The sequence below is a fragment of the Curcuma longa genome, chromosome 15 (genome assembly GCF_044706935.1).
Source record: "Curcuma longa cultivar G26 ecotype Majalengka, Jawa Barat chromosome 15, ITB_CL_G26_1.1, whole genome shotgun sequence".
Lineage (NCBI taxonomy): Eukaryota > Viridiplantae > Streptophyta > Magnoliopsida > Zingiberales > Zingiberaceae > Curcuma > Curcuma longa.
In genome coordinates, this window is record NC_133875.1 from 337,858 (window position 1) to 441,425 (window position 103,568).

At 34.8% G+C, this 103,568-nt stretch overlaps 1 protein-coding gene and 2 pseudogenes across 2 annotated transcripts; 1 reads left to right on the top strand and 2 right to left on the bottom strand.

The window, feature by feature from the left end:
* Positions 1–19,646: 19,646 nt before the first annotated feature.
* On the bottom strand, positions 19,647–80,111 carry LOC141846778 (uncharacterized). 2 transcript variants are annotated; one of them, XM_074734826.1, is made up of 12 exons: positions 80,012–80,111; positions 79,783–79,885; positions 79,606–79,669; positions 79,234–79,335; positions 79,099–79,163; positions 78,277–78,375; positions 70,696–70,775; positions 65,712–65,925; positions 57,664–57,719; positions 48,265–48,378; positions 43,879–44,062; positions 19,647–19,915 (listed from the first exon to the last, which is right to left on the bottom strand). In XM_074734826.1, the coding sequence occupies exons 1-12, from the start codon at positions 80,074–80,076 to the stop codon at positions 19,796–19,798; spliced, it is 1,266 nt and encodes a 421-aa protein (XP_074590927.1). In that variant the 5' UTR covers positions 80,077–80,111; the 3' UTR covers positions 19,647–19,795. The 2 variants fall into 2 exon arrangements, with proteins under 2 accessions (XP_074590927.1, XP_074590926.1); XM_074734825.1 differs by having other exon boundaries at positions 79,096–79,163.
* Positions 38,823–41,345, bottom strand: LOC141845781 (uncharacterized; annotated as a pseudogene).
* A 16,391-nt stretch (positions 80,112–96,502) lies between the features above and the next one.
* LOC141846461 (uncharacterized) overlaps positions 96,503–103,568 on the top strand; it is a 21,127-nt pseudogene continuing 14,061 nt past the window's right edge.

The window sequence follows — 103,568 nt, forward strand, 5'->3', positions numbered from 1 at the left end:
TAGCCTTTGGATAAAGTCTCATATCCACCAATGAGATTCTCTTAATTATGTTAGAATTCTATTAAGAATTCTGTTAGGAATTCAGTTGAATTCGGTTAAGATTCTGTTAAGAATTCTGTTAGAATTCCATTAAGAATTTAGTTAATAGAATTCAAATTAATTCTAAGTAGAATTATATTAATTTTGTTATCCAACAAAATTATATAAATTTTGTTATGTAACAAAATTTTATTAAATTTTGTTATTCAACAAAATTTAATAAAGAAATTTTGTTATCCAACAAAATTATATAAATTTTGTTATACAATAAAATTATAAAAATTCAGTTATTTTTTTCCTAAAAATTCTATGATGGCAAAGCTATAAAAGGGAAGGATAGGGAGAGGGAAGCAACACAATTCTCTTCTCCTCCAAAACCTTGCTAGGGCCGGCGGCAAACAATTTTCTATCCCCCTTGTTTTGCTAGGGTTGGCGCCCTTTCCCCCTCTTCCTTCCTCCTTTGTTCGCCCAAGCCTTCCCTTCCTTTCCTTGCTAGGGCCGGCACACAAGGGGCTTCCCTCCTTGCTAGGGTCGGCGGCCAAGAGAGAAAAAAAAGAAGAAGAGAAAGAAGGAGAAAAAGAGAAAGAAGAAGAAGGCTTACTTCCCTATTCTTGCCATCGGATTAGAAGAGAGGAAAAGAAGAAATTTGGGTGGAGTTATCTTGGAAGATCGTTGCCCACACAACGTCCAAGAAGAGGAGAGGAATACAGCAGAAGATCAAGAGGTCTTCGGGTAAAGAACATCTCCTATACAATCTCAAGAAGAAAGGTACAATTTATTTATTCCGTTGCGTAAATTATTTTCTTTGTATGGATCCTGAATATCAACACAAGAGGCAAGATCATATGCTTCGATCAAGTGTGTTTTGATTTCTGAACTTGCTTGATAAATCAAACACATGTCTGATCGAAGACATTGGTTGCTTGGAAAGATTCTGTCTCCAAAAAATTTTTGTCTGGCAAGAATTGAACGGAACAAGATTCTAGTTTCCAACAGTTACATACCCAATAATCACCTTTATAGTCCACCCTGTTATGGGTGACATTTGATGACACCAAAGTACATAACTTCTTATGTAGGGAACCATAGTGACTTCAGGTCAAAGGACTATTTATACCAATAGTCACATGTGAAGTTTATGACACTCACATAACGATCCATAAAACTTTCTCATTGCGGGTCAATTCAGTATACATTCTCTAATATATACTCATGTGTCAACTCGATATCTCATATCCATGACTTATGAAATCAAGTCATCCAGTTGACGTATATGTTAGTCTCAATGTATTAATATTATCTTTGAATATTAATGTTTGACTAGGAATAATTAAAAGTAGTGTTCTCTACATCATCTCACTATCGATTCAAACAATCGATATGATGTAGATTAGAACTAGCTACCCAATGACATTATTATACTTAGTTATTTGGCACAAACATAAAGTAAGTATAATAACTAAAAACTCTTACCTTTATTAATAATAGAATACGATACAAAGTCCTTAGTTAATCATCACATAATTAGCTCTACGGCTATTACTAACAGGGACTGACACATATATATCATATCCTAAGCCAATCGGGTATAAGATGATGAAAGGAACGAGACACATTTATTAAAGCTGCTAAAAGGTTTAGAAAATTATTTTGGAATCAATCGTTGATTTCTCAATTAATTGGAAATCATGATGTACTACTAGGTGTCACTCATAATCGTTCCGTAATTAATGGTTAATTACCGACGACCAACATAATCAGGAACCTATTGGGTCACATGCACTATAATTTTTTGAAGAACTTAAAATAAGTTTGAGAATTTGATTCTTAGTTCAAGAGAATATTTGTTTGGTTGGACCAAACAAAAGGAAAATCTGATTTGATTCAAATCGAAGGTGGTTTTGTTATTGAACCAAATTGAAACAACTTAGTTTAGTTTATAATGGAAATTATTTTGGCAAAATAGAATAGATGAGAAGATTCATCTTGTGAAGATGAATTGAACAAAATTGGTTTGGGTTAAATCGGAGGTCATTTGATTATGGAACCAAGTGAATCAAGATTAAATCAATTTGCTATAATAACCCTAAAAATCGATCTGGTTCAATTAGGATCCCTTTTGGTTCAGCCCGCGCCCGAATCGCCCATACGCACCCGTGACTCATGATCGTGACTTCATCTTGGTAGCTCGTGACTTTGTCAGAATCAACAGACGACAATCGCGATTTCTTCACGATTCCGCGTTCGCCAACGAAAACCTCACAAAAGGAGGCTTTAAAAGAAGCTTTAAAGGAAAGGAAATGTGCACCAACAAACCCTAATTTTCCCTTCTCCTCTCTACCTATTCTACCACTACCGTTGATGCCCAGTTGGTAGCCTTCTGCCCTCAGCCGATCAACAGAGATCGTCTCCACCATAAAATAAGGAATCCCCATGGTGAGTTCCTCCTCTCCTTTCTGGTGTTCGTTGTTCTCATTGCCGCCGTTGCCCTATTCTGCCGCCGCCTTGTTTCGCCACCCTGATCCATCGCCGCCAGATAGCTAGATGGAATTAGGGTTTTACCTCCAGAGTCTCCGCTCAACCCCTTTGCTGCCGCCGAATTGTTCGCCGGAGGAGGTGCCGATGAACCCTTTGCTGGCCGAAGAAGTTGCGACTTCCGAGAGATTGGGTAGTTGTTAGGTTTTGTTGTCATAACATCGTGTGCCTACAGTGATTTTCCTATTCTTTGGAAAGTGTTCCGATCCTTGTTTCCCTTTTTTTCAAAAATTTGATTCTTGACAATAGTTAGAAAGCCCCAGAAACGATTACGACATGTGTTGTTGCGTGTTTTCGATATTAGGATTTGTTCTCGTATCGACTGTTACTGCTCAATGGCTAGTACCGAAGACCATGACATGACTTGAGGCTTTGGAAACCATCCTGAAGATTACTTGGCGTGGATCACCAGTAGAGGCGGGACTTCGACGATGACTGCTCGATTAATGCCCTTTCTGCATAGTGTTATACGTCAGGTATAAATAGAATAATTTATTATTTAGAAAAAAAATAAATTCCTGCCATATTTTGTACTTGCTATTTCCTATCTATACATGCGTGTATTGTAATAATTAGCTTAATTATTATTTTATTTTCACTGCATACGTTTGTGAAACGTGTAAACACACGCTTTGCACCGGGACGATCCCGACATCCAGGCTAAGATCAGATGACTTCTCTAAGTCATGTGTCGTATCTCCGCTTTGATACTAGTCGAAGGGAGAGACAAGCAATCCGAGAGATGACCTACGATCCAATTCCGTATCCGACGGCTTGAAGCAACCCGGCGATACGAATTAGATTGAACGGAGAGGATAGCATCACCGTTCGAAGGTCGTATGGTTCGCTGTAAAAAGGGGGTAGTGAACCTATATGATGTGGATGTTATAGCGGAAATAATTGCCTCAAAACAAAAACCAAATCAAAAAAAAAAAGTGATACCTTTCGATGGAGCAGCAACCGTTGCTTCTCCTCATGTTCCTTGCTTCCACCACCCTTTGTAGCCTCCTTTGGCTCCGGAATGGCTGACCCTTGGGAGGGCTGATCCTAGGAGAGATCCTTGGCTATAGGAGAGGAAGAAGAGCCCCTTTGGCCGGCAGTAAGAAGCAACAATGGAGAAGGGGCAGCAACAAACACAAGATGGCTTGTGTTGGGCGGCGACAAAGCTAGGAGGGAGGAGTTTGTGTTGGATTTAAAACCTAACAATTAGATTTCTAATCTCTGTAAATAACTCTTCATAAGAGTTATATTTATAGGTGCTTAACATATAGATTTTGTTAAGAAAAATTAACAAAATCTGTTAAATCAAACTCCTATCTTTTACCAAGTTTGGACCGGGTTAGTTCAAAACCAAACCACCTTTAATTAAAACCAAATCATCCTTTTAGTCAAAATATCTTTCATATTTGTCGTTGGTCTAATCCAACTAGACTTAATCTCTCTTGATCTGGGAATCCAATTCTCAAACTTATTTTATGTCTCTTGGAGAAAACTCATAGTGCATGTGACCTTATAGGTTTTCAGTTTATATTGGTCATCCATAATTAATCATTAATTACGGATCGATCATAAGTGACACCAAGTAGTACATCATGACCTCCAATTACTGAAAAATCATAGTTGATTTCAAAACTACTTCTGAACCCTTCAACAGCTACGGTTGATCATGGCTCTGTTCCTTTCACTATCTTATAGTCGCTTAGTTCAGGACATAGTCTATGTGGCAGTTCTTACTAGGTTGACTACATCACATCTAGCCCAAACTATAATTTCTTATCTATGGATTCAAGTTACTCAAAATAACTATCCAAGAGGATCATCCTCTTGACATGTTATTACTTTAGTCAAAGATTTGTGAGTAACAATCATGATAAGTGGTCATAGGATATACATCTCCTAATTAAATGAGTAGTTAATCTTTTATTGGCTACTCAAACATCTTCGGGCACTTTGACTTATACCCAATCATCCCAGATCTACACCTTCGTAGAGATGCTTACTTGAGATGTCAAAGTATAAGTCTTCATGACCAAGATGACTTGAATACCTTGAGTCAAAGAAAACTTGCACTCGAGTTGCAATGAGATCTTTATAGGTATTCGTAGAACTATATAAAATCTCATGGCAAATCACTCCCAATAAACTAGTTGCCTTTAACCAGCATCCATATGTTAACTCTCAACATCCAATATTTCCAGCCAATGAGGATTGGCTACTTGGCAAAACCAAGGAGTCTAACATATGCTAGTCTCGCAAAAATGACAATGTCTAATTTCGTCAATTCATCAACTAGGTAATATTTCAATATGTATAAAATTATGCATATAGAGATACCTACTAATTGTATCTAATCACAATTTCTCACATACTGTTTAAGATCAAATCAAATACATAGAGAATGTATACCCAAATAATAATTTTATTTATCCAATAACATAATTGTTAGTAGAAGCCCTAGAGCCAATTATGTGATGATTGACTAAGGACTTTTTGTATCATATTCTATTATTAATAAAGGCATAGTTTTTTGGTTATTATACTTACTTTATATTAGTGTCAAATAACTAAGTATAATAATGTCCTTGGGTAGCTAGTTCTAATCTATATCATATCAATTGTTTGAATCGATAGTGAGATGATATAGAGAACACTACTCTTAATCATTCCTAGTCAAGCATTAATATTCAGGGACGATGTTAATGCGCTGAGACTAGCATGTAGGTCAACTGGATGACTTGATCTCACAAGTCATGGATATGGGATATCGAGTTGACACATGGGTATACATTAGAGAATGTATACTGAATTGACCCGCCATGAGAAAGTTTCATGGATCGTTATATGAGTGTCATAAACTTTCTCATGTGACTATTGGTATGGATAGTCCTTAGACCTGAAGTCACTACGGTTCCCTACATAAGGAGTTATGTACTTTGGTATCGTCAAACGTCACCCGTAACAGGGTGGACTATAAAGGTGATTACTGGCTACGTAATAAATTATGCGGAGGGATGTGAGTGATGTAAATGAGATCTATCCCTCCCATATAACGGGAGTGATATCTTACGACCTCTTGATAGAGTAGGACCACGAAATGCATGGTCATGCTCAAATGAGTCAATATGAGATATTGAGCTCATTTGCTTGAATGAGTCTACTTAGGAATCAAGAAACATAAAGATTGATAAGAGGATGACACGGTCTATGCCTCATTGATCAATCTAGATATCGAGGATAGAAGGACATAATCATACATTATCATAGTCATGGAGGTTATGTCGGATCTCGACATTCTTGTCACTTGGGTAGCAATGATGCATTGCTAGATGCCGCTCATTGCTTATGTTTCTAAAATGAGTTTTAGAAATATTGCCAACGTTACAAGAACCTATTGGGTCACACACAAATAACACTCTATTTGGAGATGGATTCATTTTAGTTTGACTAAAAGAACAATTAAGCTCATTGGATGGCCTAGACTTGAGTTAGACTCAAGTTGGTTGAATTTGAGTTAGACTCAAATTAAACCAAGATGAATTTTGATTCATCATGCATGATTAATGTGGATTAATCATGCAATTAAGAAGAGGAAGTTACATGCATAAAAGTTATCATGCATGAGTTGAATTTGAGTTAGACTCAAATCAAGCCAAATTGGATTTTGATTCATCATGCATGATTAATGTGGATTAATCATGCAATAAAGAGGAGGAGGTTACATGCATGAGAGTTATCATGCTTGATTAATAGGATTAATCATGCATTGATAAGGAATACCAAAAGCCTAAAAATCCTTGGTATTCATGGCATGAGTATAAAAGAGTTTTCTCTTGCAAAACTCTTGAGTGGTTCATTTTTCTTCGTCCTTCCCTCATTGTGCACGAAATTCCTCTTCCCCCACTTGGCCAAAATCCACAAAGGTTGCTAGCACAACCACCTTTCTCTAAAAGTGAGTGTTCGTGTGGATACACATAGAGGCACGGACACTTGAACGTGCTAGAGATCCGACGACCTTTGGACGAGCGGGATAAGCGAAGGGCACGCATCAAAGGTGAAATCTATTAGATAGATTTTTTTAGTTTTAATTTGTATGAGTTTTTCGCATGGATCGCTCGAGGGATCCTATTTCCGCTGTGATTTATTTTATTTTTATCGCATAGGATTCCCAACAATAATATCTAAGGCGATTACCTTACGACACCTCTCAAATATAACATACTCCCACTTGGTCTAATGCCAATTGCCATGGTATCAAATACCATTGGACTCTACATGACTCTCAAACTTTCTTTGAGGTAGAGGCTTCGTTAAGGGATCTGCTAGATTTCTTTCGGTGGAAATTTTCTCAATTTGTATTTCTTTTCTACCAATGATCTCCCTGATCAAGTGATAATGGTGGAGTACATGTTTGAATCGTTGATGAGACCTTGGTTTCTTCGCCTGAGTAATGGCACCATTATTATCATAGTAAATTGGTATTACTTCAACAATGCACGGAACCACATCAAGTTCACTAATAAACTTCTTGATCTAAACCGCTTCCTTTGTTGCTTCCGAAGCGGCAATGTATTATGCCTCAGTGGTAATAATGGTTTCTTACTTGAAACTCTTCTAACTTATTACGCTTTTATTTAGTGTGAATACATATCTAAACTGCTATTTGGAATCATCCTTGTCCGTTTAAAAATTGGCATCAGTATAGCCACGTACAATCATATCACCCACTCTATAAACCAAGAACGAATTCTTAGTTCTTCTTAAGTACTTAAGGATTGTCTTGACAATCACCAAATGATCTGATTCTAGATCTAACTGGTATCTGTTCGTGACACTCAAAGCATATGATACATCAGACCTAGTACATAACATAGCATACATGATTGATCCTGTTGCTGAGGCATATGGGATCTGGCTCATATGAATCCTCTCGTCTTGTGTATGCCGACACATAGATTTCGAAAGGTGAATCTCATGCCTTATGCAAATGAAACCTTTTGGATTCTTCCATGCTAAACTGCTTTATTCTTTATCGATGTATATAGACTACGAAAGACTAAGCAACATTTTCAATCTATTTCTATAGATCTTAATCCAAGAATATAGGTTGCTTCTCTTATATTTTTCATGGAGAATATTTTTAACAACAAACCTTTGACAGACTATAGAACTGACACATTCTTTCCTATAAGTAATATGTCATCCATATATAATACTAGAAATACGACCGCACTTCCACTAACCTTCATGTACTCCTAGGGTTTATTTGGATTTTGTGACAAATCAAACTCTTTGGTTACCTCATCAAAATGAATATTTCAACTCGATGCTTGCTTCAGTTTATAAATAGATAATTGAAGCTTGCATATTTTATTTTTATCAACAGATATGAAACCTTTAGGTTGTATCATACATTCTCAGACAGATTTTTATTAAGGAACACTATTTTCACATTCATCTACCATATCTCATAATCATAATGAGCCACTATGACTAGGAGTATCCGAATGGACTTAAGCATAACCACTGGTAAAAATGTCTTATCATGATCAATACCATATTTTTGACGATAGTATTTTACCACCAGTCTTACTTTATGGGTAATCAAATTACCATCCATATCGATTTTCTTCTTAAAACCCATTTGCACCATATAGGAGTTATCCCTTTGGGTGGGTCCACCAAGTTCCAAACTTTATTTTCGTACATGGAATCCATTTTTCGATTTCATGACTTTTAACCATGAGTCCCTTTCTGAACTTTTCAGAACTTCTTCGTAACTAATAGGCTCCTCATCCTCAATGAGCAGTACATCTCTCAATTTATTTATGAGAAATCTATATCTCTTGGGAATTAGACGTGTCCTACTAAATCTTCGAAGTGGTGGTGTATTCACAGGTTAGTCCATTATCTCATCCGTATGAATAACAGGCAGTGGGTCTATATTAGATGTCTCTTGTGTGTCTATTAGAGTTTCTTGAACTACCCTTAGCTCAATCTCACTCCCACTATTTTCCTATAAAAGAAACACTTTCTCTAGGAATACATCATGCCTCGAAACAAATACCTTTTGTTCTAAGGGATGAAAGAATTAGTATCCCCTAGTTTTCTTAGAGTATCTAATAAATAGGCACTTATCAAACTTAGCATCAATTTTATCTAATACAATTCTCTTCATATAAGCATGACAACCTCATTTCTTCAAATAAGATAAATAAGGATTTTTATCATTCCATATCTCATATGGAGTGGCAGAGATTGCCTTAGTCGGAACTCTATTTAGCAAGTAAACCGCTGTCTCGAGTGCATAACCCCAAAAGAATTTAGAAAGACTCGCATGATTTATCATTGACCTAACCATGTCTAACAAGATTCGATTTCACCCTTTCTGACACCTCATTATGTTGTGGTGTATAAGGCGGAGTCCATTGAGATAATATTCCATTGTCCCTGAGATAATCTTGAAACTCTTGGCTTAAGTATTCACCACATCGATTGGATCGAAGTATTTTAATACTTTTACCAAGTTATTTCTCTACTTCATATCTAAATTCTTTAAACTTTTCAAAGGTTTCAGACTTATATCTCAATGGATACACATACTCATATCATGAGTGATCATCGATGAAGGTGATGAAATAGTTATAACCTCCTCGTGTATGAGTCAACATGAGTCCACATACATCGGTATGTAAAAGAGCCAAAATGTCAATCTCTTGTTCACCTTTTTCCTTAAAAGGTAACTTAGACATCTTGCCTTTTAAGTATGAATCACATGTATCATATGAATCCAATTCAAATGTATCCAGAATTACACACTTGTGTAACTCGGACATGTGTTTCTTACTTATATTGCCAAAGTGACAATGCCACATGTAGTAAGTTAATTGATCATCTCTTCGAGCATGCTTGTTGCTCAGTTCGATATTGAATATGTCATTAGATATATCTAACATGTAGATACCATTGCATAATATTCTGATTCCATAAAGAACTTCATTCAAAGTTATATAATAATAATTTTTATTAAAAGTCAAATGAAAATATTTTTTATTTAAATAAAAAATAAAAATAATATTCTTTATTAAAGAATGAACATAATAACAATTATCCAGTTTTAAGACAAGTCCACTAGGGAGTTTCAACAGATACATTCCAATGGCTTTGGCTGTAACATTTGCTCCATTGCCAACTCATAAATTTGAATCTCCCTTGATGAGTCTTCTACTATCCTTAGCCCTTGTATGTCATTACATATATGTGAGCCACACCCAGTATCCAATACCCAAATGTCAGAGGAAATAGTATGACAATCAATAACGAAGATACCTGAAGTAGATGGGGCATTGATGCCTTCTTCTTCACGGATTCAAGATAAATCTTGTAATTTCTTCGCTAGTGTCCCACCTTGCCACAATGGTGACATACTCCTTTTGGTGTCAACCCTTCTTTCTTGGCCTTTTTCTTTCCCTTAGCTTGATCTTTTGATTTTCTCTTCTTAGAACCTTTCTTCGAAGTGTCAATCATCATCATAGCTTTCTGTTCTTTCTTAACAGATGGCTCCACTATCTTGAGCATGTTGATCAGCTCTGGAATCATGGATTCAAGATGGTTCATCTAATAGTTCATCACAAACTACGAATAGCTATCAGGCAAACTATGTAGAATTAAGTCAATACTTAATTCATGATCCATGATAAATCCAAGTGATCCCAATCGCTCAACGAAGTCATTCATCTTTAGTACAAATTATACTACATATGACCACTCCTGCATCTTTGAGCGAAAGAGAAGCTTGGTGATCTCAAACCTTTCAGATCTAGCTTGCTCATCAAACAACTCATGAAGATGGTAAACAATGATATAAGCATCCATATGCTCATGTTGTTCTTGCAGCTTAGGGGACATTGAGGCTAGCATGATGCAACTAGCAAGCTCAGAATTAGTCGTATGGTTCTGATGGGCCAACAGTTGGTTTGGTGTTGCATCATCAAGCAATCTCGGGGAAAGAAGCTCATCCAGGACATAAGCTATCTTCTCAACCTTAAGAACAATTCTCAGATTTTGAAGTCAGTCCAAGATTTTCTATCCAGTTAATTTATTGGTGTCCAAAATCAAGCGCAAATTCAAAGAAGTCATGCTGATTCTATTAACCTAGAAATACACAATTGAGCATACATAAGAAAGATAAATTTGATTATGCAATGCAAATAATTTATATACATAAAAGGGAGTTCCACTTGCTTATCAAATTCAAGAGCCCTCACTTTGAATTTGGTAGATAGTAGGTTTTCTCTAAGTGAGTTGATATCCACTATAGATAAGAACAACTTTGGAGAGAGTCTAATAAATCATTCTTATTTCTAAGGTAGGTATCAAGTATATCAATTATATATCACATTTATATATATAACTATTATATTATGATATCAACTAATTGATATTTGTATAAATATGGAGTTGTTAACTCATTAAATATATATATCATATGTATATTACCCAACTTCACTCTTATCCACATTGACCTTGGAGAGAGTCCAATAAATCAATGCTTCAAGTTAAAGTTGACCCATTAATCATGAGATCATATCTCAATGGCCCGAACATATTTAATTATAAGTTGAGCTTGAAGAGAGTCTAATAACCCATACTTATAATTAAACTCTAATTCTCGACCATATTATTGGAAGGTGTAAGCTTTAAAATTTACACAAGGGCTTTCCTATTAGGTCTCATCAACTACATGCCACATAGAAAAACTATTTACATGCTTCTATATGCCATAATCATGGCATTTAAATATAGCATACATTAATCATATTAATCATGCATATTACATAACAGACATTATGGCAAGAGTTTTGTTATTCGTTACTCTAAATTAATTTTGAGTACATATATATTAAAAATTTAATTTCATAAATCATAATTCTTTTATTAAATTAGGAAATAATTTTCAAATATAATTATAAATATATATTATAAAAAATTCTAAATCTAAAAATTTTCAATTTAATTAGCAAATAAGCTCAAAAAATTAATTTATCCTAATCATATTAGGAAATAATTTCCAGAATTAGATTTTCAAATAAATTTAAAAATTTTTCAAAATATGAAAAAATTTTATATTACATTAGGAAATAATTTTCTTATCCAAAATATACTAATATTTTTAAAATATAATTTTAAACAACCCATAACACGTCAAACAATGATCTACTATCAATGTTGAACACGCAATAACTCTGATACCACTGTTGAATTTTTACATGAGTAATTTAAAATTTTTAATTTACAAATCATAGCAGCAGAAGAGTAATAAATAATTTTATCACTAACTATACAAAAACCCATCCAAGAAAACACGTGCATACAAACATAGTCATAAATAAGACATAAACTACTTTATACCTTTTAAATGATGCGGAGCGAAAATGACATCAATTAGCAACCTTGAACAAGGTTGCCTCTACTCGTATCCACATCAAGATCTCCTCAAGATGACTTCTCTAAGTCATGTGTCATATCTTCGCTTCAATACTAGTTGAAGGAGGAAACAAACAATCCGAGAGAGGACCTATGGTTCAATTCCGTATCTGACGGCTCAAAGCAACTCGTCGATATGAGTCAGATTGAACGGAGGAGATCATGCCACCATTCGAAGGTGATATGGTTTGTTGTCAAGAAGAGATAGTGAACCTATATGATGTGGATGTTCTAGTGACAACAATTGCCCCAAAACAAAAATCAAATCGAAAGGAAGAAGTGATACCTTTCGATGGAGAAGCAATCGTTGCTTCTCCTCATGTTCCTTGCTTCCACCGCCGCTTGTAGCCTCCTTTGGCTTCGAAATGGCCTGCCTTTGAGAGGTTGCTGATCCTATGAGAGATCCTTGGTTGGAGGATAGGAAGAAGAGCCCATTTGGTTGGCAGCAACAAGCCAACAATGGAGAAGGGGTGACGGCAAACACAAGATGGGGTCTTGTGTTGGGCGGTGGCAAGGCTAAGGAAAGGAGGAGTTTGTGTTGGATTTAAAACCTAACAATTAGATTTTAATCTCTATAATTAACTCTTCATAAGACTTATATTTATAAGTGTTTAATAGATAAATTTTGTTAAGAAAAATTAACAAAATCTGTTAAACTAAAGTCCTATCTTTTAGCCTCAAGTTTGGTTCACAACCAAACTGGGTTGGTTCAAAATCAAACCACCTTTAATTAAAACCAACCCAATTTAGTTTCTAATTAAATCAAAGAGAGCCCACTTTATCTTTAAAAGATGTGGCCCATCTGCACATCCTTTCTGATAAAATATCTTTCATATTTATCATTCGTCTAGTTCAACTAGACTCAATCTCACTCGATTGAGAATATAATTCTCAAACTCGTTTTATGTCTGTTGAAGAAAACTCATAGTACATGTGACCTTATAGGTTCCTAGTTTATATTGGTTGTCCATAATTAACCATTAATTATGGATCGATCATGAGTAGCGCCTAGTAGTACATCATGACCCCTAATTAACCAGAAAATCACAGTTGATTCCATAACCACTTCTAAACCCTTCAGCAACTACGGTTGATCATGCCTCTGTTTCTTTCACCATTTATACCTACTTATTTTAGGACATGGTATATGTCTCAGTTCCCACTAGGCTGACTATGTCACACCTAGCCTAAGTTGTAGTCCTTATCCTGCGGATTCAAGTTACAAAACAACTATCCAAGAGGACTATCCTCTTGACGTGTCATTGCTTTGGCCAAAGATTTATGACTAACAATCCTAACAAGTGGTCATAGGGTATATGTCTTCTAATTAAAGAAGTGGCTCTGTTGTCTACTCAAACACCTTCGAGCACTTCGGCTTATACCCAATTATCCCAGGTCCACACCTCCGTAGAGACCCTTGCTTAAGATATCAAGTATAAGTCTCTATGACTAAGATAATTTGAATACCTCAAGTCGAAGGAAACTTGCACTCAAGATGCAATGAGATCTTCATAGTTATTCATAAAATCACATGAAATCTCATAGCAAGTCACTTCCAATGAACTAGTTACCCTTAACTAACATCCATATGTTAACTCTTAACATCTCAATGTTTCCAACTACTGAGGATCAGTTGCTTGGTAAAATCAAGGAGTCTAACATATGTTAGTCTTATAGAATCGATGGAGTTTCATCAATTCATCGATTAAGAAATATTTTAATATGTACATAATTTCACATGTAGATATATCCACTAATTATGATTCAATCACAATTAATTTCTCTCGTGTTATGCATTGTATTATGGACATTAGTAATTGAGCTTAAGATCAAATCAAATATATAGAAAATGTATACTTAAATAGTAATTTTATTTATCTAATAAATAATATAATATCTAAGACGATTATCTTAGGACACCTCTCAAATATAACATCGAGAAGTTTTGAACTAATTTCATGAATAATCTCTTATGTCTCAAACTTTAGGAGTCAGAGAATTGGGTTCACTTCTCAGTCTATCTCCACATCTTGTGGGATAAGAAGATGCACTCTACTGTCATAACCATGGATACATACTAAAGTCGGATCATAAACCAAACACATCATACGATAGAAATAAGATGAAATAACACAAGATAAGTGTCAACAATACATCGAGCTACTCCCTCTTCATAGAATTAAGAATACTACTCCATGGAGATGGAGTTACAACATGAAGATATCAAAGAATACATTTTACAACTTAAAATCAAGGAGAATGAGAGAAGAGAATGCTTAGTCGTGTGGTCGTCGTTGTCTTCGGGAGGATCTCCAAGCACGATGGTGGATTGAATCTCAAAAAGCTCTTTAAAATGACTCTCCTAGGGTTCCTTGTCACAAGGAAATAGCTCTTCCCTAATTCTGAGGCCCTTGGGTCCTTTTAAAGCCTTTGAAGCCTTCCATATTTGTTGAAACCTTCTAAAAACACCAGGGAAGCTGCTCCATACCACGACCGTGTGAAGAGACACGACCTAGTTGTGTGAGATGTTGGATTCCGGATTCTACAAGCAACCAAGATGAACATTGCCATGCCTAAAAGCATGGACAACCCATGTTAGTCTACGGTGGTCCCAACTTTGTTCTATTTTCATGTCTAACTCCTAGAATGAAGCACGACCTTGTGGGGAGACACGGCTAGACCGTGCTTCATGTTGGAAAATCATGTTCTAAGGCTTTTTAACTCCATTTAAACTCTGAATTCGCTTCCTATCAATAAAAACACATAAAGAGCAAATCTCCAAACTACAAGGATGAAATCAATGCAAAAGAGATGAAAACATATAAAATATGCTCATGTGATGAAACAAAATACATGCAAAATAATATCAAAATGATGCATAAAACACACATCAAATATCCCTCAGACTTAAACCTTTGTTTATCCTCAAGCAAAACCTACAATCTAAATTGATGTGTGAGAATGATGCATCATAATCCTTAGTGAATTTATAAAGTCATATCAAATAGTTTCACTAGTAAGCAAAGGTATACAAACTATTTTAATATGCATAATGTAATGTGACTTGACTTTCAAGGGGCAACTATCAATTCTAGTCATTTCATTATGCCATTATGTTCCCAAAGTTATTTGACGAAAGACACTTACCTACCAAGCACAAGGATCATTTCTCCCCTAAAATGCTTTGCACTTTCTACATAAGGTCTCAAAGGCACATCAACATCGAAAGAAACTAACTGATATTTCCCTAGTAACCTCGGGATCTTAAAGGGTCACCGAACTCAATTTTTCCCAGATCACTGTGTCTCAAAGGGTTTCATCTCATTTCCACTCATAATCATAACTCATTTCATGAATTTTTTTGTTAACATCAAAGAAATAAATATAAATTCTTCTAGCCAACACCACACATCGAACACCTTTCCAGCTGCCTCCTCTTTCCTAAAATTTTTTTTATGAGATAGATCTACAACCTGAGTGTTTCTCTAATAATTAAAATGTAATGGAAAGGTCATCTAGGAAATAAGGTACTAGTTCAAATTATAATTCATGACTATTTTCATATGTATCCACTATCAAGATCAAGTATAAGTGAGACTAAGATATTATTAAGTAGGCCAACACCAAAATTTTTGACTCAATAGTGCTCATATTGTGCTACCACAAATTGGAAAAATAAATCGCTAAAAATATAAGCATGATTTTCACAAAAGATAGAGTTCGTCACACTAATGTTGTACTATAAGAAACAAACAAAGAGTGCATAATGACATGATAAACATGTAACTCGATGATGAATAAAAACTAAACACATGATAAATTAAACAAAACCTAAGTCTAAAAACTTATCAAAATTAGGAAAACCTAACTAAGCTCTCCCAGACTTGAATCAGCATTGTCCTCAATGATATCAAAAACTACTATGGAGGAGGTGGAAAAGGAGGAAAGTGAGGGAGGTTACCAAGTGAAATGTGCCACACATAGATGTCATCGATCTATTGTCTAGAACGCCTCCATCTAGCAAAAATACTCCTCATTGCAGTGAAGCTCCCACTCACTATGTTGATGTGATATGGCAGCTCAAAAATACTCACCTGCATGACTGTAAAAGTTGTTGGACCTTTGAAAGTGTCACTCAATGGTATGGTATCACTCTTCCAAAATACGCCTCTGCTCATCTTGCTCGGCTCATATTTTGACCGAGATAATTGTCTGCTCGGCCTACTCAGCTCAAATCTCAGTTGATATGAGTCTTTGCTTGGCTTGCTTTTCTTGGATTGCATCGAGGGATGTGTAGAGGCCTAAAAATTAAATATAGAATTACCTATAGAGGAATTAGTAAAAGCAAGAGAACGTTAGGCTGGATCAGGTCTAGCAAAGGGTCGAGCGGGGCTGTGTGTATCAATCGACACACGAGGAGGGGCGTCATTGGTCATGAGCCAATTAGCTTGGTTCTGGACTGCGGTGAGGTTGGGGGCATTTGGTTCTTAAGGAGTACACAATAAAATTCTCCATGTTAACAATCATGTTAATGGCTAGACAAGCCTAAAGATTAATCCTCGAACTACCTTTAATTTGCTTCCTCTGTTGGATTTCTATATGTGTGTTTTTAAATTTATATTTCACTAAATATGCAGCGGAACATAATAATCTATATTATTACTATTTATACATAAAACTCACATGAGGATACACATGCATGTAAACATAATCATAGAAAAAGTGATATAAACAAATTATACTTGTTGATGACGCTAAACTGAAATGACATTAACTAGCAACCTTGAGAAAGGTTGTCTCCACTCGTATCCACGTCGATATCTCCTTGAGATGACTTCTCTAAGTCACATGTCGTTTCTCCATTTTAATACTAGTCAAAGGAAGGAGATAAATGATCTGAGAGAGGACATATGGTCCAATTAGATATCCGACGGCTTGAAGCAACCCGTTGATACGAATCTGATTAAACAAAGGTAATCACATGTCATTCAAAGGTTCAGATGATTCACTATCACTAAGGGGTAGTGAACCTAATGGCATGGGAATTCCGGTAACAACAATTGCTCGCCGAAACAATGGCCAAGAGGGAGGAAGAAGGATACCTCTCAGCATAGAAACAACTGTTGCTTCTCCTCTTGCTTCTTGCTTCCTTCACCGGTTGTAACTCCATTGGCTCGAGGGATCACCGACTTACGGAGAGGGCTAACCAATGGAGGAAAGCTTGGATGGAGGGTAGCTTGAAAATGTTATATTTGAGAGATGTTCTAAAGCAATCGCCTTAGACAATGTACTACTTATTGGATAAATAAAATTATTATTTGAATGTACATTCTCTATGTATTTGATTTGATCTTAAACTCAATTAATGAGGTCCATAGTACAATGCATAGCATGAGAGAAATTGTGATTGGATCATAATTAGTGGGTATCTCTATATGTGTAATTATTTACATATTGAAATATTCCTTAGTTGATGAATTGATGAGATTGGACATCATTAGATTTTTGTAAGAATAACATAGTTAGACTCCTTGGTTTTATAAAGCAGTCAATCCTAATTGATTGAAAATATTGGGATATTGAGAGTTAACATATGGATGATGGTTAAGGTGAGTAGTTCATCGGAAGTGATCTGCCATGAAATATCATATGGTTCTATACATGCTTATGAAGATCTTATTGCAGCTCGAGTGCAAGTTTCCTTTGACTTGATATATTCAAGTCATCTTAATCATGGAGACTTATACTTTGACATCTTAAGATAAATGTCTCTACAGAGATGTGGACTCGAAAGGATTGGGTATAAATCGAAGTACCCGAAAGTGATTAAGTAGTTTATAGAGGATTCACCACTCCTTTTATTAGGAGACGTATATCCTATAGTTAATTGTCAAGTTTGTTACTTGTAAGTCTTTAGCCAAAGAAGAAACACATAAAGAGGATGGTCCTCTTGGACAAATATTTTGGATAATTTGAATTCGCATGATAAGGAACTACTGCTTGGGCTAGGTGTGACATAGTCAGCCTAGTAGAGATAAACACATAAACCATGTCCTAAATTAAGAGGTATAAGATGAGTGAAAAGAGTATATGCATGAACAAATGTAGTTGTTGAAGAGTTCAGAAGTGATTCTAAAATCAACTGTAATTTTTTAATTAATTGGAGGTCATGATGTACTACTATATGTCGCTCATGATCGATCTAAAATTAATGGTTAATTATGGATGACCAACATAAATTAGGAACCTATAAAGTTACACATACTATGAGATTTTTCAAGAGACATAAAATGAGTTTGAGAATTAGATTCTCAGATCGAAAGAAATTAAGTCTGGTTGGACCAGATAAAAAGCCAATATAGAAGATATTTTGTTAGAATGGAAGTTTGGATGGACCATGTCTTTTGAAGACAAAGTGGACCCGCTTGAGCTTAATTATAAACCAATTGGTTTGATTTTGAACCAACATGGTTTGATCTTGAACTAAACTTAAAGATATCAATTTGGATTCTTGGTTCGCTAACAGGTGTGGATTCTTGGTTTGTGAGTCAAACTCATTATAGATCTATAAATATGTCTCTAAAGAAGAGATATTTAATGGTTTGAAAACCTAAGAGTTAGGTTTTAATCTCTTCTGTAAAACCGATGTGCGCTAAAGAGGATGAATATTGCAATTGTCGTTCATTCATTCATTTTTACTAACACAGAAACTAGCAACGAATATTAAAAAATAAAATAGGGACACACAGATTTTGCTTGATTCCTAACCTCCTAGAATTATCCCCTTTTCTAAAAAAAATCTTACATCTGTAGTTCAATTGAAGTTTGACCCAACATACTTTGATAAACTTACAAATCATAGAACGCAGACGTGACTCTCAATATTGTACTTATGTTACTGTTATCACATCTACATGCTGACAAAACTATTCTTAAGTGAATAGAAAATTATAAATAAAAATAAGCAAGTATACCGAATTGGTCAACTGCAGGACGAGCAAAATAAAAGGTCAGGTTAGCAACCTTTACATCACAAAATTGTCAATTAGCACTACAAGAAGTCAAACAGCATTTTACCTTCTAAATCCTTTGTTGCCAACTAGAATTTGCAAGAGAATACTAGAATGGGAATGGTTTAAGACGAGGAGAGACTTTAATTGGCGAAAACACAAGGCAATTATTTCTCTCAATTCCAACTTGAAAGGATTTCCATAGGTTCGACCGACAGATTTTAAGCATGTTGAAGTCAGTTGAGCTGACCAGGATAAATAAGATGAGGTATTTTGAGATTGTCACTTGGAAGGTCAATCCAATGAGAATTTCCAAAACTAACTGTGCCTGTAGAACATCTTACAACTTCAGTCCCTCTCTTAAGCCTGCTTCCATCAAGCAGCTAACCAAAACCATAGATTTACACTCCATGTTTTTTCTTATCTACACCATGCATGATCGTTAACTAATTTAACAAATTTTAATAAGCAATCATTAAGAGTAAATGATATTCAAATAACTAAGAATTTGATTAACCCATTTGTCTGATTTCTTCAGAAGAATCTAAAATCTCTTGAAATTCAATGTAACAAGACATTTCTTAGATACAGGTAAAAAGTTGATGGATCATCTCCATCAGGGTTGTTAGACATACCCAAGCATCAAAGAAAAAGAAGCATATCAAATATGAACTTACAAGATTAAGATACATTCACTGTTTTAAGAAATCCAGTGAAAAATCTAGCCTCTATGTAGCAATGTTGTTTGAATGAAGATCAGATTGCATCTCCTGGAGGATCTCTTCTATTGCATCAACAAAGTTTGCAAGTTGAAGACGTGATTGTGTATCTAAAGAGTTTGCCCGGTCCTGTTCAACAAAAAAATGAGATGCACCATAAATCAACACTATTTTAGAGCTAGGCAGCACAAGACATAATTTAAATGAGACAATACAATCAATCAAATATGCCACCAAATGAAGTCGATTATATTGATAACGATGGATCCATACATAACATTTACTTATGTTTATTCTGACTTGCAACCCAACCTTTATCTGGGACAGACCATGGCAAAATTTAATCATCATGGACGGAGTTATTGTTAATCTACACATTGCTCTTTAAAATTAAAAATAATACATTTTGCACCATCATTATAGCTTGCTATAATTATATTTTAAAATATTTTATTTATTTTGTATTTTTTAATTAAAATTAATCAAGATATGCATTTACCATATTCAAATTTTAAATGAATAAACTCAACTATTATGTTAAAAACTCTAACATGCCAGTAAAAATCATGTATAATTTTTAAATATCAACTTTGTCAACAATATATCATGATACCTTTCAAAAACATTACTTTTTAAATAGAAAAATCAATTATTTTGATTAAAAAGTATGAAACTACTCTTCCACCGATAGAAAAATTAGCTTACCACTTAACTCTTGTACCACCCAGACATTTATAATTTTTGAGAAGGTCAAATCCCAAAAGAGATTTTTAATTAATTAGTTTAATTAATTAAAGAGAATTAAATGAATGCTATTAATTAGACAAAGTTTTTACTTCTTTACAAATGATATTTGAATTTGGTAAATTGCTCATAAATGCATTAGTTAGTTCGAAAGCGTACCTTCGTACAATAAAAATATAACACGGGAGGGTAAAAGTATAAGCAACATATTCATTTTGCAAGCCTTAATCAATAGAAACAAAAGAAAAGAAAAGAAGATCATTACTCGAACCAAATAAAAAATTCATGATTTCTAATACTTTTTTCTACTTAAAGAACACTAATGATGAAATATAAATGATGATATTATAGGGGATAGAGCCGAATATCATAGGAGGATCCATATAGCCAACCCCACCTAATAGGAAAATGCTTGATTGTTGTTGTAAAGAACATTAATGATGGGTTTGGTTTCATCGTTTATGAAATAACTATTTTTTTTTACAAAAATGACATTGGAATATTAAATTCCCATGGAATTGAATTTCCTATGCATAAGGAATATGAATTCATCCCTTATTTATTTCTTCGTTCAAATAGTAAATTTGATTGGTCCAATCAATCTACCAAAAAGCAAAACAAGATACTCGAACTAAAGGGATGAAACAAATCGATCAGATTAAGCGAAGCGATTAGGCCAAGCAAATCAAGGAGGTTAGAAGGGCATCAATTAGGCTCAAGATGTCGAACAAGCGATCACCTTGTGGACTAAGCAAGTCAATCAAGCCAAATGAAACAAGTAGGTCAAGAGAGTGAATGGATAGGGTGAGCCGAATAGACCAAATGGGCTAATCACACTGATAGGGCTAAGCAATCACATGAGCTAAGCATAGCAACAATCAAATAGGGCTAAACAGCACAAGTGAATCAAACTACATATGTTCAAGTATGCCAACAAGCCGATCAAACCAAGGTCAAGTGAGGAAACTCTAGTCGAGCGAGTTAGATAGATCAAGCAAGAAAATGGGCCAATCAAGTCAAAATGGCCCAAGCGAAGGGTAGACCAATAAGACCAAGCAATAAGTTAGACCTTAGGAACAATCAAGCCACACATATATAGGACAAGCCAATCAAACCAAGCACATCAATTGAGACGAGTCGATCGCGTTAGACGAACCAGCTTAAGTTTAACAAGTCGATCAGGTGAATGTGTCGAGCAGATCAATAAGTCAAATAATCAATTGACTCGTGTAGACTAAGTGATTCAAAACAATCAATCCAACTAGAGGTCCAACTAGACAGGTTTGGTTAGGAGGATCGCGAAAAAGAAGCAAGCTACATAGCTAAATGGATTAGGCGAGCTAAACTTACTAGTTAGGCTAAAGAGAATGATTGAGTGTGTGACTTTCAATCGCATTAGTCATGATGGTTAGGCCTAATGAGTGATTAGGCTAGATGAGCTAGGTAGGCCTATACGTGCTAGATAAGTCAAATGAAATACTTATACAAGGATACTTTTTTCATTATGAAAATTATTCCTTATCTATTTGTTATAAGGTTCTTACCAACCAAATATAAAATGTTATTTTCTGTTTATTCTATTCCATAAACAAAATTAAGAAATACTTACTTCTATTTTGTTCCCTATCTACTTTATTCTTTAGAGATAGTCATTCTAATCATTGTATATTTCATTTTTGTAAATCAAAAGCAATATAAAGGGGGGAAATTGACCAAAAATGTGCAAAAATGTACATTAAACTATAGCTTATCTTCTATGTTAAAGAAAGCAAATGTTTTTCCTAGAGACTAATCATTGTCGTCAAGCCGTGTTAGTCTCAATCACTTTATCCTTCCATTGAGCTCTATAGGATAGTATATTACAAATTAATTAATTTATTTTAATTACAATTCACTAATGTTCTTTTTAATCATTCTAACTACCCTTTACACCTTCAACTCGAATTAAATCAACTCCTCTAACAATAGAGTCTATTTTGAACATGTTATACCACCTCCATGATTTGAAATCTCGCATCATGTCAAGCAACATGATCTAAACATAAAATATTGAAATTCAATATTACTCGACAGAAATATGACTCATGTCAATAAGTATTGTCATTTAACATTTGACAACTCTTGACATGCTACAAATGCATCAAGATGAATTAAAATAGTATTTGTTATTATTTTTTCACTTGTGTCCGAGTAATACAATATCAAAATTATATGTACATAAAATCTAAACTTAGATATATAGTTGTGTTCTTTTCATTTTTATTTTTCATCTCTTATCTCCTTCGTCCACTAATTCTGCATCAACACTATATGTCGAGACATTGGCACAATATCGAAACAATATCATTTCAGTCAAAATTCGAAACTCTGACATGATTTAACTTGCATCTCAACTTACTTACTCATTTTTATCATTTATTTAAACTACACAATTATACTAAAATATCAATATTTTAGTAAACTAGTAGATATAACTTCACGCATCCACATAACATTCTTATTTTGCTACATTGTAACTTTCTAAATGCCCAATACTTTAATTCATAAACTAGTAGATAGCAACAATACATGTAAAATTATAATTTTACCAACGAGGACATAATGATCACACAATACTTTAATAGATTTTCTCCATTTAGGCCACTCATTATTTATCTCATTAATTATATCTTTATTTAATGTCCTCTTGTTGAATAATATGTATGAGATAACTAAATCTCATTCTTTTAGGGATTTAATATCTAATTATTTTCCATATATAGTCCATGTTTTTTCTACATATTAAAAGTTGAAATTTCTATAAGAAAAGTCACTTTAAATTTAATCTAATAATAATCTCATCAATTATCTTGGATGATTTATTGGGCATCTATCTATAGGTTAGAATAAGAGAGAAATTCCACTAAGAATCAATGTTATCTCAAAGTAAATGAATGATAATGCATCAAATCCAAAGGAATTAGTGGTTTTGGAAGAAATTCACTATTTTGAGGAAGCAACTCATGACTACAACATGGAATTTACAAACAAAGAAATTGTTGACAAGTAGAGTCTCTAGGAGTCGACAATGATAGGAAAGTAAAGAAAATGAATATCAGATCTAGATCTGATAAGAAGAGAATCTACTATGGGAGAACAGAGACCTATCCCTATAGGAAATCACCTAAATTCACTCTAGTAAGACTCCAACAAACTCAAATCCTCAAACGATGAGTGGAGGCTTCAAGTCCTATATGTTGAAAATAGATACATAATATTGAAAACTCTTATAACTCTCAAGAGATTTCATGTCCATTTTCTCAAATTTTTTTCTTGATTGTTGCTAACTAGATTAGGTAAAATTTGGAATCAATCTGAGTACAAATCAAGGCAGAGCTGCCTGATAATAAATGATCCATTCAGTCAAAGTAAATTGAAAGAGGCCAGTTTAGTTGTACTAGGAAATAAAGAAGAGCCTAAGGATGTATCTCCATTTCTTTGCTCCTATACCTCGTACTAGAGTTGCCATATTCAATCCAAAGAAACCAAGGAAATCTCACCAAATTTTTTAAGGCACTTCCCCTCTTGCAAAATTATAGGTCTTCTCTTCCTCCTGATGCATTAATTCATTGATGCCCACGTTGATTTGGGAATAACTCAACATAGCCACCTTATTTGGAAGGTGACCTTGGAGATAATGGAATTGATTGTAAGCTTCTGTTCCTCCCCCTATCTCTTTTCTCCCAAGCCAATATCTCCCTCTTGATCTCTTGCAATGCCTTTAAAGACCACAAATCCTCAGCAAAGCCAACAAAGCAAGGGCATTCCCATCTTTGTCCTACGAGTTCAGATGTGGCCATAGGGATGAGCAATAAGGTTTCTATAGCGTCCCTCATTTCCATTTCAAAATTTTCAAAACACCTTTTCACTCATGTTATCAAGAGCATTGTTAGGGGTGATTGAGCATGTGTTGTGTGCTCTTGGTGGTGAGCAACAATCACAGTAGGAATCAGTTTCAGATATAAACCTAGAGAGTGTTCAGTGGTAAGATTAAGAGATTTGTATTCCATAATTAGCTTTGAGTTTCTCTGTCAAGCCTTGTGTTTCTCTCAAGTTGGCAATGAGTTTGTGAAAAGCAACTGTGCCAAGCATTGCAGTGATATTTCATGCATCTTTAAGGGACGATACACTCTTCTCTTGAGGAAAGGATCCTCACTTGTTGCTTGGGCACACAGTAATTTAGTTAAATAGTCCAATCAACAGGAGATTGATCAATGAGAAAGGGAGCAATCAAGGGAGGAAAGTTAAATGAAATGTGATGCCTTCCAAACCTATAACAAATTTGGTTTGGCCTATGTGCATGTTGTGTTGCCTTGGCATTGAGGTGTGGATATGTTTCCTATTGTGTGATGGTGTAGGTGAGAAGTGTGTGAACAATAGGAGTGCTTGTAGGAATTATAAAACCAAAAAAGGAGTTTTACACCAAAACCTAAGAAGCAAGATTGTGTAAGCTAACAGCAGTGTCGTTAACCTCTTTAGTTCATTTATATAAACATCAAGAGTTAAGGCTTAACCTTGGCTTTTAAGGAATGCTAAAGAATAGTTGAAATTCTAACTCCATGAAGGTCATATTTACTTTTTTTTCCCTTTACCAGTGTTGCTTCATGCATATTTTGGTTGCTTTGTGTTCATGGTATGCTTATCTAATTTATCATGATTGATTCATTCTTAAGAGTATCTTGGTTTTATGGAAGATACTTACTTAGAGTTGCGTATCTTTATATGTTGTTGCATGCCTAAAGATTATTTTTGTCAATAATTACTTGTTCTAATAGGTCATACATGAAACATTTACTCTAACATGGAAGGTACCAATTAACATGGTGCTTGAAATGTGATGAGAATGTTTCATGCATTTATGATTGTTCATGCCTAAATTAAGGATCACATTACTTTAGAGATGGTATAGCACGTAACAACTAGAGCAATGGATGATTAACTAGGGATCAAGTCACCTTAACGACAACTTTATTCTAGAGATACCTTTGAAGTCCATACAACCGTTCTATCAACCTTTTATGTGATTATGCATGTAACAGCCAGGGATCGAATCTCACGAGAACTCACAACCTGTCATTCACTCCACCATGCACCTCCTGCCAGTGTACCTAAATTTACCTTCCTTCATATCCGTAGGGCCAGCTCTAGAGGGGCCGCTGAGGTGGCCAATCCACCTTTTATGTGATTATGTATGCCATGCATAAACATTAAGATATACATGATACTTGTTGTAAAACTTTCAGAGATTGATAGACTTACATATTATGGTGCATGTGTAATTAATTTTCTTGCTTTACATTTTTTTTTTCTTATTTAACTTCTTGTGAAGCTTTGTATAAATTTTACTTGCATTGTATATTTATACTTGCCATCATGTTAGCCTTAGGCAAAGGGAATGAGCATTGCATTAAGATATTATATGCACTACAACATTTGCTACTTCAAAACTATTAGGGCTTTGGACACGGTTAAATCGATAGAGGGAAGAGGTGAATAGTATACTTGTAAATTAAGTGTTTTTTCTCTTGCTAACTACTTAGCAAGGACACATGGTAAATTAAACAAACATATAAAGAATATGGGACACGGTTATTTACTTGATTTACAACCCCAAGTTGCTACTCCAAGGTTTATGCACAGGAAGCGTCTGTCCACTATCCTTCTCCTTTTCGATCACGTGCCGAAGATGAAGAAACCTCTTACAACAAGTAGATACAATATAGAGAAAGAGAAAGAACTCGTTGAATGCACTGAGAGCTTTGGTCATAACTGTGTGGTGTCTTGCAACTGAGCTCCTAGCCTCCTTTTATACACTCTAATCGAGTGCTGACATGGCACATTCAATCGACCAAAAAGTTTTGTTCGGTCGATCGAAAAACATTGATGTTGCAAGTCGATCTAATCCACGAAAAAGTCTTCGCTCATCCTTCTACTGAAATGGCATCCTTCCGATCGCTCAATCACCATTTCGGTCGATTGAAACTTGGTCAGCTTTGAATAACTATTTTGGATCTTCTACCACGTGTCATCAGATCGTCCGATAACTTACTCTGATCACCTGATTACATCGGATCCGCACTGTTGAATCAGCTTCCACGTGGCTTCCGATTGCCCAATCCCAATGTTCGATCGACCAATCTAACTCCAACAATAACCTGCAAACAGATAAAGATTATCCTGTGCATCGATTGACCGAATCACTTGGTCCAGTCGATCGAAAATTTTATTCCAATTGTCCGAACCTTCTAACTCAGTCGACTACGCCTAAGTCTGCCTATGGTTGAGATGTACCCTCAACCCAAATACAGGTCATTAAAGTCTCATCTCACCGGCTTATCTTGCACAGGCTTCCTCCCGGCTTATTGTCCCTCGGATGCTCACTCGTCATGTTATCCTTTCTCACTCCACCAAAATACTCTTCTACAGCTTCTCGTTCCTTGGATGCTCAAAGTCTATCGGCTCCCTATTGGGTTCTTTTCAAAGATTAAACATAAAACCGCAATGGAAAAAAAAAACCCACCAACGATCCATGAAATTGATTGTTTGTTTAGAATGTTACCTTTTGATGTGTAAAACCTTTATGAATCTGGAGAGTGTAGTCGATCTAAACGTGATCAATATGTTCGTACCTCTATGATATCCACAAGAGTACAGTCCTCGCCCGTCTCACGAGCACGATTGGAGAATCACAAAGCTCATGTCATAGTGTTAGTTACTATTTAAAATTGAGACTGAACCATAAGTTTTAGGGTTGACACAATCTTATCCGATAAGATCGTGTTCAAACCTACTCAACCTCCAAGTCTCATCTAATAAGACATTATTTTCATGCATATCCAAATGCAAATGAAAATACAAATGTGAATATTAAACTGTGGGCTTTATTTGGTTTGGACTTGTTTGAAAAACTCAAACTCATATTAGATTAACCTATTAATCTAATATATTTAAGATCCAATTAAATTAACCCATTAATCCAACAAGTTTAGGATCCAAAATAAATTTCAAATTTACAACTTAGGCCTTAGTCATACTAAAATAAAACTCCAAAATTGATGCACTCTCTCTGTGTGACCTAATAGGTTCTTGTAACATTCTCATAATGGATCAATCCAGTACATATTCTCTAATATATACTCATGTATTAATTTGATATATCATATCCATAACTTATGAGATTAAGTCATCAGTTAACCTACATACTAGTCTTAATGCATTAATATTACCCTTGTATATTAATACTTGACTAGGGATAATTAAGAGTGGTATTTTATATATATTTATAATCTCTCACAATCAATTCAAATAATTGATATGTTATAGAACAGAATCTACCACTCTAAGGCATTATTCTATTTATTCTAATTTGCACAAATTTCAAAATAAATATAATAAACACAACATGTTGCCTTTCATTAAAATATGATACGAAAGTCTCAAATCATTCATCTCCTGATTGTCTCTTAAGGCTGACACTAACACTCCCTTTCCGTATCATCATTCTCGTTCGCTTGTATCTTCTATCAAACCACTTGGGGTGCTGATGCAACAGATAACTATTGAATCTGTTGATTAATTTATTGGTTCGATAAAATATCAAGAGATAGCCAATTCTTATTGATCAAAATTTAAACACTCAAATCAATTAAACAATGATTTAAATAGACTTAAAATCCTAACATTGCAAAGACAAAAATACCCTCAAAATCCTAGCTTAATAAAAATAATAAAAAGACTAAAATTGCTCTTCTGTTCTAGCATCATTCTCCCCATGGTGGAGAAAATGCGCTCGCAAATTTCTAGCCACATCACTATCAGAAGAATCACTATGGAAAGGAGTCAAATGCGTCACAATAAAGACATCAAAAGCCTTCAAGTGACTAGGGAGCCGCAACCTAACGACGATGACTGTGAACAATGATGCTTCACTTGATTTGCCAACTAACTAGGTAGAATGCGAACAAAAACCTTCGAAATCATCCTTGTCTCTACAGTAGAACCCAATGGCCAATGATGAGTCGATCGCATCTAGAGGCAAGTGTCGCATCATGCTGAGGTTGGTTTTTATTAGACCAAGGACCAAAGGAACTAGAAGTAGTATAGGTGTCCAATCTTATCACCCCTTGCTAAAATCGTGACATAATCTAATAGGAACCTCAATGTAGACAACTAGAGCTGAACTCCCCATCTTGGTGGTTTTCTCCAACCTAAGTTTGGAAGAGGACTTCTAGTGATAGCATCGCATGGTATCGAAGAGTTCTTGACACAGCTGAAAGGAATCAAGGTGTTGGTGTGGTTGCCATTATTTACAGGTATCTCTGTACTTGCCCAAATATCTCTACCATATAGATCTGCATACAGGTATCTTCTATACAAGCAAGGGTTTATCGTCAACCTATAGACATAACTGCCAGTGATTGATGCAGAGCCCATCGTCGTGTTTATATCGGAGTGGGTGTAACCCATGATAGAGAAGATTAGGTTTATGGAGTTAAGTGGCATGTTGATTCTGGGAGACCATTGTGGTATATAAAGATTAAGACCCTCGTAGACATGCCATCCATAGGTCCCACCTTTTCTGATCAAATCTACCTCTTCATACACCTCTTGGCCAACATCTGCACAGAAGAACTAGGAAGGTCTTTTTAAATCAAAGTTGCATCATCATGGGTTCCGCAAACTAAAGGCCTATATCCCAGCTTCTAGTCCACGATCAATTGTGTAAGGATTATCATTTGGAATGGAATAATTCCCCCACAAACCAAGATCATTTATTTGGCTCTCACTTTGAATGTTGTTACGTCGAGTCGCATAATTTTTCCGAGCAAAGCTTTCTTGTTCTAAGCAAAATTGAAGGGATTCCCCTTGTTTCCACCATCTCCCATCATGAAACATAGATAGCCATCTGCTGGTCAAATAGATTTTCCCCATCACGATGATTTGTATATGGAACGCCCATAGTGAAGATCCTCCCTATGGAATGGCACTAGTTGCTATGGAAGGTGCTGCTGAGGAGCCATTGCCAGTATAATCAGCCACAACAGCCTGATATTGACATGGTTGGGCACCATTATCACTGCCAAGACTTGAAGGATAACATCCTACATCAGAATTACAAGAACATCCTCTAGATTGAAGCTTATCGCAATTGTACCAAACAAAAAACTGCTGAGCAGACCTACTGCTCCATTGAATGTTGCAGCAACTGCTGATGGTCCAGTTCGATCCATTGGGTGTTCGGTATTGTTGTTGTCATTACCAACTTCATCGACAACTTCTTCTACTTCATTATCGTCATAAATTGGATCACCGACTATTTCAACTACATCTTCCTTATATATAAAAATTATTTCTTTATCAAAAATGTTCTCTTCCTCCTCCGAATTTATCCGATGATTGTTTTTGCATTGGATCGGACTTTCTCTATTCCGGTTTCCTAATAACATTGCTATCCTCTCTATTACCTGATCCACAAATAGATTACATCATCCATCGATCATCTCTCAAAACTGTTGTTCTATATCACAATCAAAACATAGTCCACGCATTGTTATCTTCTTGACGGTATAATTTCGCAAGATCAACTTGCCTCTAATACCTACTGATGCAACGGATAACTATTAAATATGTTGATTTGCGCATGAATACTGAAAGCAATCTTCTAAAACCTATTGATTCGATAGAATACTAAGAGATAGGCAACCAAACTCAACGTTTGAGAAGAAACGGCGTGACTACAAATTCTTATTGATCAAAACTTAAACCCTAAAATCAACTAAACAATGATTTAAATAGACTCAAAACTCTAACATTGCAAAGACAAAAATACCCTCAAAACCCTAACACGATAAAAATATAAAGACTAAAATTACTCTTCTATTCCCGCATCAAGTACTAGCAATCTCCCCCTTTTTGATGTTTGTCAAATTTTATTTAACTTAAGGTTAATAAATATAAATCAATGAATGAACATTTCATAGCAACCAAAAAAAATGCAAATAATAATTAGCAGTAATCCTAGGCTCCCCCTACATTTAGCCATAATCTTCCATTTTTTAATTGTTAGTACCCTAAATGATTTAAGCCACAATTATTTTGATATATTGTCAAACTACTATAAATTAAATCTTACTTGTGTTATTGATATGTGTGTCTAAGTGTACAAGAAAACACAAATACCGGTGGCTGAGGATCCGATGAATAATGGTGAAGGTGGTGTGGGACACCTGAGGAACCAAAAAGGATAAGAAGCATCAAAGACAGCAATGTTATATCAAAGAGGTATCCTAAGGCAATCGTCTTATGGTAGTACTATTTATTTGATAAATAAAAATTCACTATTTGAGTGCACATTCTCAATGTATTTGATTGGATCTTAGACTCATTTATTGAATGTCCGTAATACGATTCATAGCATGAAAAAATTTGTGATTGGATCACAACTAGTAAACATCTCTACATGTGCAATTATGAATATATTGAAATTATCCCTAGTTGATAAATTGATTAGCACGGACGTCATCGATTCTATTGAGACTAACACGTTTTAAACTCCTTGGTTTACCAAGTAGCTGTTCTCACTGGCTAGAGATACTGGATATTCAGAGTTAAATGTGGATACTAGTTAAAGGTAACTAATTCATTGGAGTGACCTACCATGAGACTTCATATGGTCTATGCATATGTCAATGAAGATCTCAGTGCAGCTTAAGTGCAAGTTTCCTTTAACTTGCGATATTCAAGTCATCTTAGTCATGGAGGCTTATACTTTGACATCTTAAACAAACATCTCCAAAGAGGTGTGGACCTGAGGATGATTGGATATAAGTCGAAGTGCCCGAAAGTGTTTAGATAACCCACAGAGAATTCACCACTCCTTGAAAAGGAGATGTCTACCTTGCGGCCGCTTGTTAGGATTGTTACTGAAAATCTTTAGTCAAAGCATTACATGTCAAAAATATAATATTCTTGGATACATGTATAAGTAACTTGAATTCATAGAAAAAGAAAGCAAGCTTGGGCTAAGTGTGACGTAGTCAACCTAGTAAAGACTGACACATATAGACTATGTTCTGAAATAAACGGGTATAAGACAGTGAAAGGAATGAGGCACGTCTCATTGTAGCTGCTGAAGGGTTTAGAAATGATTCTGGAATCAATCGTTGATTTTCCTATCAATTGGGGATCATAATGTACTACTAGGTGTCACTCATGATCGTTCCGTAATTAATAGTTAATTATGGATGGCCAACATAGCCGAAAACCTATTAAATCACGCACTACAAGTTTCTACAAAGAACTTAAAACAAGTTTAAGAATTGAATTCTCAGAATGAGAGAAATAAAGTCTGGTTGGACCGAACAAAATGCAAAGATGATGGATTTCATCTTATGAAGACGAAATGAACCAAATTAGTTTGGTTCTAATGGAAGAGATTTTGACAAATCAGAAACGATGATGGACTTCATCTTATGAAGACAAAATGAACAAAATTGGTTTGGTTCGCATTGAAGGTGTTTTGGTTATTGAACCGAACGATATAGTTATAAACCAAATTAAACCAACTTGGTTTGGTTTTGAACCAAACTTAAGTTAATCGGAGTATAGGTTTTGGGTATTGAGCTAAGGGATGGGGCTTTAGATTAGATCCAAACCCAATAAGAAATGTTATATAAGATATAATATTAAAGTAAGCATGAACGATTAGTATTAAATCCTAATGGTTAGGATTAATCAAGATCATTTATCCATCTAAATTGGTTTGCTACAGTAAATCCTAAATCTTAATCGGCTACAGTACCTAAAATGGAAAAACCCTAAGCCGGCTGATGCGTTCCTTAAGTTCACCCACGTGAAAGCAAGAAAATTTGATTTTAGGGATTGGGTTTTTAGGCTTTCCGAACAGGGCTTCTTCCTCGCATGTGAATTGCGAGAGATCACGATAAAGTCGCCGCCTCCTTAGCCATGGAAGTGAGCGTGTTTTTGAGTCCTCTGCTGCGTGTCACCAAGGTGGGTGTGAGAGGATCGTCGCAATCTCAACCTTCTGGTGCGCCGCCGACCTTCCACGCCCGATCGCAATTGCATTCCTCCCAAGCACCGCCCGCGCGGCTTCCCTCAAGATCATGATGTTTTCCCGTGAAAACGCTGGCTGCCTCCTTCGTGCGAGGAGGATCGAAGAAGCCTAATCTAATCGTGAGTGTGTTGTAGTCGAAAACGCTGCTTCGTGATCGAAGAACCCTAATCGTGAGTGTGTTGTAGTCGGCTGCGTGAGAAGGATTCCCGACGCTCCCCTCCTCTCTCGATCGCGTGAGCGTCGAAGCCTTTCTCCCAAAATCGCGATTTCCTTTTTGCTTCCTGATCACGATTTCGATCGAATGCCGCCCGATCGCCATTTCTCCTCTATAGGAAGGGAGATACCGTGGCTACAAGCTTAAGGCATCTCCATCCCGAGCACACTTTGGCCCTAATCCCGAATCGGGATCTTGCGAGCGCTAGCTGCCTTGCTCTGTTAGGTTCTGTCATCAGTCAAGAGGAGAAGGAAACCCCAAGCGTCGACTGGTTTCGTCACGGGGCCTCTTCTTCCTTGTGAAGAGAGTCGCCGACACTAACAATACGGTGGGAAGCTCGTGTAACTGCCGAATCCAATTTTTGTTGTTGGTTTTGGTGGACACCAGCAGCCGGAGCCGGCTTGTGAAGCCGCCGGAGTAGCTTGTAAAGCTGTTGGGTTTGCGATTGGGATTTGTTGTCGAAAGCTTGTGAAACCTCCGGAGGTCGCTCCATCCTCGCCGAAAATTATTTCCAGCTATCAGATTGGTTGTCCGATCGTTGCCGACCAACCTCGGTTGTCCGACGACCATCTACCATCTTCGCAGAATCTTGTGAAGATTCTGGAGATTAATCCATCTCTGTCGAAAAGAGTTTTCGACTGTTTGCCCCAAATCGACGGTCAAAGATTGACCACTGAAAACTACACCGGGAATATGATTGTAAGTGATAGTTAGATAAAACGATCATGACAAGTGTTGTCACGTATTTTCCGATATTAGAGTTTTCTCTCGTATCGACCGTTGTCGATCATCGACTAGTACTGAAGACGGTGATGCGACTCGTAACTTTAAAAGTTGTCCAGACGAAAATTTGACGTGGATCATCGATAGAGATAGAGTTTCGATAGAACCGTTTGATTGATGTCATTCTCATTCTCGCTCAACGTCATCTGTCAGATATGCCTAGAATAAATTGTTATTCTTTAAAAATTTTAATTTCCAATTATGTCATGTACCTATTGTATCCTGCATGCGAATATTGCGAGTGTTGTAATAATTAGTTGTAATTATTTATTTTTCTTCCGCTGCGCACGTTTGTGAAATGTATAAACACGCGTAACGCACCAGGTCGATCCTAACAAGCAAAACCTTAACAGAAGACACAAGCGAGCAAGAATGACGATATGGGAAAGGAGCCAATGGACTTGGTGCATCCGAGGGACAAAAAACTGTAGAAGAGTAATCCGATGGAGTGAGGATAGAACGAGTAAGTATCGAGGGATGAGAAACTAGGAAGAAGCCTGTGCATGGAAGCTGGTGAGATGAGTTAAGTAACCTTTATTTGGGTCGAGTGTAGAGTTCAACTATAGGCAGACTTAGGCATAGTCTACTAAGTCAGAAGGTTCGAGCGACTAAAAAAAGATTTTTGATGATCTTCCGGTCGACTGAACTAGTCGATCAATACATAGGATAATCCTTATCTGCTTGTAGGTTATTGCTAGAGTTAGATCGATCGACGGATATTAGGTTTGGGCGACCGAAACTGATCTAGTAGACCGGATCCGATGTAAGCGAGGTCGCATGATTGGGGTAAGTTATCGGGCGACAGGATGACACGTGGCAAAAGATCCAGAACAGTTATCCAAAGATGTCTAAGTTCTAGTCGACCAAAATGGTGATTGGGCGACTGAAAAGATGTCACATCAATAAAAGGTTGAGCAAAGATTATTTCGTGGATCAAATCAACCTGCATGTCAACGTTTTTCGATCAACCAAACAAGGTTGTCCCGTCAATCGGGCATGTCATGTCAACACTCGATTAAAGTCTATAAAAGGAGATGAGGAGCTTAATTGCAAGACACAACACAGAGCCACAATCAAAGTTCTCAATGCATTCAATGAGTTTTCCTCTTTCTCTATATTGTATCTATTGGTTGTAAGATGTTTCTCCACCTCCAGCACGTTATCAAAGAGAATGATAGTGGTCAAGCATCTCCTATGCATAAGCCTTAGAGTAGCAATCTAGGGGTTGTGAACTAAATAAATAACTGTATCACATTTTCTTTATATGTTTGTTTTATTTAACATGTGTGTCCTTGCTAAGCAGTTAGCAAAAAAAAATTTGCTTAATTTGTAGGTATGCTATTCACTCCTCTCCTCCAACGATCCAACTACTTCCGCAACACAACAAGTGGTATCATAACATAACTACCTAGGAGGACTAATCGCCGACTAAGCAACTAAATTAGGAGGAATGGCGGGTTCATATATCCATCCACCAAAGTTCCAGAGCAAATTCACCATATAGAAGAAGAAAATGAAGGTATTTTTCAAAACCAATTTTAAAATAATGCTTTGTATAAAATATGGTTTTGAAGTGCCTAGGAATGAAGATAAAGATGAAATCGAGGAGCACAGAAGCAATGAGAGGAATTCATGGCAAATGGTAAGGCTAAATTCCACCTATTACTGTGCTACCTGTGCAAGAATTGAACAGGATCGGCTCCTATCACTTCACTAAAGAACTCTGAGAAAAATTCCTAGAGCTTCATGAAGACACCTAAAAGGCAAAGCAGGTCAGACATGACCTACTAAGAAGCCAACTCAGCAACCTCTAGTTAAAAAAAGAGAAAAGGTTGCACAGCTACATGTCAGGCTCAAGGAGATTCTAACAAATCTCCATAACCTCAAAGAAAGTGTTAAATCGAGACTTTTTGAGATATGCCCAAAATAATTTCCCGTATACTCAAGAATGGATGTCAATAGCGGACTCCTATGTTTCAAAGAACTATGGAATTACACGAATCTAGATGTGCAGGATTAAAAGAAGCAGGTAATCTGTGAAGAAACATAGCCCTAACAGTAGCAAATGAGTCAGATTCAGACACATCCCTGGATGAAGATCAAGAAGCCTATTTGGTAAGGAAGAAGAACAAACATTTTAAAGTTAACAATTTTGATAGGAAACAAGCATCAAAATTACTAAAGAAGAAACAGAAAGAAAAAAAGTAAAATGCTATAACTGTGACGAGAAGGGTTACATCAAAGATAATTGCCCAAAGCTCAGAAAGAACAAAGAGGAAAGAAAAGAAAAGAGGAAGGACAAGGCGAAGCCTAAACAAAGAAACTTAAAGGCAATATGGAGCGATACTTCATCATCAAAAGATTCAAAATATGAGAGTATAGCTTGTCTTGCACTCATGGCCACTCATCATGAAATACAAGAAGATTCAGAAAGTTCATGATTAGAGAGCAATAGTGTAGGGAACTTGGACATACGAATCCGACACAATAAGTGCAGTAAGAAATCTTCCCTCTGATAAATTGTATGAGGCAATAAAAATGTTGTCTAGTTCATTATGAACAAAGCAAATAGAATTGAAAAAGATTAAAATTGATTTTGAAAATAAATTAACAAATTCTTGTTTGAAAGAAGAAGTTGAAAACTTATTGACTGAAAATTTAAGTTAAGAGACCAGGTAGATTACTTGAAATTAGCCATAGAAAAAAAATTCATTGGCTCAAATAATCTGAATTTATTATTAAAGAACAAAAGAACAAGAGTTGGAAGAGAAGGCTTAGGGTTTAGAGGACCAAGATATAATTTTAGAAAATCTAGAGGTCAAATTAGATAAGTGTTAAAATTTTTAATTCCTCGAAAATACTTGATAAATCCAACAGGTACAAATTTATTTTGGGTGCCTAAATCAAGTTTAAACATTTAGGAAAAATCTAATGATAGTCAACCATAGAAAAGAAAGTTTTTTTCATAGGTGATTGACTTGATATGCATGATTGAAAGTAAATATTTTTGAATTTGTACATTATGTTCAAAATTTTTATGAAAGTCATTTTTCTATGAAAATATAGCATGTCTTCTATCAATAGATAAAATTTCATGATTTTTGGATGTTTTGAAATTTTTTAACAATTTTCTAAAGAAAATCATGCATGTTGAAATTAGAAATTTAATAAAAAAAAATTTCAATGAAAATTAACTGATGTGGAAGGATAGATTGTGTTCTATACTTGATAAAATGTCAAAAAAATTTATTCTTAGATAAATTTCTATCAAATTTTCTAAAGAAATGGCTTAAGTTTCAAATCAAGGAGAAAGAATGTGCTTCCTAAACCATATATTTGTACCATTGTCAAAAGCGGGAGACAATGGAAGATTAGGGTTAAATACAAGGGTCTAGGATTAGAGTTAATTATTATTGCATTTTTTTGGTTGCCATGAAATGTTCATTCATCGATTTACATTTATTAACCCTAACTTAAACAAAATTTAACAAACATTAAAAAGGAAATTGTTAATACCTCGAGTGGTCGAACAAAGCTTTCTAGTTGACCGGACATGCCATGTCAACATTCGATCATAATCTATAAAAGAAGGCGAGAAGCTAAGTTGCAAGACACAACACAGCCACGACTAAAGCTCTCAATGCATTCAACAAGTTATTTCTCTTTCTCTATATTGTATCTACTTGTTGTAAGAGGTGTCTCCACCTTCAGCATATTATCAAAAAGAAGAATAGTGGACAGGCATCTCCTGTGTATAGGCCTTAAAATAGCAAGTTGGAGGTTGTAAATCAAGTAAATAATCATGTCCTATTTTCTTTATATGTTTGTTTTATTTAATGTGTGTCCTTGCTAAGCAGTTAGCAAGAGAAAAAGTGTTTAATTTGTAGGTACGCTATGCACCCCCCCCCCCTCTAGCGATCCAACCGCTTCCACAACACAAATAAAAATATTACTACTATTGGTGTAGCAGTTACACAAGATATTTAAGCTTCGCGTCATTTTATTGTCATTTATTTGCTACATTTTCTGTTTGGTATCTACGATGATTGTTTACGTTACTTCTTTAAGATATTATGCATTGTGGAACAAGGTTTAAAATTTTCCATTATAATAAATTATCCTTGCAATGTTACTATACATATATGTGATGCTTATATATTGTGTGAATACTAAGTGCGATGTGTTACAATCATTGTCAAGAATTTTATGGTACATTTCCTTGACCGTCATGAGCGATGTGCAGATTGAGTTGTCACATTGTCAAAATGAACATTCTCAACCACAAAAAGAAAGCTTACTTGGATCGCGATACTAGTAAAATCATTATTATACGTATTTTTATCACATCAATATAATGAGTAGGTATTCCTTTTTCTCCAAAACCCACCATAAAAGTCATTTAGCGATTTTATGATAAGCTTTCTCTAAATCATTTAGCTGATCCCACCTAGTGGGATAAGGCTTGGTGATTGTTGTTGTTTCTCTAAATCATTAGAAAAGACCTATACCAATCTTTTTTTCCTTATATTCTTTCACTAATTATTATATTAAATAATATCATGATTGATCTTCCCAGCATGAAATCTAGTTAGCTTTTAAAAATAAATATATCATCACTTATTCTCGCCTCAATAATTCTTTTTCAATATTTCATGATATCAACTTCATAACTCTATAATTAGAACAACATCAAATATCACTTTTATTCTTATAAATAAGCACAAAAACCTTTTCCTCCATTATTTGAGTATCTTATTGATTCTCAAAATTTTATTGGGCAACTCAATTAACCAAATTACACCTTGATCTCCTAAAATACTTTAAACTGTAATAGAAAATTCAACTAGAGCCACACTTTTACCTATCTTCATTTTCTTTAAAAGTTTTTTTTAACCTCATTTGATCTATTATTATGAACATAATTATTTCAGGCGTGAGGCGTCCAAAAGCGCATAGGTGTTGTGGTGCCTGAGGAGCTAGGTGTAAGATAAGGCGCACGCCTTATCAAAATAAGGCACTTTGGATATAAATTTTTACAATTCAAACATATATAGGAAATTTCTGCCAAAATATTTCACTAACAAAATTCAAATATTTCACAAACTATTAAATAATAATGTAAATATAAAATTCACTAACATTCAAATATTGAAATAGTTTATCTTCATAATCAAAATCAAACTTCAAATATCTAAATTATCAAAATCTTCATCATCTTCCTCAATCATATCATTATCATCATCGCCGGATGTTTCATATTTGTATCTAACTGAATGTTCATCAGTTTCCTCAAGATCAATTTCTTCCTCTTTTTCATCGATAAGTTGACTTGTAAAAGATCTTCTCTTAGTTCTTTTTGATGTAGTTGCCTTTACTTCTTTTAAAGAAGATGAAGCTCAAGATCTAAAACTATAGGCATCTTCACCAACTCCAGAAGCTCATGCAACTTCACTCCAAGTCAAATTGTCATCATCAAATATTAAATCATTTTCTTCATCAGTGTTATCATTTAATCCCCCCATCAACTATTCATTGTTATCATCTATCTCATCCAAAGCAAAAGGATCAACAGTGTCACGCATATCATATCGACGTCTCAAAACCCTATTATACTTAATAAAAACTAAATCATCTAATCTTTTTTGCTTCAACCTATTTCTTCTTTTGGAATGAAGCTTCACACAAAACAAAAAAATTATGTTAATTTTACTTTTTATAATAATTTATTTAATATTTTCTTAAATATTTATACTTACATGTTTAAAAACACTCCAGATTCATTCACAAGCACATGAACTATATGTCAAACATAGAACTTTAATGGCAAATGCTTGTAATTCCAATCGGGAGCACCCATAAGCTGACCACCATTCGTAAATATTGAAATTTGAAATTAAATCAGAGCTGCTAATTTTTAATAGCATTGCCTATGATATGTTTTTAAAAAATGGCAATTGATCAAAAGGCGCACTTAAAGTTGTGAAATTCTCAAAAGGCACACCTAACTTTCAAATTTCCCAAAGAGCGCACTTGTTTCCCATTTTAAACCTTCTTATTAACTACTGTGGTGTTGCATTCAAAGAACAGCACCACTATGGTGTTGGATTTCAACATCACTGTAGTACTGGACCACTGTGGTGCTACATAAATCTTAAAATCAGCATCATAGTGATGTTGTATTTTGAAAAGATTTTTAAAAAAATCAACATCATAGTGGTATTGGATTTCAAAGAACAGCACCACAGTAGTGTTGGTTGGCGGGAGAGGTAAAATGGGAAATAAGTGTGCCCTTTGGGAAATCTGAAAGTTAAGTGCGTCTTTTAGGAATTCCGCAACTTTAAGTGTGTTCTTTGGTAAAAAGCCAAAAAAAAAAAAAAAAAAAAGAACACCTAGTAACTTTTTGGTTCTCTATCTAATGGTCATTGGTGTTCCAAAAAATCCTTCAACCCTCTTATTCATTGATAGTTGATCTGTGATTTTATCTTGTAGTTCATCACCTTCACACATCCTGGATATACACTTATACAAGCCCATCACAACTTTTGTGTCATTTTGTATTTTAGGATCCAAATAGAAGAACTCTGGTTTAAAATATGACCAGTTGCATGCAAAGGTTGATGGAGTTGTATGGACCATCTTTTGTCAATTATATCAAAAATATCTAGGTACTTATCTTTATTGCTATCGAATGAGGCAGCAATAGCTTCCATAGCCTATCCATTGCCTCGTAAAAGTATCCCATTGCAGGCTTTTTTCCCCCGGCAACTAATCAAAGAACTTTTACTAATAGACCACTATTTTTACAACATAAAAAATAATATTCCAAAATGAAAGCATTAATATAACTTCTACTGCCCATTTACCCGACATCTCTTTTGCAAATCTATTAGTAGTCCACTTTTCAAAAGTAAACATTTTTCTCAAACTGTCCTTATGCTTTAGGAACTGCTTTAGTGTCAAAAACATTGTTGCAAAATGAGTTTTTCTCGCCCTAACCATATCCCTCTGTCTTGTGAATTCCCTCGTAATACTTAAAACTTGTGACCTATTATATATATCCATTAACCATCATGGCCCTATCATACACCTTCTTTAGGTGAGGAATTTTAAATAAATCTTCAAACATAAAATCCAAGCAGTCACCAGCACATGGAGACCGGTATAAATGGGGATACTTTGCTTCCAAAAGTTGTCCTATTCATTCAAATTGGAAAATAATATTGTAAGTTAAAAGTAAAAAATAACAGTATAATAATTTTACATAATGGTATTAAAATTAGATATACCAAATAAAACATTTGCACTTGCACTATCTATGACAACTTGAACCACATTCTTTTCTCTAGTATATTGTACATATCTATCAAGTAGCTTAAACATTTTCTCTCCTGTGTGAGAGTAGCTTGACCCATCAACTGATTCTATAAACACACTCCCTCTTGGACCATTCACCAAAAAATTTATCAAAGTCTTGTTTTTTCTATCGGTTCATCCATCAGCCATCAAAGTGCAACCAAACTTAACACGATCAGTCTTGTGGTTTTTCAAGATTGATTTGGTATACTCTAACTCTTTTTTAAATAAGTGACCCTAACTGCATGGTAAGTGGGGGGTTTCATTCCAGAACCAAATTGCCCAATAGTCTCAATTAATGGTCCAAAGCTATCATAATTTATGGCATTAAATGGAATGTCTGCATCATACATCCATCTAGCAAATCTTTGCACAACGTTCCCCCTTAATTTCTTCTTATTTTCATCATATAACTTTGTTTCTTTTTTCTTTCCTTGCTTAACAATTTCATCAACATCTTGTCAAAAGTATAAATCAATTGGGCCTGTTTGCTTTGGTTTCATCATCAATAAATGACCCGATGAAGCTGATATGGGTCTTTTTCCTTTCATTAGGATATCTTCATTGGCTTCCTAATTCTCTTGCTGATCAACAACATCATCAAAATGAGGCATGGCATCAATTTGATTTTTCACATCTTTTTTCTTTGTCATATAAGCACTCAATTCTTCTTTTACATACTCCGGACATTTCGAGCAAACTTTGGCATTTCTATTGTCTCCTACAAGATGTAGTTTGTGTCTATATATAAATCCCTCGCTTTGTTACTTTATTGCAAGAATTGCAACTCACTTTATTTGTATTTTTTGAGTCTATTAATATCACTAATTCTATATTGGATCTTTTCTAAGGCCCGATGACTCAGTATCAAAAGGTGGCAGTTTATCTGTATTTTGTAATAAAAGGCATCGTACACAACTGGTTGAGATTTATAAAGGAAAATCAAAATCAATGGAATGAAAATTCTAAACTAATTTACAATTTCAATTTGTGAGAAACAAAAAACCAGAATCATTAGAATGTAAATTCTAAACTAATTTACAATTTGATTCTGTGAGACAAAAAAAAGAACAAAACCTGATAAGAAAACTTATGAACTTGAATCTGTGAGAAAAAAAACATACCGTTATGATGAAACAAAAGGAGAAAAGCAAGAAAGTGTAGCAAAATCCAGAAGACCGATGTTGATGTTGTAAGCAAGAGAAGAGTTCACGTTTGAGAAGGCAAGGGAGGGGAGGTTAATGCTGACTTTTTAGGGGAGAGGAAGAGTCATGCAGAGAGAAAATCAATGAAATAAGTTTGCAAGGACAAAGGAGGTTAATGTTCATTTTCTAGGGGAGAGGAAGAGTCAACAAGAAAAATGTGCCACAAGCATGCAAGTTAATGCAACCTAATTAATTTAAAGGGTAATTAAAGGTATGGGTTGGGCTTCAAAAAAATTTAAAACTTCAATAAGGCGAGGAAAATCACACCTTAAGCACACCTTAACCTCTCAAAAGGCGTGCGCTTAAGCGCATTTCATTCAAGTTTTGTGCCTGGGTCACTGCCCAAGCGCAAATGGCATACCTGACTGCGCCTTGCACCTAGGCGTAGCCAAGGGCGCACTTTTCACAACTATGATTATGAACAACTCTATAATTCTTAAATCCAGCATAACTTGCAACCTTTAAAACTAAAATATCATAAGAATGAAATAACTATAGAATGCTCATATAGATTAAAAAGAATTAGTTTTCCAGCTTAATTGCATTGTCATCAACAAGATCCTTTTAATTTTTTTTTTTATACATCTAAAAATACTTGATTGTAAACTTTATTTTATTCTTTTGCAATCCAACAAATATTTTTCTCCCATGCTATATTTATAACATTTTACCTTACTTTTAGCAATTAAATAAAATATTCTTTTTCTAACAATCCTTTCTGATTTTTAAATCATTACTTTTTTTAATTAATAGCCTTTGTTTAACGACCACAATCAAGCTCTTTTTATATGTTTTCTCTTCACCTTTAGACCATCTAAGTATTGATAATCCTAAATTCTTGAGCTTACCTATCAGCTTAGACAACATAACATTAATATTATAGATAATTATCCTCAAGATTCCACCATTTATTAGCCTTATGAAAAATATGGTTGAACTTCATGTTCATATGTTTGGACAAATTTTAATGTTGGTCTGTCCAGACTAAACATAAATCTCAAGCCTTTTCATCCAAGCTTAAGATTGGAATTGAAGGTATTTTTTGGAAGAGACTAATGTAATACGAATTTAATAGCATTACTTGTTCACAATGAGGCCAAGCATTTTACACCTTTCGTCAAATCTGTTGTTGGTTGCATATTATCAGAGAAGGATTCTCCAGTAAGAAGAATTACAGAGGGCATGCAGCAGTGAATCATGTGTCTCAACTATTCCAACTGTGTTTCAGTCCACCATTGACCTCTATATCAAGTCATAGTTTACAGTACCCAAATCATTTAGATTGAAAAACTATCGCTCCATAATGGTGTCTCAATAGATATACAGTTAAACTAGCTGATCAGTTGTCTAATTACTAGTCAATTTTGCCTATTCACACTAAGTTCTCAAATGTTCAACATCTAAACATAAAAGGGCAAAAGTAGCTGAAATAATAGATATTTGCATGCAAATAAAATTCTCAGATTTATATAAGTTGATTTTGTCAGATCAACCAATAAAAACTACTTATAAGAGAAAAATACATTCAGAACTAAATGAGTGTCAAGTATTGCATAACTAAACTAAGGGATTGTCCAAGAATTATATTACTGACATTATCAAATCCCAAACCATAAATCAACTTAATCATTATAACATTAATAAGACAAGATTGTTTGCACAAACAAGCAAGAAAATTTACCTTGACCTTGCAAAGGAAACTCAGAGTAATGCTTTGGGATTGGTCATCACGATTTTTAATTGACAGCAACTTCAGAGGATAAGATGATATAGGCCAGTCATAGGCTAACTTAATGAAAGCATCTATTCCTCCCACCAGATGTGCAATAACTGTGTCATCCCTGTCTGAGTGTTCAAAAGAATGTCTGCCAAGAATATTTATTTAGAATGGAAAACATCATTAGCACGAAGGGGAAAAGAGAAAAAAAAAAGATGGAGAATAATTCCATGAACATGGAAAAGGGCAGCACGAAACCATGCGGGGTCCGGGGAAAAAAGAGATGGAGAATAATTCCATGAACATAACATGTAATAAGTAAATATTATAGGCATTCTGAAATGTCCATACTAAATCACAATTTTTAATTAGCTCTCCATCTTTCTTGGCTGATGAGAATCCATAAATGCTTTATTCTCCTCCCAGAGTTAATTATTAAACATGGCTTCTTCTTTTTGTATTTAGTATTAGATGTCAGAAGTAATAAGTGGTAGACTTACAGTTGATTAAAATAGGGATTTTTGTGAGGATTCTCCCCTCACATGACTGATTAAGTATTCATCCCCAATTAGGAGATGAGTGTCCATGAAAGGAGCAGCATCACTCTCATATCCCAACACTTTATCCTAGGACACATAGCACCCAATCAACTCCTTGAGGAGCAAACCAACTTATTAAGTCAAATGCAAGGGTCTTGGCCACTAAGATCAAGTTGCTCAGCTCAAACTTTGAACACACTCAACATCCATGAAACTCATCGACTAACCTTGTACTACCTAGTAAATGGCGAGTGTCGTTCAACCAAGACAAAACACAGTACAACTCTATTGATGAAAGAAAAGTATGACTCACAGAACTCAAGATAAGGCCCTTAAAAAGTGCTACTAAGGCATATTGCAACTAGTTTTTGTTCAAAATTTGAACAAAGCCAAGATCCAATTTCAACCATATACTCATTTCCGTTATATGGTATATCCAACATCCCCAACCCCCGAGCCTTGAGGTTCTCCAGTTCAAATGGATAAAGTTTTGCGCTCATCTTGCTTCCATCTCCCTCAAATTTGTTAGGTGGTCATAATCCAAAATAAATCAATCTATTTTCCCTTTATTTCAATGTTAGATTGAGTAATGAGTATCAAGGCTCAGATTATATCATATCTATGTTTCACAAAATTACATGTTGCAACAAGTTTCTTGCATTGCTCACACTTCACATTGAGTCAACCTGCAAACTTTGTTTATGCATCCATGTTGCAACAAGTTTCTTGAACACTTTCATTCAGCCTCAATGTCAACAACAGGAACTTCCCTTTATAATTTCCCTTGCTTTGTTTCCACTTGCACAACTCCTTTCATAGATGTTGATTTCTCTATTCTAGCACTGTCAATATGTGGTTGGGGCTGGTTCAAAATTTACCGACAAGCTATCTCTTTCTGTATCTTCAATACTGCAAGATTGACTCCTAACATGTAGAGCAACCACTGGTTTTGAACCGATTGTCACAATTCCTAGCTTTAACTTTTTGCTTAAGGAATTTGTCATTTAACCAAACCCCTGATGAATGATCTATCCTATTCTGCAAGAGCTTCACCTCCAAAGATCAGTTGCTTAATTTGAACTTTGACAACACTCTAGGCCCATGAAATTTCCTAATTGTCCTCATACCCAAACCCTTTGACTTGCAAAAGACCACATTTTGTGACCATGAATTTTCATGACTGGCCTTCCACAGAAACAATTTACCTTGCAAGCAAATCATGGATTATCCTTGCTCCAAGAGAGAATTGTAAAGAGCAAAGTTTTTTAATAAGACGAAAAGTTCAATGGTTTGTAGAACACAAAACACAACCCTCATAATAGTATAAAGTCAGAAAGTAAGCTTCGGTTTTTTACTTTGATCAAACAAAGATCTGATTTGAACCACAACACCCTCATACACATGCAAGATATCCATCCACACCTTGTACTGTGTGGGAGTTTCTAGGAGCTGAAACAGAAGATTTTTGAGCTCAACCTGCTTCACCACTTAAAATGTTTGGCAATACATTGTGCAAAAAAAATTCTCCTTAGTTTCGCCTAAGTGCTTGTTGCGAGTGCCTATTGTACAGTCTGGCCTGCAACTATTCCACCCATTTGCCACCATCAAAATGCATTGAAAACAACCAAAAATATCACTGAGGTTGATTGCCCAAATCATGGATGCATGTGTTCATTTGCATTGACAGCAAGGGTTATTCTGAGTCCTGACACAAACATACAAGTATCATGACTACATCCATTGAAATTGTTCAATAAGTTAGTGAGGGTGTCCTAAAGCAATCATATATTGTATGAATAGACAATATGTGATTGCAATATTAAAGGGGAGCCTTAGTGCAACGATAAAGTTGTTGCCGTGTGACCTAGTAGTCACGGGTTCTAGTCGCGGAAACAGTATCTTGCAATGGAGGATAAGGTTGCATACAATAAGTCCTTCCCTGGGATCCTACATTGACGGGTGCTTCATACACCAGGCTGCCTTTATTTTTCTCTTGCTCATTTGAATGGTTGTAATAAAAAACCATAAAGTATCAGATAATACTAATATATATCAGTAGCACTACTACATGTCCTGATCAAAGAATGTCAACACTAGACATCTGCAATACAGATAGACAAATCCACAATATACTATAGAATAGCAGTAGATATTCTCACACTAATAAGAATTCTGATATTTAAACATGTTTGCGCATTTTTATACTTCAACAAGTATGCATGTGAAGTTACTAGTGAACAAAACATTGGACATGGTTTGCAATGAGAAATATGGTAGTGTCTATGAAAATCTCACACGGGACCATGCAACATATTCCAGACTTGAGACTATCATGCCTATCGCATGTGAGAACTTATATAGCATCTACTTAGCATCAACAGGAATTCCACACAAGGAGTCCTTAAACTTGAGAGTATGATTCATCATAAGGACCGGAGTATTTTTGACACTTCTAGGGTGGGCCCTACACAAAGGGTTGTGCATATACTCATTGTTATAAGTAGTTTATTCAGATACCAAATGACAATATGATGCAGACTGAAGAATCGATATGATCCTATGTCCTATAACACATCATAACACGGGATGATAAGAGGAATGAATTTCATGGAAATCTTCATTGTGAAAAACTTTAGGATCAAAATGATTTTCTAGAATAATGGATAGTCATAATGTCTTATTAGAGGCCACTCATAACTTATGTACATAACCTAATGAAATGGATGTTTCATGTGGAACGAAAGAGTTTAGTCACTTATGATATACTACGAACAATTCTAGAAAGTCACAAAGTCACATACACAAGGTATGAATTTCTAGCACTCTATTGAGCATTGTTGTATAGTAGAATCGAGGGATTTTAATTAGGGCCAACTAAATAATTAAATAGCCTATTTAAATTTGAGGAGTTCAATTGTGATAGGTTAATTTATCAAATTAAACTATTAAGGACTAAATTAAAAAATCAATTAAAAGTTGATTGGGTTTTTCAATTAGAGAAATTTTGATTATACAATTAAGACCCAATTGAGTTTATATATCGGTCAATTTGTAGAAATCTTAAAATTGGAATTGGATTCCAATGGGATTATTTCATGTGTTATGGATTGATTAAGAGTTAGGAAGATAGGATCTAACTTAATCTTTTTGTAACACCCCCCCCCCCCCCCAATGGAATTGATCATCCCATGTTAAAAGTAGGTGGTAGGTCACCCCGTTGGCCAATCGATGCCTTATGTCTACATTAGTAGAATTTTTCACTCCCCGTGCTTCGTTCAAGAATTGATTGAAAATCCTCCCACATGATCGTTCATAAATTGACAAGATGCTATCATCTCTATCGATGTGCTCAAGGGAAACATATCGCATGGACAACCTAGAGATAGGACATTTGGATAGCTTGAATTCAAAAGGTATGCATATGCCTTGTCTTCTGTCCTGCACGTAGGCTCAAATAGGGCAAATAAAAAAATTTAAATTTCTGTTGCACCTCCATTGCAAGCCTAGCAATGTTAACACACTAGAATAATAAAAAATGAATTTTGACAAGGATGGTAGATGCCTAGTTAGATGTGAATCTATTAACGTCAAATTAATTGCTAAACTAATTTGAATTAACACACTCATATGAATTGTGGAAAATAAATTGTAACCATTTGGAATTACCACAGCTTGTGTATGATTTATATAATTAAACCTTGTATTTTTACATTAAGTGATCCAATACAGACAGATATAGTAGGCTGATTGTTATCCATGAAATTAAAGCATATGTTGATCAGGTAGAAAAATGGAAGAAAAAATAACATACCTTGATTTGTTAGCATCTATTACCAATAAGCGGCGAAGCATGCACAAAATAATACGATGTTGAACTTGTATTATTAACCATCTCAAGGATGACACTGTTGATGCAATGAAATTTCTACATCATCACAAGAACATGTTACATTAGAAGAGAAATTTAGAAAAAGAAGTTTCAATTAAAAAGGAATAAAAGTTGCCTGTGCATGGAACAAGACCAACTTTATGCTAATTCCAGCAAATTGTAAGCCCAGAAATATGTAATAAAAGATAGTTAAGAACAAAGAAATCTTAAAGTTTTTCAACAAAAGACTGATATTCCTACATAAGCATGTTATCAGAAACAGAAAAAGGCAAAGCATATCATATAAAGAAAGACATACATGTAACGATACATACAAAAATTATAGAGTATTACCAAATACACAAGTCATGAAATTGGTTTCATGAAACTTATTACCAGCTTAGAATTATAAGCATGTGAATCATAATTATCATCAAGCGATACTTATTCCAACCATTTGGGCTCAGCAACATATTTTATTATTCTATTGAACACTATGCGAGACCAGATCACTACTAATATTCAATTAATTAAATAATTGTTTATTATATTAGGAAGACTTTCCTTTGATCTCCCTCTACCTTTTCCTCTTCAACCTTTCACACACCAACTCTAATTGATTCAACTCTTTATAACTACTAAAATTTAATAACCAACTTTGAAAAGGCTCAAACCATCTCTAACTTATTTTCTCTCATTTTTTCATATGTTAAAGCTATACCTAATTGCTCCTTGTTAGATCTTTCTATTATTCTCACACACCCATCTTAGCATTTTCATCTTTGTACCTAATTGCTCCTTGCTTCCTAATAAACCAACACTATCATTCATAGAGATTCCTGAAGCTTCTCTCAATATTACCCACCCAGTCTTTATCCTTATTCCCTCATTCTTTTTCATGTCACAAAAACTACATTTCATATATTCAATTTTACTTCCTTTAAAACTTGTAGTTCCCAAAGATTCTCCATAATTTATTTTCACATTTAATCTATTTATAACTTGATTAATTAGCACAATATCGTCCAAGGAAGATTTAATGTATCATACTTTCATAATTCAAATTTCAAATTCCATTTTTGTTAACAAAAATAAGTTCAAGAACAATAAAGAACAATCATAAATCAGCTTCAACAATTATAAAGGAGAGAGAATTGAATAAAATCAAAAGTAGGAACAAAGTGCAATCGTCATGATCAATAGATCGGAATTTAGTATATAGAGAGAGGTTGTTATCTTTGTAAGAGGTTTGGACATCAAACCAATGAATGCCCACTGAAGATGCCATAAAGCACGAAGCCACCACCGAGTTAGGAGCAATATCACCCCCAACTCCAAAGGTAGACAGTGTAGCAACAACAACGACCCAGATATCAGCTAAGATAGTTCTTATGCAACAAGCATGGCAGATAGATTAACCAGTGGCACCGATTAAGAAGATTTGTTTCAAAAGCTATTGCTATAGTGGTTTAGTGCTTGTTTTCTTTGTCCTAGCTTGGTGGGCGCTTGTTTTCAAAAGTTATTGCAATTAGTTGTATTGGGTAAGGATTGATTTTGGTTTACCTTGGGTTCAAACTAGGCTTAACTTAAACTTGATTCACATATTTATTACTTGAAACTATGTTAAACTAGATTGATTGAGTCAATTTGATTCAGTCGATCTGGTAAGTAATAGTTGATATTATTACCTTAAAACCAAGGATTGAAATCTCGAGTCATTTCGCTCGATACAGGTGAAAATTTTCATTCTGCCAACAGACCAACACCAGCACCGGCATTCCGACCGAGATACCATCCAAAGGCATCGTCCGGGTCCAGCGACGCCTCCGGAGGCATCGCACAGGCTGCATGATGCAGGAGGATTTGAAGATTTTTATTATTAATTTTGATAATTTTTATTTTTAGTAATTTTTAGAGTTTTTGGTATTTAGAGTAGTTTTGAAAATTTCTATTTTTTATTTTAGGATTTTCTTAAATCCGTTTAGGATTTTTAAGATTGAGTCTATTAAAATTTTTCTTAGTATTTTATATTTGAAGTCCGTTTAGGATTTTTAGGATTTTGAGTCTGTTAAGAAATTTTTCTTTTTATTAAGAATTTTTTTCGAGTTTGTTAAGAAATTTTTCTTTTTATTAAGAATCCTTTTTTTCGAATTTGTTAAAAAAAATTTCTTTTTTATTAGGAATCTTTCTTAAGGTCTGAGTCTATATAAACATCTTGTAAGTTGATGTTTAAAGCAGTTTGGTTGATTAATAAAATTTCTTTTTTTAGGCAACAACCCTAAAAGCGGTGTCATCGCGGCCTTCTACTCGTTTTTCTAATTTCTCGAACTTGTTCTCTCCTCAATTCTCCTCCAATCTTATTTTGTCCGGCGTCAGTTGGTATTAAAGCTTTCAGATCCGATGGATCGTCGTCATGGTGGTTATCATGGTCGTGACAAACAAGTTCCGGCAGAGGAAGTCTCACACCTTGAACGTTACACGCAAGACGAGATTCTTGATCTACAGAGACAAGTTACAAAGTTATCCCAGCGTCTAGCAGCACAAGATCGTAAAAGTCAGCTCTCAGATCCGATGGATCGTCGTCGTGGTCGTGATCGTGGTGGTGATAGGCAGGTTCTGGCTGAAGAAGTCTCGCACCGTGATCGTAGCATTCAAGACGAGATACTTCAAGATCTACAGAGATAAGTCACAAAGTTATTCCAGCATCTAAAGGCGCAAGATCATAAAAGTCATAAGTTCTTTTATTCTCCTTTTGAAAATTCATTAATTTCCAATCGCGGGGAAGAAGTTTTGGTTTAATAATAATTTCGGTAATGTTGTTTACTTCCCTATCTCCTGTTATTCTTCCTAATTAATAGGTTTTAGAAGATTGCTTCTGACGTTCACAGTCGAACCAACGGATTCAATATTGCTCCCGGAATAATCGCTATCCTGTCCGGCGTCAGTTGGTATCAAAGCTATGCCAACGTTTGACGACGCGAGATTCTGAAGATCGAAGGAGCTATGACTGTGATTTCGCATCCACTTTCGATAACCCTTACCACCACCCCGATAGGGCTCAGAGCATCAAAATCGAGAGGAACGATATGTAGACTTCGGTTTTCGAATTGATCTACTTGAGTTTTCAGGAACCTTTCGAGCAGAAGAATTCATTGATTGGCTCAACGAAATAGAAAGTATTTTTGATTACAAGGAGGTGCTCGATTGGATGAAAGTAAAATTAGTTACCATCCGACTCAAGGGCCGAACATCCGCCTGGTGGAAACAACTACGACGCTCACGAGAGAAACAAGGCAAGACCAAGATCACCGACTGGGAGAAGATAAAGAAGAAGATGAAAAGTTACTTTCTTCCTTTCGACTATACTCAGACTGTGTTTCAACGATATCAGACGTTGAGACAGGATACAAGATCAGTCAATAATCACATGAAGGAGTTTTACCAATTGATTGAGGGATTTGGAGATCAACCACCCCACCACCTATAACTGCAAGTTGATTGAGAGATTTGGGATCAACCACCCCACCACCTATAACTGCAAGAGAACACCAACTCTACAGCGCCTCTACGTTCCCCCTTCCTCCTACGGCGGAAACAACCATGAAGATGCGGACCTCGACAACATCGAATATGACCAGTCCTACTCTTCCAATCGTCCAATCACAAGACGCGATGAAGATGACGATAAGATCGAAATATTTGATAATCCACTTTATGACGATGCTGACGAAGAGGAGATAGACCTGGACGAAGCGTTGATCGAAGACCAGAAGCTCACTTTGTCCGATGGCAATCAGTAGCATGGTTTATCTATCGATGAAGTCCAAATCTCCATCGTCTCACCTTGTATTGATTCGGCATCCCAATTCATTCAGCATGAAAAAAACAAGACCGATTTAATTAGAGATCCAATATATGACGAGGTACTTTATGATGATGAATATGTCAATGAAGATGGTGACTATGTGTTGCAAGTTTTGAACACTAAGGATTCCCTCGATGGAGGCACCGTTGGCGGAAAAGCGCTTCCATGTTCAAGTTCTGCTCAAAACAATGAGCAGTATGTTTGGGAGTCACAGGCAGGGGAACCTTTTATGGTTACTCAGGATATAGTGACACAAAACTTGCTTGCTAATTATGTCAGTGAGGTCCCAACTATGGTTAGTAACCTATTGCCTCATTTAATTGATGTTGACATCGACACAATTCAAGCAGATATGGAGGATACATTTGAGATCAGCAGTTTGGAAAAAACTAAGGATTTCAACCCTTCAAACATTAGAGATGGCCAAGCTTATTGCACAAAGCACAATGAGGATGCAAAGAAAGGAGTTGGTCCATTTGGGTTTTATGTGCTCACTGATTCTGCTCTCCAAGAAAGAACCACAATCTTCTTCAAGGTTTTCAAGCATAAGAGGAAGCGTGGCATTCTCTTCTGCCATGATCCCTTCGGGTCAACTGAAAGAGAGAATATATTTAAGCCGACTTTTGCCAGCATTGTCGACGTGGACATCGAGGCGACTAAGACAATCTCTCTTAGAAGCTTGATCGATTGCTCGGTGGTGGAGAGCTTTGGAGTAGGAGAAAAAACATGCATCACGTTTAGAGTTTATCCGAGTTTGCCCATTGGAAGAGATGCTCATCTGTTCGTGTTCGATAATGGAGCAGTGGATGTCAAAGTTTTAGATTTCGGACTTTCAAAAATTGGCTCAGCAATGGATGACACTCATGCCAACTTAGTAACGAAGAGAAACTTTGATTATCTTGATCCTGATTTATCGGTAAAAGTGCAACAGTTGTTTGGGGGTTTTATCGATTTGGTATCAGATGATCTTCCTCCCGAGCTACCACCTGATATTATTCTAAACTCGAGGATGAGTTCTTTCAACCTGGGGCGACTGATGCAGGAAGATCTAAAGATTGGGCTGTGTGAGATACTGCAGAAGATCAATGACAATGCATACAGATTGCGCCTTCTGAGTCACTTGAAGACTTTCAAGTGTTTTTAATGTGAAACATTATTGTCCGTGTTCGGGAGATACTGATGATATTTCTATGAACTCGAGGACGAGTTCTTTTCAACCTGGGACGACTGATGCAGGAGGATTTGAAGATTTTTATTATTAATTTTGATAATTTTTATTTTTAGTAATTTTCAGAGTTTTTGGTATTTAGAGTAGTTTTGAAAAATTCTATTTTTTATTTTAGGATTTTCTTAAATCCGTTTAGGATTTTTAGGATTGAGTCTATTAAAATTTTTCTTAGGATTTTATATTTGAAATCCGTTTAGAATTTTTAGGATTTCGAGTCTGTTAAGAAATTTTCCTTTTTATTAGTAATTTTTCTTTTCAAGTTTATTAAGAAATTTTTCTTTTTATTAGGAATCTTTTTTTTCGAGTTTGTTAAGAAATTTTCCTTTTTATTAGGAATCTTTCTTAAGGTCTGAGTCTATATAAACATCTTGTAAGTTGATGTTTAAAGCAGTTTGGTTGATTAATAAAATTTCTTTTTTTTTGGCAAAAACCCTAAAAGCGGTGCCGTCGCGGCCTTCTACCCGTTTTTCTAATTTCTCGAACTTGTTCTCTCCTCAATTCTCCTCCAATCTTTCGCCTCTAGAATAATCACTATTCTGTCCGACGTCAGTTGGTATCAGAGCTTTCAGATCCGATGGATTGTCATCATGGCAGTTATCATGGTCGTGACGGACAAGTTCCGACAGAGGAAATCTCACACCTTGAACGTTACATGCAAGACGAGATTCTTGATCTACAGAGACAAGTTACAAAGTTATCCCAGCATCTAGCAACACAAGATCATAAAAGTCAACTCTCAGATCCGATGGATCGTCGTCGTGGTCATGATCGTGGTGGTGATAGGCAGGTTCCGGCTGAAGAAGCCTCGCACCGTGATCGTAGCATTCGAGACGAGATACTTCAAGATCTACAGAGACAAATCACAAAGTTATTCCAGCGTCTAGAGGCGCAAGATCATAAAAGTCGTAAGTTCCTTTATTCTCCTTTTGAAAATTCATTAATTTCCAATCGAGGAGAAGAAGTTTTGGTTTAATAATAATTTCGGCAATGCCGTTTATTTCCCTATCTCTTGTTATTCTTCCGAATTAATAAGTTTTAGAAGATTGTTTCTGACATTCGCAGTCGAACCAACGGATTCAATATTTCTCCCGGGATAATCGCTATCCCGCCCGGCATCACGGCACGTGCCCCGGTCGTGTGTGCCCATCGCAGAATTGATTTTTTTTACTTAGATTTTAATAATCAACTCCTAGCTATAGTTATAGTTGAGATAATTTAAATATGTTCAATTAAAGTCTCATAAAATTATCCCATTATTTTTAAAAAATATTTTATTTTTTATTTTTTTTATTTTAAATATTTAAATTAAATTTTTTATTTTTAGTTAATATATTTTATATTTTAAAAATATTGAAACTATACCAGTACGATACGATACGATACCGAAACTGTATCGTTCCAGACCTAAACCTTGGCACCGCTCGATATTTTAAACCTTGCTTAAAACACATTGTCACATATCCTGCATGAATGTCACCATCCTCTCCTCACTGGCAAGCCCCTTATTGCAGCCCTCTCTTCCTTACTCATGAGTCCTTTCTCACCCATAACTTGCTAATGTTCCTATAGTCCGCTAACATCACCGATCATCCACAACACTATTTCTGACAATCGCATTCTCATTGCATGGACAATGCCCCTAGGGTCACTGCACCACCCATAATACTATCTCTACTATCGCTTATAATCTCTTCTCTTTACATGGACAATTCCCTAGGGTCATTGTACCACCTACAAGCAACCCTGTTGAGTGCCATCATCCTGTTGTGCCTATCACTTATAGCTAATCTCGCCATCATCAAAGTCCCCTATCTTAGATAGAATAAGCCTACCCTCCCCTCTTTCCCCCTCATGCATCACTTCGAGCAAAAAAATCTCCGAACCCCTTCTATCACGCCTTACAACTAAAGTTATTATGTGAGCTTTGAGTTTTTTTGTGATTTTTCATTAGAAAACTGATTTTTTTTTTCTCATTATTCCTCATTTCTAGCAGTCTTACGTGAGCAACAATTATCCATCACAGCAAGGAAGTGTGATTCTTCCATTTATAGCAGATCTGGGCTTTATTGGTGAATCACAATACATATAGATAGGCTCTTCCCTTTTCTTCAAACAAGGTAAAACCATAAGGAGAGTTGATTGAAAGGATAGGGAATGTTGGACTGCAGGTTGTACATGAAGGTGTGGCGAGGATTGAGCTATCGTGGTTGTGGCTATAATATTGTGAAATTCATACAGGGTGTCAAGTGCAAGAATACACTTAGTTGAGGAATGATGGTGCATCAAGCATTAATTTTAAAGTGTGCTATTTGGGCCAGAAAAGGAGAAATTTGGGCAATGGTTGGTGTGGGAGTTATGATTTTAAGAGAATCGTGATTTAGCATTAATAGGTGACGCGGAGCGAATTTCATAGTCTAATAGTCATATCATGGAGGTTGAATTGCTAATTTGATTTGGTTGAAGGTCACTTGAGTGAGGAAAGAGTTGGGTTCTATATACTGATCCTTACAGAAAACTCCGAGTTATATTGTTGACTCTTTTGTTTATCTTGCTCGTGATATCTATTTCATAAGGGTTTCCCTTGATTATACATCATTTTCACTTTGATACATGCACATTATTTATGCATAACATATATAGTGTTTTATATAAAGGTCATATAGTTTTAATATGCAGTAATCTAGGACAAAGTCAGTCAATCTTGATGTAGAGCATAATGTAGTTCATTACTGATGCTAATGTTGGTAATATTGAGAATAGCAGATAGTTAGATTCTTTAGTTTAGGCTAGGACATGGTGAACATAACACATAGCATTTAATTATTCTTCATGTATAGCATAATGTAGTTCTTTATTGATGTTAATGTTGCTAGCAAAGGGTTAGATCCCTTATTTTAGCTTAGAACATGGAGAACATAAGGCAAGACATAACATAGCAATAATTGAATTGCTAGTGCATCATTAGTCACTGGTTGAGGTTGAGATACTTACGAACAATGACTGTTGTGGTTAAGGCCTTCGAGTTACTAGATGATTTGGATTATCATATTTTATCCTCAATCATACGTTAGCCATGCCAGCAAGGATGAGCTCGAGCTAACCTTAGGAGTCATATCTGTGAAGCCTATGCACATGATGCCCACTCTCCATGACAACACGGGAGGGTGCATAGTAACACTCATGAGTGGATGCAACTATGCTTATTTGACTGTAGTTCTAGCAGTTAGCAGTTTGATGATAAATTATAATATAGTATTGTTAATGATGTGAATTGTAGTACATGTATATGGATTACTATTTTGCAATTACACTGTAACTTTGTACATTTCACTTCATGTTGCTTGCCCTTAATTTTCCCTGCTATTTCCCCTTGTCTTGCTACTCTTAAGGCCACGAGAGGGTTTTTAATATCTAGTGGGTCAAAATCAATTTCTGCTTAGAGGATTATTTACAACAATCCACACAGTTTTGCAAAATTTTCAAATTTTCTTTGTTATTCATGTCCCATTTAGTTTATATTGTTGAAGCTATATTTTTTTATAGTCATGTTTCACTTTGCTTATATTTATGATTCTATAAGAATTTGATAATGGATACATTTATGCAATTTGAATTTTTACTTAAGAATCTCATCTAATTTAGTGAATGTTGTTGTTAATATTATAATATTTTTTATGATTTGTATTATGGTTGACTGGCATAGCATGTGCCAAAGGGATTCTTGAATAGTCTTCATGGATTCCATTCCATACTTTGGAATAGAAACTACATGGGGTGTCACATATTCATATGCACAATTTTCACCCAAGTGTTCTCAAGTAACCCTAATAACCAGAGCCATGTTGCTTAAGAACCCTTTGTTTTATGCAAGATGTATTATAGAAGCAACTTTAAACCTTGTGACAACTTAAAGTCAGCCCTTTGTGGGATGAACCATAAGGATAGGTTTGACTCATATGGTCTCACATCATATCTCGGATGTTAAACTAATGGAGCATCCATCAAAATACAATGAGCATGGTCTCAATTCATTAAATATCGTGCACTTTTCTCTATTTTGAAATTTTTACACAAATTCTATATATGTTTAGATGAAGTGTAAAAACATATTCAAGACAAATTAAACAGTTGTGTGTTAATAATATGGCAAATAAAAGAAATTTTAGTTTGGCAAAATAAACTGGTGCCTATTCAGCTACTTATGATCATGGCACCATTTTGAAAAAAAAAAGAAATTGACAGGAGATACCTGGATGATTTGATTGTATCAACTATTCCTTCTATACAAACATCACCAGGGAAGATCTGGAAACCCACAAAATGGAAGAATTATTAGCGTGAAAATAATATGGATTATAATGCTATGTTCAGAGATCATTGATCTAATTCAATTCATATAGTATATGACGTGCCTGTTATAAGGATAATTATTGATTATGAAATTGCTCATTGCTCCACCAAAATGTTAGTGTTGGTGATAATGGATTAGGCACAGATCTCATATATAAAACATCAATTCCAAAACAACCATATCAAATCATCATATAGCTTTACATATTATAGCATAAGATTTTAAAAAGCATATGCATGTGGTAAGTGATCGCACCACTCAATAATGCAAATGTAGTATGCAGATGCATAAGCAATCAACATTTTAAAAAGCATTAATTATAGTAACAATAATGTATAAAATAATGCCAAAAAATGTGGTTATATCTTATGTTTTGTATGCAATTTATTAAAATTATTAACCTAGGCAATCAAATATAAATAAAATTTTACAATCTAACTTAATCATCATAACAATTCATTATCACATAAAATAGTTTCCTTATCAATATAAGTAATTCATAAAATTGAAAGCATATAACATATAATCTCATATCAACCAATCAACACAAATTGTTCCAAAGAAAAGTTACCTATTGATGGAAGCGATACATAGACTATGTTTGTTTGAACATGACTTGGATGTTTACAAGCTAGGATAGGTTTGAGCCTGCATAACTTTTGGGCAATCCAAACAGATGCAATGTGGTCCGTCATAATGTATAGTGGCTATGTGGAGACTTTTTAAAATAATCAGCATATAAGAAGTCAATAAGAATATTTTTGAAGAAAATTAGTTAAGTTTGATGAGATAGTGTTTAAATTCAATTAAGGGAACCTGGTGCTCTACCAGAGATATTGATATTCAGATATTTGGCCTCTTGCCAGAGATCTAGAGCATAAAAGGATTGTCTTTTAAATTAATTGGAAAATAAAAACGAGCAATGCAGTAAGCTCAGCCTTAACAGAGTTAGAGTTTGTAATTGGATAACAACCAAGTTAAGCATGACAAAGGCATTAACAATCCTTGACATGAAAACAGATTTATCATTCCTGAAGAAAGAAACCACAATATTATTTGACCTTCCATAACTTGTCCAATAATTATACTGAATTATTAGTTTTCATTATTTGCAGTAGTGCTAAGTAGCGTTGTTAGGCACTCTAAGGTGGTAAGGTTCCAGTGCCCTTAATGCTAGGGGCTAACCTAAGTGTTTGGTCAAGCAAACCAAAGCACTTAGCATCATAAAGTACATACAGCTTTGTTTATCTTATATAAAGACAATATGTTATGACTTATAAACAACCATGTTTTTTATTTGACTTTTGGTGTCTTTGCATCAAAACATCACTTCTTAGTGAAAATGTAATCACATAATTTCTTTAAAATAGAATGAGGAAACATATTCAGTTCAAGTCTCAAAAACAGCCTCTTGCAAAGCAAAGTAAGGCTATGTACAAACAGAACCTTCTCTGGGACCCCGCATTGACGAGAACTTCGTGCACTAAGCTGCCCTTTCAGAATAAGGAAACATATTGGTTGCTTTGGCTACATCGAAGTAGCTACTTAGTAATCAAAAGGGTATGGCACCAAGTTAGTCAAATAAGTCAAATTAAATCGATAAATTGGTCTTGGGCATCAAATTGAAGTTGGGTTGGATTCAAATGAATCCATCAAGTGGACGTGACAACTAAACCAAGTTATCCCCATTTAGAAATTTGGTTCACTCCTAAATCAATTAAAACAAATTCACACAATTCTCATCCTCACTTGACATTCACCCTTCTCTCACTCTCTTTGCAAGACACACAACACCATCATTGCAATAGTCCCTAGTTGATTGTCAAACGTCCTTTCCCTCCGTCCTCTCCCCCTTTATCTCCTTTCCTCTTCTTCCTCTCCTCTCTTTCTTGTTGTCTCACCACCTAAAGTTGTAGAAGAATCAAGTACCCATTGTCAATCATATCTCCCCTTCCTTTCCTCTCTTCTTTCTCTCCTTCATTTCTCCTTCTTGTTTTGTTGTCGCGCCCACCACTTAAAGTCGAAAAGAAACAAAGCCAACCTTCCCTTTCCTCTCCCTTTCTCTCCCATGTCTTGTGCCTAAGATCCCATTGTCATTGTTGTTCAGAGGCGAGCAAATGCCATAGTCAACTCCTCTTTTTTCCCCTCTTTCTTTCTTCTTTCCTACAATCTAGAGAAAATTCGCCCTATTATTTATTGCTTTACGTCAGAAACATTGGCACGACAAGGTCTTGCCTTGCACGTCAATCGAATTAAATGTAAGAATTTGGGTGAGAAATTATATTGTAGATAATAGGAAATGATTATTTATTTTTTGTTATCTAAGCCGGATTGGCTCAAGTGTTTGTATCTTGAAACACCAATGTTGTTTTGACAATCAAGAAGAATTAGCAGGGAAAATATTTATTTCCATTATATTTTTACTTTATGGTTGTTTTAGTGTCTATGTGGGTATATTTGGTTTAATATCGGAAAATAATGGTTGGGTGTCAGTAATGGCAGTTAATTTGTGTAATTAGCACATAATGAGGTAGATAGATCAAAATTTGGATCCATCAACCTTGGTTTTTAATTAATTTCTATATTTTTATGTTATTATCATTATTAGAGATTTATCTTGAATTTTTGGAGTTATGTTGATATTGTATATGTAGATACTAATTCAAGTGAAGCGCACTCATTTTTAGATCCGTGAAACCATATTTGTTATATATTAAGGTGGGTAAATATATTTTATATGTTCCTTGTGCATGAAAAAATGTATAAAAAAGTATATACATACTTTTATAACTCTTGAAAAAGACGTTAATATGACAATTAAATTAATAAAATGGGTTGTAAAAAGAACTAAACTATTGGGGTCTTAAATCAATGATAATCTTTTCAAGTTATACACATGTGAGATATGTGAGTCACATATAGGGATTAACATGGGAAAGGCTTGTTTTCAAAATTAAAAGTTGATACTATAATTATTCTTCAGTTGAATGTTATACATCCGTGGGCTAATGTGGGTCATTATATAGAAATTAACATGGGAAGTACTTATTTTCAAAATTAAAAGTTGATACTTTAGTCATTCTTAAGTTGATATCTATCATTAGAATCCTTCACTTTCCATGCTACTTGCTGGCTTATATTGATATTTGTACACACTTAAACTAGCACAACTTTTATTAAAAAGTTGATTTAGATTAGTAATTCAAAGTGACCTATAAGATGAAAATCCTAAATAAAATAATCGTAATGTAAAGATTTAAAGTAAAACAATAATATTTTAAATGGAGAAAATAAATACTAGAAAGTGAAATTGTTAGCCTAGTCTTATACTAGAGAGTACTTAACCACCTACATGAAGTTGTTATAGCGAGCAGTCGCCTACACAGTATTTATTTGAGCAAGGGTGAAACATTATTGTATATTACCAGTGAGGACTTTATCTCATATGTCAAGTTACATTATTATACTCTAAGGACATTGACTCCGGTAATTCATTCTTAGTGAATTTATTAGTAATAGACTTATTGAAGATAGATTTATAAGTGGTAACTAAAAGATGCTAATTAAAAATATATCAACTTGCAATAAAAGATGGTGATAAATAAGAGGAACAATTGGAAATTTTAATTGACAATAAATAACTAAAATGACAATAAGAGTTATATCTAGAGAGAAAGACTAAAGTTCTCAAATGAAAACTTAGAAGTTAAAGTATAAAATGTAATTTATACACATGTTTCCTCTTTTATCCACTGAGTAATTTGTGCTCATTATTTTTCCTTAGCCTCCAATTTATGTAGATAAAGGTGATTTTTTGAGTAACACTTGGTTTCAGTCAATACATAGAGTTACTCGAAGATCCTCGACATGCTAATTTTGGATTTGGTTTTATTCTTCCACTTCTAATTTTGTTCGAATAACTTATTGAATTGTATGCATTTATTGTATCTTTCATATAAAAAAATGAATATACGATTAGAACTTTTGACCCATGAATGGTCTAGTGTGCCTTTTTGGTAAGAAAAATCAAAAGAATTTTGAAGAATTATAATTTTAACAGGCAACAAACAAAGAAACTATAATGAGGAAGAAAAAGGGCGAAGAAAGGTAAGTATTTTCATTGTGATGGAAAAGGCCATATGAAGGACCAATGCTTAAAATGGAAAAAGGAGAAGGGAAAAGACAAAGTCAAAGCAAAATCCAAGGTGCGCAATCTGAAAGCAACTTGGGATGATACTACATCCTCATCAAAAGCAGTATATGGAGGGATGTGTCACAAGGTCGGTATTGCCTTCATGGCAATCGATGATGGAATAGGTACATCATCTAATGAAGAAAGCTATGTGCACCTTTGTGAAGATGGAGCTATACCCTATGAGTCAAATGGCACGGAAAATGAGGTAACAAATCTACCTTTAGAAAAAGTATATGATGCAATTAAATTGTTGTCTATCTTTACACAAAGTTAAAGTAAATATCTAGATATGAAGAAGTTAATAGGCTCACTTGTATCTAAATTAGAAATTCATGCCCTAGAAATTATCTTGAGAAATTAGAGGCTAAAGACCTAGGGAAAAGGTAAGAACCCTTAAGGTAGTCTTAGAAAGATATTCTGTTGGATTAAACATTTTAAATTTGTTAATGAAAAGTCAAAGGGCATGTTGTAGTAGAAAAGTTTTAGGGTAAAGGACACCTAACCAAAATTTTAGATTACAAGCTCCTAAGTGACAAATGACAGTTAGGAAAGTTTGAAAAAGTTTAATACCTAGAAAATACCAAGTAAACATAGGTGTCAAAATATGTTATTAGCATTTAGAAAACCCTAGGATGATCATAGTAAAAAGAGATTAAAATATGTTTATGGTTAACTTGGTATGTAAGTTGTATGCTCACATAGTCAATTTCAAAAAATAATCTAATTTTTCAATAAATATTTTTTGTGAAAATATGGTATGTAACAAACCAGTGTTTAAAATTTTATATTTTCCTGATTTTTATAGAATTTATAGTGAATTTGTTAACATTGGCATGAGTTACTACTTACTAATTACAATCAACTATTTCGGACCGACACTAAGTAGTAGTTGACTAATTAAATGCAACATTTGAATTAATGTGTTATCTCTAATTTAGTTTGGAAACTCATTTTTTATTTGTTAAAAAGGGAAAAGCAAGTTAAGTTAAGAGCCCTAGATTTCCAAAAAAGGAAGTCGATGTAGGTTATTTTGCTCAATGGCAAGCTTATCTGAAGAGGGAGCCTAGGAATAGGTTTGAATTAGGTTCCATTTTGCTTTTCTTGCATTTACTGCATTTTTAGCATTATATTTACATATGCTGGGTTTTTTTAACTTAAACGATTTGCCAAACATGATACTTTTAGCCCACAAGTAGTCTGATGCGATCACAAATTTTAATGTTTAAGCAAAGAGTTTAAGTTACGTTGTTGTTGTGTGTTTGATTTATGTCTAAGTGTGCACACATGGAATACTTGACAGTTCAAGGTTCGGGAAAGATCAGAGAAGAGTGATATGGAACACCTAAGGAACCGCATGACGAGGATCAAAGGTAGTTGTACCAAGGAAGTATATCATGCAAGTAGAGCGACAACAATGGCACGAAAAGGGAGCCAGAGACTCAATGTGTCTAAGGATGAGAAGAGAAGACTGTTGGAGACGCACTACATAAGCGAAGCGAAAAGAATGGCATAAAAGGTGGCAGAGGGCTCAATGCATCTAAGGAACGAGAAGCTTGAGGAGAGGCTAATGGAGGAAGGCTGCTATTGGTGAGTTGAGAGTTGAGTGAAAATATACTCAAATATAAGTAGAATTCAACTTAGGCGGACTCGACCATTAAATGGATCGAAGTCAAATTATGAGTTGACCAGAACAATCGACCATGAAACTTACTATATGTTTGTTTCTAATCGTGCAATCAATTGAATGTCTATAAGTGATCAATTAATAGTTCAATCGACTAGTGTAGTTGACTGAGAAATATTCTATTGTATCATGTTTCTATTGGACTAGTCGACTATTATTTGTGATTAGTTGACTAATACAAGTGTTATCGGAGAAATTGAAGGAAATGATCACTAGTCGCAAGATTTGATCAAGGCTTATCGACTAATAGGTGATTTCTAATCTACTAATGAACCCTAGATTAAACAGTCATCACAGGAATCGATTGCGAGCCATAAGAATCAGTTGCATGCCATAGAAATTAGTTGTATCAATCAACCATAGTTTATAGTATCGTGATCCTACACATGATCGATTTGGAGTTAGGATCGGATCGATCGGGATCGAATCGTAAAATCGTACAATCCTATCAAAAACTCTTGAAATTTTATGGTACATGATTAATAATTAGAAAAAATATCAAAAAAGGTTATTTGCATTTAATTTTGCATATACATGCATCCGTCAATACTCGACACCGCAGATGACATTATTACCTGATGTCTAACAGAATAGCGATTATTCTGTAGGTTAGTTCTAATAGAGAATTTTTTAGGGAAGATATAAAAAATCACCAAATGCAGAGAATTCTTCTCTTGGTTTAATTGAATAAATATTAACTCAAATAAAGATAATGCCCTAAAAGCAACTAAACAATTGTTTAAATAGTCTCAAAACCCTAATGATGCAAAAGACGAACATAACCTTAATAAAAGGGACTTAAATTCTTTGGAGCCTCCAAAAAGTCTTTAAATGACATTTTTTTAGCCTAAGATTGGGTCGTTATGGGTTACACCCGGTAACCAATTGTAGATCTTTAAACGAGCTTCGATTTGATATATTGTGCGCCCCGTATTCAAACCAAATCAAAAGTTATGGTCTCTCAATATGTAGAATCATTGTAACGTAGGATCATACCGATCCTGACCAATTCTACTCATCTGCTCCGACTCCACTACAAAACACGATTCCAAACATTCCTGGATCGTTTTGGTACTTCCGGATCATAGGATCATTCCTACGATCTAGATCGCAATTTTGCAAACCATGCAGTCAACTAATAGTGATGTATCAATCAATTGACGTGTGTCACATTTGCAAGATCATGCCTACAAAGCAATTTGTATAAGAAGCTTTAAAAAGGGGGGCCATAAATAGCAACAACAATAGATCTTATTCTTTATATTATTGTCATATTCTGTTGTGTGTTTTCTTATTGTGTGCTTTATTGTTCTCTGTTGTATGCCTCTTCTACTTCCATTAACAATCTTATAAAAGGTTTCTCCACTTTCAGCACCTTATTGAAGAGGAGAAAGATAGAAGATTCTAGGAGTGATCCATCAAAAAATAATAAGTTGTGGACTGAGTCTAAGGACTGTCGAACTACGTTAAATTGCTTATGTCACTATGTGTGGTTTGTGCTTTCTTGTTCTTAGTTTGTGAACTTGTTAGGATCGCAACAAGAGAAAATTATCAATTTTATTTACAAACATGCTATTCACCCCCTCCCCCTCTGACACTCACGTTCACCTCACTATCACCACAATCTAACATATATATATATGAGTGTATGTGTGTTAGAAAACTTGTTTATTTTGAATTAGTGATTACTTGTGATGTTCTTGGTTTTCTATTATTGTAGTGTCACTAAGTGAACTTGCTAAGTGAAGGTACCTCTAAGTAAGTGGATACTAGACTCTGGGGCGAGACAAATGCAAGTCCATGACAAACGGAAGTCGAGCTTATTATTATATATAGTACAATTGTAATGACAAGCAATAGCTTTAAACATTAAAGACTTTCTAAATGACTAAAACTCCAAAGTGCAATCAAGAAATTTTTTCAATTGTCTTAAAGTAGTGTTCTAGTTATCCTACTGACTAATTTACAAAGGAATTAGATAAAGATATTTATTTGCTACGGGATTCAAAATGGCATAGCAAATAGGATTAGTTATAAAAGCAAATTCACTTATAATAACAAATCTACCTCCATGCTCTTTATATCCATATTCCTCTCAGAAAATTCTACCAGCATCTCATGTTCAGATATAGGTGGCTCCACAAAATCCACTTTATGCCTAAGAAGAATGTTGTCTATGTTAGGAATATATGTCTTTAGTGACAGCCTAACACAACATCCTTGTATATCAATAACTCTTAATCCAGAAAACATAGCTTCAAGTTGTCTATATGCTTCAAACCTAGAAAATGAAAGGAAAATGGTTAAGAAAACACAGAAAAAATATATTTATATGCACATAGAATGCAAGATAGTTCACAGCTGTAAGCACTCAAGAACAAGTTTAAAAGGTTGTCCTTAGCTGAGGCTTCAGGGATTATATAACTACTAATAGAAATCAAACACTTTCTTAAGTAAAGTTTCTGTTAAAGAAAACAAGCAATGTAGCAACATTGTTAATTTCTGTAAATAAATATTCCAACAAAATCTGTAAAGAGTGCACATATATGGAAATCTAACAGGAATCCTTAGAAACATACGAGCATTAAATTAATGTTCAGTGTCAGAATTTTTTTCAACATGAAAAGAGAATTATTTGATCCATATGATAGATAACCTGTTAACCTGAAATAAATTTCAGGTAAGACTTGAGCATAAGGAACTGGTGAGATAACCACATTATTTCAAATCAATATGCATATAAAGTGTGCACCTACTTCAACTAGCATTTGCAATTAACCTCTTGTTTGTTTAGTCAATATAGACTAGTGCCGCATGCCAAGATATCATGCCCGTATTAATTTGAGCTAAGAAAACATATAAGTAATTTTGGTTAGAATTACTAGGCTTTATATCATACATGTTCTAGATTAGTCTTGTGGTTATCCTAAAATATCATAGCAAAAAGCTTTAAGAAAAACTTAACTTCAATGTATATAACTCAAAGATATAATTGATAATGGTGCATCCAAAAGAAAAGCAAGAGTTTAGCTATGATTCACAAAAACTGACATAAAATGGTTATCACTAGCAACCGTTAAATGATTATACCAAAACCCCAAGTAAAACAACCAAAAGACCTAAAGGAGAAGGAGGTGCTTATAGAATCAAAGTTTTGAAATACTATCGTGAGCCAAGGTTTTAGTCTCCTGCCAAAAGGATAGAGTGTCTCCTGCCAAAAGGATAGAGTGTCAGTCTTAGCATGCCAACATGCCTTACAAGGGGGCATCAAGGAGGGAGGAAAAGAGCTGGTGACAAAGAAGAGAAAGAAGATTGAAAGGAGGAGGTGGGAGAAGAGGAAGGAATCGCATTTGCAGAAAAAGATCCCTCGTTGCAAAGTCCCCTCCCAGAAGCCTCATGACAACACAGTGGAATCCTAACTCTTGCAGTAGTCTAGCCGCCATGGTTGCTTGTGAAAGCCTAGCTCTTACAAGAACTCCCGGAAACTCAATAGTCACTTGCAGAATCATGGCCCTTGCAACCACTCATGGAAAGTTCCATCCCAATTGCTTATTAAAGGTCTATCATGGAAGCCTAGCTCTCTTTTCATATCAATGGTCTTGAACTTGTTTTACATGTCAATCGACAAATGGAACTATAAAGTTTCACTCATGTCAACCAACACAAATGATTTATAAAAACCTACATAGAATAAAAGAGACACATACTTTAACTTACAAGTAGTCAATATTAAGTCACCAATAAAAAAAAGAAAAACATAAGGGGATTAATCAAGAGGTTAACTTAAACCCAAACTTTCTTCAAAGCCTAGACTCACACGCGAAACCCCACTCTCTCTTGTTGCCCCATTTGTGGTCGCTCACCTCTTTGTATAAATCCACATAACCTTTGCAACCCCTATGCAATGCTCCACCCTTTGCATAACCACTGACAAAAGTCTGGATGCCTCCCTCATGATCTTATCTTGGCATAATCCACATTGAAATTTCCTCTCAGCCTAGTAGCAGTGTCAGCCAATTTAGGGCTCAAGCCTTCCCTCTGAACCATAACCGCCCACACTCCATTGCAAATCCTAGCATCAAAACCACCATTGTGTTTCTTTCCTTTGCAAGCATCATAACCCCCATTGTGTTTCTTTCCTTTGCTTGTTTCCCCCCTCTTCTATGATAATTAATGGCTATAATAGAGCCAAGTTGAGCATTACCTATTGGTTCTACTGTCGCATCCCTCTGAAGCAAATGTCACCAAGAAACCCAATTAGATATTGACTAGGGTTCATCAATAGGTAATTCCTTGCCTTAAACTTTTTGTGTAGTTTAATTTAAAGTGTTGTATGGTTTATTTTACGGTGTATGGATCATGTCATCAAGAATGGTTGTTAACTACTCTTTTTTGAGATCTCGTTATAATTGCTATGGTTAATTTGTGTCGGCGCCCATGATTTATGGCCAGAGTTGTATATTCACTATCAAAATCTAATTCCCCTCAACAATAAGACTCTCATGCTCCCCCATTCTCTATTTGATGTTAGCCATGATGAGATACTTATTAGTTAACGTGCATCAAGTACCTTGTTTCTATTGAGGACACTTGAGTATTTATGAATAGATTGGAACAATTATGGAGGTAAAGATTGACTTTATGCTTGAATGTTGATTACACCACTAGTCCATATGAAATTTTGGTTGTTATAATTGTCTTATTGCCCTTTTACCAAGAATGTAGGGCCTTTTACTGAAAGGATCTCGTTCTTGTTTAAGAGCAAAAACAGAATAGTTTTCTTATATGATTTTGTTTGTAGGGGGGTACATCAAGACCCTTATAATAAGTTTCATGAGCATGCTTCTATCATGTTGGCATGGTTTGAAGTACTTGATACATGAATTTATTAAATCTTGTTAATAGTTTTTAGCAAGACAACAAACAATCTTTTGTGTAGCAGGGTCAAACCCTGGTGGTATGCCCAAGTGATATCTTATAGGGAGAGTTACTGTAATAGTTCATTCTTTTATTAATTACCAATTTTATATTTTGGAGTGTGATGTGGTGTATCCATGTAGATCTACCAACTAGAGGAGTTTAGAGATCCTTAAGGCAAGCCAATGCAAATATGGGACCTTGTCCATGTGGGTGTTTGGCTTGTTTTGATATACTTTACCTTGAGAATGATTAAAATATAGTGAAATTGATAAGATAATACAAATGGGGTAAAAGAAAAGATAAATTTATGGTGGATTAAATAATGAGGATAGCAATTTATTTTTTCTTTCCAACTTCATACGATCTTAGCATTCTTGAAAATATACATGCAGGTGGAACTATAAGTCAAATTTACTCTTTATACTCTTACTGTTATTGATTATCTTTCATTTTCATTGCTTCCTATATTGCACTCAATTACCTATTTATGTTTACAATATCCTATCAATTTCTAGTTAATAATAATCCTTGTATCTAATGTAACCTAAAAAAGATAAGAATTGCCCCTCTAATAGAGAACTTGCATTAAAAGCTTCAACCCCGTGCTACAATGGGACTTTAGTTCCTTAGCGCTTCACAAGGAAACTAACTCTAATCTATATTAAGACAGTGTCCTCACACAACTAAGTGCAGACAGTTTCATCCTCATGCATTATGCAGGCTTGGTGTAGGTAGTTACAGGTGTATTCGCCCTTCTATATGAAACATTCATTTCAAATAAAATAAAGATATATGCATACACCCTTAAAGATCAATCATGGAATAAAAGTGTGCACACCCAAGAGAAGTTAAAGAGGAATTAACGAGTAATAATTGGTGATAACCTATGCAAGAGAACGATGAAATTTTAATCGGTTTGCTAAATGCTTTCTTTGCCTCTATGAGATTATATCATGCATCTCCCTTCTTGCTCCATTTTGTACTTTTGTGCTCATGCCCCATTTTCCTTTGATCTCTAAGTTCGCAAAGTCAAGACAATCACTCAAGATCGGACTTATTTACAATTTAGCCATGCTTAGAGATACCTAACAAATACATGGAAGACGAATTCTATTATCATATTTACATTATGTAAGCATGTGTCCAGACTATTTTAAAAAATTTCAGCACTTATTACTTATTCAATTGGTCTTGTATATTTTCGTTATGATGGTGATACTGTGATTGATACCATTACCAGCAAGGAACTCATCCCTTGTATAGGAACAAAGCTCTCAAGGTCGTGCAGTCCAGATATCCAACTACTTCTATACATCAGCATTCTAAATTTTCAAGAACAAGCTTCAAGATAATTATAAAAAGATACTTAAAGATCTAGATATTACTATCAGTCTTCATAGAATTCAATGGCTGAACAAGAACCATGTAACTAATCCCAACTAATTGGGATTTGGAATTAAGATTTGTTGCTGCTATCGTTATTGTATATTTGCACTGAATAAAAACTTCAGATAAAGAGGGATCCATAAAGATCAAACGAAAATCATGGCCCACCTAGATAACCTAAATAGTTAGAATTTGGAAATCATGGCTTCTTGCTGCTATTCTTGTTGTATATTTACACCTGCATAAAGACTCTAGATAAAGAGTGAACCAAAAAGATAAAATAAAAATCATGACATAAATGAAATATTATGCTTTCATGAAACACAAGACCATGTCATCCACATTTCAGTTTAAGCAATGGTTCTAAATGAAACATTGCAGTGTGTAGCAATTATATCCAAACCAGCTACACCTAGATCATTAAATAAAATTAGTTTCAACAAATTTTTTGCAAAAGTCATCAAAGAAGAAAGAAATTGTTCCACAAGAGAATGGCATCTCAGTCTTGACAAAACCACCTGAACTTTACAACTCAAAGTCATAAGGCAAGATAACTCAACAGATGCAAGTCTTCATGATCGTTCATTTAAAAAAAAAGAAAAAAGGTGAATATGATTAAGAAACAATTGGAAGAAGTGTGTAAACTTTTCGTGTGTTAATATATTAGATAACTTTATAATTTATATATCCATAGAAAAATAAGAATTGCAAAGATAAGCATAAAAATTTACAAAATTTAGTGTACCTTTTCAAAGCATAATCGAGATCCTGCAAAAGGATTAGATTTTCTTCACTCTTCTTAATCCGCTGATTAAGTTCAAAAATCTGTACATATTATTCAACATTAAGTAACAAATATAATCAGGAAATGGAAGAAGCTACCATGGTGAACATGATAAACAAAACATTGAAATATTTTCAGTAAGCCAGAAAAGCAATAAAAAAATTTTAAAGAATGAGACTAAATAGACAAGCAAATCAGAAGAATAGTGCTGTGCATATTTCTACCCTCAAGTTTCAAGCATTCAGATAGAAGTAAAGGTAACAATGGAAACAAAGGTTAGGATTTTGGTTGTGTTGCCAGATAAATGAACAACTACACCATCCAGAGTTATCTTGCCTCAGTATAGTAGCCAGATGGCCCAGATCCACGTCTAAAAAAATGTGTAAAATATTAATGACAATAACATATGAATAACAGGGCATAAAGCCATAAACACTCATATGTGCAAAAGAATGCAACTTTTGGGTGCTAAGGGAAATAATCTTTTTAAACTGTTCAGAAAACCAAGGTTATCAGTAGAAAACTACATACAAAATATTGATTTATCGTTTTGGTTCATGAAAATATTCTATTTTCAGTGAGCTTTCAGAAAATAAAATAACACCGATAAATTTAAATGCGTCAAGATATTTAATACTAAATATTTATTTTGTTTAGCGTTTCAACTTTTAAATGAAATAGAAAATTCTCCTAACCAAATAAGAAAAAATACTCTAAATCTTTCAATAGGTTGAGAAATAGCAGGCCCAAAAGGTTAAGCCTAATAAAAGAACAAAATAAAAGGCTAATAAATTAGAGCTGCCAAATACAAAAATGAATGCATTAACAATTATATAGCATGCGTCTAAGAATAAATGAAGGCAATTATACAACATGACATCTCAAATTTCAACTATGGTCATCAACTAAGTTAAATTCAACTATGGTGTGGATTCAAGTGTCCATCACAGCTATTTTGAGAATATATATATATATATATATATATGTGTGTGTGTGATGGATATCACGTCAGTCTACTAAAAGCATCAGTGTTTGAGGATTTCTAACCCACACAAGTTCAAAGGGATAGTTGAGGAGTCCAAATATCAAAAGTTGTCCAAATGGTATCTATGCTGGCATCAAGATCGAATGCTTAAAAAAAAATTAAGTTTTAGTTGTAGTAAATCTACAAGTTATTTGCAGTTTAAGTGTCATGCCTTTTCAATCAGCACAAGCTTTGTAATTCATAGGCAGATGATATTGATGTTGTGCCTACATGAGCTTTCTGAAGTTATGTAGTCCTTGTTGTTATAGTTCCAACTGATACTGAATGAGTGTCACATTATGACAACCTATACAAACCAAGACAAAGAACCCCAATTGTCAAATGGGAAAATCAAATATAGAATGAAGGGCGAGAATAAGAAAAAAAGACACACCAACAAAGATCAACAAATTAGAGGCGATGGAAGGCAAGGAAGTGTAATTGGTGTAGTCAAGAAGAAATCAACCATTGACAAAGGTCAGATAATCATTCCAATCAGGTCGAAGAGGCCAAGTAGAGGTGGTGACTTTACATCAACCAAGGAAGAAGATTATACAAGATGAATAATTAATTTATAAATTCATTAAAAAAGAGCAGCCCGGTGTACGAAGCTCCTGCTAATGCGGAGTCCCGAGGAAGGATCTATTGTACACAATCTTAACCTGCATTACAAGAGGTTGTTTCCGCGACTCGAACCCATAACCACTAGGTCACACGACAGCAACTTTTACCCTTGTGCCAAGGCTCCCCTTCTATAAATTCATTAATTTAAAAAATTATATTAATAAACTTATTAAATTGTTATCAAATTATATTCATAAGTTATTCTCATGTTATATTAGCAAGTAATGATCAAGTTTATAAATAAGTTTAAATTATATAATTTTAAGTTTAAATTAATATAACATAAATCTTTCCTTGATGACATAAATGACATTTTTATATTAGTACCATAATATTATTAAGCTATTAAAATATGTACCTAATTAAGCAGAAGTTATAAATAAACTAAATTTACATAACAGAGATTAACTTAATAAAGTTATTAATATATACAATCAAATATAATTTTATTAAATATTAATATAGATATTAATTCATAAATAATATAGTTAATACTAATTATAAGTTATATTCAAACTTATATATTGTAAATTAATTAAATAGCATTTTTTACATTAACATTTAATATCTTCATAAAAATTATAAAGTTAATTATCTTTTGTGGTTTTTAGGAGAAAAAGAGATATTTTATTCATGAGAATAGGAGAGATATAAATACATGAGGTATTAGCTAAATACAGAAATTCTAATTAATAGGAAACTAATTAATTCTAATTAATAGGAACCAAATTGTGTGATTGGTTTCCTATTGATTACAAGATAGCTATAAATATAAGATATTAACAACTATAGCAGAATCATCTAAATTAGGTTAGCTATAAATACAAGATATTAACAGCTGTAGCAGAATCATCTAAATTAGGATAGTTTGATTTTCCACACTCCCCCTCAAACTATACGATAGATACTCATTAAGCCCAATCTGTGATTAAGTTCACTGAAGGTGGATCTGAATAGAGCCTTGGTGAGAATATCTGCAACTTGTTGATGAGAAGGGACATAATTCATCAATACAATTTTATCTTGTATCTCATTGAGAAAATGTCAATCAATTTCAATATGTTTTGATCGATCATGTTGGACAGGATTCTTAGTCATTGTCATAGCTGACTGATTGTCACACATCACCTGTATAGGACCTTGAAAATTAATCCTGAGCTCTTTTAACAATCGTTTTAACCATATTCCTTCACAAACGCCTTGAGCTAAGGCTTGGAGTTCTGCCTCAGCACTACTACGAGCAACTACTGACTGTTTCTTGCTGCGCCAAGTGACCAAATTTCCCCACACGAATGAGCAATAACCAGATGTTGACTTTCGATCACTCTGAGATCCTACCCAGTCAGCATCTGTAAAGATTTCCACTAATCAATTTATCATTTTCTTAAAGAAAAATCCTTTTCCAGGATCTCCCTTCAAATATCTTAAGATTATATGAACAGCCTTCAAGTGATCAACTGAAGGATTGGTGAGGAACTGACTAACACGACTCACTGCATAATTGATATCTGGTCGTGTATGAGGTAAATCAATTTACCTACTAGGCATTAATACTGCTCCCTATCCGCAGTTTCTTCTTTTGTTCCAACCTTCAATTTGACATTAGGATCCATAGGTATTTCCGATGGACGACAACCACTCATACCAGTTTCGCGAAGCAAGTCTAACACATATTTGCGTTGCAAGACAGATATTCCTTGCCGAGATCTACCGACTTCCATACCAAGAAAATATCTGAGAAGTCCTAGGTCCTTCATCTCAAATTCCTTGGATAGGACATTTTTAAGTCGTTTTATTTCCTCTTCATTGTCTCGTGTGAGTACTATATCATCGACGTATACAATTAGAATGGTCACCTTAGCATTGGGAGCGTGCTTTACAAATAATGTATGATCGGCTTGGGATTGATAGTAGCCCTCCAGCTTCAAGACCTTGGAAAACCTCTTGAACCATGCCCGCGGTGACTGCTTGAGTCCATACAAAGATTTCTTGAGTTTACACACTTTCCCTCTTGTTTGATCATTCTCAAATCCTAGTGGAATTTTCATATATACTTCTTCAACTAAATCTCCATTTAGGAATGTATTTTTTACATCCAGTTGGAATATTGGTCATTCTTGATTTACAGTACAAGATAGGAGAACTCTCACAGTATTAAACTTGGTAACTGGAGCAAAAGTCTCATGATAGTCAATCCCATAGGACTGTGTGAATCCTTTTGCTACTAGACGTGCCTTAAATCGATCAACACTTCCATCTGCCTTCTGTTTCATAGAAAAAAACCCATTTACATCCAACATCTCTCTTTCCAGGTGGTAGTGGTGTGAATATCCAAGTTTCATTTTCTTTTAGAGCTCGATATTCTTCAAGGACAGCAGCATGCCAGGCAAGACTTTGTTGGGCTTCAAATACATCTCTAGGAATCTGGATTTTGTCTAGTGTTGAGACAAAAGCTCTAAACTTCTGTGAGAGACTGACATATGACAAATGATTCTGAATTGGATGCATTGTACAGGATCTGGTACCTTTCCGAAAAGCAATTGGTAGATCCAAGTTGGAGATAGAATTATCTAGTGACTTAGAATCCATGGGCTCTGACTGTGGACTAATTGCTAGTTCAACCTATGTTATTTCGTGCATCATTGGATTCAGAGTTATTTCCTGATTGTGCTTGGTCTGTTCCGGGTGTTTTCTCCTTGTGTAAACTTTAACAGATCTATCTAGAAGATTGAGATGACTGAATGGACTGTCAAAAGGCTAGGGTTGGTCGGTCAAAAGAGATTGGTCGACCAAAGGAGATGGTTGATTATCAATAGGTGGCTGAGACACACATGGTAGAGTGTCAATTAGAGAGGACCAATTCCAATTCTGAGATTCAAGTGTACGACTCTCCCCCTAAATTTCAGAATTAGAGAAGAACGGGCGTCCTTCAAAAAAGGTGACATCCATGGTAGTGTAGAATTTCTTGGCTGTAGGTGAGAAGCATTTGTAACCCTTTTTATTCGGAGAGTACCCAATGAACATGCATTTAATTGCACGTTCATCAAGCTTACTTCTGTTATGGGGGTAGATATGGACAAAGACAGTACAACCAAAGATTTTTAATGGAATTTTTGAAACAAGATGAGAGTTTGGTAGAAGTGGACAAGGGCTTGGAGGGGTGTTTGGAAGTTGATGACACGAGAAGACATCCTATTTATCAGGTAGGTTGTCATAAGAACAGCTTCACCCCAAAAACTTTTTGGGGCATTAGCTTGAATTAGCAAGGATCGAGATACTTCTAATATGCGACGATTTTTACATTCAGCAATCCCGTTTTGTTGTGGAGTTTCTACATGGGAACTTTGATGTACAATGCCATGGTCATTCAGATATGAACCCAGATTGGAATTAAAGAAGTCACGGGCATTGTCAAACTTGAAAACTTGTATATCTATGTGAAACTGGTTCTTAATCATTTGTTCTATTTATAAAATTTGAATTCTTTGATAAAAATTTAAATTTCTATACTGACCTACTTAAATATCTCTACCATCGCTCTTTTATTTCCTCATCCTTTACTAGTACTTTATTGGATCCATTTTTAATATATCTTATTTAGATAAAATCTCCTATTTTTCTCTCCCTCGCTTTAGTTATTCTATAGATGTTCATTTCCCCTTCTTTTGTATCAAGTTGTAGATACAAGCATTCAAAAGTTTTATTTTTGGTTTCACTCACTGCTTTCTTGGTCTCTTTTTTGGCAATGGCGTACTTTTAAAATTTTCTTCATTCTTACAAGTGTATAGTAATAAGCTATTCTTTTTTCCTTCAATTTCTTTTGTACTTCCTCATTCCACCACTAAAATTCTTTATTTGATGATCTCTGTCCTCTTGATTCACCGAGTACTCTTGGCCACTGTCTTAAATTTGACGTCATCTTATCCCATGTTGTATTTGAGTCATCATATCCACTAGCTCCATTATTTTGCCAGTAAACATTCCTACGTTTCATATTCCAGATATAAGACATTAGCATTCCTATAATGTATGTTCTTATCCAACCTAAGATGTGAAAACTCTTACATATTTAACACTACATTCAAGTTCTCATAAAGATATAATAGTCTTTACCAAGATGTTGCAGTCAGACTCTACAATGCATTACTTCCGGGAATAACCTAGCATTAATGAATAGTTTGATGGATTCATACATAATATTTGCCTATGTTTTACTCTAGCTAGCAACCTAATGCAACCTCCTCTTTTAATCGGGCTTGGGACCGACCATGGTGAGGTTTACTCCATGGGCAAAGTTCCTCTAGCTGCTAAAAGTAAGAAATTTAAGGTGTGACTCAAGTGAGTGTGGAACATTCTCTCTCCCTATATGCAAATTCATTTGGATACAAGAAATATCAAGATTTCCAAAAGCAACCTCATTTGACAAAATTCTAATTAATTTCATCCATTCTCACTCTTGTTAGCCAAATTTCGACCATTTATATCCATCCTATAATGAAATCTAGATCATTTATAGCTGATTTTTATGAAACCCTAGTTTTTCTCCTCATCAATCTTTCTTGACATGATCCATTACTCAAGAAAGTTTACATAAGCCTCTGTTAATACTTATCAAGCTCAGACTATTAAAATTAGTATCGATCAATTTTGACAATCATGATCTCGACAATCTTTTGAATGGGACAATCATTCTACTTGGCAATGTAATCTAGACAATCCTCGAAGCATCATTAATGATCATGTAGTTTATCACCTTGAAGACCATAGAACAAGATGCTCCATATCTACCACGTATCAATTGACAACAGATACTTGTTAGAATTGCCTTAACTCGCCCTCCTTATGAATCTTTAGACAAACCAATTGAGTGAAGACAATCTCTATTTCAATCCTTGATGGCTCTTTTTCATCTTTTCCTAAAGGTACTACTTTGTTATGGTATGTCATCTAAGAGTATTAACCTTGAAATGTGAGTTGCTAATTCATGGATAGATAATTCCACATGTCTGATGCCTACTCAAGACTTCTCTAGAAAGTATAGAGTTTCAAGTAGTATCTTGCATCATGCTTGTAAGGAGCCTAGAAAATGGACAAGTATGGAATAACTAGCAAGTCCAAATGAAACAAGAAAGTTGCATAACCTATTGCTTAATGCATCAAAATAGAGGATTTCAGAATGAACAAAACACTGTTGGCAACTTAAACTAGATACACCTTTTTCTCTCAATTTTTAATGCAAAATATTTCTCTCAACTGAAGATCAGTCTAGAACAATTCAATTCTATGAACCATTACACACAATCTAACCAACAAAAATCCTACAATCCCTCGTATGTTATGTTTCTTTACTCCTCACCTTGAAAGAATCAATAGAGTGATAAGGAAGCAAGTGAAGTGAACAGTAACCTGTAATTAAACAAGTGATTGTCATTGCCAAAAAGGAAAAATAATTAGTCTTCATTAAATTAACTTCATTGTCCCTGGCCTTTCTTCTTCCCCTTTGACCAAAAAGCTCTCTGCTACAGTAGTCCAATCTGCTGACCATTTTTTGGTTTTTGTGATCTTAAACTGAGGATTTGTTGGATAGCACATCAACATATGCAATCATTCATCAGGTTGTAATACTTGATCATGACTAATCAAACGCATAATTAGCATCTTGGTCACCTATCCACATCTGGTACTAATGTTAACTTTTACAATATATTTAAAGCAAAAGCATTAATATACTAGCAAGATGAATGTTCAACTTGTCACAAGTAAAGAAGCAAATCTTGAGACCATCAATAAATGAGAAGTCAAGCTAAATAAACTTTAACAATTTATATGGGACAGACTTCTAGGAAATATATAGACTAAAAGTTAACAGTAACACAGGTCAAAAGCTCTAGCACCTCAAATTTGCACTCATTAAACAAGTGCAATGGGCTTTCATGCATCATTCCATTGAGTACCCTATCATCAGCATGAATTGAACTCAAAGAATTTAGGCCCTGCAAAATTAGAAATGATTATCCTCATTTATGGTAGACCTCATAACAAGCCAGAGATGAAATAGTACAGTTAGATGATTTCTTGTGTTAGCTAGGAGAAATCATTCAGAATTTAAGCATTAAATCTTTCTTTAACAGTCATTAAAGAAAATGGTTGGTTGACATTTGAAATTAACTCATGAGCATAACCAAGAATGAAGCAATCCTGGATTTATCAAAATTAATCCCAAAATATGAATCTCATTGCCAATAAACATTTGATGACAACTGATATTAAGATCGAGTTTTCAATGAGTCACTACAAATCATTTCACAATAACTAACTTACTGTTTTTTATTAAGTAGGATCAGAAAAACACAAGTGGAAGACAGGATGGAACATTGATGTCCTACTATAGCATTGGAGTACTACAACCCAAATTCCCTCAAAAATGTATTCCAAAAAAATGAGCATAACAAGACTACATTTGGGAACTCTAATATGGTGTGGTAACTTTGTATTTAATATACTTTAGAACAATATTGACTGCTAAAACCATGTGTATATATATGTGGCTACTGAATTATTTTCTGTTGATACTACAATCTTGAAGGGGTCATTTGATTGAAAACTTAAATATCAAAAAGATGTGGCAAGAGTTGCAGATCTGAAACTCTAAAATTAATAAATATATGTAGAAGTCAGCAGGCTAGATGAAAGACATAAGGACAGAAAAGTACCACCTCTGCATTAATGAAGTTCATTGAGTAACTCAATGCTTCAATTTCACCATCCAATTGAACAGAGTCTGCAACATTCCAAGTTGTTAATGGTATCACGTCACTTAGAATAAGAATGTAACATCTTAGTATAGTTACCTTCAACAAACATTTTCGTGAGTGCCTCAATTTCACTGGAAACTTTCAAGTTCTCTTCTTCCGCTGAGCAGATCGCCTTTTTCAATTTATCCACGTATGCATCTGCAATATAACAAAACTGACTCAAGTGAATAGAGAGAATATCCATCAATATAACACAAAACACCTGATAATTGTTGAACAAACGAGAAAGGAAAAAAATCAAACAGAACAAACAATGCTTCCCAAACACCAAAAAACACATATGCTCTAGCAAGGAGAACGTCATTAATTAATCCCAGGTGATAAATGATATCCCAATAAAATAGAAAAGGAAGGTAACACGTGCATGAATTGCAAAATTCTTAAACCGTCAGATGAGTAGTATCTTGCCTAATTCTTCAAGGCTTAGAGATGCAACATATCGTTCCTGCCCATCAAGCTGCTTAAGCTTTTCCTGAGATAATTTAAGCATTCATAGCACGTTGAAGAATTGAAAGAAAGAAAACGAGTCTCATAAGAAACTAGGCAAAAAAAAAGGAAGTAAATTAGGGCAAACTAGAGACATGCCTCAAAATTGAAAATGCAATCCTCTAACGTCTTCGAATCCTCCGATGAGGCATCAGCAGAGTTCAAGAGATTGTCTCGCGTCTCAGAGAGAACCTTCAAGCGACTTCAAGATTTCGATGTTGAAGTGAAAGTATGAATGCAACACAAATGACCGAAGATTAGTCGCAGGAAAAAGCAAAAGGATAATTTCACAAGGAAAACAGACCAGAAACAGCACCGACAATCTTACCTGCGAATGGTTTCCAAGTGGATCGATTCCGTAGCAGACTGGGACGATGTTAGGGTTTCTGCCATGGACGCCCCGTAATCTCCTCTCCCGCCTTGGATTTCAAAAGTAGAGGAAAGGGCATTTCATTTATCGGGCGGGTTCCGGGTTCCACAGTTCGCCGAAAAGATGACTCAGACTTCACCAATTGGCGAGCTATCGTCGTTGGTATAAACAAAAGGAAAAGAAAAGGAAAATCCTCAATTTTTGCCCTTAGTGTAATTAAATTATAATTAGGGATGGCAAATTCTATTGTATTAATCATATTACAAGTAAATCGATCCACAAAAATAGAAGAATATATATATATATATATAAATAATTTTATTTAAATGATAGAAGCTATTAATATTGGGTCATATTGAATATTATCAACTCTAATCATAATAGACAGAGAGGTGTATTAAGATTATGATCCCATTGAACGGAAAGGAGAAATTTATCATCATCGTCACCGTAATCATAGTGATAAGAACAAAGGGATCAAAATTGGAGTTCAAATGACATAATGAAAATATTGAAAGCCAAGAACAAAAAAGAGAAGAGAATATTAATAAAATATTTCATTTGTAGAAAAGAGAGAGTTAAAAGGTAATTGCCTAAATTGAAAAAAAAAACGCAAGCAAAAGGTGTGTTGGTATAATTATATTCTAAGAATGTGATATTACATAAGTTTTGATATTTGAACTCTGATTTAAATTAAATATTGATTGTGATCTAAATTAGGCATATTATAATATATAATTTTGTCCTTCTATCTTCGATATTGATATTAATCAATGAGGCATAGACCGTGTCATCCTCTTATCAATATTTGTGTTTCTTGATTCCCGAATAGGCTTACTCAAGCAAATAAGCTTAATATTTTATATTGACTCATTTGAGCATGACTATTCATTCTAGTAGTCGTTACTCGATCAAGGAGCCCACAGATATCACTCGTGTCATATGGGAGAGATAGATCTCATTTACATTACTCACATCCCTCTGCATAATTCATTGCATATCCCATGGTCAATTTTATAATCTACTCTGTTACGGATAACGTTTCACAATATCAAAGTATACAACTCTTTATATAGAGAACTGTAGTGACTTCATATCTAAGGATTATTCATACCAATAGTCACTATAAGAAAGTTTATGATACTCATATAACCATCCACGAAATTTTCTTATGGTCGGATCAATTTAGTATATATTCTCCAATATATACTCATGTGTCAACGTGATATTCTATATCCATTGACTTGTGAAATCAAGTCATAAATTGGCATACATGTTAGTATCAACACATTACTATTGTCCTTGTATATTAATGCTTGACTAGAAATAATTAAGAGCAGTGTTCTCTACATCATCTCATTATCAATTAAATCAATTGATATGATATAGATTAAAACCTACTATCTAAGGACATTATTATACTTATTTATTTGGCACAAACATGAAGTAAATATAATAACCAAAATTTTACCTTTATTAATAAAACATGATATAAAAAGTTCTCTAGTCAATCATCTCATGATTGGCTCTAGGGCTAACACTAACAATCTCTCACTAGTGTCAATCACTGAAATATCTAATACCCAATGATCTAGTGTGACCATCATGCTTCTTATGTGTCAAAGCTTTGGTCAAAGGATCCATGATATTAGCATAAGTCGGTACTCTACATAACCTTACATCTCCTCTATCGGTGATTTCTCGAATGAAATGGAACTACCGTTGTATGTGTTTAGATCGCTGATGAGAGCATAGTTCCTTAGCATGTGCAATAGCCTCATTGTTATTATAATAGAGGTCTGTTAGGTTCGTTATGCTAGGAACCACATCAAGCTCTACAATGAACTTCTAGATCCAAACAACCTCCTTTGCTGCATCAGAGGCAGCAATATACTCGGCTTCTATTGTAGAATCTACGACTGTATCTTGCTTCAAACTCTTCCAGCTCACAACACCATCATTCAAGTAAATAACATACCCTAACTGTAATCTAGAATCATCCTTGTCAGTTTGAAAGCTTGCATCACTATAACTATTTACAACGAGCTCCTCATCGCCTCCAAATATTAAGAAATATTCTTTCATCTTTCGTAAGTACTTAAGAACATTCTTAACAGCTGTCTAGTGACTTTCACCTGAATCTGACTAATATCTGCTCATCATGCTCAATGCATACAAGATATCAGTGCGAGCACAGAGCATGGCGTATATGATAGACGCTAGAGCAAATACATAAGGAATCTAATATATGGTCCCTCTCCTCCTTAGAAGAGTACATTGTTTGAAAGACTCACACTATGTGACATCGATAAAAATCCCTTTTTAAAATTTTGCATGATAAATTGATTAAATACCTTATCAATATATGTACTCTGACTTAAGCCAAGCAATCTGTTAGATCTAGCTCTATAGATCTTGATGCCTAAAATGTAGACTGCTTCACCTAAGTCCTTCAATGAGAAATAATTCTCAAGCCATGTCTGAGTCCCTTGTCTTTTTATCTAATCCGCTGTACAACTTCTTGTATAACAAATTCATGATCCACAATACTTGGTGACACCAGTTTAATTTTTATTAAAGCCTCGGTACTATTTTTTGCATCTTGAATGTCTTTAAGATGGATTTTACTCCTACTATTTTTTGTCTACACTTTCCACTTGGTGCTTAAATCTGCCAAGACTTCCTACCCAGCCCTCTTGACTAGGACTTTCTTGCCCAGTCCCCTAAACTATGTCTTTCTTGCCTAGTCGCCACTAGGGCTTTCTTGCCTAACCGCAACTAGGGCTTCCTTTGCCTAACCTCAACTAGGACTTTTCTGTGCTACATACATACTTAGTTTAGCTTGTTAGTCTATTTCACATATTTAACTTGAACCCTTTGCCATTATCAAAATCTAGATTCAATCATCTGGTGCTTCTTGCACCAACAATCTTCCCCTTTTTATTATGACAACTTAAGTTCCAAGATAAATATAAATGATTTAATAAAAATAAGTTAATAATAACTTTAAGTCAACAATGCACAAAAAATTTTAAGTTTAAAAAGTGTGACTTCCCCTTTTCTCCCCCTCTAAATTAAGATATACTCAGAGAAAATTTTGAAAGCATAGTTCTTATCTCTCCCCCTAAACTTGACATGGTTTTTTTGCTTTGTCAATTTGTTTAAAAACCATCCAAGTTATATTTTGATTTTTGAAAATATTTTCCAAAAATACTTTATAAAAGTTAGTGAAGGTTTAAAAATTTTCCAAGTCCATTTTTAAAAAAATACATTTTGAAAATTTATAATTTAGAATATTTTGAAAATTTATATTTGAAAAAATTTATACTTGAATTTAAACTTTCTCTCCCCCTTTGACTAAGTAAGTAAATTTTATAAATATTTTAAAAAATATAAATAATAGTAAATTTGAAAATCCTATTTTTGAAAAACATATTATAAGAACAATGATTTTGAAAATTTATTCTTATTCTACTAAATATATTCCTAATTTAGCAAAAGATGCAATCAACATAAAAGAAGGTAGGTCAATGCACTAAATAAGTCAAAGTTAACATAGTATGCAAGAAAAAATACAACTAAATAATGAAAAGCTAGAATTGGTGGGGTCTATTGGGAGGTGGAGGTGGGTAGCTCATGCTTCAAGATCTAAACATGTCCATCATCTTAGTGTGCCTAACCCTACTCTTCTCCTCCTAACTCTTATACTGGCTAGCCACAGTTTACTGATAGATGGCAACTGACTCGTGCAGACTGGTGATTGACTCATGCAAACTGGTAACTAAATCCTCGAGTCTGATCACTCTCTACTCTAGAGTAATATGAGGTGGAGGTGGAGGGATTTGAAAAAGATAAGATTAGCCTCCTCCTCGTCCTCCACTGTTTGCTGTGGTTGAGGCTAGTTCTGTCACGTCCCGAGAGACTGCTGTCCGAAAATTTCTGACAACCCTAGATTTGCTATGCAATGTCACGATAGGGCTTCAAATTAGAATTTATAAATTTATCGAAAACCCACGATTAATTCACACAAATGAAGTATAGGGGCCTCGAGTCGTATTTTTCCAAGGTTAGTAGAAAATTGTTTAATTTGAGCTTATCGTGTCGTTCTTTTTGGGGTTTTTTATGAAAATGGGGTTTTGGGGTTTTTAAAATGAGTAAAATAAAATAAAATAAAATGCAAATGAAAATGCAATGATTTAATGAAATCAGAATGCTATTGAAATGAATTTAACTCCTAATCTAGCAATGGAATTCAATTCAAAGTATCAAACATATGAATCTAACCATGAAACATGCCATATCTAATTGTAAGGTGTAAATTCAATTTCTTCAAATGGTAAGGAATCAGAATTCAAATTTATTGCTTGTTAGACCCTAATGCAAAGCTCGGATTCCACATGAAACATGAAATGTAGTTATAAGGACCAAGGAAAAGAAATCTAACTAAACTAGTGACAATTTGATTTTCAAATAACAAGCCTAACTTGCACTTTATCTATCCAAATTCACTTAAGAAACAGATAAAACCTAAGCTTAGACCAATCAAACACAAAATCTGATACTTGGGATTCACCTTGGCACGGAAAAAAATTGGCACGAACAGTACTCTAGTTATCAGAAACTCAAACCAAGCAAGTAATTGAAGCAAAGAAAGGTAATTAAATCCAAACAAAGCTAACAAATTAACCACAGGAATTGAATTTAGTGTTTTAGACCAATTAACAAGGTTTATGATGCAAAACAAAATCCAAACAAACCAAGCATTAACCTAATGACCAACAACAAATAACATCAACATTCGGAATTCAAAAGAAAAAAGCTAACAGGAACATCAGAAATTTCAGAAATGTAAAAATCAGAAACTTCAAAATGCATCCTTCCCTTTCTTTTCTCGATTCAATTCTTCTCAGCTGGTTGTCAAACAAACTCTTGAATCCCTTTGGAAGTCTTCCACGCTTGGTCTTCAGGTAGTTTGCTAGCTGCTCGAACCAGAAAAACCCCGAAGAAACCCTCTCCGGCTGAACAGACGCCGCACAGTCGCGTTAGAAGCTGCAAGACTGGATTTCCTGCTTCCACCGTGCTCCGATTGACTTGCTGATAGTTTCGGAACGATTCACGCTCCTAGGAGAACCCCTCAAAGGAGTTCGGCGCCGGAACTTGCTGTGGATGGCCGGAAAAATGAAGAAACAGGAAACGGGCCGCCGGTGAAACCCTCTCCGACGAACCTCCTCAGCTGCCGGAATATTCCCAATCGGCCGGCTTCAGACTCCTCGTCGATCAAGGATTGCAATGGATTAGGTTTGGGAGGAAAAGGGCGCCCGTGGAGTTACGTCGCGAGGCAGGGCAGGCGCGCGGCGGGGGAACGAAGAACAGTAACCGCGATGTTAATCGATTAAACTTGGTTTATATAGTTGAGGGTTGATTAATCACTGCATCCTGGCCGTCCGTTTTGAATTTGATGATCTGGACTTGATCTAGGCTTTTAGGGCAGCTTAGGACTTCCAAAAATTTGAGAGATCTTCATCGGGCTCGATCTAGGTCATGTCTTCCATGTTGGCTTGGTCAATTTGGGCCGATTAGCTTGATTTGATTGCGATTGAACTCGAACTTGAACCGATTTAGCCCTAAAATCAAATAAACCCAATTAATGTAAAATTCACCATTAAATCATAGAAATTATAATAAAACCTTCAATTATACCACATGACACAAATAAAATCAAATTAATTCATTTAATAATTATTTTCATGTAAAAATCCAGAATTGAATTGATTAAAAATTAATAAAAAACTCATCAAATTCCCCCACACTTACCCTTGAGCGTCCCGCTCAATCAAAATAACAAAATAAACTAGGATTGTTCCCCCCTAGATCATCCTCAATCATGATTAGAAAACTATTGAAAGAAAATTATCTAGGATTATTAAGTATCAACAATCCAAGCCATGAATTAGACCTTTGTTCTTGGCTAACCACCTAGCAAATTTCATCCTTCATGATTAATTGAGATAAATGTATCACACTAATGCTCACAAGGTCAATAAGTACTTTTGATGGCTCTCATCCTAAATGCTAAGTCATGATCAATGTATAGTGGAGCTCACTCAAGCAACTCATGTTTCATGCTTTCCATAGGCTTGCTTGCTATCTACTCTCCACTAGCATTCTTGAATTGGAATCCACAAATATTAAGGTTTATTGAAGATGTAGAAAAATCATGACTTGAAATAAATGAAATGGAAATTTTGTAGAAAGAAAATTTCAAAGAAAAGTGCTTGAAAGGAAAAGAGAGATAGTGGTAGATATGGATACAACTAAATGTTAATCAATGACTTCTTGCCCTCTTTTCTAATTCTTTTCTTTGGTAACACATTTGTTTCTGTTTGCTCTTCAAATCTATGAAAAAATTCTGATCTAAACCCTTGCAATTCCTCTCCTTGATACATTCTCCACTTCCTTTCTCCATTTTGCTCAAAATCCACCAAATGTGCCATCTTTTGTTTCCCTTTGCAAACAAACTCAATTCCTTCACATTTAATTTTCAAAAGAGCTAAGAAATAGCAATCAATCATCAGCAAGCAAAATTCAGTTCACAGTAAATCACAATCTCAATGTATCAACATCAATTCCAATTCCAAAAACTATCCAAAATCAAAATGATACTTTCTTTGTTCTCTAAATTTTCTCACTGTTTTTCACCCATTCTTTTTCCATCATGAAGATTGATTACTAATGCTCATCATCATGCAATTTTACTGCAATTAAAACTCAAATCAGTAGCCAGAAAAAATTCCAAACTCAGCTGAAACATAAGCAGAAAACTGCATTTCTGGAATTTCTGGAATTTTTTTCCTAATTTCTCTTTTTCTACTGTTTCTTCCTGATTTCCTGCCATTCTTTTTCCAGTTTGTCACTTGACTTCTATTGTACATCATACTACAGTTTCCTTGCAGCTCGAATTCAGATCAGTAAGTCACACAAATCAAAACAGCACTAAAAGATTCAAACAGAATTCTGATTTTTCTAGAATTTTTTTTCTGTTTCTTTTCTTTTCTTTCTTTTGCTGCCATCACACAATGGATTATATTCACAACTTGTTGTCTCAATAAGTACTTGAATGGAATTAAGTTTCACCGAAATTTACCAGCTGATCAAGGCTTTTGATACTCTCTTTTGCCACTTTGAAAAATTCTGTTTTTCTGATTTTTCTCTTTTCATTCTTTTTTTTTTTCTTTTCCTGATGTGATTCATTTCAAATCTGAATTTGTACTCATAACCTTTAACTTCAATCCCACTTCTTCAAATGAGTTTCAATTGATTTGTTGCAAACAAGCTAATCAGAGATAAAGCACCCTTTCAACAGCTTGTTCAGATTTTTCATCAAATCTGTTTTCATTGAGTTTAAGCCCTATTTCAACATGATTCTCTGCCTGATTTCTTCTCAGTTACACCTCATTGGCAATTCTTTCGACACTTAACAGATTTACATCGAATTGGCTTCAGTAGGTTCTATCAAAATAGATCAACAAGACTTTAAAAATTCAGATTTGACTTAACCATTTCTAGATTTTTTTTTCTGCTGTTTCATTGCCTTCCAGAACTTTCAGCCATTTAGATTTCAATCCTTGATTGAAATATCTGATTCCTCAACTCCAAGAAGTCAGCTGCTACAACATTAGAATATGAGTCCAGTTAAAAAAAAAAATAAATTAGGGCTGATTTGATGCATTTGGCCTTGCTGTATCAAGATCTGATGTGTGAGGGGATTTGGGCTTAACTTGTTATGATTCTAGCCTTGAATAAAGCATAATTCGACCACATAATGATAGACATTTGAATTCTGAATGATTCCGGCTAAAATTATCTTGAAACTTTGTCACAAACTCTGGTTTCACCAATATATGTTAAAATCCAGCTTGTTTTCAGAATCTTCACAGCTTATATCAGCTAGAGTTTCAACCTTGTTTCAGCTTGAATTCCAGCTTGTTCACACTGCATTTCCACACTTTACAGATTCACAGCAAGGTAACTTCAGTAGACTGCCTCTTAACAGGTTCACAAAGCTCTAAAATCTCAGAATTTTCTGAAAAGGGTTTGGCACCAATCAAATTTCAACTTTCTACATTCCAATTTTCATTTCAGCATTCGAGTTGCTTCCAACTTAGCTTAGCTTCAGAATTGTATAGCTTCCCAAGCTTAACACATTTCCAGCAATATAGCTCGTTCAATTTCCATTGAAACAGCTCCATAAAAAATTTTGAAGATCAAGAATTGGCACACAACCTCTTTTCTTGGCACATTATGCTAGAACTTGATTTTCGATTTGTTTGCACACATCAGCATCATAACTCATCACAAAATCGTCATAGCATCAAATAATGATGAAAATCATCAAACAACATTTCCCTTGGCACCTTGCTACACCCTAAAAATGACACAAGCAATCCAACTTTGGTACTCTTCTCATTCTTTTCTCAAAATTTTTTTTTTCTTCAAAATTTCAAAACCTCCTCCCCCACACTTAAATCCTTGACCGTCTCGGGCAAGAAATATTAATAGCATTCAAAAGTATCCACATCCAAGATAAAAAGAAAAGATGGACCGAAATTAGGATTAAAAAATTAGAGAAAGTGGTGTGAAGTATAAGTGTAGCATGATATGTATGGGTGATGAAACAAAATTATTAACCTTCATAAATGTGGACCAATCATAGAAAATATAGCCTTGAAAGAACACAAGCAAGTTCTAGATTACAATCACATAAGTGCTTCACACAAATAAGGCTTAAACCTCACTAGGTAGAAAAGTACATCATCTCAATTTCATCAATTTGGACTCCATCACTAAGGGTTACTCAAGTGTTCAAAAATTTTCATCCATGAACTCAAATTCCTCAACTTGATAATCAAAGTTAACTAGCTTTTAAGAGCCTCTAGCATGATGTAAAGAACTACTAAGGGGGTACATTTATTTCCTAACCAAAGCATGCATGAAATGGTATTTATGATGTTCACAATGAAATTTTCAAACAAAAATGCTCATGAAAATGAACATTTTATTACTGATATAAAACTGAAAAATAACAAGAAAAATAAAAATGGTATTAACAATGAAAATAAAGTGTAGAGATAGAAAACTCCCCTTTAGGTTCGGGTAGATAGCATTCATGATGTCCAAACCATCCACCTCTAGCTCCTTGATCTTCAAAAATTTCTTGAGCCGGTGGCCATCAACACTCCATGCATGTCCCTTAACTTTACCCCTAATCTCAACCAGCACCATAGGGAAAAACGATTGTTGCTACAAAAGGGACCTTTCCATAAATGGAGACTTTAACTTACCTTTGAACAATTTGTGCCTCGATTTTACAAATAAATCTTGTTACCAATTTGAACTTTTTCTTCAAAATGTGTTTGTCTTGAAAATTCTTGATAGTAATTTCCTTGTAAAATCTTGAGTTTTCATGAAGCTTCCAAGAAAGTCCATATATCTTGAAATTTGCTGAATTTGCAATATCCATGGATGAATAGGAGGTACCTGAAGCATTGCAAATTTTGGGAGTGATACAAATAGGTCGTCCACTGATTACATGGCTTCAAAACAACCATCCTTTTCAAATGAAATAAAATCTCAAGTCACGTGACTGCTTAATAGGTATGGAAGTGATTCCTGGGGCTTTGTGCAATCCCCTACACTTAAATATCTATCCTCTAAATCTTTTGATACCTCAATCAAAATGGTTGTCCCTGGGGCTCAGTGCAATCCCCTACACCCATTTGATCATCTTCAACTGTAATTGCATCAGAAATAAGCTCTATATCATCTTCCTTAGTAACCAATGCATCCTCTCCATCATCCAAACTGAAATCAACCTGTGACACTGTGCTTATTGAATTTTGTTCACCATTAATTGTTGTAAAATCCATTTCAGGGCTGATTTGTGTGGGAGAAAAGAGTTGCTGAAATTTCTTCATAAAAATTTAAATTTTTAGTGCTTGGAATTGCAGTAGGCTCCTCATTCTTCAAAATTATTTCATTAAAATTTTCTTCAGGATTTGAAATTTCTTGAGAAGGTGATTGACCTGATCTTTGAGCCTGCAATTGATTCATGCTATTTAAAAGTTGTTCAACTTGCCTTTCAAGATTTTGTAAATTCTGTTGTTGCATCGATACTTGTTGCGTCATCTCCTCAAGCTCTTGTTCTTGTTTTTGCATAAACTCACTAGAACTTCCATAGTCTTCTTGGATTGGGTATGAGTTTTGCTGATCTTGAAAATAGATGGGCTGCTGAATTTGATTACAAATCTGTCTGCTTTGAGAAAATGATGATTGACATTGATTTTGGGCTTGAAAAGAAGCATTTTGATGTTGAAAACTTGCTTGAAAGTTCAAGGGAGGTTGCTGAAGATTTGTGCCTTGAAAACCTTGATTTAGGGGCTGTTGGAAACCACCATAGAGCTGTGAAAAATCTTGGTTTGAAAATTGTTCTTGTTGAAAGTTGTTGAATTGAGGTAGTGAATGATGAAATTTTGAAAAATGGTTGCTGAAAACTTTGTTGTTGTTGATATGGTTGCTGAAATTTTTGAAAATGGGGCTGATTTGAGTATTGAGATGGTTGGTCCACATGTTGAAAACCTTGATAAGATTGATGGATTTGATGTTGAAGTTGTCCACCTTGAAATTGCTTGAAAACCTTGATAAAGTTCCTGCAAATAAAAATTTGGTTGTTCAAATTGTTGATAATATGGTTGTTGATAAAAAGAATTTCCATACATTTTAGAAAGCAACAATGATCAAAGCAATAAAGAAAAATGAAAATAGCTCAATTCAAACAATCTCTACTAGTTATGTCCCCGGCAATGGTGCCAAAAATTTGATAACCTAAACTAGATTTGCAATGTCACGAATAGGGTCGTGCAAGGACTAGTAGAAAATTTATATTTTTATTTTTGGGTTTTCAAAAACCCGTAAAATAAAATATAATATAATGCAAATGAAAATGCAATGATTTAATGAAATCAGAATGCTATTGAAATGAATTTAACTCCTAATCTAGCAATGGAATTCAATTCAAAGTATTTGAATCTAACCATGGACTAGTAGACAATTATTCAATTCAAGCTTGGTTGCCGTTCTTTTTGGGGTTTTTCGACCCTAATGCAAAATGGGGTTTTTTGGGTTTTAAACTAGTGAAAATTTGATTTTCAAATAACAAGCCTAACTTGCACTTTATCTATCCAAATTCAATTAAGAAACAAATAAAACCTAAGCTCAAACCTAGCAATTATGAAAATTGATACCATGAAACCTATTTGGCACGCTTGGGGTGTTACAAGTTCTTTGACTAACAACTCAAGGGTTGCAACCATGTAAATTAGTGTCTCGTATTTTTCATGTTATATTTGTGGTTTTAAGTGTATGTCCTTGCTAAAACGTTAGCAAGAGAAATCAAGATTTTGATTTGTAGGCTGCTATTCACTTCTAACCTCTAGCGATCCAAACCACTTCCGCTACACCAACAATTAGTATTAGAGCCTGGACTGCCAGAAGGACTAACCGCCAACTGTGCAACAATAAAGAGGGGAACAAGCAATGGTCGTATCAAATATTCACCCATAGAAGTTCGAGAGAGAATTCACAATTTGGGAAAAAATAAAAGTGTTTTTAAAAATAGATTTTGAAATTATGATTTGTATTAAACATGGGTTCGAAGTGCCCATGAACAAGGATGAAGAAGAAATCAATGAACTATGATGGACCAAGAAACAATGAGATGAATTCATGGCAAATTGTAAAGCTGAATTTCATTTACTAAGTGAGTTACTAGTGTAGGAACTCAGTCAGATTGGTACTTACAACTCCGCCAAAGATCTCTGGGAAAAGTTCTTAGAACTTCATAAAAGTACCTCAAAAATCAAGTTAGTCAAAAGAGATCTATTCAAAAATCAACTAAACAACCTAGAGCTAGATAAGGGGAAAATAGTGGCTCAATTACATGCACGGCTTAAGGAGATATTAACAAATCTTTAAAATCTAGATGAAAGAGTGTCAAATCAGAACACTTTGAGGTATGCATTGAATGCTTTTCTATAAATCCCAAAATTGATGTCTATAGTGAATTCCTATTATATTTCAAAGAATCTAGAGATAAGTAGTTTAGAAAATTTATTTTCTACTTTGGAATTGCACGAATCTAGATGTGTAGGTTCAAAAGAAATAGGGATATCAAACCGCAACATCGCTCTACAAGTAAAAGAGAGCAAATCAGACTTGGACACATCCTTGGACGTAAATGAAGAAACCTATCTTGTAAGAAAAATGGAAAGATTTTTTAAGACTAATAACTTTGATAGGAGACAAGCAACCAAATTATTAAAGAAGAAGCAGAAGAGGAAGGTAAGATGCTTTAATTGTGACAAAGAAGGTTACATTAAGGACAACTGTCCTAAACTCAAGCAAAAAATCAAAGAAAAGGGAAACAATAAGGCGAAGCCCAAGCATAAGAACCTAAAGGCAACATGGAGTGACACATCTTCCTAAGAAGAATCAGAAACTAAGCATAGAGCTAGTCTTGCATTCATTGCAACCCATGAAGAAGAAGCGTTCGACTCATTCGAAGAGAGCAATAGTACACAGGAAGCCTTAACAAACAAATCAGAAACGGTAAGGGAGGTATGTAACCTACCCTCCGATCAATTATATGACACAATTAAAATGTTATCTAGGTTATTACGTAAAGTAAAGAATAAATGCATAGAGTTAAAATGAACCAATCTTGATATAGAAAATAAATTAGCTAGTACATATCCTAAAGAAGAATTTAAAAATTTAGCAATTGAAAATTTAATGCTAAGGGGCCAGGTAGATTTCCTAAAATCATCATTAGAAAAGCTTTCACATGATAATTTGAACAAAAGAACAAAGGTGGAAGAAAAGACTTAGAATTTCGAGGATCAAGATATAATTATAAAAATTTCAAAGGTCAAATTAGAAAGGTATCAAAATTATTTATTCCAGAAAAATATTTGATAAATCTAGTAGGTTTAACTTTATTTTAGGTTTCAAAATCTATTTTAACCATTTAGAAAACCAAGGAAAAAGATTTTTTATATAGTTGACTTATATGCAAAAAAAACTTTCAGTACATTTTGTAAGAAATTTTCATAAAAATTAATTTTATATGAAAATATGACATGCTCTTTATTAGCATTTAAAATTTTTAATATTTTTAAATAATTATCAAAATAAAATAATGTTTTTTTAATTAAAATTAATTATAATATATTTTCGATGAAAATCAATTTTTTATGATTGAAGTTGTTGTGCTAAAAATTTTAGAATTTTCTATGATCTAGATAATTATTATCAAATTTTTTTATATATCCTTACTATTGTCAAAAAGAGAAGAAAAATAAAAAATTAGATATAAAATGTAGGAGAGTTAGAATATTTTAATTGATTAATTTATTTGCATTATACTTGTCTTATTTTAGTAATTTAATCTAATTTCAAACATAGTTTGACTAACATAAAAAAGAAGGAGATTGTTAGTACCCTAGTAGAGTTTTGATGTGTGGTCAAATAAATTTAAAATTAGGTTCTTGTTATGTTTGATGTGTGTGTCTAAATATACAGGGACTTAATATAACACACGTATTCAAGATGACGAATCTTGATAGAAGACGCAAGTGAGCGAGAGGATGCCACGAGAAAGGAGCTGACGGGCTCAGTGCATCTGTGATATGAAAAGCTGTAGAAAAGTACTCCGAGAAGGATACACGGAAGTGAGCTGGAAGAGTTCGGAGTATCCCAAGGAACGAGAAGTCACAAGAAAAATTGCACAAGGCGACCACAACAGAACAGAGGAGGAAAATGATCAACCCAAGGTTGACCATTCCAGGCACTTGGAGATGTTCCAATCACTAGGAGTCCAATCCCTTGGATCGGTTTCAGACGCCCGGATGCCCATTACAGGTTGGTGTGAATCATTGTCGAACGGATCAGGGTGATGTCCACATCGACAAGTTCCAAGTGCTCAGAAGGTCCACAGTTGTTAGAGGACTATTGCCAAGTGGATGGAGTTTCGATGAGTCCAAGCGCTCGAAAGGCTTCTAGGCGCCCAAAAGTGTCCCGTGAGCACAATAGTTAGATCAAGGTGAAGGCTATAAATAGACTGAAGTTCGAAGAAGAAACACACACATTTAAATTCATTGTCATTCAATTTTTTTTATAGTTTTTACACTCAACCGTTGTACAAGGCTTCTCCGCCTCCAGATCATTTCCAACGAGGAGATTTTAGTAGAGCTTTCATAGTTTTTGGACTAACAACTCGAGGGTTACAACCAAGTAAATTTGTGCCTCATATTTTTCATGTTATATTTGTGTTTTTAGTTAGTGTATATTCTTGCTAAAATGTTTGCAAGAGAAATTGAGATTTTGATTTACAAGTTGTTATTCATCCCTCCCCTAGCGATCCGAACCACTACCATTGTACCAATAGAAATTAATCCAATTGGATACTCAATTTTTTTATACAAGGTATCTGAATCTTATGAGCCAACTAATTCTTAGATGTACGGTCCAATTCCTCATTCAGCACACTAAGTAAATTCAAGAAATGAGATGACTCTTGACGTGATTCCCCAACGTCACTAGTTATTCAAATATCGTATGCATACATCGTTTTAAATTCTGATTGCTTGAGAAAAATATGCTATCACTTACCACATACCATACCCAGGGGCACCAAATTGCTACTCAAGATGACACAAAAGGAGGGCTAGAAGACTAGTATTATTTATAGTGCCAACACAATCAATCTCACCTTCAATGTTGTTCTTCAATCATTGTATCAAAGAGTGGGAAACATCAAAATTAGAGACACTCCTAAGGTCATCCACATAAAGGAGAAAGGAGTCCCCGGGGCAATGGTGCAATGGTAGGACATTCGGGTTGTGACCTAGGGACCCACGGTTCGATCCCCAGCTACGGCGTATTTGCAAGAATTTTCTTCCAAATAGAGAACGCAATCAAAGGATGTCGGACATCTGGATTGACCGTCGTATGCGCTTCCCAATTTACCTTGGTGGTCGGTGGAAAACTTCCATGAGACCAGGCCGGCCACTCTCAGGGATTAAGTCCATGAGACTGACTGAGATTTATCATTTTTTTTACATAAAGGAGAAACGAAGTGTAGTATCTTCAAATAACATTAATGATAATAGTAAATGATTTGAAACCATTTCAAATTATTTATGAAAATAGTGGAAAAATAGTCCCATACAAGAGTTGCAAGAAGGTTTTTTACTAGTAAATATAAAAATAACATTAACTTGTGATGTTTGAAGTAGCGATCATAATGCATAATCATACATTTATTGCGCTACACATTGGATAAACAACAATTGGTCTATCCAAAAATACATAATTAGTTTTCAGGTTTTGATTTTTTTTCTAAAATTGGTCATATTATTTTTGTCATATTTCTCATGTTGTAAATGAAAAAAAATTCATATCTTTTAATACTGCAACAAATAATGACTATCTAAGAACTAATTTATTTTTTATTTAATCATTGCAATTAGATTTTTTTATACATTTAGTATGTTTTGATTTAATCATGGCAACTATTTTTTTTAACATTCAGAATGTTTGTCATATCTTGAGTCTTTATATTTAAAATGGGCTTAAATTAATTTATAAAAATATTTCATAAATTCGAACACAATTAGATTTGTTTAGTCATCTCTTTAGAGTCACAAGATTTCAGAATAGAGTAGTAAATGTTAAATATATATAAAAAAAATCTAATGTATTGTATAAAGAAAACTTAACATACCTTATGCTTAAATCATCTATATCATTTAAGAGACAAATAGGAATGCTTATGACCAAAAGATTATATGTTGAAAGTGCATATATATAACCTTTTAGAAATTTTTTATTATTGTACAAATAAAATTTCCATTGTCTATAAGCCAACTTCACACTTAACATCTTGTGCATTATGCACAACAAGTTACTTAAAAATTATATGTATAATAGCATATTGTATTAGATTATTATAGAAGAAAAGTTTAAGAAACATTACTCAAATGCCCCCAATATGGAGCTATCATATTTTTCCCTAGGATTAAATATATAATTTCGTGTAATTTCATGACCAAATATTACGAAAACATAAAATTATAAAATTCACAACAAAGATATTAGAAATTAGAAATATTTAAAAGAGATGTACTTAACTCCCCGTGAGAGGTATGATCATCAACCAATGCCACAACTTTTGGTACCATTTTTCTTATAAAAGTTAAGGCATCATGGCCCCCCAGCCCACGTACATTCAAAACTATTAATATATATTAATATTAGTAATATAATCATAAAAACTGGGAGAAAAAACTGGGAGAGGGACTGAGGGACGCTTGCGACGGACGGAGGAAGACGATGATGCATCTGAGCGAGAACGAGGGCATCGAGGGGAACACCTTCGCGGTGACGGGTGGGCAGGGCTTCGTCGGGGCGGCCCTCTGCCTTGAGCTCGCCCGCCGCGGTGCCGCCGAGGTCTGATCCCTCGACCTCCGTGGCTCCTCCCCGTGGTCCGTCGATCTCCGTAATGCTCGCGTACGCTGCATACAAGGTTCAATTTTTTTCTCTCGCTCTTACTTTCTGCCTCTCGATTCGCGCTTTTTGCAGTTGTTAAATTCTCTCCGTTCTCTTTAGTTTAACTTGCATATCATCCTGTAGCCAGTTTTATAGAAATTGATGGTAGCAATAGCCAATAGAGAGGTCGACTTATTTACTTCCTCAGGGTCGGGGCATTGAGTTCTGAATTATGATCTTTCATCTAGTCCAACATGGAGTTTTTATCGGAACAACGAATTCTAAATCTGATTTTGTTTCGAAAGTAATGAAATGGCATCAGTATTCCATTTTCGTTTTTAATTGTCATGAAAGGGCAGCAGGTAAACCTAAATAATAGGTTAGGCAAAATAAGAATTTATATCTCAGTTCCCAAGAGCTGCTCTTGGCACTGGCCTATGCTGTTTCGATGCTACAGGGATGACCGTGGAAGCACATGAATGAATACTAAAGTACCTGAATTTTTTCAAGGGATGTGAATAAGAAAAAAGATGTTGAAAAGTTTTGCGGGTGCGAATTGTGTTTTCCATCTCGCTTCATATGGAATGTCTGGGAAAGAAATGCTCCAAGCTGGGCGCACTGATGAAGTTAACATAAATGGAACCTGCAACATACTGGACGTATGCCATGAGTTTGGTATCAAGAGGCTAGTCTATGTCAGTACATACAATGTTATATTTGGAGGAAAAGAGATTGTGAATGGGAATGAATCATTACCATATTTTCCACTTGATGAGCATGTTGATCCATATGGTCGAAGTAAATCTATAGCAGAACAGCTAGTTCTTAAAGTAATGGGCGCCCCTCCAAGTAAGCTTTTGAACAAAATCTCATGTTTCTGCTATTGTATGATAAACTGTTGTTCATTAGAAACTATTAAAGCAATCATAATCTTGTATAGAAAGACACATTTTAGGCAAAGATCTTGTTCTTATAATTGAAGGAAAAATACAATGAATAACTCTAGGATGACCAAATCAAGTTGAATCTTAATGTGGTAGTTGAGTCAATCCTAGGTTCAGTTAATGCTTATGATGGTTGTGTTTTGATTATTTAACACTTATAAATGACTTTACATGCAGCCAATTTGTGCTGAGGTAATTGCTCTAGGCATATGCTATGTGGGTGGATAAGTGGATGCATATGAGATCATATTAATGAAATTTATCTAACATTAAATACACATGTAAACTTAGCTTCTAACAATCAGATTATTGATTCAATAAAATTTCTATTTTCCTTTTTTATTGATAACATATTTTTTATTCAAGGAATCAGTTATCCTTCTCATTTCCTTTTACTTTGCACATGGATAAGTGGATGTATAGCACAAAGTAGTAATCTAATTCCATTGAATTGTATGTAATGATTATATTATGCTATATTAGGTTTTTGTGCTAAGGATTATAAATGTTAATTTAGTTATTCTTTATTTTTTTATAATTATTTAATTGATTAAGGTTGTACTTAGGTCCTTGATATGTATCTATGGGCAATTTTTGGGTTCAAATGAGTATATCGTTTTCATTATATGGCCCCCCAAATATGAAATCCTGGATCCGCCCCTGATTGTATTAGATTATTATAGAAGAAAAGTTTAAGAAACATTACTCAAATGTCCCCAATATGGAGCTATCATATTTTCCCCTAGGATTAAATATATAATTTTGTGTAATTTCATGACCAAATATTACGAAAACATAAAATTATAAAATTGACAACAAAGATATTACAAATTAGAAATATTTAAAAGAGATGTACTTAACTCCCCGTGAGAGGTATGATCATGATCAACCAATGCCACAACTTTTGGTACCATTTTTCTTATAAAAGTTAAGGCAAAATGCACGCATTCTATGGGAGCTTTAGTCATGCTAGTGCTCATTCGAGTCAACCAAGTAGAGTGTCGACCATTAAACTTTATATTATGATAATAAAGGGCAACTCAATGCATGAAGATTTCATCAATAAAGATCTCAGAAAATAATCTATTATATACAATTTTATCCTATATTGCAGGCAATAATTTTCATTACCTAGCTTCTTTTGATACTTTAAACTTAGATATATTAAATTAATGAAAAAAAAACATGCGTCAATGTATTGTTGGAGTAATTATGTTTCAAGTGATCAAGTTCAACTAAGTTATTAAGTGAATTTTATATGGATGGTTTTGATGTGGTGCTAGAGTGTTTACGTTAGACTTAGTTTAATTTACTTTAATAAGTGGCAAGTGTGCATAGGAATTTGATGAGGAACTTCTTGAAAATAGAAGATGTCTAAATAGATCAAGGGTTAATTAGATACTTGATACTTGATAAATAAGAAATCTAAGTGGATGAAAATTAATTTGATATTTGACAAAGGAAAACAAGTATAAAATACATGAAAGAAATTCAAGATGTGCTTAGTAAATGAAGATCTCCAACAAGTATTGACGGAAGTCTAAAGGGTGTTTAGAAAATAAAAAAAAATACCCAAAGGTGAGGACTCCTTAAAAGTTGAAGAAAACTTGAAGGTTAGGACTCCTTGTAAGTTGAAAAGGACCTAGAGTAGGACCTTCGACAGAATGATTGTGGATTAGGTAGCTCATGATTTGACAAGTGTCAAGTAGATGTACGCATGAAGAGGATGTTGGTTTGAATGCTTAGAGACTTAGATTGAGAATAACTTGAGGGTGAGGAGTATTGTTGGCATAAAGATATGTGAGATGAGAGATTAAGAGTGAATGTGATTTTGGATTTTAGGTAGATTTTATACTTAACGGTACTCAACCAACGAAATAGTGTCCTAGATCAAAGTCAACAAATAAGCTCAAACTCGAACAGATTCAATAAATTAAAGGGTAATTCAGATGATTGAATAGTTGAGTCAACTTAGTAGTCGATTATAGATGATTTACTTCTAGCATAAATATTTAGTTTTGACTTGACTCACTAAAATATAATTATTCAACTAAAGTTTCTTTAGTAGACTGATTGGATTTTACTTAACCGAAATAATCTTTAGTTACTTAGGATTGTCTTTTACAATGTAAGATTTGTAGTCATCAATTTATTGAAATGAATCGACTAAATAGAGATTGAGTTGACTAAAACACACTCATCTAACAAAAAGGCCACAAAGTTATCCAATTGTATCGACTAATTAAAAATATGTCAAGTCAACTAAAAACAAAGGTTTAAGATGAAAAATTCAATGCTTATCCAATTGAGTTGACTAATGTTAGTTGGAGTTGATATATAAAGATTTAAGTTGATTGGAAAGACTTTGAGTCGGAGGGAAGAAGAAATAGTTGTTATAGATAAGTTTCTAGATTCGATATTTTAGTTAACTAAGGGACAATTGAGGCTACTAAAATCATCCAGACTCCACCTTGAAATAGATCAATCATATATATAATTCATATTCAACTGCATGCTCTAAATCTTGACTCTCTAATTAGTTTTTCATGCTTAGAGGTGCTCTTGATGACCTATAAAGAGATTCTTCTCTTGAAAGGTTCAATTTTCTCTTGTTATTATTTTTCTCTTGCACCTTAATTACTATTCTCTTGTAAGGAGAACAATAAGAATTTTTGTATAAGTTTTATCTACCTCTTGGAATGAGACTTTTTCTATTATAGGGGACTTCTAAGTGCGTCACCTAACAAGTTAGAAGGTTGTGGAGTAGGACTTAGGGGGTTAAACCACCATATTATATCCTTGTATTGGCATTATTATTTTTTTAGGGTATGTTTATCTATATCTTATTTCTATTTTACATTAGTTGATAATCAAGCTAATATATCATATGCCTTGAAATTGCAAGGATAAAATGTTGATTATGTTGGGATCGTCCCGGTGCAATGCGCGTGTTTACACGTTTCAGAAATGTGTGCAGCAGAAATAAAATAATAATTAACAACTAGTTATCACATAACACACGCATACATAAGCAGGAAATAATATGTACAAGGCATGACAGGAATTTAAAATTTTCTGAATAATAAATTATTCTAAATCGTACATCGCGGATGACGTTTAAACGGTATTGAATCAATTGAGCAGTCCTCGTTGGAGTTCCACCTCTACTGGTGATCCACGCCAAGCTCCCGTCTGGACGGCTTCAGAAGCCACGAGTCACGTCATCATCTTCGGTACTAGCCGATGATCGATGACGACCGAATCGAGAGAAGTCTTATTCCGAGAACTACGCAACAACATGTGTCGCGATCGTTTCGGGACTTTCTAACTATCACCGAAAATCATATTCCTGGTATAGTTTTCGGTAGTCAATCATTGACCACCGATTTAGAATAAATCGATCGGAACCTTTCTGACGATGATGGAACGTTCTCCGGAAACTTCATAAGTTTCCGCGAACAACGTTCATTACATGGCCGAACAAAACGAGATTTCTCCTCCTCTCCCATACAACCACATAATGCAATTTCTCCCATACAACCACATATACTATTTCTCTCCTCAATTAAGCGGCCAAAATAGACATGGCACGAACACTCCTCTCCCATACGGCTAGCGATGGCGGAGCTAACAAGAGAGGGCAATCAACAGCGGCAGTGAAGAAAAATCAAAATTGGGAGAAATCTGATCTCTCCATCGTGAAGCGCGACCTAGGGTTTCTTCTTCATCCTCCCCACGCGGCTGGGGCAATTGGCTGCAGCGGCGTTGCCCCCTTCACAGTGATATAAACAGGGACGACACTGCGAGGTGAGGGGGAAGAAGAAGGGAGAGGCACTCTCGGTGCTTTTGAGCTAAGGTTCCATGCGCCCACGCTTGCTTCTCCAGCGGTTGGTGGGCAGCGGAGTTGAAGAAGATCCACAGTGCTGAAATCGTGATTGGAGGAAGGAGGAGGATGGCTGTTAGGGTTTTTGGCTTCCTATCCTTCGGTCGGCGACAACAACACTCCACGAGAAGATGAGCGTCGGCGCCTTAGGGTTTCCATCAAGCCTAAATCGCTATCACCCCTCGCCCACAAGAGGAGGAAGACAAACTTATAAAATCGTGATTCCTCCCTTGAGAAGCTACAGTGCGGCTTGGGCGGGGAAAGAAAAAACCCAAAGGAAAACCAAGAAAACCCTAAACCGGGTTTATCAGCGGTAGCCAACCGAATCGGGTTCATCTTTGGTTCCCTTGGTTCCCTTGGTTCACTAACCAAACGAACTCTGATTTGACCCAAACAAGTTTTGTTCGATTCGTCTTCACAAGATGAACCTCCTCATCGCATCCGTTCTGTCAAAATATCTTCCATTATGAACCAAACTAAGTTGGTTCAATTTTGGTTCACTAACCAAACGACCTCTGATTTGAATAAAATCAATTTCGTTCATTTCATCTTTGTAAGACGAGTTCTATCATTTTATCCATTGTCTGGTCCAACCAGATTTTATCTCTCTCATTTTGAGAATCTAATTTTTAAACTCGTTTTAAGTCCTTCGGAGAACTTGTTGTGTGTGTGACCCAATAAGTTTCCGATTATATTGGTCGTCCGTAATTAACCGTTAATTATGGAACGATCATGAGTGACACCTAATAGTACATCATTATCCCTAATTGATCAGAAAATTAACGATTGATTCCAGAACATTTTCCAAATCTTTCAGCATCTACATTGAATCATGTCTCGTTCCTTTCACCGTCTTATACCCGCTTGGTTCAGGACATGGTCTATATGTCTGTCCCCACTAGGCTGACTACATCACACCTAGCCCAAGCTGTTTTCTTGTCCTGTGGATTCAAATTACTTGTACATGTATCCAAGAGTACCGTACTCTTGACATATAATGCTTTGGCCAAAGACTTTTAGTAACAATCCTAACAAACGGGCGCATGATATACGTCTCATTTTTCAAGGAGCGGTGAATTCTCTATACCCAATCATCTCGGGTCCACATCTACTCGGAGATACTTGCTTAAGATGTCAAAGTATAAGCTTCCATGACCAAGATGACTTGAATACCACAAGTCAAAGGAAATTTGTACATAAGATGCACTTGAGATCTTCATTAACATATGTATCAAACCATATGATGTCTCAAAGAAGGTCACTCAAATGAACTGGTTACCTTTAACCAGCATCCACATTTAACTCTCAACATCTAATGTCGACAACAGTGAGATCAGCTGCTTGGCTAATCAAGGAGTTCAAAACGTGTTAGTCTCGATAGAATCGATGACGTCCGTACTCATCAATTCCTTGACTAGGGATAATTTCAATACGTTCATAATTACACGTGTAGAGATGCTCACTAGTTGTGATCTAATCACAAATTCTCTCACGCTATGAATCATATTGTGGACATTCAATATTTGAGTTTAAGATTCAATCAAACACATATGGAATGTGTACTCAAACAGTGAATTGCTATTTATCCAATAAATAGTATAACCATAAGATGATTACCTTAGGACACCTCTCAAATCTAACAGACTCTCACTTGGCCTAAGGCCAATCCCTCATGTATCCAATATCAAGCGCCCTTATTTGTTCCTCAAAATTACTTTGAGGTAGAGGTTAAAGGATTCGCAAGGCTCCATTCGGTGGGATTCTTCTCGAATTGTATTTATCCTCTACCGATGATCTTTCTGATCTATTGATTTCACCAAAACGCGTGTTTGGATTGATAGTGAGACCTAGGTTCCATCGCGTATGCGATTACTCCATTGTTGTCGCAGTAAGCAAGTAACGCTTCAACAATGGTTGGAACCATTCTAAGTTCAGAAATAAACTTCCTGATCTAAACTGTTTTGTTTGCTACTTCACAAGCTGCAATGTTGTCTTATTTAAAATATTTCCAACTTATTGCACTATAATTTAAAATGAATAGGTATCCAGACTGAGACTCAGAAATATACTGGCCTATCTGGTAGCT

What these genes read in the sequence shown, in the direction of transcription:
- LOC141846778 (XM_074734825.1), bottom strand. Translation starts at nt 80,076, where the DNA reads ATGGCAGAAACCCTAACATCGTCCCAGTCTGCTACGGAATCGATCCAC. An exon ending in ATTGCATTTTCAATTTTGAG is followed by an intron (nt 79,670 to 79,782) that starts GCATGTCTCTAG and finishes AAATTATCTCAG; the next exon opens with GAAAAGCTTAAGCAGCTTGA. An exon ending in GATACAATCAAATCATCCAG is followed by an intron (nt 48,379 to 57,663) that starts GTATCTCCTGTC and finishes GTGATGATGTAG; the next exon opens with AAATTTCATTGCATCAACAG.